Below are 144,179 nucleotides of genomic sequence, written 5' to 3' on the forward strand. Positions count from 1 at the left end.
CGTCCCTGTCTTTCTCTTTTTTCCTTTTTGCTGTTTAGAGGTTGTTTGTCAATCTGTTCATTTGTCCACCTGATATTAGGTATTTCTATAGTGTTTGAGAGGGTGTAGGATTTATATAGAATTATCACTGTAACCAGCAGAAGAACTGATTAGATTTTGAAACTGATCTTAACAGAGTCCGGGTCACAGCAAAGTCAAATTTCTGATTTTTTTTTTCTTCCACCAGCTTCCTTCCTGTTTGAAGGAAATATTCAAGTATATTTAAGGTTATTGGAGGCATACAAATAAAAAATAAAAAGAAGGGCCAGATTTGTTGGTGGCAAAGACATCCCCCTATGCCATTGGAGTTCAGTTCTACTTTATTTTCTGTCTTTTAATTTCTGTTTTTGGCACTATCTTACTATAATATTCACTCTCTTTTCCTATCTTACTTCTCTTTTTCTTCTCTAACTTTCATTCACCTTTTCTCAGTTTCTTTATGTAATTTCTTTTTCCTTCCTTCTTTCTTTCCTTCCTTCCTTCTTTCCATCCATCTATCCATCATTCATCCATCTATCACAGCTCACTGCAAGAATTGTGCATTATATTCAGGAACTGTACATCTAGATTTAAAATGAATTTCACATACTCAGTTTGATCGAATTTTATATTCATTTATATACACAAGTGAATAGTATAAAAGTGCTGTTGACTGACCTCAAGAGCTACACTACACAAGAAAATAAATACAATAAGAACAATACACTTTGTTCAGAGATTATTTACAGATATATAATGTGCATTTTTGCTGGTAGCATGCTTATATATATATATATATATATATATATATATATATATATATATATATATATATATATATATATATATATATATATATATAATATTCAGAGTTGTATTCAGAGTTCATTTAGTCAGCTAGAAGTGCAGAGGTGAGTTTTTTTTATTATTTGGGTCAACTTAAATTTCATTACACAGAGCTTCATCTCTCACTGTCAGCTTACTTTAAAAGACAGAGCACATACATAGATTGCCACAAACCATACAGAGGGGTATACAATAATTCATAATTCACATATTCTATTTTATTGTGCAATTAATTTGCTATTTGAGTTGCCAAATTAATATGATAATGTCAATGTTTTAATTAATTTTATGTTAATTTGATACAGGTTGGTAAGCATTGCTGATGTATCAGTCTTGATGGCCTGATGATAGCCCATTCTTAAGTATGATGATGCATGCCTGAATTCTTTGGAAGCATTTCCCAGATGGCAGAAGGTCAAAAAGCTCAAAAAGGGTCAAACATCCTTGATAGCTGGTTGGGCATACATGTTGATGAACTTAGCTGTTTTTGGTCTGTATACTCTCCACTGTGAATCTGTAGAAGATGATGAGAAGTCTAGGGAACAGGTTTACTTTGTTTAGCTTTCTTTGGAAGTGGCAGTGCTAAGCCTTTTTCAGAAGGTGGCATGTGTTCATTGTCTGTGTAAGATCTTAATTGATGTGAACTCCCAGAAGTGTGAACAGCACTATTTCAACAGTAGTCTCCCTTGTACTCAGAGGTGTTCCTACTTTGTTATTTAAAAGAAAAAAAAAGAGCGCAGCTTTCACTGACGGCTTGATATGAATTTCGATCTCAGTGGCAGCCTCGAGGTGTCAGTACAAAACCATTTATGATTCCTGACGTCAAGCGTACACCCCACCCCTTCATTTCTCCTGTACGTTCAGGCAACTGCTTAAACGCTAAGCTTTCGACACATCGTTTCTTTGTTATAGTTTAATTGACCATTCTATTATCAACAGTGTTGTATAAGCAAACCTAATATCCATGGATTAGCCTTAATGCTTTGTAGATCGCTGTTGTGATAGCTGCAAAATGGAACAACTGGGACGTGCGATATGGCGGAAATCACACACGAGATTCTTCTTTGTGACAATTTTGCTGTTGTTTGAGAGAACGATTTGGGCGCAGATACAGTGGTCAATTTATGAAGAACAGAATGAAGGTACCCTGGTTGGGAATATCGCCAAGGATTTAGGTATCGACTACAGAATCCTAAAGGAGCGAGGATTACGCATGGTATCAGCCTCGGCAGAGTCGAGGTTCAGGGTAAATCAGGACGACGGAGGACTGTATGTGAACGGAAAAATAGACAGAGAAGAGGTCTGCGCGGGAGGCAGCTCTTGTTTGGAAAATTTAAAAATTGTTCTTGAAAATCCACTGGAGATTCATTATATATCAGTACATATTTTGGACATAAACGACAATGCTCCGAATTTCATTCAGAAAACAAAACATTTGGATATTGGAGAATCAGCCTTACCGGGGACACGATTTCAGCTGCAAGCCGCTCACGACCCTGATAGTGGAAGCCATTCTATTCAGAATTATAAATTGAGTCACAACGATCATTTTCGATTAGAAGTAAAAGATCGTGATGAAGACGGTAAAATTCCTATTCTGATATTGCAAAAGCAGTTAGACAGAGAAGCGGCGCAGAATATAAAATTGTTATTAACCGCTGTAGATGGTGGAAAACCACCAAGGTCTGGAACAACAGAAGTAATCATAAATGTGCTGGATATAAATGATAACGCACCGGTTTTTACTGAAGATGCCTATACTGTAATGCTACACGAAAACGTACCTATTGGCACAACAGTAATACAGCTGAACGCCACAGATTTGGATGACGGCTCAAATGGTGAGGTTGTTTATTCGATAAGTAATAATATAAACAAAAAATTACGCGAACTTTTTGAAATATCTCCGATGACTGGCGAAATCATTGTGATGGGAGTTTTAGATTTTGAAGTTAAAGACAAATATGAGATTGATATTCAAGCATCCGACAAAGGCTCTGTACCAATGACATCAGACAAGACAGTAACTATAAAGATTGTAGATGTAAATGACAACGCACCAGAGATAGAGGTAACATCATTTTCAAGTGCCATTCCAGAGGATTCCAGATCAGGGACTACAGTTGCTTTGATAAGTGTATCTGATTTAGACTCTGGGGTCAACGGAAAAGTTTCTTGTTCAGTACCTGAGGACATGCCTTTCAGGCTTTTTTCATCCTCACATGATAATGTTTACTCGTTAGTTACATCGTCAGCACTTGATAGGGAAATGGCATCTCAATATGATATTACATTATCTGCAACAGATGCAGGGAACCCACCATTGTCATCTATGAAGACTATAACTGTACAAGTATCAGATGTAAATGATAATAATCCAGTGTTTATTAGCTCCCCATACTCGTTTTATGTAATGGAAAACAATGCTCCAGGAACATCTTTATTTTCTGTATTTGCTTTTGATCAAGACTCAGATGAAAACGCAGTAATAAACTATCAGATATGGAGAGATAATCTTAAAGAGAACAAGTACACATCTTTTATCAATGTAAATTCTGAAAATGGCATCTTATACGCGCTCAAAAGTTTTGACTTTGAGACAGTAAAGACGTTCCAGTTCCACGTGCTCGCTACAGATTCTGGATCTCCGCCATTAAGCAGCAACGTCACAGTGAATGTGTTCATTCTGGATCAGAACGACAACGCTCCAGTGATCTTATATCCAGTCAGTGCTAACGGTTCTGCTGAAGGTGTGGAGGAAATTCCCCGCAATGTCAACGCAGGACATTTAGTGACTAAAGTGAGAGCCTATGACGCAGATATAGGATACAACGGCTGGTTATTATTTTCACTGCAGGAAGTGAGTGACCACAGTCTCTTTGGTTTGGACCGCTATACGGGACAAATAAGAACCCTTCGCTCATTCACAGAAACAGATGAGGCTGAACATAAACTAGTCATACTGGTCAAAGACAATGGAAACGTTTCACTTTCAGCAACAGCGACACTGATTATAAAAGTTGTGGAGCCGAAAGAGGCTTTTGCAACTTCTGACGTTAAAAACACAGTAAAAGAAGAGGAAGAAACTAATGTTACATTTTATTTGATCATTACATTGGGCTCGGTTTCGTTTCTTTTTATCATCAGTATCACCGTGTTGATTATAATGCAGTGCTCCAAATCTACAGACTATTCCTCCAAGTATTTGCAAGACACAAATTATGACGGGACACTGTGTCACAGCATCCAGTACAGATCCGGAGATAAACGCTACATGTTAGTAGGACCCAGAACTAGTATCGGTTCTACTCTAGTTCCAGGCAGTAATAGAAATACCCTTGTGATACCAGATCGCAGGAGGAGAACATCTGTTGAGGTAAGAAGACTTACTTACAAAGGCAATTCTTTGGTTTCTAGGGTGTGCCTTAGAAAAATACGCCACCTCTCCCTTTATAAGGAAATAGGCGATGTTAACTGACAGGCTACATGGGTAAAAAATTAATAGATTTTAATTGATTAGCATTATTTAAGCAGTCCCTGCTCCCAAAAACAAAGACACAATGGTAGTGTTTCTTAAACAGAAAAACAACAGTGTCTATAAAAAATACGAGTAGGCAGGGGTCAAAGCACTTAGCCGTGATTGTAAATTTTAAGCTTTGTCGGAATCACTCCTACAAAGAAATGAGCTTGGGCATTTTCTTGCAAATTGTTTGGCTGATGCAGAATCACTAAGGAAAAATGCAGGTGGAAGGCACGTGATAAATAAACGTACTTAAATGCAGCCTACCTTTTTTTTGTTCATATATTTTTGTGCAACAGAGAATTATTTGTGCCCCTCAATTTATTTAGTTATGAATGTCGTTTAATTTTCATTTTATTATTTATTGAATCGTTTAATATTTATTTTGTGGTTTCGTTTTTGTTTTGAGGAACTCGTGTTATTTAACATTTTTCTAAAATATGCAACACAACGTCCCCAATAGTGGGCGTGTGAAAAGACTTTTAATACACCATAACCAAAGCTATGTAAACGTCATAGAACCGTCCATCAGTGAGTAGAAAGATCGGCGAGCAGATTTTGCCCGCTGAGCATACATTCTCTAAAAACTTGCGCTAGACTTTTTGGTTCTTAGCAAAGCAATCGAAACATTCAGGGAAAAGGTCTGGGGGAAGTTTGTGAATTGTTTAACATCGCTTTTTATCAGCTTTCACACCTAGATAGTACAAAATATGAATGCAGTTAATTTAGAGAAATATTCACATAAGATTTGCGGGGTTAAAATGAATAAGCTCCGATTGAATAACTCGGTCAAAATCGCTGACAGAAAAGTACTAAGGGCTGCTAGTCGCTGCCCAGGGTACTAGCAATGATCACGTTATGACTTTGAACTGAGCGTGACACTGTGTTATTTACTGTCTCAAATATTTATAGTTAGTTCGTTAATAGTTAGGTATTTAGTTAGTTATTTTAAGGCATGTTCTATACAATCCTGTCCAGTTGCAAACGACAAAGGCTACACCATTAAAATGTTTGCCATCAATTTCTTCCTTCTAAAAATTCTCAATGAAAAATTCTCAAAAATTATCATTATACTTTTAATTCGCGAGGTGTCAGCAGACAACTAGAAGAAGGTTGGTGACGTAAATATAACACGGTTGTTGTGCCCGCCCATTCAGTGGCCTCGTATATTTGCTAAATATGAGACGGAATAAAGAGAGACTGTGATTTAGTCTTACAGTACTTCACAGTCTGGTATAGAGGATATTATGGACAAATCTTCATTAAGACGGATTCATTTGTGGTGATTTTCATGTGGACTTGTTGTAAACGTTCAAAATGGAACAAAGGAAAGGCGCTTCATGGCGAAGGATACATGTAAGACTTGCCTTCATGGTTGTATCGTTGCTGTTTGGAAGAGCGGTATGGGCACAGATACGGTATTCTGTCTCTGAAGAGCAGAAGGATGGCACCGTGATTGGAAATATTGCAAAGGATTTAGGAATTGATGCAAGAAGCTTAAGAGAGAGAGGATTCCGCATCGTGTCATCCTCAGGGGAGTCACTGTTTAAGGTAAATCAGAATGACGGAGCGTTGTATGTTAGTGGAAACTTAGACAGAGAGACGGTGTGTGAGAAAAGCACATCGTGCACGATCATTCTCAAAATCGCCATGGAAAATCCACTGGAGATCCATTATGTGACTGTAGAGATTATAGACGTGAATGATCATGCTCCTGTTTTTACTGAAAAAGAAACGCTCTTAGAGATATGGGAGTCGGCGTTGCCCGGAACCCGTTTTCAGCTTCAGCCAGCACGCGACTCTGACAGCGGATCAAACTCTATTCAAACGTATAAACTCAGCCAGAACGATCATTTCCGACTCGAAGTCAAAGATCGTGATGAAGACGGCAAAATTCCGATTCTGATATTACAGAAGCAGTTAGACAGAGAAGCTGCGCAGAATATCAAATTGTTATTAACCGCTGTAGATGGTGGAAAACCACCAAGATCTGGAACAACGGAAGTAATCATAAATGTGCTGGATATAAATGATAACGCACCTGTTTTCAGTGAAGATGCCTATTCTGTGATGCTGCACGAAAACGCGCCTATAGGCACAACAGTAATACAGCTGAATGCCACAGATTTGGACGACGGCTCAAATGGCGAGATTGTTTATTCCATTGGCAATAATGTAAATAATAAATTACGCGAACTTTTTGAAATATCTCCGATCACTGGTGAAATCATTGTGAAGGGAGTTTTAGATTTTGAAGTTAAAGACAAATATGAGATTGATATTCAAGCATCCGACAAAGGGCTTGCACCAATGATATCAGACAAGACAGTAACTATAAAGATTGTAGATGTAAATGACAATGCGCCAGAGATAGAGGTAACATCATTTTCAAGTGCCATTCCAGAAGATTCCAGATCAGGGACTACAGTTGCTTTGATAAGTGTATCTGATTTAGACTCTGGAGTAAATGGAAAAGTTTCTTGTTCAGTACCTGAGGACATGCCTTTCAGCCTATTTTCATCCTCACATGATAATGTTTACTCATTAGTTACATCGTCAGCACTTGATAGGGAAATGGCATCTCAATATGACATTACATTATCTGCAACAGATGCAGGGAACCCACCATTGTCATCTATGAAGACTATAACTGTACAAGTATCAGATGTAAATGATAATAATCCAGTGTTTATTAGTTCCCCATATACGTTTTATGTAATGGAAAACAATACTCCAGGAACATCTTTATTTTCTGTATTTGCTTTTGATCGAGACTCAGATGAAAACGCAGTAATCAGCTATCAGATATGGAGAGATAATCTTAAAGAGAACAAGTACACTTCTTTTATCAATGTAAATTCTGAAAATGGTGCCATTTATGGATTAAAAAGTTTTGACTTTGAGACAGTAAAGATGATCCAGTTCCACGTGCTCGCTACAGATTCTGGATCTCCGCCACTAAGCAGCAACGTCACAGTGAACGTGTTCATTCTGGATCAGAACGACAATGTTCCAGTGATCTTATATCCAGTCAGTGCTAACGGTTCTGCTGAAGGTGTGGAGGAGATTCCCCGCAATGCCAACGCAGGACATTTAGTGACTAAAGTGAGAGCCTATGACGCGGATGTAGGATACAATGGCTGGTTATTATTTTCACTGCAGGAAGTGAGTGACCACAGTCTCTTTGGTTTGGACCGCTATACAGGACAGATAAGGACCCTTCGCTCATTCACAGAAACAGATGAGGCTGAACATAAACTAGTCATACTGGTCAAAGACAATGGAAATGTTTCCCTTTCAGCAACAGCGACACTGATTATAAAAGTTGTGGAGCCGAAAGAGGCGTTTGCAACTTCTGACGTTAAAAACTCAGTAAAAGAAGAGGAAGAAACTAACGTTACATTTTATTTGATCATTACATTGGGATCGGTTTCGTTTCTTTTTATCATCAGTATCACCGTGCTAATTGTAATGCAGTGCTCCAAATCTACAGACTATTCCTCCAAGTATTTGCAAGATACACATTATGATGGGACACTGTGTCACAGCATCCAGTACAGATCCGGAGATAAACGCTACATGTTAGTAGGACCCAGATCAAGTATCGGTTCTACTCTAGTTCCAGGCAGTAATAGAAATACCCTTGTGATACCAGATCGGAGGCGGAGAACTTCTGGTGAGGTAAGAAGGACTTATTTAAAAGGGCAATTCCAGACTTTACCCATTACATTAAGTTAAATCCAAACGATGTGCAAACAATGGGAAATTAATCTGCTTCTGCAGCTGAACGCAAAAGGGTACGGTCACTTCTGTGTGCCCCTGTAAATTCGTTATATTTTACTCACAACCATTGTGCGTGGTTATACCATCAGTATATAGTGTTTGCAATTTAAAAATCAGCCATCCTATTCAAACCAGCAGAAAGTGCCCCAAACGCCAAGAAGAGATGAAAACTCTCACTCTAACCATTTAAAAGTAGCATAATGATACAGCAGTGCTTATATATCCTGTAGTTATTGCTTTAGTCCATTTGCCATGATTGGCCAAATGGATGTGATTGGGTGTTATTGAAAGTTTGAAATTTTGTATTGTTTGTATGTATGCATGTATGTAGGTATGTATGTATGCGTGTGTGTATGTTATAGCTGTTTTTTATGTAAATTCCATCCCATTCATTTTAACGTATCAGATTAATCTCATGAATGACCTGGTCAACATCTGTTGAGGCAGGATCAGGTCTGTAAGGGCATGAAAACATGCAGCCACTGAGGCTGCTGACAGAATAGTGCCACGGGGCATTCGTCGCTGTCCAAGGTACTAGTTCTCGGCGTGACATTTTTGTTACTATTCGTTACTCTCTTACAGATTTTTTAAAAAATAATTTATCTGTTTGCTTGGTGTTAGGTAATTTATTTAGGTGGTAAGTAATTGAGTTTGGTATTTTGTTGTGGATTCTACCAAGTCCTGTCCGATTCAAATAAAAAAACGGCTAAACGGCTGAAAAACTTAATTGCTATGCCTACATTGTCTTGCATGTAAACACTGTAATTGCAATAAACATTTAATTCGCAAGGTGTCAGTATAGAACTGGAAGACGGTTCATGACGTAAAAATAAAATGCTTGTTGTGCCCGCCCTTTCAGTGACCACGGATATTTGCTAAATATCACGTAGAATGAAGTGAGAACATGCGTTAGTTTTAGGGCACTTTGTAGCCTAGTATAGAGGATATTGTGGTCGTACGCAGGATCAATTAACATTCGTTTGTCGTGATTTTTATGTGGACGTGTTGTAACCGCTCGAAATGGAACAAAGGAGAGGCGCTTCATGGCGAAGGATACATGTAAGACTTACATTCATGGTTGTATCGTTGCTGTTTGGAAGAGCGGTATGGGCACAGATACGGTATTCTGTCTCTGAAGAGCAGAAGGATGGCACCGTGGTTGGAAATATTGCAAAGGATCTAGGAATTGATGCAAGAAGCTTAAGAGACAGAGGATTCCGCATCGTGTCATCCTCAGGGGAGTCACTGTTTAAGGTAAATCAGGATGACGGAGCGTTGTATGTTAGTGGAAACTTAGACAGAGAGACGGTGTGCGAGAAAAGCACATCGTGCACGATCATTCTCAAAATCGCCATGGAAAATCCACTGGAGATCCATTATGTGACTGTAGAGATTATAGACGTGAATGATCATGCTCCTGTTTTTACTGAAAAAGAAACGCTCTTAGAGATATGGGAGTCGGCGCTACCCGGAACGCGTTTTCAGCTTCAACAAGCCCACGACTCTGACAGCGGATCAAATTCTATTCAAACGTATAAACTCAGCCAGAACGATCATTTCCGACTCGAAGTCAAAGATCGTGGAGAAGGTGGTAAAATTCCCGTTCTGGTCTTACAGAAGCCTATAGACAGAGAGGTAATGCAAAGCATGAACATGTTACTAACTGCTGTCGACGGTGGAAGACCCTCCAAATCTGGAACAATGGACGTAACTGTTCGTGTGTTGGATGTAAATGATAACATGCCAGTTTTTACCAAGGACATTTATTCTGCTCAGCTAAATGAAAACACACCTATAGGTACCACTGTCATACGAGTGAATGCCACAGATTTAGATGATGGCTCAAATGGAGATGTTGTTTATGCGTTTTCTAATAGTGTTCACAGTAACTTGCGAAAAATGTTTAATATAGATTCAATCACCGGAGAAATTGTTGTGAAAGGGCACATTGATTTTGAAGCAACGAGTGCTTATGAAATTGATATAACAGCATCAGACAAAGGTACTGTACCACTGACAACAGATAAAAGTGTGATTATAAAAATAGTCGATGTCAATGACAATGCGCCGGAAATAGAGTTGACATCACTTTCAAGCTCTGTTTCAGAAGATTCCAGACCAGGCACTACAGTTGCTTTGATAAGCGTGACTGATTTAGACTCTGGAATTAACGGAAAAGTTTTCTGTTCGGTTCCTGAAGATATACCATTTAAATTAATGCCGTCTTCACAGGACAATATTTATTCATTAGTTACTACATCATCCGTTGACAGAGAGAAGCAGTACGTGTATGACATTACATTAGTTGCAAAAGATGCAGGAGAACCGTGTTTATCATCGGTGAAAACTTTAACAATCTTGGTATCAGATGTAAACGATAATAATCCAGAGTTTTCTCTCTCCCCTTACACATTTTACGTTATGGAAAATAATATTCCAGGCATGTCGACATTCTGTATTTCGGCTTCTGACAGAGACACAAATGAAAACGCAGTAGTCACATATGAAATACTGAGAGAAAATGGCGATGATAATAAACAAATGTTTATGAATATAAATGCGGAAAATGGGTGTATTTACGCGTTAAAAACATTCGACTTTGAAAGTGTAAAAACGTTCCAGTTCCACGTGCTCGCTACAGATTCTGGAACTCCGTCACTAAGCAGCAACGTCACAGTGAATGTGTTCATTCTGGATCAGAACGACAACGCTCCAGTGATCTTATATCCAGTCAGTGCTAACGGTTCTGCTGAAGGTGTGGAGGAGATTCCCCGCAATGTCAACGCAGGACATTTGGTGACTAAAGTGAGAGCCTATGACGCGGATATAGGATACAACGGATGGTTATTATTTTCACTGCAGGAAGTGAGTGACCACAGTCTCTTTGCTTTGGACCGCTATACAGGACAGATAAGGACCCTTCGCTCATTCACAGAAACAGATGAGGCTGAACATAAACTGGTCATATTGGTCAAAGACAATGGAAACGTTTCACTTTCAGCAACAGCGACTGTGATCATTAAACTTGTTGAACCCAAAGAGACTTTTGCTGCGGCCGATGTTAAAAACGTAGTAAAAGAAGAGAAAGGAAACGACGTGACATTTTATTTGATCATTACCTTGGGATCGGTTTCATTTCTTTTCATCATAAGTATCATTGTGCTGATTGTAATGCAGTGCTCCAAATCTACAGACTATTCCTCCAAATATTTACAAGATACAAATTACGACGGGACACTGTGTCACAGTATCCAGTACAGATCCGGAGATAAACGCTACATGTTAGTAGGACCCAGAACTAGTATCGGTTCTACTCTAGTTCCAGGCAGTAATGCGAATACTCTAGTGATACAAGATCGCAGGAGAAGAACTTCTGGTGAGGTAAGCTGTAGCCTCATAAATTACAACTGTAAGTTCATTTTAAACAGTTAAAATGCTTGCATTACTATGGTGACTGTGGGAATACTTTCTAACACTACTTTTTCATTCGTTTTAATACGTTAAATGTGCGTAATGATATTGCACAACATTATTTTTGACCTAGTTTTTAATTGTCGTCCTCTTTTGAGTTTTGTTAGAAACTTTATTAAATGCATTGTGGGAAAACGCGCACCGAATAACGCTGCTCACAAAATTTCTGCTGAAACTTTACTTAAAAAGTTCCAAACAGCAGTTTTTTCGGGAATTGTTTCTCAGCTGTATTAACCAACGAACACCGTTTACGGTGATCATTGAATTGGCTCCATCGTTTTCTTGCAGTGAGGTATGAAATCGCACGGTGTCAGTGTAATCTAAACGAAAGCACTTCATGGGCTTGGCCTCTTAGTTGGTTATTTGGACCGCCTCATCCGTTGGTAATATTTTTTTCTAGTATCCTGCACCTCGCGGTCCATGAGGATTACTTTCACACATTCCATATCTGATCACTGCGTTGGTTCAGCCAGATTTACTTAAGAACAGCATTATGGGTACACACTCTGTGGATTGTGTCAGTTAACGTGGTCGGAAAGTGCACTAATTTTCTTTCAAAATGGAACAAAAGGGATCCGCATCATGGCGACTGAACCTGGTACTTTTTGCACTGTCGCTGCTATTTTGGAGAGTATCACTGGCGCAGATAAGATATTCCGTATTAGAAGAGCAGAAAAACGGCGTTCTGGTTGGAAATATTGCGAAGGATTTGGGTCTTGATCCCAGAAGTTTAAAGGAGCGAAGATTTCGTGTCGTATCTACTACAGGAGAGTCTCTATTCAATCTAAACCAGGATGATGGCGTCTTGTATACTACAGGAAAACTAGACAGGGAGGAGGTATGCGAGAGAAGCAGCTCATGCTTGATTAATCTAAAAATCGCGCTTGAAAATCCTATTGAAATTCATTACGTAGAGGTTGAGGTTGTGGACATAAACGATCATGCTCCGATTTTTCCTGAAATAGAAAAACGTTTGGAGATCTCCGAAAACGCAGTGTCTGGTTCACGCTTTCAGATACAAGCAGCACGCGACCCAGACAGCGGGACGAATTCTGTGCAAATGTATAAAATCAGTCATAACGAACATTTTCGAATCGAGGTTAAAGACAGAGGATCGGATCGAAAGATGCCCTTTCTAATTTTACAAAAATCGTTAGACAGGGAAACTAGTCCTATTCATAAGCTCCTCCTCACAGCGCTGGACGGCGGAAAATCGCCCAAATCGGGGACTATGGAGATAATAATCGATGTCCTAGATGTAAATGACAACATCCCGGTTTTTACAAAAGACTCGTATTCTGTGAAACTTAGCGAAAACGTGCCCATAGGCACAACGATAGCGCAGGTCAATGCAAGTGATCTAGATGATGGTGTAAATGGTGAAGTGTTTTTCATTTTTGGCCACGATGTAGACAGTGATTTGCGCAAACTTTTTGATCTGGATCCAGTCACAGGCGAAATAGTTGTAAAAGGTCAAATCGATTTTGAGCAAAAAGACCACTATGAAATCGATATTCAAGCGTCGGACAAAGCACTTGCACCACTGACAGCCGATAAAAGCATTTTAATAGAAATTGTTGACGTAAATGATAATGCGCCGGAAATTGAAGTGACGTCATTTTCGAGCACAGTACCAGAGGATTCTAAGTTGGGGACCACAGTAGCATTAATCAGTGTCAGTGATTTAGATTCTGGTTTAAATGGAAAAGTGTCCTGTTCTGTACTTGAAGAAATACCTTTCAGGTTAATGCAGACGTCACAGCATAATATTTATTCATTGACTACTGCGTCATTACTTGACAGAGAGAAAATATCACAGTATGACATTACATTAGTAGCCCAAGATGCAGGTCCACCAGTATTATCATCGTTTAAATCTATCACTGTCCAATTATCTGATGTAAATGATAATAGCCCAGAGTTTCCCCTCAACCCACACATGTTCTATGTGACTGAAAATAATGTCCCTGGCATGTCCATGTTCTCTGTATCAGCTAGTGACCGTGATTTAGATGAAAATGCCATGATTACCTTCCAGATTTGGAGAGATACTACTGAGCAAAACAAGTATACATCCTTCCTAAACATAAACCCTGAAAATGGAGAGATATACGCACTGAAAAGCTTTGATTTTGAAACAGTTAAAACATTCCACTTCCATGTTGTTGCTACAGATTCTGGAAATCCATCATTGAGCAGTAATGTTACAGTGAACGTGTTCATTCTGGATCAGAACGACAACGTTCCAGTGATCTTATATCCAGTCAGTGCTAACGGTTCTGCTGAAGGTGTGGAGGAGATTCCCCGCAATGTCAACGCAGGACATTTGGTGACTAAAGTGAGAGCCTATGATGCGGATATAGGATACAACGGCTGGTTATTATTTTCACTGCAGGAAGTGAGTGACCACAGTCTCTTTGCCTTGGACCGCTATACAGGACAGATAAGGACCCTTCGCTCATTCACAGAAACAGATGAGGCTGAACATAAACTAGTCATATTGGTCAAAGACAATGGAAACGTTTCACTTTCAGCAACAGTGACTGTGATTATCAAACTTGTGGAGCCAAAAGAGCCTTTTGCTGTGTCCGATGTCAAAAATGCAGTAAAAGATGAGGGGGATAATAATATTACATTTTATTTGATTATCACTCTAGGTTCAGTTTCAGTACTTTTCATCATCAGTATCATTGTGTTAATAGCAATGCAGTGTTCCAAATCTGCAGAGTATTCCTCCAAGTATTTACAAGATACAGCTTATGATGGGACACTGTGTCACAGCATCCAATACAGATCCGGTGATAAACGGTACACGTTAGTTGGTTCCAGAATGAGTATCGGTTCTACTATAGTTCCAGGCAGCAATGGGAATACTCTTGTGGTACAAGATCGCAGGAGGAGAACTTCTAGAGAGGTAAAGTATTGCTCATTCTAGGCCTGATGTGGATTTTTTGTATTTAGCATAAAATATACAATATAGATTCTAGTTATGAACTCATTAAATCATTTAAGCCTTATTTTAAGTAATGATCATGACACTGGATTTAATAAGAAGGAAATAAAATGCTTTAAGCTGTAATCCTAACTTTCAGCATTTCTAACTTACGATAGTTGTATGAACTCTCATTTATTTGCAGATGTGAAATATTGATTGGTGCTTGGTAGAATTTTCTATCAGTTTGTTGTGGTCAGTACGTAGTACAGTAGTTCTTTATTAGGGAGTTTTAATCACACTCAGTTAAATGCATTGAAGCACTCACTTTCCCTTGCTCTTTCTTTATTACTCTTTCTATTTAGCCAGTAGGAAAACGGAATGGCTATTAGATTACAGTATTTGAAATATTTCAGGCAAGGACTAATGTCATCTTTTGTTATATTTGTGAACTCATTCTCTTTGCTTTATTGTAATTTATTTATCTTATTCCGTGTGTCCCATCTATTAAGCTGTTTTTTTTATTCTTGCTTGCTCAGCTCTTTGCTGCCTGAAAGACAGACACTTAGACACATACACAGCCCAGTAAATTAACAGTGTAGTATTAGGAAGGCATATGATTTCATAAATAATTGTAAGAATTATGCCTTTGCATCTAGGCCCTACCGTTCTTGCCAGCTTACAAGCTATTCTGCTAATTGGTCTTTTTGGTAATTGTTCTGTTTCAAAAAAGAGTTATAATTTAGTTGTAATTTACTGCTTCTTTCTTTAAAATAGTAGGTTACATTGCACTTTTCAATGATTGCAGACCGACAAAGAAATCGTGGGGGGAAACAGGGTAAGATTTTTAAAGAAACTACATTCAAGTTCTAACTTATTTTTAAAATAAGTGACTGTATTTTCAGGAAAGAATGACCATTTTATTTCATATGTGAATAACAACGAACACATAGGCAATGTTTTATGTGCCATTTTAAACATTTATTTAATAGTTATTTGAATGTAATGAAAAAGCAACAAAATATTTTAATAATTTTTTAAAGTAGACTTTAAGCTTAATATATAGTTAATGCTACAAAGGGTTTATTTATTTTTATAATACATAAATTAATAATAATGTTTTGTAAAAAGATATGATGTGCGTTGCTGATCTGTGCATACAGAAAATTTTTGTTCAATCGGGCTTATTTAATACTATTCAGTTACTCAGTTAGCATCATCTGACTCAACTGGTTCAAATCATTGCCTTTACTTTCTGTCTTTAGAAAAAGTTTATTTATTATTTGTTATTATTACTTAGAGCTTATGTACTGTCTGTGCAAAGTTTCACCTGTTCTCCCAGTGTTTGGCTGGGTTTCCTCTGGATTGTCTGGTTTCCTGTCATTATCAAAAACATGCAGATAGGTGGGCTGATTATGCTAAACTGCTAAATTGAATGAGTGTGTGAGTGAGTGTGTGCTTGGTGCCCTGTGATGGGCAGGTATCTCATCCAAGTCACTTCTCAATCTTTGCACCTAATGTTACCAGGATTGGCTCAGAATACACCCAACCCTGACTGGTTACTGAAGGTGAATGAATGAATGAATATTTAAAGTAAAAATCTCAGAACAGTTTAAGGTATAAATTGGTATTGATGCTGTATAAGAAATATTGCCATAAAACATTCATAGATTCTGATAAAAAAAAAAAAAAAGATGTTAGAGATATTTATGTCTGGAATAGCAGTGCTCAATCTGTCTTTTAACTGTGTATAAGAGGTATACATACCTCTCTCTCTCTCTCTCTCTCTCTCTCTCTCTCTCTCTCTCTCTCTCTCACACACACACACACACACACACACACACACACACACACCTCTTTTTCTCTCCCGTTGACTCACTCCCTGCTCAGCCTCACATCTCCATTGTTCTCTTTCCTCCCTGTTTGCAGTTCTCCCTCCTTTGGTGTTTTTTTTTACAAGCCTTTAATTAAGTGAAAGTATTAATAAAAGGGATCTGTTTGAAAGTAGAATGTTATGCTGACTGCAGTCAAGCTGTGCTGAGAGCTTTATCCAGTGTGTGGCTCAGCACTATTTGTATTCCTGCTACTGCATTGTCCATGGTCAGGAAACTCCATTGCTGCTGCAGTATCAGAATTCTCACCTCTTTAAGGTTACGGTCTGCTGCGTTGAATTGGTTGCTCTGGTAACCAAACCTCATAGCCTGTATGCTTTTATATAAACTGAAGAGAGACAAAACATGAAACCACTCTGGGCTGGATTTACAAAGGAATTTTGTTCTGTTTTATGGAGTATTAAACTCTACTCTGTTTGAATGATATTGTACAGTCGATAACATGCAGATTATACTGTATTTTGTGTACATAACGACACACAAACTGTGCTTCTTTTCAACATATACATGCATTTAAGGATCGTGCAAAGAATGAGATCTCTGCACTGGAAATGAGGCTGATTATATATTTTCCTTTCATGGTTGTTTTTTCTGCTACTGCAGAATTTGCTAATATTATTGCTCTGTATTTGTATGATTAACAAAGAGTTTGCTGATAACCGTATTCTATAACAATTAGTGTGTCTGAAATGTAGCAAAAACTGTCTTCTTGGGCAGTATTCATGAGCAGTAAGTCATTCGGTCATGATTGTTTATAGCACTGTCTACCGAGATAGTTGTGTTCTGGCATGGGCACAAAATGTGTCACTATTTAAACAAATTAAACACAAGCAGGCAGTGGATACAAATGCACGAAGGATTTATTAACTCAAAGAAGCATGAGTAAACACACTATGGAAAACAAACATAATGTATTGGTATGCAAGGCAAATAAGCAATTATACTAAACACGATATTAAAACAACTGAACCAATGAAGATGAAACAGAAAGAAAGAAACACATTGAATCTGAAGCAGAGAAGTTACAAAATGTGCTCAGGTCATTGGTTGGAAAACACAAGTGTAATAAGTATAGGTCATGGTTGACGTGTAAAACAGTGTGTAGGAATGGGCTGAAAGTGAGCAGCTGGTCAGTGTCCGTGGTGCTGAACTGATGAAAGCATGGATGACCACATTGACATATGTGAGTGGGCTCGGTGATGTACTTGATAAGGCCTTACATCATAATGAGCGTTAAGTAACATAATATTAAAATTTAGAACAGATGTCAAGACAAAAGAAAAGATTTATTTTCTGTATTATGATTTAATACTATATATGTGCTGTGGGCAACATAGTGCTGCATCTGGTAGTGTTACTGTTTCACTGGTCTAGGTTGAATTTGGTCTCTGGCTGAGCTTAGGTTTATGTCTGTGTGGTGTTCCTGTGCATACTGTCCTGTGCCCATGTCGGTGTCTTCCTGGTTGTCTTGTTTCCTTGCATGCAAAAAGGATTCCAATAAGTGTACTGGCTGTGCTAAATTACTCCTAGGTGTGAATGTGTGTGTGTGATTGTGTGTGCATGGTTCCTTGGTTCCTAGGTGAGACTGGTGTCTCATTTAGTGTCTATCACTGCCTTGTGCCAAGTGTTCCCGAGATAAGCTCCAGATCCACAGTGACCCAAATAAGGATAAAGTGGTTACTAAGGATTGATTGACTTAATTACTACATGTTATGAAAGGAAATGTTCCCTACATTCAGGCCCACTATGATATCAATATTTTAGCACTTTGATTTTGAAAATGTGAAGTAAATTCTTATGTTTGTTAAGTTGCTTCAGCATCTATTATAATACAATCATTAATGCTTTTGTTCCAATAATAGTTTAAATAGTCAATTAGAGTCAATTAGGTCCATTCCATTAGGCCCATCATTGAATCAGGTCTGTGACCTTGATATACTGTAAGCAATTTCATTATTTAAAATGGGACTTGTGGTTTAAGATTCACAAGTGTGGCATGGAATTAGTTTTAAGCTTTGATGAGTATCTGACCTGCTGTAGGTCAGGTCAGTGCTCTGGTGACTCAAGTCTGTAGTGGGTAATGTCAGTTCTGTTTTTGTCCCAGTACTTCTTTTATCTGCAACTAACGTCAAGGGTATCCCTGTTTCTTACATGATTCATGAACCCAGACACCCCCCCTCCCCAACCACTCCAGAGGCTTCCTTCTGGGAGGACAGCCATGAAGACCAATTTGATGCAGTGTGCAGCGTATGGTCTGAGCACTGACATGCTGACCCCCCCCACCCCTTCAACCTCTGCAGCAATGCTGGCAGCACTTATATGTCTATTTCCAAAAGACAGCCTCTTGATAAGACGCTGAGCACATGCACTCAACTTCTTTGGTCAACCATGGCGAGCCCTGTTCTGAGTGGAACCTGTCCTGTTAAACTGCTGTATGGTCTTGGCCACCATGCTGCAGCTCAGTATCAGGGTCTTGGCCATCTTTTATAGCCTAGGCCATCTTTATGTAGAGCAACAATTCTTTTTTTCAGATCCTCAGAGGTTCTTTGCCATGAGGTGCATTGTTGAACTTCCAGTGACCAGTATGAGGGAGTGTGAGAGCGATGACACCAAATTTAACACACCTGCTCCCCATTCACACCTGAGACCTTGTAACACTAACAAGTCACATGACACCGGGGAGGGAAAAGGGCTAATTGGTCCCAATTTGCACATTTTCACTTATGGGTGTACTCACTTTTGTTGCCAGCGGTTTAGACATTAATGGCTGTGTGTTGAGTTATTTTGAGGGGACAGCAAATTTACACTGTTACACAAGCTGTACACTCACTACTTTACATTGTAGCAAAGTGTCATTTCTTCAGTGTTGTCACATGAAAAGATATCATCAAATATTTACAAAAATGTGAGGGGTGTACTCACTTTTGTGAGATACTGTATATCAAAGTAAACATTCCTGAGATGTAATTATGTGATTCAAGGCGTCTGTTGAAAATCTTACACCCACCCAGAATTTTGTACACACAAAGACTGACATATTGTATTTACATTTTAAGATACACTTTTTTGCATTATCATCTCAATAATGCTAAATCAAATTGAATCATATTTTGTTTTTGCAACTCTTCAATAAAAGAAAGAACTAGGTTTAAACTAAGCATAAATCCCACCATTTCAAATCAGAGTAGCCTCACTGACATAGCAAAAAGCAATAAATAAATAGATAACAGCATATTTTAGAATTTAATAACATGAGACTATGGTAGTAATAGAGAAACTAAAATGGAGAATATCAATATGACTTTCAGGACAGCAGACAAGATTAGATGAAGTTATGGAAGTGTGAATATGGTGTGGGATGTAGCATGCAGAGAGAGAGAGAGATAGGCAGGAAGTTAGTATGTAGACACAGATTGGGTTGGCGGGAAAGGCTGTGACTCATCTGTGCGTAATCATTTGAATTTGTGTGTGTAGGTGTGTGTGCGTGTGTGTGTGTGTGTGTGTGTGTGTGTGTGTGTGTGTTTGAGAAGGAGGCTATTGGAATAGTCTGCAAACCAACAGGAGGTAGAAGCTATTTTAAACAAAATTTCAAAACCATACCCAAGAGCAGACTCTTGCCAATATCTTTCTCCATCTCTCTCTCTCTCTCTCGCTCTCTCTCTCTCTCTCTCTCTCTCTCTCTCTCTCTCTCTCTGTGTGTGTGTGTGTGTGTGTGTGTGTGTGTTTGAGAAGCAGGCTATGTAACTGGAACAGCCTGCAAGCCAGCTGGAGGTAGAAGCTATTTTAAACAAAATTTCAAAACCAAACAGCAGTATTACTCTGACTCTTGCCAACATCTCTGTCTCTCTCTCTCTCTCTCTCTCTGTGCATGCGCAGTGGAGGAGTGAATGTGGTGTGTGTAGCGCGTGAGAGCAGTTTGGCGTCTCGCCAAAAGTTTTCTGCAAGTTTTTTTTTTTTTGCTTTTGCTTTTCTTTCATTTAATTATTGAATGTTTAAGTTATGTGAGTATCAGTGACCAGTAAATGTTGAGAGAGGGTGAGCGTGAGCAAGACGCCATGGCTTCTAAGGCCGGAGGGGAGACGCTGTCTCTCCGCCATGGCGTCAGGTGTGTGCCGGAGTATGGAGAACAGGTGGAGGAGGTTCTGCTAGCGGTGGGAGAGCAGGTCGGTGCGAGAACATCTACTCTGCCTCCCGAATGAACAAAGCTGTGGTAGTTTTCCTGAAAAAAGAAAGATTCGCCAATACGCTAATCGAAAAAGGAATATGGCTGAAAGGTGTTATGCTATATGTTACCCCTCTATCTGCCCCTGCAACACGGGTCACTATTTCTAATGTGCCCCCCACAATAAAAATGAGCTGATAATGAAGGAGCTGGCCCGCTTCGGAAAGTTCGCCAGCCCCATGAAGGATGTTCTGCTCGGCTGCAAAAACTCTTCGGTGAAATACGTCCTGTTTTTCTGCAGACATGTTTACATGTTTATAAACAACCAAGACCAAACACTGGACATAAATTTCAAGTGCAAAGATGGCGACAGCAGCTACACCGTCGTTGCCACCACCAAAACCCTGAGGTGTTTTGTGTGTGGGGAAATCAGGCATAAACGGCTGAGCTGCCCACACAGAGCTGTGCAGCCGGGGAGCTCTGGGGGTGACACGGCCGGGGTACAGCAGCAGCAGCATGGAGACAGCCAGCGGGGGAACATCGGAGAACCGGAGCCTGGAGCATATGGGGCAATGACACACCAAGGTTACAACTGGAAGAGGTCAGTGAGGAACATAACACCACCACCACTGAAACAAACGCAGCACCCAGTAATAGCACTGACACCGTGCCGATACTAGCACTAAAACTAACACCGCAGACAAGATTAATAGAGAACCCTATACTGCTATCGGCATCAGAGCCAGTGACTCCGCACAACAACAGCAAACAACAAAGGTGAGCTGAAAACAACAGGAGAGAAGATGGACAAGGTGAAGGAATCGTCCAAACAGCCACAGTACAGTGTTGTGATTCAGGAGGATTAGGCCCAGAGTGCAGCGCAGGAGCTAGAAGAGAAGAACCAAACACAGATGACGAGGAGGAGGAAGAGTTCACCCTAGATCAGCTAACTACTTTTAATTTTTCCAAACAGCCACAACACAGTGTTGTGATGCAGGAGAACCAGGGCCCAGAGTGCAGCGCAGGAGCCACAGGAGGAGAACCGATCACAGACATGGAGGAGGAAGAACTCAGATCAGCCATATACTTTTGATATTTCAGGACAGCCGGGGCAGCTTTATACCGCAGAACAGCTTAGCTGGTTCTTAGAACTTACCAAAGGACAATGTAACATCTCACTAACAAAGTACTTCCCGGACAAAAAAAAAATCATAATATCTGCTCAACTTGCAACAAAAAGAGGAAATCTGAACATACTTTCACCACGGAGACATTTCAGACTGAGAAAATGGACATCAGTTGCAAGAAAATCTCTAGTATAAACAGCACTGTACAATTTCACACATATACGGATAATGGACTTATAGTAAGACTGAAGGGATTTGGGGATCCTGGGTGGAGGGTGTGGGTGGGGGGTCTGATGGGATTCTTTTTAAAAATGTAAAAATGTAAATATAATATGCCAAACTGATGCATTAAAAGCGTCTTAAAAAAGTAAAAAATAATAATAATAATAAAAAAAAGTCTCTCTCTCTCTCTACCTCTCTCTCTCTCTCTGTGAATGACTGTGTGTGTGTGTGTGTGTGTGTGTGTGTGTGTGTGTGGTGATGTGAAATGCTGGAATAGAAATCTATCTGTTATGAGGGAAATGTGTAAACAAGTGCGAGAGGAGATGGAGGATTATTAGGCATGTGGATGGTTCTTTCTCTCTGCAGGGATTTAGTTTTTTGTTTTTTCATGCTGGGGTTCTGCCAGTTCTACCAGTGAATCATAAGTGATGTGTATCATAAGTGTATAAGTAATTCCCATTCACTTATGTTTCTTTTTTTTTCATTGTTTGTTAGTACAGTCTATTTCAAATTAAATCAAATCTGTACATTTCATGTAGTTTGAAAATAAAAGCACAAACACCAAAATAGTAAGTATTAAGAAATGTGAATGTTTTTATTGTTTTTCTTTTCAAAAACAAAACTTTGGTCTTTGTAGAATTTTAATTGTGTGTTTTTCACTTTCCTGACCGATAGCCAACGATTTCTTACAAAAAATTCATACATATAAGACTAATAGACCACCCAGCATATTCGTAACACTTGTACAAATTCTACATTTGATTCATAGTTACTTCTCTAGAATATTTATCAATTTTGTGGGTCAACTGGTTGAGCTTGTTTCCATATGACAAGTTCTATAGTGTAATATCACAGCAAACCAGTGACTACATTTCCCATCCATGGACTGCAATTCCCAGAACACTCACATTCACTCTAATCACTCACTGCTTCATCCAATTTATAGGCTAAGTATTCTGTCATGTAAAGTAGGCACAGAACAGAAGCAAGTGCAGGTAAGGCAGTTAATCAACAAAGTCCAAAGCATCAGACAGAAAACAAAATCCTTGTGTAGAACCAGATTGGTTCTACATTGAATTGGATGCAGCAATGCAGTGATTAGAGTGAATGTGAGTGTCCTGGGAATTGCAGTCCATGGCGGCCATGTTTGTAGGCCGCCGTGCAGGATGGGAAATGTAGTCTCTGGTTTGCTGTGATATTACACTATAGAACTTGCCCTACTCAGCTCCTCTAAAAAAATATGAATGGTTAAGTGTTAATGGTTAATGGTTTTAGGGTGAGTTGTAGCATAAAAAAGTTATCTTGATTTTTAGAATCATGTAAAAAGAAATAGATTATTAGTATTAACTCATAATATTAAACTGCTATTAGTGCATGGGCAACAGTTTTGTTCTTTTGTGGTATTGTGTACAATTTTGCAATAAGTGACATTCTGTGAAGAAGTTATTATTGAAGAGTCATTTTTGCTAATACAGTATGTGTATGTATCAAAGCCTGTATAGATGGGAAATTTTCTGCTGTATGTATTCCTGGTACTGGAAGTGCATAGTGAGTTATTAAACATATTGAAGCTCATGATTTGCATTGAGAAGTAATACAGTAATGATGAGTGATACAGTAACATGAGTAATACCATATAATGACAAGTTATGATTCGCATGAACTAAATAAGACAGTGTAATACAGGGTATTACACCAAAAAACAAAAAACACATAATTATTCATTTAAAAAAATAATAATAATTTGATATTTAGTAAATTGAACATTATTAATGTTGCTTGTCTATTCTATTTAAATATGTTTTTGGTGTAAGTAAATAATAATAAGCAATTTAAATACTTTAAAAATGTGTATTTCTAGTCAATGATACATAATTAAGTCTGCATCACTAAGGTCTCCTCTGTGCATGTGCATACCCAGTGTTGTTCCTTTTTGCCCTGTATTAGAGTGTCCATTTTCTTCACCTCAGCATTTTGCCTTAACTACTGGGGAAGGTTCATTTATTCTGATTTGAAGCAAACATTTACTCTGGAAGTAAATCTTATGGGGATCTGTGAATTGGTGGGCAGTGGGAGAGTGTTAATGAAGGCCCAGTACTATTTTAATAGCATTTAAATATAGCATTAATGAGTTGAAGTAACATTTTTGGTGTGTCAAATCCAAGAGGATTTGCTGTCAGCTGTAAGTTTTTATTTGAACAAAAGAACTGATGAGGAATATGCTGATTAATAACTTGTTTGCCAGCTCTTGTGGCAGCTCTTGCTGTTGTGAAATAAGTGCATTATTCCATTCGTGGAATGTCATTTCACCTACACTTAGCCACAGGTTTCCAACCCTGGTCCTCAACTATGTCCTGTACATTTTAGTGATTTCCTTGCTCCCAGTGCACCTGATTCAACTATTAAGATAATTAACGACCCTTCCTGAGTTAAAGTGTGTGCGATAGAGGAAGGTAAACACTAAGATGTACAAGATTGGGGGGGGGGGGGGGGTTTAACTGTATCCAAACATTATGGAAACAGTGTTTTCAACATGCCTTGTTTTGTGCTGGCTAGTTCACCCTCTTTGTGATTGTTGGTCATTTATATGGTTTCTTTGTGCATGTAAGTTGGTAAAGTATTTATGTTGGGTCCTACTAGTTCAGTCTTTATAAAGACTGACGTAAGTGCATGCTCTCATTGGAGATCTAATTCTGGTTTGAGCAGCTAAAGAATATTCACCCTTTAGCAGTAATAACGATCAATGATATGCAAAATCAGACTTTTCCAAATGGAAAAAAGATGACATTTAGATAATGTGTACTTTTTACTGTGTTTAGATTTGTGTAATTTATTTAAGCTTTCTTACATGAAATCAATAAGTAAAAATTAGGCTACTTAAAAGAATCAAATAAAAATTCTTGGCAAAAATCTTTAAGAAATTTGAATAATTTTGTTTTAGTGTAATGCATCTAGATTAAGTTAACTTTACACATGAAAGTTTATTTCTGACATCTACATAATTTTTTTAAGTAGATGGAACATAATTAGAAATAGTTGGAATTACTCACTTGAATATGTGGCAATAAACTTGGACCTAGAGTTGAATTCTTAATTTATGAGAGATTAGTGAACTAAGATGCATTTTTTAGTTTGTTTAGAAAAGCAGTATAAGGAAATTAAACAAAAACTTGCTTCATAGAGATCAGTACAGAATATGAAGGAGTAGGATGATAAATTTACTCTGATTTGTAAATCTAAAGAATGTGATAATGCTGAAATTGGGAGAACTCAAGAGCTAACAACCCATGACTCTTTTGTGCCAGAATGCAATTTTTTACCCTTCTTTGATCACCAAATTAAATTCGAAACAGACAGTGCAAGAGCCATGTTAGTAGTCACAGTATGTCAAGATGCTATTTGACTACATCTCAAACTTCAGGCTTAGGTCTGACAAAGGCAAAAGGGCCAGGGAACCTCAGAGGTATCTTACTGACCTTCTCTCTGAGTTGGAGGAAGTTTAGGCGATGTACAGCATTGACATGAATATGAGGTATATGCGGACCTCAGGTAAGATAATACAGCAGTGATGGCAAGGACTTCTTAGAAATCAGAGCGTAATATGAGCAGGGTATCAGGAGTTATCAGTGCTAAAAATGGCCAGTGTTTTGCACTGACAGGTAATACAGGGTGAAACAGCAAAAAATAAATACAGAACTTTTTTTAGACCTATTGGTGAAAGTTATTTCATTCTGTTTTAAACCAGTGACTGTTGACATTGTGTTGTAATTTTGATGTTTTTGTCCTTTTGCATTGCTCAGATTGGGACCAGGTTATTGGGAAAACACATTTAAAATATTGTTTGCATTTTTTTTTCTTTGGTCAGAAGAACAAGAAGAAATTAGGAATTTGCATATTTTAAGTTTGATCAGTGTCAGGGATTTTGCAGAGGTATTAAGTTGATGATGAGAACTGAATACTTGGGAGTGTCTGTGGCAGTGGCAGTGACTGTATACTGCAAGTTGCACATTTGATCTGGTGGCTTTCATAGAGCGTTTTAAAGTACAGGGAGGTAATGTGGGTCTTGTTTTTTTTTCAAATAAGTGAGTGTATTTATAAAAGGTGTTTTAAAAATTCAGAATTCCTCCTTCCATCCCTATTTGACTCTTTATACTCACACTCAGTTGTTCACTTACATGCATGTTTGTCCAGGCACTGTCTTTGAAATGTAGGGCACTTTAAAATTCAGTTAATAATTTAGTTTGCCTACAGATTTCTTTCTATCATTCCACTGAAATATGGCTGAATTTACTCCCTCTCTTTCCTGTGTCTCTCTTTCATTCTGCATTTCCTTTCTTGTTAAGCTCACAATTACAGAATCAATATTTTTTGTGGAGGGATCAGTGAATATATAATGTATTTGCTGGCTGGTTTTATACTACTCATAATGTTTTCTGCTACTGTCATCAATAATTTGTATTCTTAGGTTTAAAATGATTTCTGTATTTTAGTTTGTTGGAGGATTATTGGTAATATTTTGTAAACATTTGTATATTACAATGTAGAAACACTACAAACTATCTATAGACTGTCATGAACCAACATACTGTATCAACTGTAAAATTGTGATGGATACAGGGACGAGTTGACAGCATGTTGCTGGCCCTCACAAAGAAAAATATTTCCTTTTGGCTACTGAGATTATGGTTAGTGTTAAAATTTGGATTTAGATTTAGGTGTAGCACAGAATTAATTATCTGCATAAAGAATTATGTAACAAGGATGGTAAGACAAAGTGTGTGTGTGTGTGTGTGTGTGTGTGTGTGTGTGTGTGTGTGTGTGTGTGTGTGTGTGACAAAAGTAGTTATGAAGTTATGGAAGTGTGAATATAGTGCGGGATGTCTAGCATGCAGAGAGAGATAAGCAGGAAGTCAGTATGTAGACATAGATTGGGTTGGCGGGAAAAGTTGTGACTCATCTGTGTGTAAGCATTTGAATTTGTGTGTGTGTGTGGGAGTGTGTGTGTTTGTGTGCGTGTGCGTCTGTGTGTGGATCTATGTGTGTGGTTTTTAAAAAAAAAAAAGCAAACAACAAAAGCAACAAAAAAAGCAACAAAAAAAACAGCAACATGGAGCGTGTGTGTGTGTGTGTGTGTGTGTGTGTGTATGTGTGTGTGTGCCTATGTGTGCCTGTGCATGTGTGCATAGATTTGTTTTTAAATATATATATATATATATATATATATATATATATATATATATATATATATATATATATATATATAACAACAACAACAACATGTAGCAAAGAGGAGCAAAAAGATAAATCATGGGAGTGATGAATGAATATTGTGACTAGAAGACAGGCAGAGCATATAGAAATAATAATATTAAGGTCATTCAGAGACAGGAATATCCACCACCTGTTCTATATTCTATTCTGTGATTAATCTTTCTGTATGACCTTAAAATTAAATGCTTTACTGTGGTGGATAAACGTTGGACCAGAAATGTGACAAAATGATGCTTTAATATAATGCAATGCTTTAAAAGTACCATATTATCCATAAAATGTGGAATTAATTCATTAATTATTAATGAATGAAAGAATTAGCTATTAAAGATCACTAACATGTAAATGTAGTATTGCGGCTTGTTTGGATTGGATGAGGATGCATTTTCATACTTTCATACTTCCATTTCAGCCAGTGATTCACTTAGAATTAAACTGCTATAAAAGAATGGCTAAAACTCATAAATTGAAATGATTATCTACATTACTGAAAAGTAATGGTTTTGTTGGTTAATACGACAGGCATGAAATCTGTTGACCTTTTTCTGGAATAATTTAAGTGTATCAGTGACATTTTGACATTCAATTTGATTTGGTGAACTTTGTTGTCTGCCTCAGGTGTTTTGCTGTTAATCTCATTGTGAATGTGTTCCAGTTATCCCAGAGGTGCTGTTGTGTGCAGAATGCTTGGATTAGGCACATCATCATACTGTAGGGGACACTAATCCCCTTTTAGAGTTTTCTAATGGGATTAGAGTCTAGAATCATAATTTTTTTTAGCAGTGAGGAAAGAAGGGATAGATTATCGATGTTTAGGCACAGGGATACACAGATATATACCCACAGTGTATCACATAAGGAGATAAAGATAAGGAGTTCCTCTTTTTATAGATCACTGATTACTAATCTGTCTTTTGTGTATTGTTCTCAAATTAAAAAAAATATTTTTACTTTTATTCTCCGTATGATAATGTTTCTCAGATCTTTCACCTAATCATGTTCAAATTCAGACTGGCATGCTTTGTGCTGCACTTTTCCTCATCCTTTTACTTTTTGATCCACCTTCCACTAAGGATTTACTTTGCATTTCCTCCGTCTGTTAATCTGGGTCATATTCTCCCACTTTTTTGTCTGGCTAAGGGATAAAAACTGTTATTTTTCAGATTAGTCCACATTTTTTAAGGACAGCTCCTAGTTGAAGGGAATTGTTTGATGTAACTAGTTTTTTCTACACTCTACATTTTTATATGTTTTCTAATACACAGATCATGCCATCAGTTATTCATCAGGTATTGTTACTGAGCCGAGCCAACTGTTCACAAAGAAGTACAAGTGTATAAATGCAGTGGATAAATGCAATGCTGCGAAAAAGTATTTGCTGATTTCTTCTGTTTTTATGTGTATCTCATACTAAGTTGTTTCAGACGTTAAAACAAAATCTAAGACAAAACAAAGGCAACCTGATTAAACACAAATGATAATGTTGTTTATCAAATATCAATAGGACCTTTGTGAAAATGTATTTGCCCCCATAGTTACTAATCCCCCAAATCTATGAAACTCCATTCATAATGGGGTTCAGCTGGACTAGATCCAACCAGGCCTGATTACTGCAAACCCTGTTCAATCACATCAACACTTAAATAGAACTTTTTCAAGAGCGTGAAGTTGGTTCAAAGGTCTTACCCAGTAACACACTATGCCAAAACTGAAAGAAATTGCAGAAATGATGAGGAAGAAGGTGATTGAAATAGATCAGTCTGGGAAGGGTTACAAAGCTATTTCAAAGGCTCTGGGACTCCAAAGAACCACAGTGAGAGCCGTTATCTCCAAACGGAAAAAAAACTAGGCATAGTAGTGAATTTTCCCAGAAGTGGCTGACTTTCCAAAACTCCTCCAAGAGCACAGAAACTACTCATCCATGAAGTCACAAAAGAGCCAAGGACAACATCAAAGAACCTACAGGTCTCTCTTGCATCAATAAAGGTCACTGTTCATGATTCCACTATCAGAAAGACACTGAGCAAAAATGACATCCATGGAAGAGTGGTGAGGTGAAAACCACTGCTAACCCAGAAGAACATTAAAGCTCATCTGAATTTTGCTAAACCATGATGATCCTCAAACCTTTGGGGAGAATGTTCTGTGGGTTGATGAGACGAAAGTGGAACTATTTGGAAGACAGGGGTCCCGTTACATCTGGCGTAAACCAAACAGAGAATTACACAAAAAGAACATCATACCTATGGTCAAGTATGGTGAAGGAAGTGTGATGGTGTGAGGATGCTTTGCTGCTTTAGGACCTGGGCAACTTAGAATAATTGAGTGAAACATGAATTCTGCTCTCTACCAGAAAATCCATAAGGAGAATGTCTGGTCTTCAGTCCGTAAATTGAAACTGAAGCGTAACTGGATTATGCAGCAAGACAATGATCCAAAGCATAGGAGCAAGTCCTAGTCCTATGAGTAAGTGAAAGACTGATCTCCAGTTATCTGAAGCGTTTGGTTGCAGTTATTGCTGCTAAAGGTGGGACAAAAAGATTTTAAGTGTAAGGGGGCAATTAGTTTTTCACATGGGGGATAGGTGCTGGATAACCTTCTTTTTGCTTCAATAAAAAAAAAAACCTGTATTGTGTGTTTAGTCAGGTTGCCTTTGTTTTATGCTGTCTTTTGTTTGAAGATCTAATACTGTTTGGTATGAGCATAGGTGGGTAGTAACGCGTTACATTTACTTGAGTAACTTTTTGAAAAAAAAGTGCTTTTAAGAGTAGGTTTAACTGGCCATACTTGTACTCAAGTTAATTTTTAATCACAGAACTGTATTTTTACTTCGCTACATTCGGTGGCATTCCTCCGTTACTGTTAAATGTTAATATATATATATATATATATATATATATATATATATATATATATATATATATATATATACACACACACGCATGCATACACGCACACACACACACACACACACACATAAACAAACATACTAACACACAAGTTCACTCACTCACTCTCTACACACACTTTCTCTTCTGTTCTGTTCCATAGTCTGTTCATTTGTTCTCTATTGTCTTGTTTAAATGTAGAAGCTGACAAGTTTGTGTTGTTAACATGTTATGACAGTCAACATGTTGGGAAAATGTTTGGTTTTTGGGGTGCGTGTGAGATTTTGCGTTGAAAATGACAGGTTCAGTGTTATTGTACCCATCACCGGACTGGGATATGCTGCTTCATCTTGAACCCAGGTTTTATAGCATATAAACAGAACACACCCACTTTCAAGTAGAGGTGTGACTTACAGTTCTCCATGTAGTCTAAAGATTCAGGATTTTCCCTTCATTTTAATCTTATCTAAAGTACCTAGTAACATGCTACTTGAGTTGTTGTCTCACTGAATATTTTATTACTCTTACTCAAGTAATTATCAACATTATTACTTTTACTGTTACTTGAGTAATTAATTTTTATAAGTAGTTTTACTTGTACTTAAGTAATTTTTTTTGGCTACGCTACCCACCTCTGAGTGTGAGATATACACAAAATTAGTAGAAATTAGGGTGGGGGCAAATAATTTTTCACAGCACTGTATATTCAAACCAAATGGACACACATTTACAAATGTATATAACAGCTCTGCATGTGATTTCAAGTTTCAGCTACTTTACTGGGCATAAGTGAGTTTACTCTAGTAATTTGGTTCCAATTTATTTACTGTTAAATATAAAAATGGTAGTTATTCTAATAAACAAGTATGCTTTCATAGGAATTTATACAAATTAAGTTGTTATACATAAGAGTTAGGATTGCTTATGCCATTCCTCATCTCTCCCTGTATATATAATATGTTAAAGTGTATAGAGTGTTAACAATGACTTTTTCCTTTTTTTTCCCTTTTTTCCCTCTATGTATGCACAGAGCACTCTGCAGGTAAGAACATTTCACATTTATAAGTGGTGTTTTCTTTTTGTGTTCCTGTCCAGGTCCTTTTATTAGCATTTCCTTTGCAGTACAGTAGACATGCCTTCATCTCTGAAATGTTAAGCTCCAGAGCTTTTTTAATTTCACACATAGATCTAATTCACAAATGGTTTATTGGGCCATGTTTATATGTTTACATGTTTATATGTAATACTTACCAAAAATATTGATTTTATTCATTCCTAAACTTCCTTCTTTGTACTAACATTTTTATTTAACATGTACATTTCTAAAATGCCATGTACTGTAAGTGTTCATGCATTATGTGAAGCACAAGTGCTTAGAGGAGCATGATTAAGCTTTGATGTTAAAAGTGCAAAGTTGTGTTTTCTGAGAGAGAGAGAGAGAGAGAGAGAGAGAGCAAGAGGAGAGAGAGAGAGAGAGCGAGAGGAGAGAGAGAATTAAAGCTTCATGGATCCTTTGTTTCAGTGCCCACTCATGTGGATACTGGCTTTATGTGATTGATGTGATTTTGTTTTGTGATTTTGTTTTCCTGCATTTATCATACTATTTTAATGTGTATTCATTGGGGTTAGTAAGTGTTTTCATATTTGCCAATGTAACTACAGTATGTGTGTATGTAGGTGTGTATGTAATGGAGCTTTAATTTCTTCATCTTCAGGGTTTTGTGGTACACTCTATACTTACTCCAGATTTATCCACATATCGCTCAACAAAATAAGGCAGCAAAATAAATTACTCAAGTCTTGCAGTCTTTATAGTGCCTTCATCTAAGATTTCCCTTATTGGAATGAGATAAATTTATTGCATTATCAAACTATCCCTCTCTCTCTCCCTCTCTCTGTGTGAATAAGCTCACCAGTCAAACAGCCAACAGTAGAGCCCTCAGCGGCACTTGGCAACACATTAGCCAATCATAGCCTGGAGTATATGACAGATTTTAACCAATTAGGTTTCTACTGGTGGCTGCAGTGTTTGTGAGTAGCGAATCAGATTGCTTGGTTAGTTCAGCCATTGCCCTCTCTGCAGATTCAGGGGCTGCTTTATTCTTATTACTTAGAAAGCCTTTTATGAGATTAAATAGAGAAAGATTTATTATTAATCCAATCTCATTATATTCTACCACGAGGACACTCACATGCCTTTTCCTCTCCTGATTTTCTCTCGATCCAACACTCTAACACAACTCCAACTCTAAATCTAAACCTCTAACACACAGACACACACAAACACAAACACACAAACACACACACACACACACACACACACACACACACACACACACACACACACACACACACACACACACACACATCTTTATATGTAACATGGCCATTTCTGTGTACACAATGAATTCTATGCCACAGGATGCTTTAATTTCTAGACAAGAAGGATTAAAACTAAAAACTCATATTTCTGTCAAGCACACAGCTATCATTCCTCCTCAAAATCTTTGCTTTACAGATAACATCTTTTAATAAAATGGTAAGTTACATCTCAGGCTTTGATAAGTAATTTATTTTGCTCTAACTAGTTTTCTTTTTCTTTTATTGTGTATCAATGCACATTAGATTTGAGAGAGAATGAGCTTTAATGTGTTTACTTTGTGGCTGGCATAGGACTCTTCACCATGAAGGAGTGTCTCCATCACTTGTGGTCTCCAGAACAGATTTTCAAATGAATGTTTAAATGTTTGTGGATTCCAGTTCTCTTTTGAAGTGTGTTCCTCAATATACACTGCTTTTGCTTATTATGTGCATGTGTTGGTCCTGTTGTCTTCTGTTCTTATTTAAGTACTGCCATATGGCATCATTAGGCTTCTTGCAGTTAAAACACATTAAAGCAATAGGAAAGATATTACAGTCCACCACCCTTCCCCCCCTCACTTACAGCAGACCTCAATGGTCAGTGCAGTTTCATCCTTTCTTACTTGTTAATATTAAAGGCACAAAGCAAACAAATATATCAGTAAATTATTCAGTAATGTTTTTAAAATATTTCACTTTGAGAAGAGTGTTTATAATATTGGGAAAATGTGTTATGACATTTTGACACTGTTTCCTAAAAAGCTTTGCATGTTCAAGTGCTTTTAGTGTGGGAAAGATTTGGGATAAATAAAATAGTGAAATTAGCAACTGATGCAATGTTTTACTGCTACAACCTATCTGCAATAGTGATAAATCTAGGATGAGTAAAGAAGTAGACTGTCACGTCAGGGATTTGAGGTGGATGCAAATGCAGACCATAAGTGAAACATTTAATAAAGTATCAAACAAAGCACAACACAAGATTTGCATGGAACAAGACGAGCATACCATGATACATGGAGACAGCCCAAGCTATGCAAGACAACTGTGCACTGCTGAATGTGACAATATATACACACCAGTGCTAATGAGCTAAAAGTGAAACAGTTGAATTGAGAAGTGTGAAAAGTTGTAGTGGCTGATGGGAAATGTAGTTCCTAATCCTTCTCGATATTGCATGACACAGACAGCTTAGATGTGTTACTCAAATTGTCCTCAAATTAGTTTGGCCTTCTATTATTATATTATTATATATCATTATTAAAGCAGCATGCTCAGATAAAGCCAATAGGTCCAATGTTGTTATAATGGTGGGTTTCTATAGAATATGCATACCATAGTATATAGGTCATTATGGATTATAGTCTCTAGAATGTTACTAATAAACACAGTTATCCACAGTGACAGGCCACATGCAAAATGCTTAGCCTGGAAGTGGAAAAAAAATAGAAAAACAATTGTGCCACCTTACGCACATAAATTATAGTAAGCAACATTGCAGTGTTTCATGTTTAAATGTTTCTCTTTTTGCTTTTTAATTATTTCAGTGCACTTTGCACACTGAAAAAATATTGGAGTACAATTGGAAATTTACTCAAGAAAAGGGTGGTAACAATTTCCACACACACAAAAAAATCTTGGTACATTTTAAATAAGCATATTTTAAGTAATGTTTGCATAGCACAGACTACTGTTATAAAAGATTTAGGTTAATTAACTAGTAGTTAAATTAAGAGACTGAAGAGGTATGACCCAACATGAATATGTAACTAACTTCTGTGCACGTGCATACACATCATGCACCTCACTGAGAAACACAAACTGGATGAACCAGGAAAACTTTACCGAAACTTGACCTTACAAAATATTTCGTAATACAATAACCTTGGGCTTTAAAAACAGCATAAAACAAGAAATATTGAAAACAACGATCAACAATGCTCAAAAATAAATCAGTTTAAAGCTCTGTGCATGCATATGCAAATTAAGTTCACAAACCCTGGCACCAATTTAGTATGCAGTCAGTTCAAGTGAACATTACTTCTTCTTCTTTTTTTTTTTCTAGTATTGTGAGAACTTCCAAAATAATATTAAATGTAAACCAGAAAAACAAATAACGTTTCACTGTGGTCACATGAATTAATTTAGTACAAAATTTTAGCAATTAAGTAATAATAATAATTTGCTTTTTTGTGTAAAAAAATCACAGATTTGTTTTTGTTATATTTACTGAACCACTGACTCTTTTTTCCCAGTACAGTTACATACACCTATCTATTCTTTTTTTATTAGTCTTTATTATTCACTGTCATAATCGTCTCATTTGTAACTTGACTGCTACTACTGTTTGAAGCACTCCTGTGTTCTAGTATCTAATCAAGCTATTATATTTAGTTTTTCACTTATTTACACTTCATTCTGGATAGTTGGTATAAACTTGGCTCAGAAGCTCTTGAATAAATAATAAATGCACAAAACGTTTACAGTTGCAGAATTCACTCATTAACTAAAATGAGGCTAAAGATAAATTGTTTAGTTGTTTGGCCACAAATCTGAGCATAAATATTTCATATCAGATAACAGTAGGACAATATGGAGAGAGAGTTGCTACTTTTGTCAAATTTGTTATTTCTTATATAGCAGGGTGATTTTTAATACTTGTTATCCTATAGGTCTAGGGAAAAAAATATTTTAGGGAAAGAACATGATTAATTTAAGATGTTTATGTTATTGTTTGTGTCGATGGCAAAATAAATTAGACATGATTCAAACAGAATGGTTAAAACAGATTCATAGATATTAAAAAGCTATATTTTGTATACATTTTTGTTAATGTACAAGGTGATTTTGTGCCCAAGAATTAAGGTTTGATTGCTGGATGTCTAGGAAAGCCAGGGGGCATTTGAATGAGCTGTAGCCCAGATGGGACACATGATGGTTGGATGACTGAGCTAAAAGGACAGGCTCTTAGTGGGGGATGTGATGCAGGTCATAATGACTCTGTCACTTCCTTTATGCTGTTCTATGAGCTTACTCTCTGGCATATGTGTGTGTCTGCATTTAAGCATTTTTCCCCCTAAAAACTGTAGATGGATGGTGCTCCTTTTCCTTTCCCTTCTATCTGTTATTACAGATCTTTATTTAGGGGCAGAGATTAAAGTATTACAGGTCTCGATTTCATCTAAGACTTAGATCAATTGTGTAGTGAGCATTCAGAGCCTTACACATTCATATCTGTCTCATTCTGGGAGAATAAACATGGTCTCCACCACCCCCTCCAACTGCTACCAGTAAGTATCCATGGCAACAGGAAGGCTCTTCCAGGGAGGAGAGAGGGATTCTGATGCCTGCTATTAGTCCCCTTCCCCCCTTACACACACATGTGCCCCTATTTATCTTAAATGACATCATGCTTTATGTTTTAGCCCACATGCTTTATACACTTCTCAAATATTATACTATAATATTTACTCAGACATACTCATTTTGTGCATATAAGCTAATGCAAAATCAAATTAATGATACTCACACATTCAGGCAGTATCAATACTCATGCACATAAAGCACCATATGATTTCTGTTGTAATATTTTTTTGCAATCACCCTGCTCTAAATACATAATCACTATGTATTTTAGTTTACTTTTTGTAAAAACACATTCTTGTCATTTCTTTTTAATGTCTCAGCTTGCAGATGATAGGGCTTGGGCATGCGCACAAAAACACACTTGGGCATGCGCACAAACACACACACACACACACACACACACACACACACACACACACACACACACACACACACACACACACATATCCCAACAACCCATCCCATGGACACACCCTTGGTAAAGACATGGAATCAAGCACACCACATACACATGCTATACAAGTACCCCCTCTGGTGTCTGCAGACTTCATACACACTTAAGTGTAAATCATAGATATATATGAAAAAAAAAAAAGAAAAGAAAAGAAGACATTTTCACATAGATTTAAGAAACACAAAGACCTAAATCTATTCTATACCTTTTTCATAGTAAATTAATATTATGTTTTCAGAGAGTTGTCACACATTATCTTACATTTCTTGGGATTTATTTATTAACAGTGCTGGATTTATAATAAGCCCTCTGGACTTACAACCTACTTTAAAAAAAAAACTGTATGTATGTTTGCAAATCACTAAAACTCTGTTTTAGCAGTTTAAAGATTATTACTGTTGGATGGGTGGGAAGTTGTCTGCATGCCTGTGTGTGCATGCCAAATTTCCACGTCCTGCAGTGCCTCGCCCACAGCTAGCAGTAAAAAGATCAATGCTATTTCTGTCCTCCAGGGTCTGCTGAGCTTCTCCAGAAATGTATATATATATATATATATATATATATATATATATATATATATATATATATATATATATATATATATATATATATATAAGTTTTATGAGTCATCTCATATTTCCCCTGAATGTGACATGGAGGAAGAGACAGATTAATAGAACATAGCTCATGAATGAGCAGTGTGTATTAGATGTGAGCTAGTGTAAAGGACCATGCTGTGTGTGTATGTGTGTATGTGTAAGATTTGTGATTCTGAAACACAAGAAAGTCCCACATACATGGTGTCATATTACACGTACAGAGTGTTTACAGATCAATAGCTGCTCTCAGTTAAGTGGTACAGTCTATTCTTTCTGCAGTGCGGAAGTGGGGCGTTCCCATCAGCAAATCTATATTGACTGAGGTGAGAAACCCATACCTCAGTGGGTTTTTTTGTGGCTTTTTTGCATTTTTTCCTGCTTTCAAAGAATCATCCTGCTGAGAAAGAGAGAGATAGAGATAGAGTTGTGTAGTGCTGTGTCCTTTGCCTACATCAGAACAGGGCTCTAAGATTAGACATATACTACATTTCTAGAGGCTGTCTGTTGTTCTGAGTGATAAATTAGTCATTTCATGTTGGGCATATGCTACCATTTTGCTTACGTGAAAGTAAAGGCTCCTGTATAATGCATGGTCTAGCAAATAATTCAGTTTATTACATTAGATAAATTAATGATGTGTTGTACTATTTCTGTCCTTAGCAGAAGGACCACCTTTAATCATCAGATAGACTACATATATATAGCAAATAAATTGAAACTACCGTGAAATAGTCACTGTAGTAGTTATAATGCAATAAGGCATAATGTTAGCATGTTCAGTTCAGCATGTCCACAGAGTTCTCTTTGATATTACAACCTGCACTGTGGACTGTCGCTATCCACTAATGTAGAACAAAAGTGAACCCACCACACTCTAGAGCCACTGGAGTTTCTATGTACATTAGTTGTTATAAATGTGATAATCTTTGTGTGTATCTTGTATTTTTTTCTTCTTTTGTGATCATATTTTGTATGTGTGGATAAAATAAGAGTAATTATTAGTTACTTGAGTGGGAGATTCACATTCATATCTTAGGCCATGTACACTTACCATGTCTACGCTATACACCCACTTGTCTGTATAGCATTTGCAAAGGATTTACTGTGATTTTTAAAATATTTTTTTAGACTTTTTTTTTTCTAAAATAGATATGGACCAGTATGTTACACCCCTCCCCCCCCCCCCCCCCCCCCCATCACTCATACACTCTCTCACTCTCACTCTCACACACACACACACACACACACACACACACACACACACACACACACACACACACACACACACACTCAGTGCAATAGTAGTGTTGATGTTTTGTCTCAGCAGTGTAATTACGGCCTGGTCTGTTAACCATATGATTGTCTATGACTATCAAGGTATTAATCTTATTATGATTATTGTTAAGGTTTCCATTTTTTCTTTGTTTTAAATCTTTTAATACATAGTTATGAATTTCTAAGGCAATGTTTCATTCTTTATTTTATGGCATCAAACTGTCAAAGTGTCGAGTGTGAAAGGGAGTAAATAGTAGACACATTTGTCATAAGGCTTTAGAGACAGTGTGTGTCGCTCTTTTTCCACAAGCTCTTACTTTGCCCCTCCTATTTGAAGTCCCAACCCCTTAGTTTTCTCTTGCCGTTGCCCTCTTGTTCAACCATCTCTCCGTATGTAACGGCTCGGCAGAGCTACAGTACGATGGATTTACTTTATTTTTTCTCTATTGGGGATGTTTCTTCTGAGCATAATATCTCAGATGATTTTGTTGCCTTAAGAACCTAGATGGATTACTTTGGATGGTGTAAATGTATGGATATTAAGCCTTGGCAGTTACAAAGAAGACAAGCTGCGCTGTTTTCTTTTGTCTCTGGACATTGCTCAAAACCTGTTTGCTGCTCACGTGGAAATCGTCTGACCCTAATGCATTTGGATGCCGATTTTCCAGGATTCTTCCTTATAATAGACCAGCATATACAGCAACAATGACAGCGAAGAGGATTATAGTAGTGGTACTTTTCTCCGTTTTTGCGAGCTATGTCTTGGATACGGTATCGGGGCAGATCGCGTATAGTGTATTGGAGGAGGTGAAAGTGGGCACTACAGTGGGAAATATAACCAAAGATATTAACCTCTCATTAAAGGAGCTGAGTTCTCGTGGATTCCGCCTCGTTTCCGGTTCTAAAAAGCAATACATCCGAGTGGATGCAGAAACGGGCGTGCTGCAGGTAAACGAGCGGATTGACAGAGAGGAGCTTTGTGAATCCGCCGTCTCTTGCTCAATTAATTTAGAAGCCTTGGCCAACAGTCCCCTACAGCTTTACAGGGTAAGAATAAATATTGTCGATGTTAACGATAATTCTCCGGTGTTTCCTGTTAGTTCAACCTATCTAAATATCACTGAAATCACTGGGACTGGTGCGCGCTTCCCTGTGCAGAGCGCGCATGACGCAGACATCGGTGTCAACTCTGTGAAAACATATAAGCTCGATTCAAACGAATATTTTACATTAGATTTGCAGACACAGAGCGACAAAACTGTCTCCGCTGAACTGGTGCTTATAAAAGCACTGGACAGAGAAAAAAATCCTAATCTTGACCTTTTAATTACTGCCGTTGACGGCGGATCGCCTGCTCTGAAGGGAACTTTAAATATTAAAGTGAATGTGCTGGATGCTAATGACAACGCACCTGTATTTACTAAATCTTTATACAAAGTCTCTGTATCCGAAGATACTCCTGTTGGGACCACAATTATCAGGGTGCAGGCCAAAGATTCGGATGAAGGTTTAAATGGCGAAATAATGTATTCCTTCATGAGTCACACACCTCAAAATATTCTAAATAGGTTTGAAATAGACAGTGAAACCGGAGACTTAAAACTAAAAGGGGATATAGATTATGAAGAGAATAATGCATTCGAGATTCGTGTTCAAGCCACAGATAAAGGTTATGTAGCTATGTCAGGACACACCAAGGTGTTAGTAGAGGTCTTAGATATAAATGATAATCCACCGAGCGTGACTGTGACGTCACTTCTCAACCCAATCGAGGAGAACGCGGCAAAGGGCACAGTTGTTGCTTTAATTACGATATCAGATACGGACTCCGGTAAAAACGGCGCAGTCAAATGTCGACTTGAAGGTACCAGTCCGTTTAAATTGCATTCAACTTTCCAGAACTACTACTCATTGATCTTGGAGGACGGACTTGATCGGGAAAAGAATGCAGAGTATAAAATCACAGTTATAGCAGTAGATGAAGGATCTCCACCTCTTTATAGTACAAAAGTAATAAATGTCAGAGTAGCAGATGTTAATGACAACGCGCCACGATTTTCAGATAAGACAGTATATGCTTACTTGAATGAAAACAGTAAAATTGGTTCAGTTATATGCGTACTGACAGCGATAGATCGAGATATCAATGACAATGCATTAATAACGTATTCGCTATTGCAAACCACAATCAACGGTACACCAGTCTCCTCACTGTTTGCTATTAATAGCTTAACAGGTGAGATACAAAACATAAAATATTTTGACTACGAGGAAACTAAAACGTTTCAGTTTAAAGTTCAGGCTACAGACTCTGGTGTTCCTCCACTGAGCAGTAACGTGACTGTGAATGTTTTTATCCTGGATGAGAATGACAACAGTCCCGCGATTCTCGCTCCGTATTCTGATCATGGATCTGTTCACTCTGAGAACATTCCCTATTCTGCTGAAGCGGGCTACTTTGTGACCAAGATCAGAGCTGTAGACTCAGATTCTGGATATAATGCACTGCTTTCTTATCACATCTCTGAACCTAAAGGAAACAACCTCTTCCGGATCGGAACCAGCAGTGGAGAGATCAGGACTAAGAGGAGAATGAGTGACAATGACCTGAAAACTCACCCTATGGTTATTTTGGTTTCTGATAACGGAGAACCCTCACTGTCAGCCACTGTGTCTATAGATGTTGTGGTTGCTGAGAGCGCAGGTGACATTAAGACTCAGTTCAAACATACACCGACAAAGGAGGACAGTTTCTCGGATATAAACATGTATTTGCTGATCGCCATTGTGTCAGTTTCAGTGATATTTTTACTGAGTCTGATCAGTTTAATAGCTGTAAAATGCTGCAGGACAGACAGCAGTTTCAGCAGATACAGCGCCCCAGTGATCACCACACATCCAGATGGGAGCTGGTCTTACTCCAAATCTACTCAGCAGTATGATATATGTTTTAACTCGGACACACTGAAGAGTGACGTAGTGGTTTTTCCTGCACCATTTCCGTCTGTAGAAGCTGAATTAATCAGTGTAAATGGGGAAGACAGTTTTAATGGAAATCAAACTCTCCTTAATACGGTGAAGGTAAGAAATGTGCTTTATATTGTTGGAGTGGTTGAAACGTTTGGTGTTTTTCACTTTATTGTAGTTGATTATGGATTTTTGGTTTTTCAGTTCATTATTTACTTTTATAAATTGGTATTTACCTGTAATCGCTGTCTCCTGTCTGAATTTTGACTTAGCTTTGTTTTAGCGGTAGTAAATCCTAAGGGATATTTTGGTAGAGTACTAACCGGGATCTGGCCGTGGTGCTGAAACGCCAACCCAGATTTAACTCCAACCCAGACTTAGAAAGAAAGAAAAGTTCACATACAGTCTTAGGTGCTGCAAATAAGTTAATTATATGAGGTGTATGTGTACCTTTTTTTTCTACGATACTTGGTTTTTAACTAGGTTGGAACTCTGAGTAAGCCTAGCAAATCATAGACAAAGTAGGGTACTAGTAGCAAATATTACATTTAAGTGCCATCTATGTTTAGGTGTGCCTTAAAAAAATAAAACAAAAAAAGTTTTTTAAAATGTTAATTTGATTATTATTAGATATATACACTGTGCTTTAATATTATTATTCATGTTGAATGTATTGACCGTTCTATTTTGATTATTTATTATTTGCAGCTCTCGGTTCGTATGAACCATAAATTATTCGCTGTGTTAATTCGTACTGAAGGAAGCTGGACATAACTTTTCTAACGATTACGTGCACTTGATGTCGCTGTTGACCAGTGAATCAAGATATTTATTTTATTTCTGCCCCTCCCAACTAAAATGGGGAGTGGTTTTCTCTGGGCTTTGTTTAGAAGAAAGGCTATACGAATGTAAAGGAATATCCCGACTTGTGTTGTATTGAGAAGGAATGTCGACCGGCACTGTAATATCTAAGTTAAAACCGCTTGGATTATTTTATTTTGTGGTTACATGCATTGCGGTTAGAGAGAACAATGTATTTATTTAGACGTGGATCTATTGCGGCGTATGTTGTGCTTGTCCTGTTGGACTGCTGCTGGGAAGCGGTTACAGGGCAGCAGCTCTCCTACTCCGTGTCAGAAGAGACGAAACCCGGGACATCAGTCGCAAATATCGCAAAGGATTTAAATCTGAATGCTCAGGAACTTGAGTCACGAATGTTTCAGATTCTCGCCGGATCAGAGAAAAAATATTTCGAGGTAAATTTAAAGACTGGATTTATTTACGTAAATGAGAAAATTGACAGAGAAGCGCTTTGTGTTAAAACGATTAAATGTACAGTCAGTGTAGAGGCTGTTATTAACAACCCTTTAAAACTTTACAGAATTGAAATTAATATTTTGGACATTAATGATAATGCGCCTACTTTTAGTGAAAAATCGCTCACGCTCGACATCGCAGAGAGCTCACTTCCTGGTGTCAGGATGCCTCTGCCTCAAGCCACCGACATAGATGTTGGTAAAAATACTGTAAGTACGTATAAACTAAGTTCAAATGAATATTTTACCCTAGTGATATCCAAAGGAGGAGAGCAGAGCGTATTTGAAGAGTTAGTACTGCAGAAAGCTTTAGACCGAGAGAAACAGCCTTTAATCCACCTCACACTAACCGCTGTTGATGGAGGTAGCCCCCCAAAATCCGGAACATCTCAAATCATAGTGAATATTTTAGATGTAAATGATAATGCTCCAGTATTTAGTAAGCCACTTTACAAAACAACTATTTCTGAAAATGTCCCCCTTGGCACAACGGTTGTCATATTAAATGCGACAGACATTGATGAAGGAATGAATAGTGAGATTATCTATTCTATAAATAAAAGAGACCAGGACAAATTTTTTGAGATTTTTGACATTGATCCACAATCTGGAGCCATAACAGTGAAGGGCACAGTAGACTTTGAAAAAAACAATGCTTTTGAAATCCGTGCTCAAGCCAGTGACAGAGGACAGCCTCCACTGACCTCACATTGTAAGGTTCTAATCGAGGTGTTGGATCAAAACGACAACGCACCTGAAATAAGAGTAACGCCGCTGCTGCAGACTGTGAAGGAAGACGCTGAAATCGGTACTGCCATTGCACTTATATCAGTAACTGACAAAGACAGTAGTAAAAATGGTTTAGTAACTTGTATTATGTCTAATAAAACGCCATTTAAACTCGAGACTAACTACAAAAATTATTATTCTCTATCAGTAAACAGTCCTCTAGACAGAGAAAGTCGGTCGCAGTATAACATAACTCTTACAGCTAGTGATGAAGGGACTCCGTCTCTCTCCAGCACGACAATAATAACTGTACACGTTTCTGATGTGAATGATAATGCACCGCTCTTTCTAGAGGACACCATTAATATTTATGTGAAAGAGAACAGTCATGTCGGAGCTGTTATTAAAACACTGTCTGCATTTGATGCTGACGTTTATGAAAATTCACAGATTACGTATTCTCTCGTAGAAAACAGTAGTTACCGAATACCTTTATCAACGATGGTGAATATAAATTCAGTTACAGGAGATATCAACACTTTAAAATCTTTTAACTATGAGGAAATTAAGACATTTCAGTTTAAAGTTCAGGCCACAGACTCTGGTGTTCCTCCACTGAACAGTAATGTGACTGTGAATGTTTTTATCCTGGATGAGAATGACAACAGTCCCATGATTCTCGCTCCGTATTCTGATCATGGATCTGTTCACTCTGAGAACATTCCCTATTCTGCTGAAGCGGGCTACTTTGTGGCCAAGATCAGAGCTGTAGACTCCGATTCTGGATATAATGCACTGCTTTCTTATCACATCTCTGAACCTAAAGGAAACAACCTCTTCCGGATTGGAACCAGCAGTGGAGAGATCAGGACTAAGAGGAGAATGAGTGACAATGACCTGAAAACTCACCCTCTGGTCATTTTGGTTTCTGATAACGGAGAGCCCTCGCTATCAGCCACTGTGTCTATAGATGTTGTGGTTGTTGAGAGCACAGGTGACATTAAGACTCAGTTTAAACATACACCGATAAAGGAGGACAGTTTCTCGGATTTAAACATGTATTTGCTGATCGCCATTGTGTCAGTTTCACTGATATTTTTACTGAGTCTGATCAGTTTAATAGCTGTAAAATGCTGCAGGACAGACGGATATAGCGCCCCAGTGATCACCACACATCCTGATGGGAGCTGGTCTTACTCCAAATCTACTCAGCAGTATGACGTATGTTTTAGCTCGGACACACTGAAGAGTGACGTAGTGGTTTTCCCTGCCCCATTTCCGCCTGCAGACGCTGAATTGATCAGTATAAATGGAGGAGACACGTTTAACGGAACGCAAACATTTCCTAATAAAGAGAAGGTAGGAAATATGCTTTATAGTTTTCCAATGTCCATATATCAGACCCAGTCTCACAGAAAAAAATATTCGGAAGCAACTTATTTGCTGCACTTTCAATATGTTGAATATCATCGTTCTAGCACAAGCATAATTTGTAAAGTAATGTATACAATTTTCACTTGAATACTTTGTATGGCATGTCTTTAAAACGCGGAATTCTCAACTCTGTTTTCTCAGTAGCCTGAAGAATTTGTACGTGTATTGTACTTGTAATTTGTACGTGTATTGAAGACATGCCATAGACCATTGATTGAAAGTTTTGATTCGTTACTATGCAACGTCTGCTTGTGCCAGAACGTTAATATTCAATATAAAAGAAAGTGCTGAAGATAAGTTGCAAAAAAACGTTTTTTTTCCCCCTTGAGACTCATTTATATATCTCATAATTTCAAGGTGTACGAGTGTTCTCTTCGTAGTGCCACTGAAATAGTAAAAAATTCTGTCACTGAAATAACAATATTCATCATAGTGATTTATTCTCCCACATTGCATAAAAATGACTTCTTCTCCTTGTTGTTGTTGTTCTTCTTCTTATTATTGTTATTATTATTATTATTATTATTATTATTATTATTATTATTATTATTATTATTATTATTAAAATGTAATATATTGTAGGTCGTAATTGCGCAAACATCTGCTACAAAACTTGCAACAAAACGAGTTAATTGGTTGTCTAATTATTATTATTATTATTATTATTATTATTATTATTATTATTATTATTTGTTGTAGTAGTAGTAGTAGTAGTAGTAGTAGTAGTAGTAGCAGTAGTAGTAGTAGTAGTTGCAGGTGGTGGTGCAGTAAATAATCGATAAGAGGCACAACTCTTAGACAATTCAGGAACGGTTGTATTTTTGTTTTTAATCTGAGTGTAAGAGTATATTATGATCGACTGTAATATATTCATACATTTTAGTCACTGCATTATACTGTACATTGCAAATTACGTAAGATATTAAAATCGAGATTCAGACGTTAGTCTTGTCAAGTCGAACGGGTCATATCGACCTGGTAATAGGTCGGAACAGGACCTTTGCTTACGTCAGACACGTGGAGTCGCTGTAGACCGTACAAAAAATAAACTGCGTTCGTTTTCCCAAGCTCCTCCTATAATGGGACTAACAGAGAACAACTGGACACCGTGCTTTGTTCGATGGAGAACAAAATGGTGGAGATGCATTGAGGTTTTTTCTCGCGTAAAGTAACGTTGTAAAAATTATTGTGGAAAATATTGATACCGGATGTTTGGAGAATGTTTGGATGTTTTTCCTGAATCTGCCTACACTGCAATGGGCCGTCCTATGCAAAAAGCGATTGTGTGTATTCGGGTTATTGCGCTTTTGTGTTCACTGGCAGTGTGCGCAGCGCAGATATCTTACTCCGTATCGGAGGAAGTCGATAAAGGAACGTTTGTAGGAAATATCGCAAAGGATTTAAATATAAATGGACAAGAACTTGAGCGGAGAGGACTGCGGGTTGTATCTGGACATAATAAGAGGTATTTTGATGTAAATTTGAAGACGGGAGTGTTATTTGTGAATGAAAGGCTAGACAGGGAGGAGCTTTGTGGCGATTCAGATAAGTGTGTGATTAATATAGAAGCCATGATGAATAATCCTGTGCATCTTAATAGAATAGAAATAAATATTTTAGATGCGAATGACAATGCACCATTCTTTCTTGAAGAGTCATACTTTGTCAATACCTCTGAATTAGCAGTCATTGGAGAAAAATTTCCGTTACCAGTAGCCAACGATGCAGATTCACGCAGTAATTCTGTTAAAAACTATAAACTGAGCCCGAATGAACACTTCTCTCTTGAAGTACAGAGCGGAGGAGAGCACAGTGTGTCTGCTGAGTTAGTGCTACAGAAAGCATTAGACCGAGAGAAACAGCCTGTAATATTGCTCAGCCTGACGGCAATAGATGGAGGAAAACCAGCGAAATCTGGTGCATTACGTATAATAGTGAATATTGAGGATGCGAATGATAACATTCCGGCTTTCAGTAAACCACTTTATAAGGTTCGTGTTGCTGAAAACACTCCAGTTGGAACTACTATAATTAAACTGGTAGCTACAGATTTAGACGAGGGCGTTAACGGAGAGCTTGTGTATTCTTTATCAGCGGGAGGAAGTTCAAAGATCTTTGATAAATTTGCTATAAATTCCATAACTGGTGAAATTACTACTAAAGAAAAACTCGACCGTGAGGAAAATTCAGCACACGAAATTCGTGCGCAGGCTCGGGACAGAGGTTCTCCCTCCCGTGGCACACACTGTAAAGTGCTTGTTGAAGTTTTGGACATTAATGACAATGCACCGGAGATCTCGGTGTCTTCTATGATGAATTCTGTAAAAGAAGACTCAGCGTTAGGAACAGTGATAGCATCCGTTACAGTCACTGACAAAGACAGTGAACAAAATGGAGATATTAAAGTGCACGTTATAGGTCATTTGCCATTTAATCTCAAACAATCCTACAAAAATTACTATTCCTTAATTCTCGATAGTTCGTTAGACAGAGAGAGTGTGTCAGAATATGACGTCACTATCAAAGCTACTGATGAAGGGACTCCACCTCTCTCCAGCATCACTGTCATTACTGTACACGTCTCTGATGTGAATGACAACGCGCCGCGTTTTCCAGAATCCGTCATTAATGTGTATGTAAAAGAGAACAGTCAGGTTGGATCTGTTATTTACATAGCGTCTGCTTTTGATCCCGATGTTGGTGATAATGGGAGGATTTCTTATTCTTTACTGGAAAGCTCAAAAAGTATTCTTGCATCATCAATGATCAACATAAATTCTGACAGTGGAGATATTCACAGTTTGCAGTCATTTAACCATGAGGAAATGAAAACATTTCAATTTAAAGTTCAGGCCACAGACTCTGGTGTTCCTCCACTGAGCAGTAACGTGACTGTGAATGTTTTTATCCTGGATGAGAATGACAACAATCCCGGGATTCTCGCTCCTTATTCTGATCATGGATCTGTTCACTCTGAGAACATTCCCTATTCTGTTGAAGCGGGCTACTTTGTGACCAAGATCAGAGCTGTAGACTCAGATTCTGGATATAACGCACTGCTTTCTTATCACATCTCTGAACCTAAAGGAAACAACCTCTTCCGGATCGGAACCAGCAGTGGAGAGATCAGGACTAAGAGGAGAATGAGTGACAATGACCTGAAAACTCACCCGCTGGTCATTTTGGTTTCTGATAATGGAGAGCCCTCGCTGTCAGCTACTGTGTCTATTGATGTTGTGGTTGTGGAGAGCACAGGTGACATTAAGTCTCAATTTAAACATGCACCGATAAAGGAGGACAGTTTCTCGGATTTAAACATGTATTTGCTGATCGCCATTGTGTCAGTTTCAGTGATATTTTTACTGAGTCTGATCAGTTTAATAGCTGTAAAATGCTGCAGGACAGACAGCAGTTTCAGCAGATACAGCGCCCCAGTGATCACCACACATCCTGATGGAAGCTGGTCTTACTCCAAATCTACTCAGCAGTATGACGTATGTTTTAGCTCAGACACATTGAAGAGTGACGTGGTTGTTTTCCCTGCCCCATTTCCACCTGCAGATGCTGATCTTATTAGTATAAACGAAGGAGAAACTTTTAACCGAACACAGACACTTCCTAATAAAGAAAAGGTAGGATTAATTTATTTTACTTATTGTTAAAATGTCTTTTTTTTTTCGTTTTGCGCTGTCCCTGGTGCTGAAAGAATACTGTGTCCGGAAAACACCATAATGCCTACACCATCAACATATATTTTTTAAAACAATGTTGAGCATACTGACTACGTTTTTGTGGTCTTAATTACTTTTACAACCTTTTTTTATTTTAGTTTAAATCACTTTGTTATTTGTTTTATTTTAACTTTAGCATGTTGGCACCACAATTTCTCAAATACGTAATTTTGAGTAATCAACATTAGGTCAGAATGAAAATAAGAAGAAAAAGAAGAAATATTTTCTTTTTTTAAAAAAACGATATGAATAAGTGTGATTGCGTGCTCTACTACAGTGGGTATACTGGATTTTTTTTTTTTTTAAGCGCCTCTGTAATTGTTTTATATGATTAACAGTCTCTTAATAATACACCATAATTTGTTAACACCTTAAAGTGTTGTTATTGGTTTGCTGCTTCAGCGATAACAGTATCACTTTAATATTAATAAATCAACATTAAAACCATAGACAGATAGAGAGAGAGAGAGAGAGAGAGAGAGAGAGAGAGAGAGAGAGAGAGAGAGAGAAATCACAGCGGTAAGGGTATTTGCAATAACATGCAATGTTCATCTCATGTTCGTTTAAGTTTATAAGTATATAAAATAACCCTTCATTATAGACCAACACAACCCACATACTGATAAAATCGCGGAACAATTTTTTTCGCATCCAAAAATAGTTCATGGTGTAATAGTAAACAAAATTAATAATACCTATTAAAACCATTACTTCACACTGGTTATTTAATTGTGAATGTAATAAAACGGGCTCTTGGCGTCGCTATAGACCGTGCAAATATCAACCCGCCTCACTATATGGCTCCTCCTATTGAATGGTTAACCGAGAAGCATAAAGGAACAGCGTGCTTTGTTCCTGGAAGCACGAAATGGTGGCCTTGCAATGCCTGGCTGGCTCCATACGAGACTCTTAGTACATGGAATATTGTTCTAGAAATTCTACGAGATTGTTTGGATGCCTTACTTTCTGGGACTGTCTTCGCTGTAATGGGCTTCCCTGTTCAAAAAGAGAAGGCGTGGATTTGGTTCATCGTGTTATCGTGTTTATCGGACTTCTGCGCGGCGCAGATATCTTACTCCGTGTCAGAGGAGGTCGAAAAAGGAACATTTGTTGGAAATATCGCGAAGGATTTAAACATAAATGTGCTTGAATTGGAGTCGCGGGGACTGCGGATTGTATCGGCACACAATAAGAGGTATTTTGATGTAAATCTGAAGACGGGAGTGCTATTCGTCAGTGAGAGAATAGATAGAGAGGAGCTCTGCAGTAATGTACCGAAGTGTTTAGTAAATATAGAAGCCATCTTAAATAATCCTCTTCAACTCCACAGAATAGAGGTGATCATTTTAGATATAAATGACAATGCACCGTTTTTCCATAAAATGTCATTCGATATTAATATCACGGAGTCAGCATATACTGGTGAAAAATTCCCATTACCAGTACCCAAAGATGCAGATATAGGGACCAACTCGGTGAAAAGTTACAAACTGAGCCAGAATGAACATTTCTCACTGGATGTACAGAGCGGAGAGCAGACTGTGTCTGCTGAGTTAGTGCTACAGAAAGCTTTAGACAGAGAGAAACAGCCTGTGATCCGGTTAACTCTAACGGCTATAGATGGAGGAAAACCTCCCCGATCTGGAACGGCGATCATTGTCATCAATGTCGTGGATGTGAATGATAACACCCCTACATTTAGCAAACAACTGTATAAGGTTCGTGTTTCAGAAAATACTCCAACTGGGACGACACTGATAAAACTCGCGGCTACAGATTTAGATGAGGGTGTAAACGGTGAAATTGTGTATTCTCTGATAGAGCGAGATAGTTCAACATCATCTCGTTTATTCACAATAGACAAAGACAGTGGTGAAATTACAGTTCAGGGCAATTTAGATTATGAAGAAAATCCTGCGTTTGAAATCCGGGCGCAAGCCAGTGATCGCGGCCATTCCCCACGTAGCACGCACTGTAAAGTTCTAGTGGAAGTCATTGACGTTAATGATAATACACCAGTAATTTCACTAACATCTCTTATGAATACAGTAAGAGAGGATTCTGCTTCAGGATCAGTAATTGCTTTGGTGACTGTTATAGATCTAGACAACGGGAAAAACGGTGCTGCTAAAGTATATATATCGGATTCTGAACATTTTAAGCTGAAATCTTCATATAAAAATTATTATTCTTTAGTTGTCGATGGTTCGTTAGACAGGGAAAGTGTGTCACAGTATAATATCACTATAACAGCTATCGATGAAGGGACTCCACCTCTCTCCAGCACCACTGTCATTACTGTACTCGTCTCTGATGTGAATGACAATGCGCCACATTTTCCAGACTCCGTCATTAATGTGTATGTAAAAGAGAACAGTCAGGTTGGATCTGTTATTTTTGCAGTATCCGCTTTTGATCCCGATGTTGGTGATAATGGGAGGATTTCTTATTCTTTACTGGAAAGCTCAAAAAGTATTCTTGCATCATCAATGATCAACATAAATTCTGACAGTGGAGATATTCACAGTTTGCAGTCATTTAACCATGAGGAAATGAAAACATTTCAATTTAAAGTTCAGGCCACAGACTCTGGTGTTCCTCCACTGAGCAGTAACGTGACTGTGAATGTTTTTATCCTGGATGAGAATGACAACAATCCCGGGATTCTCGCTCCTTATTCTGATCATGGATCTGTTCACTCTGAGAACATTCCCTATTCTGTTGAAGCGGGCTACTTTGTGGCCAAGATCAGAGCTGTAGACTCAGATTCTGGATATAATGCACTGCTTTCTTATCACATCTCTGAACCTAAAGGAAACAACCTCTTCCGGATCGGAACCAGCAGTGGAGAGATCAGGACTAAGAGGAGAATGAGTGACAATGACCTGAAAACTCACCCTCTGGTCATTTTGGTTTCTGATAACGGAGAGCCCTCGCTGTCAGCTACTGTGTCTATTGATGTTGTGGTTGTTGAGAGCACAGGTGACATTAAGACTCAATTTAAACATGCACCGATAAAGGAGGACAGTTTCTCGGATTTAAACATGTATTTGCTGATCGCCATTGTGTCAGTTTCAGTGATATTTTTACTGAGTCTGATCAGTTTAATAGCTGTAAAATGCTGCAGGACAGACAGCAGTTTCAGCAGATACAGCGCCCCAGTGATCACCACACATCCTGATGGAAGCTGGTCTTACTCCAAATCTACTCAACAGTATGACGTATGTTTTAGCTCAGACACATTGAAGAGTGACGTGGTTGTTTTCCCTGCACCATTTCCGCCTGCAGATGCTGATCTTATTAGTATAAACGAAGGAGAAACATTTAACCGAACACAGACACTTCCTAATAAAGAAAAGGTAGGATTAATTTATTTTACTTATTGTTAAAATGTCTTTTTTTTTCGTTTTGCGCTGTCCCTGGTGCTGAAAGAATACTGTGTCCGGAAAACACCATAATGCCTACACCATGAACATATATTGTTTAAAACAATGTTGAGCATACTGACTACGTTTTTGTGGTCTTAATTACTTTTACAACCTTTTTTTTATTTTAGTTTAAATCACTTTGTTATTTGTTTTATTTTAACTTTAGCATGTTGGCACCACAATTTCTCAAATACATAATTTTGAGTAATCAACATTAGGTCAGAATGAGAATAAGAAGAAAAAGAAGAAATATTTTCTTTTTTTTTAAAAACGACATGAATAAGTGTGATTGCGTGCTCTACTACAGTGGGTATACTGGATTTTTTTTTTTTTTTTTAAGCGCCTCTGTAATTGTTTTATATGATTAACAGTCTCTTAATAATACACCATAATTTGTTAACACCTTAAAGTGTTGTTATTGGTTTGCTGCTTCAGCGATAACAGTATCACTTTAATATTAATAAATCAACATTAAAACCATAGACAGATAGAGAGAGAGAGAGAGAGAGAGAGAGAGAGAGAGAGAGAGAGAGAGAGAGAGAGAGAGAGAGAAATCACAGCGGTAAGGGTATTTGCAATAACATGCAATGTTCATCTCATGTTCGTTTAAGTTTATAAGTATATAAAATAACCCTTCATTATAGACCAACACAACCCACATACTGATAAAATCGCGGAACAATTTTTTTCGCATCCAAAAATAGTTCATGGTGTAATAGTAAACAAAATTAATAATACCTATTTAAACCATTACTTCACACTGGTTATTTAATTGTGAATGTAATAAAACGGGCTCTTGGCGTCGCTATAGACCGTGCAAATATCAACCCGCCTCACTATATGGCTCCTCCTATTGAATGGTTAACCGAGAAGCATAAAGGAACAGCGTGCTTTGTTCCTGGAAGCACGAAATGGTGGCCTTGCAATGCCTGGCTGGCTCCATACGAGACTCTTAGTACATGGAATATTGTTCTAGAAATTCTACGAGATTGTTTGGATGCCTTACTTTCTGGGACTGTCTTCGCTGTAATGGGCTTCCCTGTTCAAAAAGAGAAGGCGTGGATTTGGTTCATCGTGTTATCGTGTTTATCGGACTTCTGCGCGGCGCAGATATCTTACTCCGTGTCAGAGGAGGTCGAAAAAGGAACATTTGTTGGAAATATCGCGAAGGATTTAAACATAAATGTGCTTGAATTGGAGTCGCGGGGACTGCGGATTGTATCGGCACACAATAAGAGGTATTTTGATGTAAATCTGAAGACGGGAGTGCTATTCGTCAGTGAGAGAATAGATAGAGAGGAGCTCTGCAGTAATGTACCGAAGTGTTTAGTAAATATAGAAGCCATCTTAAATAATCCTCTTCAACTCCACAGAATAGAGGTGATCATTTTAGATATAAATGACAATGCACCGTTTTTCCATAAAATGTCATTCGATATTAATATCACGGAGTTAGCATATACTGGTGAAAAATTCCCATTACCAGTACCCAAAGATGCAGATATAGGGACCAACTCGGTGAAAAGTTACAAACTGAGCCAGAATGAACATTTCTCACTGGATGTACAGAGCGGAGAGCAGACTGTGTCTGCTGAGTTAGTGCTACAGAAAGCTTTAGACAGAGAGAAACAGCCTGTGATCCGGTTAACTCTAACGGCTATAGATGGAGGAAAACCTCCCCGATCTGGAACGGCGATCATTGTCATCAATGTCGTGGATGTGAATGATAACACCCCTACATTTAGCAAACAACTGTATAAGGTTCGTGTTTCAGAAAATACTCCAACTGGGACGACACTGATAAAACTCGCGGCTACAGATTTAGATGAGGGTGTAAACGGTGAAATTGTGTATTCTCTGATAGAGCGAGATAGTTCAACATCATCTCGTTTATTCACAATAGACAAAGACAGTGGTGAAATTACAGTTCAGGGCAATTTAGATTATGAAGAAAATCCTGCGTTTGAAATCCGGGCGCAAGCCAGTGATCGCGGCCATTCCCCACGTAGCACGCACTGTAAAGTTCTAGTGGAAGTCATTGACGTTAATGATAATACACCAGTAATTTCACTAACATCTCTTATGAATACAGTAAGAGAGGATTCTGCTTCAGGATCAGTAATTGCTTTGGTGACTGTTATAGATCTAGACAACGGGAAAAACGGTGCTGCTAAAGTATATATATCGGATTCTGAACATTTTAAGCTGAAATCTTCATATAAAAATTATTATTCTTTAGTTGTCGATGGTTCGTTAGACAGGGAAAGTGTGTCACAGTATAATATCACTATAACAGCTATCGATGAAGGGACTCCACCTCTCTCCAGTACCACTGTCATTACTGTACTCGTCTCTGATGTGAATGACAATGCGCCACATTTTCCAGACTCCGTCATTAATGTGTATGTAAAAGAGAACAGTCAGGTTGGATCTGTTATTTTTACAGTATCCGCTTTTGATCCCGATGTTGGTGATAATGCCAGGATTTCTTATTCATTACTGGAAAGCGCAAAAAGTATTTTTGTATCATCCATGATCAACATAAACTCTAACAGTGGAGATATTCACAGTTTGCAGTCATTTAACTATGAGGAAACGAAAACATTTCAGTTTAAAGTTCAGGCCACAGACTCTGGTGTTCCTCCACTGAGCAGTAACGTGACTGTGAATGTTTTTATCCTGGATGAGAATGACAACAGTCCCATGATTCTCGCTCCGTATTCTGATCATGGATCTGTTCATACTGAGAACATTCCCTATTCTGCTGAAGCGGGCTACTTTGTGGCCAAGATCAGAGCTGTAGACTCAGATTCTGGATATAATGCACTGCTTTCTTATCACATATCTGAACCCAAAGGAAACAACCTCTTCCGGATCGGAACCAGCAGTGGAGAGATCAGGACTAAGAGGAGAATGAGTGACAATGACCTGAAAACTCACCCTCTGGTCATTTTGGTTTCTGATAACGGAGAGCCGTCACTGTCAGCCACTGTGTCTATTGATGTTGTGGTTTTTGAGAGCACAGGGGACATAAAGACTCAATTTAAACATGCACCTATAACGGAGGATAGTTTCTCGGATTTAAACATGTATTTGCTGATCGCCATTGTGTCAGTTTCAGTGATATTTTTACTGAGTCTGATCAGTTTAATAGCTGTAAAATGCTGCAGGACAGACAGCAGTTTCAGCAGATACAGTGCCCCAGTGATCACCACACATCCTGATGGAAGCTGGTCTTACTCCAAATCTACTCAACAGTATGATGTTTGTTTTAGTTCTGATACACTAAAGAGTGACGTAGTGGTTTTCCCTGCACCATTTCCGGCTGCAGATACGGATCTGATAAGTATAAATGAAGGTGACATCTTAAACAGAACGCAGACACTTCCTAATAAAGATAAGGTAAGGCTAATATTTTACTTAATCGCGGTCAATAACTTTTGGTCTATGTGTTGCTTAATTATGATTCAATATTTGCGCTTAGTTACATACCTTTGTTTTATACGTTTCACAAATACACCTTTATAATTCATGTTTTGTAATAGTCTAATCAGCTTTAATTTGATTGCTGTCTTCTTCTAAATGAGGATAAATTCATAATTATCTTACTTTTTGGGTTTTTTCTATAATAATGTTATCAATTAAGAATATATAATAAATTAAATTAAATGCATACTCTTTATAATCAATAATCAATAAAAGGCATATTTCCATATACCTTCGATTTTAGTTTCTTGACAGGAATTTGTAAACTTAGCATTTAAAAAAAAAACACATAAAAGATAGAGCTTTTTCGTCGGGTGAAAAAAAGCAGTGTTAATTCGACACTGGCAAAGTGTGGTACGCCTGAACTCAGAATGTACAGTTCTCTATAGTTCTCCTCTAAAACGGGGGAAGGGGTGATGTAGTGTTTTCAGAATGTAGCTTACATTTAACAAAAGTGGTTTTTACTGGCTTTTTTGAGTGGTCGAATAATAATTGCACCCAGTAGCTTCATGCAGTTTCCACTATTGGCTGATTGCAGACGCGTTTCTCTGTCCTGTATTTCCTTGTTTCATTTTATTATGTGTTAATATTTGTTGTCGGTATTGTTGGATTTTGTAAATATTACTCATGCCTGTTTCTTACGTGTTCCGTGATGTCCACGTGGTGTCACTCTCAGCCTGTCCTTAGCTTCTTTTTCTCTCTTTGACGAGTCTCCTCTTCGTCGGGAGGAAGGGCGTACCGGCTCGCGTTCGGCTATTGTTTGCGAGACATAATAACAGCCTGTTTTTTTCGGCTGTTGGACGTTGGATTAGATCACACAGCCATACACTCGGATTTTAATGTTGTCCGGTAAAGGTACTGATAGTAGGACATGGCTGAAATTGTCGAGCACGGATATTTATTGTGGATAATTATCTCTTGGCTTTGTTTCAACATTGCGAATGGGCAGATTACATATTCCGTGATGGAGGAAAGTAGTCCGGGGACTACAGTTGGGAATATAGCAAAAGACTTGAATCTCAATGGGCAAGACTTGGAGCACCGTGGGTTTCAGATTATTTCCGGACCGAATGCAAGGTATTTTGATTTAAATGTGAAGACTGGAGTCCTCCATGTTAAAGAAAGAATAGACCGCGAGGAGCTCTGCGGACGCAGTCCAAAATGCATGTTGGAATTGGAGGCTATCGTTTATTCTCCATTAAATATGTACAGGTTTGAGGTCAATATATTAGACGCAAATGATCACGCACCTACATTTCGCTCTGTGAAAAGTAAAATGAACATTTCCGAGTCAGCATTCCCTGGTGATAGGTTTGCTTTACCAAGTGCTTTTGATTCAGATGTGGGCAGTAACTCGATAAAAAGCTACAGGCTTAGCCAGAACGAACATTTCTCTATTGATGTACACAGCGGGGAGAAAAGTGTATCTGCTGAATTAGTGCTACAGAAAGCTTTAGATAGAGAGAAGCAGCCTGTGATCCAGCTTATACTGACTGCTGTAGACGGAGGAAAACCTCCCAGATCCGGTACATTAAGTTTAAACGTAAATGTAATTGATGTGAATGATAACAACCCTATTTGTGGAAAAACATTATATAAAGCCCAAATACCGGAAGATTCACCATTCGGTACATCTGTTCTTACAGTTTTTGCAAAGGATGCAGATGACGGGCTGAATGGAGAAATCGTGTATTCATTTGTAAATCAAGACAATGAAAGAATTATTGATTCATTCGCCATCAATTCTGATAGCGGTGAAATAACAGTGAAGGGACAGCTGGATCACGAGCAAAATAGTGCAGTTGAGATTCGAGTCCAGGCAACAGACAAAGGAACAAATCCGAGGTCAGCGTTTTGTAAAATACTAGTTGAAATACTCGATGTCAATGACAATGCTCCGGAAATATCTGTAACGTCACTAGTTAATGTTCTTAAAGAAGATTCGCCAGATGGGACAATGGTCGGTTTAATAGCGGTAAAAGATAAGGATTCCGGTAAAAACGGTGCCACGTCTTTAAATTTACAAGGCTTTCTACCGTTTGCTCTGCAGAACACATATAAAAATAGATATTCATTAACCGTGAAAGGACATTTAGACAGAGAGAGTGTTTCAGAATATAACATAACTCTCACAGCTATTGATGAAGGGACTCCACCTCTCTCCAGCATCACTGTCATTACTGTACACATTTCTGATGTGAATGATAATGCACCACGTTTTTCAGACGCAGTCATTAATGTGTATGTAAAAGAGAACAATCAAATTGGATCTGTTATTTATACAGTGTCTGCTTTTGATCCTGATGTTGGTGATAATGCTAGAATATCATATTCATTACAAGAAAACTCTAAAAACGGTTATGTGTCATCCATGGTAAACATAAACACTGACAGTGGAGATATTCACAGTTTGCAGTCATTTAATTATGAAGAATTAAAAACATTTCAGTTTAAAGTTCAGGCCACAGACTCTGGTGTTCCTCCACTGAGCAGTAATGTGACTGTGAATGTTTTTATCCTGGATGAGAATGACAACAGTCCAGGGATTCTCGCTCCTTATTCTGATCATGGATCTGTTCACTCTGAGAACATTCCCTATTCTGCTGAAGCAGGCTACTTTGTGGCCAAGATCAGAGCTGTAGACTCAGATTCTGGATATAACGCACTGCTTTCTTATCACATCTCTGAACCTAAAGGAAACAACCTCTTCCGGATTGGAACCAGCAGTGGAGAGATCAGGACTAAGAGGAGAATGAGTGACAATGACCTGAAAACTCACCCTCTGGTCATTTTGGTTTCTGATAACGGAGAACCCTCACTGTCAGCTACTGTGTCTATTGATGTTGTGGTTGTTGAGAGCACAGGTGACATTAAGACTCAATTTAAACATGCACCGATAAAGGAGGACAGTTTCTCGGATTTAAACATGTATTTGCTGATCGCCATTGTGTCAGTTTCAGTGATATTTTTACTGAGTCTGATCAGTTTAATAGCTGTAAAATGCTGTAGGACAGACGGGAGTTTCAGCAGATACAGCGCCCCAGTGATCACCACACATCCTGATGGAAGCTGGTCTTACTCCAAATCTACACAGCAGTATGACGTATGTTTTAGCTCGGATACACTGAAGAGTGACGTAGTCGTTTTTCCTGCACCATTTCCTCCTGCAGATGCTGAATTGATTAGTATAAATGAAGGAGACTCTTTAAACAAAACGCAAACACTCCCCAATAAAGAGAAGGTAAGATCTGTAACGATAAATCGGTTGTTGTACATTTTTCTTATTGTATTTATGACTAAACATTACATACCAATTCCCCTTCAGTTCTCTTAAAAAAATCATTTTCTTGGACTAATGCTGTCTGTCTTGCTGTCCATGGTTCTGAAAAGCATGATTTCAAGTTCTACAAACTTGTTCTGAAACTTTTCTTATCTTGCTTAGTTGGTACGACCTATACAATCTTAAAGTGTTATAATTTTAAGAAATATTATTTTATGTAGTTTACAAAAAGAATAGATATTATTTATTTCGTATCATTTCTAAACTTACCTTTGCTATTTGGCTGCAAATATGGTGGGCGATATACAGACAGTTTGTCTAAAGATGTCAATAAAAACATTGCTAGCTAAATATGCAATGAACTTTACGCTTTGATCAAGTTGTGTATGCCTAATCAATTCCGTTTGCTCCACAATGCACCTAATAATCCACAATGCAATTAATAATGCTGATAGTTAAAGTGAGATCTATTAAATTTCTTACAGATAATATAGAGAGGACAACAGAGTTACCAAGGACTCTTAAAATACATAATTACATAAATATACCGATTTTAATCTATACAAGTTTGCCTTTGTTATACTGTATAAAAATAAGGGATATAATTATTCAACAAAAAATGACTATGGCTTTTATAGGACTGAATAGCCTGAATACCCCTTTTCCCCTCTTGTGGTGACATGTGGCTGCCAGAACTATTTATATTAGAAATTTGAAAATTTCGCCATGTGAAGGTTTTATTTTTATTTCTTTGTTTTTTGCAATATAGTCGTTTGATTTTTTTTTTCTCGTTGGTGTATTATGTATTATGACAATTGCACCAGTTCTCCACGTGGTGTCTCTAGCCACCTGCAGTTGGACGGTTATAATATTTTGTTTCGGTTGCTCCTCCCTTCAGGCTAGAACACGCCTCCACACAGAGGGCTTTGTTCCGGAGATGCGACGAACCTGAGATTATAGTTTCACCCTTAGTAATTCATATTTCGTCGCGTTGCAGACCGTTGTCGCTTATGTTTTCCAAAGATATCTGTGACACTTCGGATTATGGCCTCATTGAGGGGGAGTTGTGTCATTCTGTGGATGTTTGGCGTTTCATTGTGTTGGAGGTGGAATATAGTGGACGGGCAGATTGCTTACGTTGTTTTGGAGGAGGCGAGCCCAGAAACAGAAATCGGAAATCTAGCAAAGGATTTAAATCTAAATGTGCAAGACCTTGGGCATCGAGGATTTGAAATCGTTCCGGGACCAAATAAGAGGTATTTTGGTGTTAACTTAAAAACGGGGATTTTACACGTTAAAGAAAGAATAGACCGCGAGGAGCTCTGCAATCGAGATGCAAAATGTTCACTGGAATTAGAAGCGATTGTTAACTCGCCATTAAATATGTATCGCTTTGAAGTGAACGTCCTAGATATTAACGATAACACGCCAACGTTTCCGATGTCTAAAACAGGACTGAATATTTCAGAATCAGCATTTCCTGGGGATACGTTTCTATTACCAAGTGCGTTTGATGCAGACGTGGGCAGTCACGCAGTAAAGAGTTACAAGCTAAACCAGAATGAACACTTTTCTCTAGATGTCCAGAGCAATGGAGAGCAAAGTGTGTCTGCTGAATTAGTTCTACAGAAAGCTTTAGACCGAGAGAAACAGCCTGTGATTCATCTCATACTGACTGCTGTAGATGGAGGAAAGCCTCCCAGATCCGGCACTTTGCAGATAGTCATATGTGTTGAGGATGTAAATGATAATGCTCCAGTCTTTAGTAAGGCTTTATACAAAGCCCGAGTCACTGAAAACTCTCCACGTGGTACATCCGTAATTTCGGTTCATGCTACAGATATTGATGAGGGCAAAAACGGCGAGGTCGTTTATTCTTTTGCCAGTCAAAATAACGATAAGCATGTTCAAGCATATTTGATTGACGCAGAAACTGGGTTGATCACAGTACAGGGTGTTGTCGATTTTGAGACACAAAATGCAGTTGAAATTCGTGTTCAGGCTAAAGATAAAGGACATAAACCACGAGCAGCATTATGTAAAGTGTTAGTGGAAATCGTTGACATTAACGATAATGTTCCAGAGATCTCCGTTAATTCTTTAGTTAACATGATTAAAGAGGATGCTATCGCTGGTACAATGGTTGGCCTCATAACATTAAAAGATAGCGATGGTGGTAAAAATGGTGCTGTAAATCTAAAAATTCCCAATTCTGTACCGTTTAAAATACAGCACACGTACAAAAATAAATATTCTATCTTAGTCGATGGCCCACTTGATAGGGAGAGCGAGTCTCAATATAACATAACTCTCACAGTTACTGATGAAGGAACTCCACCTCTCTCCAGCACCACTGTCATTACTGTACATATTTCTGATGTAAATGACAACGCGCCACGTTTTCAAGACACCGGAATTAATGTGTACTTGAGAGAGAACAGTCAGGTTGGGGCTGTTATTTATACAGTATCTGCTTTTGATCCTGATGTTGGTGATAATGCCAGAATATCATATACATTACTAGAAAACTCTCAAATCGGTTATGTTACAGCCATGGTAAACATAAACTCTGACAGTGGAGATATTCACAGTTTGCAGTCATTTAATTATGAAGAATTAAAAACGTTTCAGTTTTCAGTTCAGGCCACAGACTCTGGTGTTCCTCCACTGAGCAGTAATGTGACTGTGAATGTTTTTATTCTGGATGAGAATGACAACAGTCCTGGGATTCTTGCTCCGTATTCTGATCATGGATCTGTTCATACTGAGAACATTCCCTATTCCGCTGAAGCGGGCTACTTTGTGGCCAAGATCAGAGCTGTAGACTCAGATTCTGGATATAATGCACTGCTTTCTTATCACATCTCTGAACCCAAAGGAAACAACCTCTTCCGGATCGGAACCAGCAGTGGAGAGATCAGGACTAAGAGGAGAATGAGTGACAATGACCTGAAAACTCACCCGCTGGTCATTCTGGTTTCTGATAATGGAGAACCCTCGCTGTCAGCCACTGTGTCTATTGATGTTGTGGTTGTTGAGAGCACAGGTGACATAAAGACTCAATTTAAACATGCACCTATAACGGAGGACAGTTTCTCGCATTTAAACATGTATTTGCTGATCGCCATTGTGTCAGTTTCAGTGATATTTTTACTGAGTCTGATCAGTTTAATAGCTGTAAAATGCTGCAGGACAGACGGGAGTTTCAGCAGATACAGCGCCCCAGTGATCACCACACATCCTGATGGAAGCTGGTCTTACTCCAAATCTACTCAACAGTATGATGTTTGTTTTAGTTCTGATACACTAAAGAGTGACTTAATGGTTTTCCCTGCACCATTTCCGGCTGCAGATACGGATCTTATAAGTATAAATGAAGGTGACATCTTAAACAGAACGCAGACACTTCCTAATAAAGATAAGGTAAGGCTAATATTTTACTTAATTGCGGTCAATACATTTTGGTCTATGTGTTGCTTAATTATGATGCAATATTTGCAATTAGTTATACACCTTTGTTTTGTATGCTTCCACAAAAACACCTTTGTCTTTCCTGTTTTGTAATAGCCTAGTTAATGAGCTTTAATTTTTTCTTGTCTGCTTATAGATGAGGAAAATTTAGTAATTGTTTTATTTTATTTTTGGGGTTTTTTCTATATGCCTAAGAATTTTATCAATTAAGAATATATAATACATTAAATAAAATGCATACCCTACTCCTCATAATTAATCATCAATGAAAGGCATATTCCCATATACCTTCGATTTTAGTTTCTTGACAGGACTTTGTAAACTTAACATTTAGAAAAACATAAAAGATAAAGGCTTTTCATGGGGTAAAAAAATAGCAGAGTGTTAATTCGACACTGGCAAAGTGTGGTACTCGTGAACTCAAAATGTACAGTACTCTATAGTTCTCCAACAGAGGAAGGGGTGATGTAGTGTTTTCAGAGTGTAGCCTACATATAACACAAGTGGTTTTTACTGGCTTTTTTGAGTGGTCGACTAATAATTGCACCCAGTAGCTTCATGCAGTTTCCACTGTTGGCTGATTGCAGACGCGTTTCTCTGTCCTGTATTTCCTTGTTTCATTTTATTATGTGTTAATATTTGTTGTCAGTATTGTTGGATTTTGTAAATATTACTCATGCCTGTTTCTTACGTGTTCCGTGATGTCCACGTGGTGTCACTCTCAGCCTGTCCTTAGCTTCTTTTTCTCTGTTTGACGAGTCTCCTCTTCGTCGGGAGGAAGGGCGTACCGGCTCGCGTTCGGCTATTGTTTGCGAGACATAATAACAGCTTGTTTTTTCGGCTGTTGGACGTTGGATTAGATCACACAGCCATACACTCGGATTTTAATGTTGTCCGGTAAAGGTACTGATAGTAGGACATGGCTGAAATTGTCGAGCACGGATATTTATTGTGGATAATTTTCTCTTGGCTTTGTTTCAACATTGCGAATGGGCAGATTACATATTCCGTGATGGAGGAAAGTAGTCCGGGGACTACAGTTGGGAATATAGCAAAAGACTTGAATCTCAATGGGCAAGACTTGGAGCACCGTGGGTTTCAGATTATTTCCGGACCGAATGCAAGGTATTTTGATTTAAATGTGAAGACTGGAGTCCTCCATGTTAAAGAAAGGATAGACCGCGAGGAGCTCTGCGGACGCAGTACGAAATGCACTTTTGAACTGGAGGCTGTCATTAATTCACCTTTAAACATGTATCGCTTTGAGGTTAATGTATTAGACGCAAACGATCACGCACCTACATTTCGCTCATCAAAAACAGAACTTAATATTTCTGAATCGGCTTCGCTTGGTGACAGGTTTACTTTACAGCGTGCATTTGATGCAGATGTGGGCAGTAACTCGATAAAAAACTACAAGCTTAGCCAGAATGAGCACTTTGCTATTGATGTACACAGCGGGGAGCAAAGTGTTTCTTCTGAATTAGTACTTCAAAAAGCTTTAGATAGAGAAAAACAGCCTGTGATCCAGCTTATACTGACTGCTGTAGACGGAGGAAAACCTCCCAGATTTGGTACATTAAATCTAAAAGTAAATGTCCTTGATGTGAATGATAACACTCCCGTTTGTGGAAAATCGCTTTACAAAGCTCAAATACCGGAAGATTCACCATTCGGTACATCTGTTATTACAGTCAGCGCAAATGATGCAGATGACGGGCTGAATGGAGAAATCGTGTATTCATTCGTAAATCATGACAGTGACAGAATTATTGATTCATTCGCCATCAATTCTGATAGCGGTGAAATAACAGTGAAGGGACAGCTGGATCACGAGCAAAATAGTGCAGTTGAGATTCGAGTCCAGGCAAGAGACAAAGGAACAAATCCGAGGTCAGCGTTTTGTAAAATACTAGTTGAAATACTCGATGTCAATGACAATGCTCCGGAAATATCTGTAACGTCACTAGTTAATGTTCTTAAAGAAGATTCGCCAGATGGGACAATGGTCGGTTTAATAGCGGTAAAAGATAAGGATTCCGGTAAAAACGGTGCGACGTCTTTAAATTTACAAGGCTTTCTACCGTTTGCTCTGCAGAACACATATAAAAATAGATATTCATTAACCGTGAAAGGACATTTAGACAGAGAGAGTGTTTCAGAATATAACATAACTCTCACAGCTATTGATGAAGGGACTCCACCTCTCTCCAGCATCACTGTCATTACTGTACACATTTCTGATGTGAATGATAATGCACCACGTTTTTCAGACGCAGTCATTAATGTGTATGTAAAAGAGAACAATCAAATTGGATCTGTTATTTATACAGTATCTGCTTTTGATCCTGATGTTGGTGATAATGCTAGAATATCATATTCATTACAAGAAAACTCTAAAATCAGTTATGCTACATCCATGGTAAACATAAACTCTGACAGTGGAGATATTCACAGTTTGCAGTCATTTAATTATGAAGAATTTAAAACATTTCAGTTTAAAGTTCAGGCCACAGACTCTGGTGTTCCTCCACTGAGCAATAATGTGACTGTGAATGTTTTTATCCTGGATGAGAATGACAACAATCCCATGATTCTCGCTCCTTATTCTGATCATGGATCTGTTCACTCTGAGAACATTCCCTATTCTGCTGAAGCGGGCTACTTTGTGGCCAAGATCAGAGCTGTAGACTCAGATTCTGGATATAATGCACTGCTTTCTTATCACATCTCTGAACCCAGAGGAAACAACCTCTTCCGGATTGGAACCAGCAGTGGAGAGATCAGGACTAAGAGGAGAATGAGTGACAATGACCTGAAAACTCACCCTCTGGTTATTTTGGTTTCTGATAATGGAGAGCCCTCACTGTCAGCCACTGTGTCTATTGACGTTGTGGTTGTTGAGAACACAGGTGACTTAAAGATTCAGTTTAAACATGCACCGGTAAAGGAGGACAGTTTCTCGGATTTAAACATGTATTTGCTGATCGCCATTGTGTCAGTTTCAGTGATATTTTTACTGAGTCTGATCAGTTTAATAGCTGTAAAATGCTGCAGGACAGATGGTAGTTTCAGCAGATACAGTGCCCCAGTGATCACCACACATCCTGATGGAAGCTGGTCTTACTCCAAATCTACACAGCAGTATGACGTTTGTTTTAGCTCGGATACACTGAAGAGTGACGTAGTGGTTTTTCCTGCACCATTTCCTCCTGCAGATGCTGAATTGATCAGTATAAATGAAGGAGACACTTTAAACAAAACACAAACACTCCCCAATAAAGAGAAGGTAAGATCTGTAACAATAAATCGGTTGTTGTGTATTTTTCTTATTGTATTAATGGCTAAAACATTACATAATAATTCCCCTTCACTTCTCTTAAATTCAGTTTGCAGGACTAATGCTGTCTGTCTTGCTGTCCATGGTTCTGAAAAGCATGATCTCAAGTTCTGTATACTTGTTCTGAAACTTTTCTTGTCTTCTTTAGTTGGTATGACCTATACAATCTTAAAGTGTTATACTTTAAGAAATATTATTTTATGTCGGTTACAAAAAGTATGGATATTATTAATTGAGGATCATTTCTAAACTTACCATAGTTATTTGACTGCAAAGATTATGGGTAAGGAGGCAGTGTAATGAACACAGCGATATACAGACAGTTTGTCTAAAGAAAACATTGCTAGCTAAATATGCAATGAACGTTACGCGTTGATCAAGTTGTGCATGCCTAATCAATTCCGTTTGTATACACAATGCACCTAATAATTCACAATGCAAATAATAATACTGATAATTAAAGTGAGATCTATTAAATTCTTTACAGATAATATATAGAGGACAACAGAGTTACCAAGGACTCGTGAAATACATAATTACATAAATATAACGATTTTAATGTATAAAAGATTGACTTTTAATTCTGTATAAAAAAATAAGGGATACAATTATTCAACAAAGAATGACTATGGCTTTTGTGGGACTAAATAGCCCGAATACCCCTTTTCCCCTCTTGTGGTGACATGTGGCTGCCAGAACTCTTTATATTAGAAATTTGAAAATTTTGCCATGTGAAGGTTTTATTATTATTTCTCTTTTTTTGGTTTGTTTTTTGGGGTTTTTTAGTTGTTTTTTTTTTTGTTTTTTTTTTTTTGCAATATAATCGTTTGATTATTTTCTCATTACTATTTTATGTGTTGATGAAAATGGCACCAGTTCTCCACGTGGTGTCTCTAGCCACCTGCAGTTGGACGGTTATAATATTTTTTTTCGGTTGCTCCTCCCTTCAGGCTAGGCCACGCCTCCACTCAGAGGGCTTTGTTCCGGAGATGCGACGAACCTGAGATTATAGTTTCACCCTTAGTAATTCATATTTCGTCGCGTTGCAGACCGTTGTCGCTTATGTTTTCCAAAGATATCTGTGACACTTCGGATTATGGCCTCATTGAAGGGGAGTTGTGTCATTCTGTGGATGTTTGGCGTTTCATTGTGTTGGAGGTGGAATATAGTGGACGGGCAGATTGCTTACGTTGTTTTGGAGGAGGCGAGCCCAGAAACAGAAATCGGAAATCTAGCAAAGGATTTAAATCTAAATGTGCAAGACCTTGGGCATCGAGGATTTGAAATCGTTCCGGGACCAAATAAGAGGTATTTTGGTGTTAACTTAAAAACTGGGATTTTACACGTTAAAGAAAGAATAGACCGCGAGGAGCTCTGCAATCGAGATGCAAAATGTTCACTGGAATTAGAAGCGATTGTTAACTCTCCATTAAATATGTATCGCTTTGAAGTGAACGTCCTAGATATTAACGATAACACGCCAACGTTTCCGATGTCTAAAACAGGACTGAATATTTCAGAATTATCATTACCAGGGGAGAGGTTTCTATTACCAAGTGCGTTTGATGCAGACGTGGGCAGTCACGCAGTAAAGACTTACAAGCTAAACCAGAATGAACACTTTTCTCTAGATGTCCAGAGCAATGGAGAGCAAAGTGTGTCTGCTGAATTAGTTCTACAGAAAGCTTTAGACCGAGAGAAACAGCCTGTGATTCATCTCATACTGACTGCTGTAGATGGTGGAAAGCCTCCCAGATCCGGCACTTTGCAGATAGTCATATGTGTTGAGGATGTAAATGATAATGTTCCAGTCTTTAGTAAGGCTTTATACAAAGCCCGAGTCACTGAAAACTCTCCACGTGGTACATCCGTAATTTCGGTTCATGCTACAGATATAGATGAGGGCAAAAACGGCGAGGTCGTTTATTCTTTTGCCAGTCAAAATAACGATAAGCATGTTCAAGCATATTTGATTGACGCAGAAACTGGGTTGATCACAGTACAGGGTGTTGTCGATTTTGAGACACAAAATGCAGTTGAAATTCGTGTTCAGGCTAAAGATAAAGGACATAAACCACGAGCAGCATTATGTAAAGTGTTAGTGGAAATCGTTGACATTAACGATAATGTTCCAGAGATCTCCATTAATTCTTTAGTTAACATGATTAAAGAGGATGCTATCGCTGGTACAATGGTTGGCCTTATAACATTAAAAGATAGCGATGCTGGTAAAAATGGTGCTGTAAATCTAAAAATTCCCAATTCTGTACCATTTAAAATACAGCACACTTACAAAAATAAATATTCTATTGTAGTCGATGGCCCACTTGATAGGGAGACCGAGTCTCAATATAACATAACTCTCACAGCTACTGATGAAGGAACTCCACCTCTCTCCAGCACCACTGTCATTACTGTACATATTTCTGATGTAAATGACAACGCGCCACGTTTTCAAGACACCGTAATTAATGTGTACTTGAGAGAGAACAGTCAGGTTGGGGCTGTTATTTATACAGTATCTGCTTTTGATCCTGATGTTGGTGATAATGCCAGAATATCATATACATTACTAGAAAATTCTAAAATCGGTTATGTTACAGCCATGGTAAACATAAACTCAGATAGTGGAGATATTCACAGTTTGAAGTCATTTAATTATGAAGAATTAAAAACGTTTCAGTTTAAAGTTCAGGCTACAGACTCTGGTGTTCCTCCACTGAGCAGTAATGTGACTGTGAATGTTTTTATCCTGGATGAGAATGACAACAGTCCCGGGATTCTCGCTCCGTATTCTGATCATGGATCTGTTCACTCTGAGAACATTCCCTATTCCGCTGAAGCGGGCTACTTTGTGGCCAAGATCAGAGCTGTAGACTCAGATTCTGGATATAATGCACTGCTTTCTTATCACATCTCTGAACCTAAAGGAAACAACCTCTTCCGGATCGGAACCAGCAGTGGAGAGATCAGGACTAAGAGGAGAATGAGTGACAATGACCTGAAAACTCACCCTCTGGTCATTTTGGTTTCTGATAACGGAGAGCCCTCGCTGTCAGCCACTGTGTCTATAGATGTTGTGGTTGTTGAGAGCACAGGTGACATAAAAACTCAGTTTAAACATACACCGACAAAGGAGGACAGTTTCTCGGATATAAACATATATTTGCTGATCGCCATTGTGTCAGTTTCAGTGATATTTTTACTGAGTCTGATCAGTTTAATAGCTGTAAAATGCTGCAGGACAGACAGCAGTTTCAGCAGATACAGCGCCCCAGTGATCACCACACATCCTGATGGAAGTTGGTCTTACTCCAAATCTACACAGCAGTATGATGTGTGTTTTAGTTCTGATACACTGAAAAGTGATGTAGTGGTTTTCCCTGCATCATTTCCACCTGCAGATGCAGAGCTGATCAGTATAAATGAAGGAGACACTTTTAGCAGAACAAAGAGTCTTCCTAGCAAAGAAAAGGTAAGAATTATAAGAACATTACTGTTAGCACAGTAAACTCATTATTACTGTTGATGCTTAGTTTGCATGGAAATAGCTTGTTTCTTTTGTGGAGTTTACAATCAGATTATATTAATGCATGGTTTCTTTCTGGTAAGTAATTTATTTACATTTATTACATTTGTTAAATACATTGACCAAACACAGATAGGCAGAAGTTTATCGTAGCCTATTTCATTTTTAATTTCTTGCATCAGCCTGTGTTCAGTGTTTGCCTCTCCACAAAATATAACGAATCTGTTTAACTAAATCATCTCGTCAGTGGTTCATTGGACATATATTAACTTTCTTCAGTATTATAAACCCTACAGATTGCTTGCTTGTAATTTATTAATATGTATTTGTTGAGAGTACGTTAGTGGTGCTGCGTATTTTAAACGCTTTCAAATAATTTGTGTTATTGACTGTCTCTGTCCATGGTGCTGAAGGTTCACACTTTTTAAAATTATTTATTTATTTATTTATTTATTTATTTATTTATTATCAGCATATATAATGCTAGAATTTGCCGGCGTTTTCTTCTTTTTCTTCTTCTTCTTCTTCTTCTTCTTCTTTTTTTTTTTTTGCCTTTTCTTCCAGTGTTAGTTCTAAAAGCTATTCTGGACCACTTACTGCTTGTGATGTAGACGCAGTTCAACAAGTGCAGGCATACGTCTTTGTTATAGATTACAAATTCTTTCTTCTTTCTTTCTTTCTTTCTTTCTTGCTTGCTTGCTTATGCTATGTAGGCACTAACTTACCGATTCAGTCCATTTTATTACGGTTTATAATTGTATGGTTTGTACTTCTCCACGCGATGTCGCTATCTTTCCAATAACCTTCTTCGTGGCCTTCCGAAGTGCCTCCTTTTTACGTAAATAGGGATGTGTTCTATCTAGCAGAGCGCTTTGTTCTGGATACGGCATTGTGCACAGATGCAGTTTAAGGATCGTTCAGTTGGATGCTTGCTTTCAGCTATATGGATTTATTTTGGTCAGTCCTCGGTGTTGATATAAAATGGCCTCAACTGTGGCAGACAGATCTTTGACATGGTTGTGGTTTTCACTGCTTCTCTACTGTTGGAGCGTCGCGGAGGGGCAAATCGTGTATTCCCTGTCAGAGGAGGCGAAGGCTGGTACTGTAATCGGAAATGTATCAAAGGATTTAAATATTAATATACAGGACTTTGAACTACGTGGAATACAGCTCGTTTCGGCAAACAATAAAAGGTATTTCGATTTGAATATGAAGACGGGTGTTCTTCAAGTTAAGGATAGAATAGACAGAGAAGCTCTATGTGAACAGAGAACGAAATGTTCTTTAGACTTGGAAATTATCGTGCATTCGCCGTTGAACATTTACCGATTTGAATTGAACGTATTAGATATTAACGACAATCTGCCAACATTTCGATCGCCAGTGATGGAGTTAAATATTGCTGAGTCAGCGTTTCCAGGAGAGAGATTCCCCTTACCAAATGCGTTTGACGCAGACATAGGCAGTAACTCTGTAAAAAGCTACAAGCTAAATCAAAATGACCACTTCTCCCTGGATGTGCAGAGCAGCGGAGAACAGAGTGTGTCTGCTGAATTAGTGCTACAAAAGTCATTAGACCGAGAAAAACAGTCCGTAATCCAGCTAACTTTAACTGCTATAGATGGAGGAAAACCTCCTCGATCCGGGTCGTTAAACATTATTGTGAATGTTGAAGATACTAATGATAACATTCCGGTTTTTAGTAAGTCTCTGTATAAAGCTCGCGTACATGAGAATGCACCTGCGGGTTCAGTCGTAGTTACAGTACACGCAAGTGACTTGGATGAGGGTCTTAATGGCGAGATCGTTTATGAGTTTTATAAACAGGACAACGACCAAGATATCAATGCATTTTCTATAAATCCAGAAACGGGAGAAATCATAATAAAAGGTGAGCTTGACTATGAAAGAAAAAGCGCTGTTGAAATCCGGGTCCAGGCTAAAGACAAAGGACAGAAACCAAGAGCTGCACACTGCAAAGTATTAGTCGAAGTTGTTGATGTTAATGACAATATACCGGAAATATCTGTTACGTCTTTAGTAAGCACGGTAAAAGAGGATGCTCAGCTTGATACAACTGTCGGCATGATAACGGTGATAGATAATGATAGTGGCAAAAACGGTCAAGTAAACTTGAAAATCACAACATCTGTTCCATTTAGGGTACAGAATTCGTATAAGAATTATTACATATTAGTTGTAGATGGTCCTTTAGACAGAGAGACCACATCCCAGTATAATATCACTATCACAGCTACTGATGAAGGGACTCCACCTCTCTCCAGCACCACTGTCATTACTGTACAAGTCTCTGATGTGAATGACAACGCACCACGTTTTCCAGAGCCCTTAATCAATGTATATTTGAAAGAGAACAGTCAGGTTGGAGCTGTTATTTATATCATATCTGCTTTTGACAGTGATGTTGGTGATAATGCCAGAATATCATACTCATTACTAGAAAGCTCAAAAAGCATTCCTTGGTCATCCATGGTAAACATAAACTCTGACAGTGGAGATATTTACAGTTTGCAGTCATTTAATTATGAAGAAATGAAAACATTTCAGTTCAAAGTTCAGGCCACAGACTCTGGTGTTCCTCCACTGAGCAGTAACGTGACTGTGAATGTTTTTATCCTGGATGAGAATGACAACAGTCCCATGATTCTCGCTCCGTATTCTGATCATGGATCTGTTCATACTGAGAACATTCCCTATTCTGCTGAAGCGGGCTACTTTGTGACCAAGATCAGAGCTGTAGACTCAGATTCTGGATATAATGCACTGCTTTCTTATCACATCTCTGAACCCAAAGGAAACAACCTCTTCCGGATCGGAACCAGCAGTGGAGAGATCAGGACTAAGAGGAGAATGAGTGACAATGACCTGAAAACTCACCCTATGGTCATTTTGGTTTCTGATAACGGAGAGCCCTCGCTGTCAGCCACTGTGTCTATTGATGTTGTGGTTGTTGAGAGCACAGGTGACATAAAGACTCAATTTAAACATGCACCTATAAAGGAGGACAGTTTCTCGGATTTAAACATGTATTTGCTGATCGCCATTGTGTCAGTTTCAGTGATATTTTTACTGAGTCTGATCAGTTTAATAGCTGTAAAATGCTGCAGGACAGACAGCAGTTTCAGCAGATACAGTGCCCCAGTGATCACCACACATCCTGATGGAAGCTGGTCGTACTCCAAATCTACACAGCAGTATGATGTATGTTTTAGCTCGGACACGCTGAAAAGTGATGTAGTGGTTTTTCCTGCGCAATTTCCACCTGCAGATGCAGAGCTGATTAGCATAAATGATGGGGATACTTTTAACCGAACACAGACTCTCCCTACTAATGGAAAGGTAAGAATGAATTAGAGTGGAATTGTTTAGCACCAATATGCTCCGCATATACTTAATGCAAATGTATTTACACTGTCAGACTTTGCTGTCATTTTTCAGTTACTTCCTGCAAAAAAGCCCATTATAATACCATATACATTATTTACAGTTAACTACTGTAATATGCACTGCTTTATGGCAATTTTTTATGAATTTTACAGTAACATACTTTATATGAGAATTTGCAGTACTTTTCTGTTTACGTAAAGGCAGTAGTTGCTACTGTAAATGAAGAAGACAGATTTCTTAAGTGTGTATATGCTGCTGCAGACTGCATCTCTGCAGTCAGAATATGGGTATCTATGTCAAGCACTATGCATACAATTATCTTTGCCTTATAATTCACTGGATGGATGCACTTCTGTACATTGTGTACACAAGTTGCATTGCTCATAGGGATATTAAGTGAAAATAATAGCAACTTTTTTGGGGGAAGGATGTCTTTAATTAGCTGTGCAAGCAATGTCCTTTGAGGCTGTAGGAGGTGAATCCAGTTAATTAGTTTCAAATGAATGTAAAATGTAAAAATGCATTAGTGTAAAATGAATGATGATGTAATGATTGGTCTCAAAACATGATATTCATTTAATTAGTTTTCAAAGTCAAAAATGTGGAGGAGTATTTTTCCTCACTTAATTGCTCCTATATAAACAACTAGCAATCCAAAATGAGGTGTCATTAATGTTATGCCCACTGCTGTTGAAGTGTCTTGCCACTGGAAAGGAGAAATCTTTATAAAAATGCAAAGGTGCTCGACAATTTAGGCAGCTGGTCTTCTCTTGGTTTCCCCAATATACATCAGATCGTATCTCTTGCAGGAAAGACAATAAACTTCTGCAGTGATAGATGAGGACTGGTCAGTGATAAGAACTGATCCTTTAAGGCCTTTGATTTGGCTTTAGAATTGTAGAACATCTAGAACATGTGGAATTGTTTCATGCAGAAGTATATTTATAATTAGACTGAGAATTTATTTCTCTCCTCCACTTCTCTTTTCTGTAGGAGTACAGGAAAGGAGAAGCAGTCTCAGGATCTTGCTGTAGTACAATGTTTAGTATAATTTGAGCCACTGTTATATTAGTGGGATTAAAAGCGAGCAACCGTTTAACATTTATAGGCCTATAAACTTGTTCTCTCAATAGTACTATCACAGACCACGTCATCTGTGACTTTCTTAGTAAATCCACTGTTATAAAAAAATTTAAAAAAAACATTCATTTGCACTGCAGCTCTAAGTCTCAGTAGCTGGAGGAAGGAATGAGGGTCCGTAGGTTTTATGGATGGTAGTTTTTAAGACAAATTGTTTGACATCACTGACATGTCCAAAAAGTTTATGCTTGAGGCAGGGTGTCAAATACTCCATATACACTCCAGGGTTGGGTAAAATGTGAAGCAGGGCCGGACTGGGACAAATTTTCAGGCCGTCTCACACTCATCCAGGCTACACCATAAACCCACAACAAATTTTGAAATCACTGACAACCCCCCCCCCCCCCCCCCCCCCAAATTAAGTTCACACACTGTGTGGCCATTCCATAAAAACATAAACAAACAACACTGTTAGACATTTCCAATGGGTTTTACAGTAACTTACTGCCAACACTTTTGCCAGAAAGTTACTGTAATTGAGATTTACAATATCATAACCGTATTTCAGTTTTACAGTAACTAAATGCTACTGTAATTATGTAATACAGTGCCCTTACTGTAAAAAAAAACAAAACCCTGGGTTAACAGTACACTACTGTAATCGTATTTATTAATTTAATTATTCATTCATTTGTACTAAATTTAAATTCGGTTTTATATTTTTTATAAATTACACTAGCTTGTTTTTATAACTACATGAGTACTATTGACATTCAATCCAAACAGACACAATTTTTACAAAATATCACAATCTTTATTTAAAACATTGCAAATGTGTGGAAACTTTCCATTTAAAACAGTCCTTATCTTCACAGCCAGGGAATGAGCAAAGACAGAATCAGAAGCAGGCTAGTGTCAAAACCAGGATTGCAGTCCAACATAGACAGTGGTGTAACCGAATGGAAAAATTAAATTAACAGCAACTGGAGCAAACTGGAGTAAATAGAAAACAAAACTAATAAGTTTCTATGACTTTTTCCATGGGCACAACAGGTTTGAAAATTGGTAGTAAAGTGTCTACAAACCGTACAGCTGTACATATTGCTAGCAGTCTCTTCACCAGAAATACTGATAAAAAAAAAAAAAAAAGATAATATAAACTGAATTTAGATCATAATGGATCTGTTTCTGTCTGCTTATGAAAGACACCCTCGTAACACTATAAGATTTGAGCAAGTTCTCCACCTTTCTCTCTTGCTTATACTGCTTTTACTCTCTTTGCCATTTATTAAAAATATTACTTTAAAAATATAACTTTTAATTCGGTTAAACCGTTTGTTAAATACAACGTTAGCGAAGTTCAAGCTAAGATTATTTTTTACCGCTAATGTTTGCATGCACAAATCTTACAACTGCGGGAACTGTCAGTACACACGATTTTTGCTTATTCTCTTGCTTATTGCTTATTCTCTCAGGTATATATAAAAAAAATCTTCGCACAAAGCACTTTCATCGGTGTATGACACAGGTGTTCTCCAGAACTGTACCGCTGAGCTCCCTCTCCAGCACAACCTGCGTCGCTGCTGTAGCTCCTAATCTAATTATTTACCTTAAGCAAAGCCTGTCAAAAATTAGTAAAAACAAACGGTGCATTGGCGCTAAAATCCGTTACAGTAAATACAGTAAATACAGTACATCGCTGTATATTGTGTTTGACGTCATAGAAAATCCCCATGATGCAACTAGGAATTACTATTATTTATTGTAAAGAGAATTTGCAGTATTACAATGGGTGATATATGGTAACTGTAAGAATTACAGAAATGTCTAACAGTGAACCTAGAGGTAGTGAAGCAGTACTAATTTATATAATTTTAGGTGGGTATGCCAAGCATTTAACAAACACCAGAAGTGCAAAGCTGCCAGTAACGCTTTACTTTTCACTCACAAAAGTACATTAAATGCAGAAGACAGGTAAACAAAAGACACTCTTTTTTTTGCCATTTTTCATGTACCTGTCACTTCTTTACCAGGTCTACTGCTATGAACAAAACTGTTTCCACATTGTTGGGAAACGACAACTTTTTAAGTTCACTGTAATATTGTGAGCACAGAATCTAAATGTATTTTCATTAAAATTAAAGCATCACATTAGGGCAATGGTTTTTTGTTTGTTTGTTTGTTTTGTTTTGTTTTGTTTTGTTTTTTTTACTTAAATACTCATAGATGTAACCATACTATATTTCATACAAATATGTTAAAGCATATTTATAATGTATTTTAATTTACCTCTACCTGTCATCTCAAGTTGATCCTGAAATGTGACCAATGTCACAGTATTTGTAATTTCAACATTTAAAATAACAACATGGAAGGCTCCCTAAATGTAGTGTACGTTGGATATTTGTGTGGTAAATTACTTAGTATTATAGCTATACAGTAAATAATGCTGTCCTTTAGCATATTTTAAGTGACGATAGTAATAGTGATAATGTTTGCTGGTAGTGAAACTGTGGTTAATGCTTGTTTAGCTAAGTTATAGAACACAAAGCTACAGTATTTACAGATGAAACTGAGCTGCAGCTGAAGCCCTGAACTGGTCGGTAATTTTGCTACATTTCGTGCTTCTTTTTAGACGGTTTTCCTCTTGCGTGCCCTTTCCCTTTCTGCGCCACCTGGCCGCTTCCTCTCCATCCTCTCTGCTTCCTCTCCATCCTCTCTGCTTCCTCTCCATCTTCTCTGCGTCCTCTCAATCCTCTCTGCTTCCTCTCAATCCTCTCTGTGTCCTCTCCATCCTCTCTGCTTCCTCTCCATCCTCTCTGCTTCCTCTCCATCCTCTCTGCTTCCTCTCAATCCTCTCTGCTTCCTCTCCATCCTCTCTGCTTCCTCTCCATCCTCTCTGCTTCCTCTCCATCCTCTCGGCTTCCTCTCTATCCTCGCTCTGTGCAGTGATGACTCTGTCTGAAATTGTTCAGTGGAGCTGAGGAGAATGCTAGCGTTAAAAGGTTCATGGTTTATTATCGATTAATTATCGAATGTCGAATTCAGAAAGGATCAGTTGAGCACATCGGACTCGCAATAATATAAAATAATAACTATTGCATAAATCAATAAATCAATCAATAAATAAATAAATAAGTGTATTATTTTAAATTATTTTTTTAAACAGCAGGGCAGCGGGCCAAATCAGTCATCAGGCCACCGGATATTCTCCAGGTGCTCCCGATGGCCAGTCCAGGCCTGATATGGAGAAAGAAAGAAATGAACAGTTTGACCTTTTTCAGTGACGTAGTTATGCAAAAAAAATTGTATAAAATACCCAAGGAAAAGTAAGCACATGTTTTGTGAATTGTTAAAAAAAAAAATATTCTCAACAAATCCAGTGAAGATGTTTGCATGTTTAGTACCATACGGATACCTATGATGAGATAGTAATGCCTAGAACTAAAGTTAAAGGAGTTTGGTTTTACGTCGAGTTTTGTTACTGTTAAGAGAATATCAGAAGGCTGAATATGCTATTTTACAGTAGTGCATCAGGAAAATGTCTTGCAGTTCTCAATCATTATGTAGGACTCTGTAGACTTTTGATTTCTATAGAAACAAAGTAGAGGGATGTTATCCATGGACTTTTCTCTGAAGCATACAAGATTTAAGAGATACAAATTTAGCCAATGACTGAACAATGGGTTGGAAAGTTTGGAATCTCTCATTTGGAAACTGCAGTCCTAATTTATTTTCCATTCATCCAGCCATCCATCCATCTTCTATACCACTTATCCTACTGGGTCGCAGGGAACCTGGAGCATATCCTGGGGAGCATGGGGCACAAGGCAGGTGTACACAGTGGACAGGGTGCCAATCCATCGCAGGGCACAATCACATACACATTTACACACCCATTCATACACTATGGACACTTTGGACATACCAATCAGCCTACCATGCATGTCTTTGGACAGGGGAGGAAACCGGAGTACCCGGAGGAAACCCCCGCAGCATGGGGAGAACATGCAAACTCCTCACACACCGGGCCGTGGCGGGAATCGAAACCCCAACCCTGGAGGTGTGAGGCGAACCATTAAGCTACCATGCGCCCTAATTTATATTTATTTGTATTTTTTAAAAATTATAAATAAAACACATGCATAATGTTAAGTGCTACAGTTGCCCACATGATGTCACTAGCCTTCCACTCTACGTTATTGCGTGCCTTTACTAGGCTCCGCCTTTCTCGAGGCAGGGCAATCTCTCTGATGGCCAGACTGCTTTGTTTAGAATACGCCATTGTGCTTAGCTGCTGTTTAAACGCGGACAACATACATTTTACAGCTACAACTACGGGAATGGATTTGTATATTTTTCTTGACATCGCTATTGTATCGCAGTAAAATGGCTGCATCGGCGGGTCAAAGATTTCAATCATGGATATGTTATTCTCTACTGCTTAATTTCTGGAGATCTGTGAATGGACAGATTGTGTATCACATATCAGAAGAAGCAACCCCAGGCACACCAGTCGGAAATTTGGCTAAGGAATTAAATCTAAACGTACAGGACCTTGAGAGCCGAGGATTCCATATTGTTACCGAAGCTTATAGCAGGTATTTTGATCTTAATCGGAAGACCGGTATTCTCAGTGTTAAAGAAATATTGAATAGAGAAGAGCTTTGTGAACACAACACGCACTGTTCTATAGCGCTTGAAGCTGTCGCTAAGTCACCTCTGAATATTTATAGGTTTGAAGTGAACGTTTTAGATATTAACGACAATTCACCAGTATTTCGACAGACAGAATGGACGTTAAATATTTCAGAGTTAGCTTCTCCAGGGGAGAGATTTGCATTACCGAGCGCGTATGATGCAGACGTGGGAAGTAATTCGGTAAAGAGCTACAAGCTGAGCCAAAATGAACACTTTTCTCTGGATGTACATAGCGGAGAGCAGAGTGTATCAGCAGAATTAGTGCTACAGAAAGCTTTAGACAGAGAGAAACAGCCGGCGATCCAACTCACACTGACCGCCGTGGATGGAGGAAAACCTCCCAGATCTGGATCTATTCCTGTTATTATAAATGTGGTGGATGTTAATGATAATGTTCCGGTTTTCAGTAAATCACTGTATAAAGCTCGAGTTAACGAGAATGCCTCACCGGGTACCTCCGTAATTACTGTGCATGCCAGTGATCTGGATGAAGGCGTTAACGGAGAAATAACTTATACGTTTGTAAACCACGACAGCGATCAAAATCTTAATGCATTCTCAATAAATCCGGAAACAGGCGAAATTGTAGTGACGGGTGATGTAGATTATGAAAAGAAAAATGCGCTTGAACTTCGGGTACAGGCAAAGGACAAAGGTAATAATCCAAGAGCGGCAATGTGCAAGATTTTAGTAGAAATCGTTGATATTAACGATAACGTTCCGGAGATATCTGTGACCTCTTTAGTTGACATTGTTAAGGAGGATACACCGGTTGACACAATGGTGGGAATGATAACTGTTATCGATAACGATGCTGGTAAAAACGGTCAGGTAACACTGAAAATTCTTGGATCTGTCCCATTTAAGATTCAAAAGTCATATAAAAATTATTATACATTAGTTGTAAATGGACCTCTCGACAGAGAAAGTTCGTCTAAGTATAACATCACTATTACAGCTACTGATGAAGGGACTCCACCGCTCTCCAGTACCGATGTCATTACTGTACACGTCTCTGATGTGAATGATAATGCGCCCCGCTTTACTGAGCCCACTATTAATGTGTATGTAAAAGAGAACAGTCAGGTTGGATCTGTTATTTATACAGTATCTGCTTTTGACAATGATGTTGCAGACAATGCTAGAATATCATATTCATTACTGGAAGGCTTTAGAAATGTTCCCGTATCATCCATGGTAAACATAAACCCTGACAGTGGAGATATTTACAGTTTGCAGTCATTTAACTATGAGGAAATGAAAACATTTCAGTTTAAAGTTCAGGCCACAGACTCTGGTGTTCCTCCACTGAGCAGTAACGTGACTGTGAATGTTTTTATCCTGGATGAGAATGACAACAGTCCCGTGATTCTCGCTCCATATTCTGATCATGGATCTGTTCACTCTGAGAACATTCCCTATTCTGCTGAAGCGGGCTACTTTGTGGCCAAGATCAGAGCTGTAGACTCAGATTCTGGATATAATGCACTGCTTTCTTATCACATATCTGAACCTAAAGGAAACAACCTCTTCCGGATCGGAACCAGCAGTGGAGAGATCAGGACTAAGAGGAGAATGAGTGACAATGACCTGAAAACTCACCCGCTGGTCATTTTGGTTTCGGATAACGGAGAGCCGTCACTGTCAGCTACTGTGTCTATTGATGTTGTGGTTGTTGAGAGCACAGGTGACATTAAGACTCAATTTAAACATGCACCGATAAAGGAGGACAGTTTCTCGGATATAAACATGTATTTGCTGATCGCCATTGTGTCAGTTTCAGTGATATTTTTACTGAGTCTGATCAGTTTAATAGCTGTAAAATGCTGCAGGACAGATGGCAGTTTCAGCAGATACAGCGCCCCAGTGATCACCACACATCCTGATGGAAGCTGGTCTTACTCCAAATCTACACAGCAGTATGATGTGTGTTTTAGTTCTGATACACTGAAAAGTGATGTAGTGGTTTTTCCTGCACCATTTCCACCTGCAGATGCTGAATTGATCAGTATAAATGAAGGAGACACCTTTAACCGAACACAGACACTTCCTAATAAAGATAAGGTAAGATCATTTTGATCTCAGCTCTCAAAATTTTTCCTAAGTTCTAGTTTACTGTGAGAGCTGAATATAGCTGAATAGAGTCTGCTGTGAGTGGTTTGTCTCATGTTTCGTGCTACATGGCTTTTTTTTTATAATTATTATTATTATTATTTTTTTTTTACCTCTGCTCATGGACTCCTTGTGCATAAGCTAAACATATTGTTTTATTTTTGTATCAATTTATCTTGTGTATATTTAATGTTGCTTAGCAAAACAACAGAAAAGACACAACAAAAATAACAACAATTATTAAACAAACAACTACAATAATCATTCAATTTGTTTGTTTGCTTGTTTTTCATGACGGTTGTGATTATAAGATTATATTTTCCTTGTTTGATTTTAAAATCTTTGTTGCTCAAGAAATACATCAAAATCTTGCAGGTTATATATTATACATAAAAACTATACATATATTATTTTATATATACATATATATAATACTATATGTATATTTTTTTATATAGGCTATCATATTTTTTTATTTTTCGTTGAGAAAAAACAAACATTATTTTTTTTTTTTATTTGATTCGAGGTTTATTTTTTTCACTGTAATAAGTCACTCGTAATATTCGTTCAGATGATTATCCTTATTTGGCAGAGTTTATTCAGTTAAACGAGGGAAAGGTGTACGAGGTTGTGATATTTTCTACGTTCTTTTATAATATAAAAATAATTGACAACAAGCACCTCTTGATGTCGCTACAGAATTGTTGCACTATCATATTTGGCACCTCCTCATCTGTGATGCACTGCTCATGCGCTTTGATCCTCATTCCTGGTGAAAATGGATCGTACGAGAAGCTCTTTCACATGGGCAATGCTAAAGGAATTTGTTTATGTAACATTTTAATCACTTTTTGGTCGCTGGATCGCACACTATTATGCACAATGGATAACCGGACGGATCTCTACTTCATTCTTATTGTTGTGATTTTAACAACAATCGCGAACCTTATTGTTGCTCAAATTGCTTATTCGGTATCAGAGGAGGTGAATACGGGAACATTTGTTGGAAATTTAGCAAAGGATCTAGGCCTAAACATTCAAGAATTGGAATCACGCATGTTTCACATCGTTTCTCCGTCTGGGAAGAAGTATTTTGATGTTAATTTGAAAACAGGGGCATTGTTCGTCAACGAGAGACTGGACAGAGAGGCGCTTTGCCCTGCCTCCCCACAGTGTTCCGTGCATTTGGAAGCTGTTGTTAATAATCCCCTGAATTTGTTTCGCATCGAAGTGAACATATTGGACGTAAATGACAATGCGCCTTTGTTTCGTGTTAAGTCAAAGCATTTTAATATATCAGAGCTTGCTCTTGTTGGGGACAGATTTCAGCTGCCGAGAGCTTCAGACCCTGATGTGGGTAGCAACTCGGTAAAGAGCTACAAGCTGAGCCAAAGTGAGCATTTTTCTCTGGATGTACAGACTAGTGGAGAGCAGAGTGTATCTGCGGAATTAGTATTACAGAAAGCTTTAGACCGAGAGAAACAGCATGTAATAAATCTCATACTGACCGCTGTCGATGGAGGAAAACCTCCGAAAACGGGTACATTGCAGATAGTAGTAAATGTGCAAGATGTTAACGACAACGCCCCGGTGTTTAACAAATCTCTTTACAAGATGCGTGTTGTGGAAAATGCTCCTATTGGAACAATTGTGATTAATCTGAACGCGACAGATACAGACGAGGGAGTAAATGGTCAAATAGTCTATTCTTTGATTAACCAGGATAGCGACGAGAAAAACAGTGGCATTTTCAGCATTGACTCCGTTTCGGGGGAGATTACTGTACAGGGCACGGTCGACTTTGAGTCACAAAATGCGTATGAAATCCACGCACAGGCTAAGGACAAGGGACTGACTCCTCGATCCGCACACTGTAAAGTATTAATTGATGTTGTTGATGTAAACGATAATGCTCCTGAAATCTCGTTGACATCGCAGATAAATGTTGTCACGGAAAATGCTAAAAAAGGTACCGCTGTTGCTTTGATAACAATATCTGATAAAGATTCCGGGAAGAATGGTAATGCGCATGGAAAATTACTCGGCGAAGTTCCGTTCAAGCTGCAATCTTCTTACAAGAGCTATTATTCTATTGTGGTGGACGGGCCTTTAGACAGAGAACGTGACGCTCAGTATAATGTTACTATTATAGCGATAGACGACGGAACCCCATCTCTTTCTAGTACTCGAGTTTTTACGATTCAGGTGTCAGATGTAAATGACAATGCGCCACACTTTTCAGATCACACAGTCAATGTGTATGTAAAAGAAAATGGCCCAAAAGGTCAGATTATTCACACTCTCTCAGCTACTGATCCAGATTTGAATGAGAATTCTAAAATAACTTATGAATTAATAGACTCCCAAAGTTTATCCAATGTGTTTTCTGCAGTCACAATAAATGCTGATAATGGAGAGATACACACATTACAGACTTTTAACTATGAGGAAACAAAAACATTTCAGTTTAAAGTTCAGGCCACAGACTCTGGTGTTCCTCCACTGAGCAGTAACGTGACTGTGAATGTTTTTATCCTGGATGAGAATGACAACAGTCCTGGGATTCTCGCTCCGTATTCTGATCATGGATCTGTTCACTCTGAGAACATTCCCTATTCTGCTGAAGCGGGCTACTTTGTGGCCAAGATCAGAGCTGTAGACTCAGATTCTGGATATAATGCACTGCTTTCTTATCACATCTCTGAACCCAGAGGAAACAATCTGTTTTGGATTGGAACCAGCAGTGGAGAGATCAGGACTAAGAGGAGAATGAGTGACAATGACCTGAAAACTCACCCTCTGGTCATTTTGGTTTCTGATAACGGAGAGCCCTCGCTATCAGCCACTGTGTCTATTGATGTTGTGGTTGTTGAGAGCACAGGTGACATTAAGACTCAGTTTAAACATGCACCTATAAAGGAGGATAGTTTCTCGGATTTAAACATGTATTTGCTGATCGCCATTGTGTCAGTTTCAGTGATATTTTTACTGAGTCTGATTAGTTTAATAGCTGTAAAATGCTGCAGGACAGATGGTAGTTTCAGCAGATACAGTGCCCCAGTGATCACCACACATCCTGATGGAAGCTGGTCTTACTCCAAATCTACACAGCAGTATGATGTGTGTTTTAGCTCAGACACACTGAAGAGTGATGTAGTGGTTTTTCCTGCACAATTTCCACCTGCAGATGCTGAACTGATCAGTATAAATGATGGGGACACATTTAACCGAACACACACACTTCCTAATAATGAAAAGGTAAGAGACTTATCCAAAAAGAGATTTTGTTGATAGTTTGGTAGCTTTCAATCAGGTGAGTTAATTAAACCCTCTCTGACAGGGAAACACTCTGAAGAACTCTTACAGGTACCAGGTAATTTTTTTTGTCTGAGTGTACTGTGTAGTGTGTTTATTTACAATCACTAAATACTTTGCATACCAATGGCCCTGGTCGCTTCTCAGTTTTAGTTTCCTTGGCTAATACTCACATTGTGTTAATGCTGGTTGGTTTTGCTGTCCATGGTTCTGAAAACTGTAGCGTCCATTGCTGTCCTGTTCTCTGCCTCCGAATGCTCTTCTAACTTGATTCAAGCAACCTGTGCTTTAAATATATTTGTTTCTACATAATGCTGTGAGATGTTTTGTAGACACATAATACACTTATATAACACAGAATCCATGCTGTCTGAATTGACATTGCTTTTTTGTTCCATTCTCTCTTTGTCTTCCCAGTGTCTTTTCCTTCCATCCTTTATCTTTGTCTCTTTAGCACTGTCTGTTTGCCCACATCCCCCCGCCCTTTCCACTTTCTCTCTTCATTAGGCATTCTCTCCCCTGATGAAACTATAATATTATTTCATACTGTAAGCATTTCAGCATATTGTTGTTTGCACTGAAAAACAGAAAAATATTTTTAAGTCAGACTTATTTTTGCTGTGGCAAGCAGTTCTCGGGAAGATTGAGGCCACACACACACACAGCTTCTTGAGGCTTTGTTAGATTACATGCATTATAATGCTTCACTATAACAATGAACAGAGTAATAGAGAAAACTTGAAATCAGTGGATATACAGCATTTTGTCATTGCAGAGTATGCCTTGATGTTTTTTTTTTTATGTAACTGATTTAGTTAAAGTGAAATATTAAAGTAAATATATTTATATTTTGTAAACATTTAGACTGTGAACATGACATTCTTAGTCTATTATCATCTGTCCAGGGTTTATTCATATAGCTAATATCACAGTTGCACAGCTTAAATCACACATATGTTTTCAAAAGGTCACAGTGTGTTTCAGTAAATTCTTTGTGAAAGGCACAGTTGGAGAGATTTAGATATCCACAAAGCTGATGGAATTTGTGGTGTAGCAGCAAAACAAGTTATTGAGTGTTTAATTGTATACACTCACTATATATACAGCTCCTTGTAGTGCAATGGCCAGTTAATTTTTTTTATTGCTGATTATTGTTATAGTGTCATTTAACACATGGCTTTATTTGTGGGGGAAGGGAAAAGGATAGTAGATAGAAGAGAGATAAATCAAGAATGTTGAAAGAGGCAGAACAGAGAGAGACACGCAGAAATAAGAGAATGAGATGGGGTGAGAGATGAAGTAAGGTAGATAGAGAGAGGGAGAAAGAGAGGTTGGGGGAAGGGCCAGTAATTTTCCTTACTGCTCTGCAACAGCAGGGGTTCTCGGCAAGCAAGCTGAGCTCACAGCTCTGACATCATCATTTTCAACCACACCTAAACACTGCCTTCTATTCCATACCGTTAGAGGGCACATATAATATATTTAATTATTATTATTAATATTATAATTCATGTATTGTTTACCTCTTTTATTATACCACTACATACAATTAAATAGACACAAAGTTGCACATTGTTGTGTAGAACTGTACATGTTAGCTGTCTGTGTTTGTTCAAGTCTCCTTCCAGTTTCTTCCCAGCTTGTCTGTGCTGCATTGGGAGTGTTAAATTATTGATTTCAGAAACACATTATGCAGAGTAAGTAAGAGTGCCTAAGGTAACCTCAGGATTCATATAACCTGCAGTGGAATGGCCTGATCCATAGACAAACACACACAAAAAAAATAGTAACAAGAAAAACATACTAGTGACCAAATAATTGATTGGAATAGAAACTAGTGCATTCTCATCCTCCACACAGCATATACAAGGAGAATAACATTATATAAAAATGTTAAAATGTTTAAGTTGACCTCCTGAATTTCCTCAGGACTCTCAGAAACAGTGTCATTATACAATATATCACTTCCCATTCTGTCACCTTGAGGTTGTCATGGCAACTTGGCTCTGTTTCTTTCCAGCAAGATTGTGCCGCATTTTGCCCACACCCATAGAGAGAGAGAGAGTGAGAGAGAGAGTGAGAGAGAGAGAGAGAGTGAGAGAGAGAGAGAGGGGGAGAATGAGAAAGAGAGATGGTGAGAAAGAGAGAGAGGGGGGAATAAGAGAGAGGGGGAATAAGAGAGAGAGAGGGAGGGAAGGAGAATGAGAGAGAGGGGGAGGGTGAAAGAAGGGGGGCAAGAGGTTTGGGCAAGGATACAGAATAATGAAAATGAAATATAGACCCTAAGTTGTGAGGAAAATAAGATAATACAAGATCAAACAGAAGATATTCAGGGAATATTATATCAGAGAACAGGGAGAAGGAAAATTATTAAATAAAACATTATATTCTTACTGGGTAAATTAGAACAGGAGGGAGATTAAAAAAGAGAGAGAGAGTAACAAGAGGGGCTGGCTGCTGCTAGAAGCTACTGCTTTTCATCTTTTTTTTGTGGCTTTCACAAAGAAATACAGGCATTTACAGAGGAGGAGTCTTGCATTGCATGTGTAACAGGGGTGTAACAGGGGTGAAAGATCTTCCTGATAATGTGTATGTCCCTAGACAACTCATTTAGAGTCCAGCATTTAAAGGTCAGTCCATGCTGATTCAGTCCTGTTTTCTTTTTTCAACACCTTTTTGTGCTTCACAGACCTATTCTGCTTTCCTTACCGTGTTTATTCTTGTGCAATGTCACTGTACTGACTTTTACTATCACCAGACATGCATTTAACCATTAAACTGTTGTTTTATTATTTCATCATTAATCTTAAATCATATTATTTAGACACTGGCACCCTGTCCATTTGTACCCCGTTTTGTGCCCGATGCTCCCTGGGATAGGCTCCATGTTCCCCGTGACCCTAAAAAGGATAAAGCGGTATAGAAGATGGATGGATGGATGGATGGATATTATTCAGAAACAAATATTTATTTACTCCACATTTATATTTATATACTCCTCATTTTATTATCTTGCAACATTTCAATTAATGTGTTCCTAGAAATTCCTAGGAATTTAATAAGCGTAGGCTTTCACTGCAAAACTTAAAAATCCAGAATATGTCCAATAGCAACTAATACTTTTTCTTTATTACATTGCTTCTAAATAAACTAAACATTAATTAAAATAAGATTAAGCCTAATTGTACAGGGTGTTTGAAAAGTTAGAAACCAGTTGGAATATGTTGAGCAAATATGTTGATCTGAATATGTTGAGCAAAATCCACAAAAACATGATACAACGGCTGAGAAAATGTGTAGAGCGTAAGCGCAAACATTTAGATTATATGTAAATATATATTTAAATAATACATGCAAAACTAAGTACAGTGTATGATTTACTCTAATTGGTTTCTGACTTTTTGAACACCATGTAGATATGTTTATTAATTTCAAGTCTTATTCTATTGGCAGATGATCAACTAAGAGCCCTGTAAGCTTGAAATGAGTAAATATGTTTAAAATATATATTTATTGATCTTCTATATTTATATAATAATCTCATGATGAGATATATATGATGACTTTTCCTTTATTCAGCATACAGTATGTTCACTTATGAGTCACATGATTTTTTTTATTTTTTTTTTGCTGGGTTGGAATGTTTCTGTTAGAAAAGGTTGGCATCAAAGTTAGAAACAAATCTTAATGTATAATGTTTGGACTTGAACTCTTGTCACTGTGGTACAGAGGTAGTGTTGTTGTCTCACAGCTCTTGAGCTCCTGTTACTGGCCAGTGTGGATTTTTGCATGTTCTTTCCATGTATCTGTGGGTTTTCTCCAGGTACTCATATTTCTGTTTACCTTCCAAAAACATGCCACTAAGTAGCTTGTCCACTTGAAATTGCCTCTAGGTGTGTGTGGGTGTGTGTTCTTGTGTGGAGCCCTGCAGTGGACCATTCAGGGTGTGTTCCTGCTTTGTTCCCCATTTTTCAGGAATAGGCTCCGGATCCACCTTGACCCCAAACAGAATAAAGCAGTTCCTGAAGTTGTATGAATGGATAGATTTTTTTCTAATGTGAATAAAGGTTTTTATTTCAGCCAAATAGAAACCCCACCTATTGATCAACTGATCTATCAGGTGAAATAAGGTGTCCTCCTGCTTGCTTGAAATGAAATCCACTGTCACAGCAGCCCTTTCTTATTCAGATTATGACAGAGACACAACAGGTAGTGCTGGTGCCTTTTAGCTCGTGGGTCCAGAGTTTGATCCTGAGCTGCAGATACTGTCTCTGAGGAGTTTTGCATGACCTCTCTGTGTCCATGTAGGTTTGCTCTTACCCATGGTGATACTGAATCCCAGAGACAGACATGGTCTTGCTTTTTACTTAAATTATGGCCTTGGTGAGACTGAGAAATGTATAGATTAAGCTATTTGTTCAGAGGTCCATTCTATTGTCTTTACTCTGTTTATTTTTATGCAGCATAATTAAACTTAAGCATCTTGTAAAGGCTTCGGAGTGTCTTTTCATCTTAAAAACAACCTGTCTTTATTTAAGTCTCTGAGTTTATACCAAACATTAGGATAGCATGAGAAACAAATGATTATCAAAGTTTAAAAAGGATTTAATGGTAACGGTATAAAAATCTTAAATATATTGTATCTGATTAATTTGGTTTTTCTAGGCTGGTAAATATGAAAATAATTCACCTTTTTCACTAACTATATAGACAGGGTGAAAATCTGAAATGATCATATAACTGGAGAGTAGTGGCTGGTGTAGCATGTACACTGAGTGTTTCCTCCACCTGGACTCTTCTGTCTGCTGTACAGTCAGGCTGTAATGTGCTTCCTGTCATGTGCATTCTCTTGTGCTTTACTTTTTGCTGTAGTACCATGCTGTACCCACAGAGGGCTGACTATAACCATCTTGCTATCAGTCTTTCATCAGCTGTGAATAGTGCTGCTGAGGTTGCAGGAGGTGAAACCAGTCAACTAGTATGTCTCCTGTGTCCATATGGCTTACAGTAATCTCTGTAATTGATCTGAACTGGATTCACTGAACTAGATTCACCACCTACAATCTCAGACACACTTCACTTGCACAGCTAATGAGGGACTTTTTTCCAAAATGCTAAATATCTTGTTTCTGTGAAAAGTCTGTGTTAAAAAGGCCCTGTTTCTTTCCAAGTGGACTCTTCCAAACACCCCTCTCTCTAGTAGAGTTTGAACCACACACACCTACACCTATACCTCTTTGCACAATACAGAACCGTAAGTGGAACTATCTGAGTGTGACATCATTGTTCTGACTGGACAAGACAGTAGCCTTTCAAAAAATCCTATACATATATCCGATACAGCAGTATATTTGAGACAAGTTTTCCCATGGTCCTTTACACTACACTTTTGACCCCCCAACACACACACACACACACACACACACACACACACACACACACACACACACACACACACACACACACACACACACACACACACTGAACTGCAACGTTGGTTTTCTGATAGCAAGACATTTATACTCAGCCCTCTGTGGGTACTGTTTGGCACTACAGGAGAAAGGATTGAGCAAGAGAGTGCACAACGGGGAGTACATTAAATCCTAACAAAGAGAGAGGGATAGAGGATGGTAGTAAGGGTCCACCTGACATTTAACTGATTACTGGAGATGAAGGAATGAATGTATAAATGAATAAACACAGGAATATTATAATAGTATAAATTAATGAATGAATTTATGAATGAATACAAGTATACAGTTCAGCTTTCTGTCTTTGTTTGGCTTCATTTAACACTCCTTACACTGGTTTTTGTAATAGATTTGAGGTGATGTCATCGCCCTCAGTCTCTGGATGTGAATGGTGAATGTGATGAGGTCACCTCTCATAGCCAGCAGTAATATGATAACGGGAAATACAGTTCAGTCAGTTACAGTGTAGTGGACAGACACCAAAATGACTCACATAGACATAATGTCGGCTAACTTTCAGACCTTCATGCTTATGAATGACTTTTTAAAGAGAACCGATTAAGGCACAGTAATGAGGTCTGTTAATATTTCAAAGGTATGTAATATAAATGATGAGAGTCAGTTATTCATACCAAGTTGCTGTACTTAAATCATGACACTGAACTCTATCTATGTATCTATCTATCCATACTTCCATGCAGCCAACCAGACATCCATCTATCACCTAGCACATGTTTTCACCCTTTCCTGCATAAGGATAGTGCTTGATGTGAGAAAGGTTGGTAGCCATTACAAGGCATTTCATGCTGTTATGATCCAGGACTTCTTACAAGTGCATGGAATTGAGGTCAAGCAAGGTGACAGGCCAATTCTGCATCTTCTCATTAGCATTCCTCAGGGTGTTTTTGATAATATTAAGCCTTTGGCCTCACATTGTACAGCTATAAGGTCAGATAATTTTGCCACAGATAGAGAATGATGATTTGCTGCACAGTCACATCTCTAATCACTCCCCATTTAGCTTGCCTTCAGTGCAGAGGAGCTGTCCTGAGTATATGGTGTGTGCCAGCCCACATCATTAAATCTATTACATTTTAGGCATCCATTTGCTGGAAGTATCAGTATTCTCATTTCCTCCACACTCTGGGATTTTCTTCTTCATGGAATAATGGGAAACATGACTCCCTGAATCCTGTGGATCACCAAAGAAAACCTGATGCCACTTCTTACTGGTGCACATTGCATCTTTTGTAATTGAACTTGAATCTTACCTGAAGAGACAAATACAGGATTTCAGATTATAGTTTGTAATTACATGTGCATATCATAAAACTTGTATAGTATAGCCTGTCAGTAAATCATTAGTCTCATATCTAATCTATCTGCAAAAAAATACAAACAAATAAACAAACAAAGTGTTTTCAAAGAATGACGTGAACATATTTCATTGTATATTTCTAAGACAGAAAGAATTACTTAGGCATGCACACTGCCACAGCAGCATGAGAATACCATATGTCCACATTGCTGGCAGGCATCTTTCTAAATGGAGACTAACTGACATAAATTAATTTGAAAATTCATGAGTAAAAACAACTAGCTGTGAAAAAAGGTGAGACTGATTCTAGGGGAATAGAAAAAAAGATATCCTCATTTTCAATAGAACATCTTCAATACCACAATACACTGTGTGTGTGTGTGTGTGTGTGTGTGTGTGTGTGTGTGTGTGTGTGTGTGTGTGTGTGTGTGTGTGTCTGTGTGTGTATGTGTGTGTGTGTGTGTCTGTGTGTGCATGTGTGTGTATTCATGTGGCAATAGATACAGAAACACTAAAAAGCTAGGTGCTCCAAATATACTGTGATGAATGTAATTGATGAGATTACAGGTGTCTTTTTCATTTTCCATCTCAAATTGTGTAAATAAACACCACGACCGGCTGGGAGAATCTGCTATGAAATGCAGTGTGGTCTTGAATGGATGTTCGTTCTTCTTTTGCTTTGCCATCTTGGTTTTCTAAAAATACAAATTTTTAGAATTTCAGTCGAAATAGTAGGCATATAATTATTATTTTCTTCCTAATAGATATAACATCTGATATACTTATAATCCTACACTGTTTTGACCATGCCATTATGCTTCATGTTAGTCTGTACTGACTAACTTAACAGCCCACTCCTCACCTGTGCTATAGCACTGAAGTGCAGCTCCAAGGTGAACTTTTGTTCTCGCTTCCACCCCCTTACTGTGCATGATAGGTAAATAATATGATTTTCTGTCTGAATCACTGCAGCTACAGAGTTTGGCATTGAAGTGGCCTAATTTTGGTCTTCATACCTGAGCACAAACCAACCAACTGGAAGATAGATAAATAGATAGATAGATAGATAGATAGATAGATAGATAGATAGATGCAGAATCACACTTTCACTTATAATGACAGTTTAAGATATTTTCATGGGTGCATTAATAGCCAATGTACATATTTTACTGCCTGGTCCTACGACATTCCAAGGCACTGTGCCAAGATCAAATGTAGTATAATTGGCTGCTTGGATGTTCAGATAGATGTACAATTGTAGCATATAAGGTACAAATCTTTAACTGTACTTTATAGTCTTCAACAACTTAAAGACAATATCTCTAACATAATGGAATAAACTGTGTTTGCATTTTATATTTGGTAATAGTGCTTACTGTTACTTCATTACTTCATAGGCTGCCACAACCTTTTTTTCTGAAGGCCTTATAGAACTCTTTAGATCTTGGTATGATGACCCCACACACCTCAATAACAAAGGGAACACAAGACACTAGATGTGAGAGGTTTGATTAAGACAGTTTCCACCTGCGGTCCTTAAGCAGGTTCTAATCACCCAATCTTGAACTCCTGATTCTAATTTTATGGATTTGAAACTGTGATAAATGTAGGGGTGTACTTAATTTTTCCATGTGACTGATTTGTTGTTGTTGTTGTTGTTTTTGTTCATTTAAATTGTGAAAATTACTACAAAATATCAATTTAATGTCATATGTATCGCCTTTATTAATAGTCACTGTTTCAAAGAGGATCAAATGTTTACTTGTTTAAATACACGTTAAGAAAAAAAAATAAAAAATCCATGGTGTGTACTTACAGTGCACCCGGAAAGTATTCACAGTGCTTCACTTTTTCCACATTTTGTTATGTTACAGCCTTATTCCAAAATGGATTAAATTAATTATTTTCCTCAAAATTCTACAAACAATACCCCATAATTACAACGTGAAAGAATTTTGTTTGAAATCTTTGCAAATTTATTAAAAATAAAAAACAAAAAAGCACATGTACATAAGTATTCACAGCCTTTGCCATGACACTCAAAATTGAGCTCAGGTGCATCCTGTACCCACTGATCATCCTTGAGATGTTTCTACAACTTGATTGGAGTCCACCTGTGGTAAATTCAGTTGATTGGACATGATTTGGAAAGGCCTGCACCTGTCTATATATGGTCCCACAGTTAACAAAGCATGCCAAGCCATGAAGTCCAAGGAATTGTCTGTAGACCTCCGAGACAGGATTGTATCAAGGCATAGATCTGGGGAAGGGTACAGAAATATTTCTGCCACATCGGAAGTCCCAATGAGCACAGTGGCCTCCATCATCTGTAAATGGAAGAAGTTCGGAACCACCAGGACTCCTCCTAGAGCTGGCCGCCCGGCCAAAATGAGCGACTGGGGAGAAGGGCCTTAGTCAGGGAGGTGACCAAAAACCTGATGGTCACTCTGACAGAGCTCCAGCATGTCTCTGTGGAGAGAGGAGAACCTTCCAGAAGAACAACCATCTCTGCAGCACTCCACCAGTCAGGCCTGTATGGTAGAGTGGCCATATGGAAGCCACAACCCTCCTGGAGTTTTCCAAAAGGCACTGGAAGGACTCTCAGACCATGAGAAACAAAATTCTCTGGTCTGATGAAACAAAGATTGAACTCTTTGGCCTAAATGGCAAGCGTCATGTCTGGAGGAAACCAGGCACCACTCATCACCTGGCCAGTACCATCCCTACATTGAAGCATGATGGTGGCAGGATCATGCTGTGGGGATGTTTTTCAGTGGCAGGAACTGGGAGACTAGTCAGGATCGAAGAAAAGATGAATGCAGCAATGTACAGAGACATCCTTGATGAAAACCTGCTCCAGAGTGCTCTGGACCTCAGACTGGGACGAAGGTTCATCTTCCAACAGCACAATGACCTTAAGCACACAGCCATGATAACAAAGGAGTGGCTACAGGACAACTCTGTGAAGGTCCTTGAGTGGCCCAGCCAGAGCCCAGACTTGAACCCGATTGAACATCTCTGGAGAGATCTGAAAATGGCTGTGCACCCACGCTCCCCACCCAACCTGATGGAGCTTGAGAGGTCCTGCAAAGAAGAATGGGATAAACTGCCCAAAAATAGGTGTGCCAAGCTTGTAGCACCATACTCAAAAAGACTTGAGGCTGTAATTGGTGCCAAATGTGCTTCAACAAAGTATTGAGCAAAGGCTGTGGATACTTATGTACGTGCTTTTTTTTTTCTTTTTTCTTTCTTTTTTAAAAAAAATAAATTTTCAAAGATTTTTAACAAACTTCTTTCACATTGTCATTATGGGGTATTGTTTGTAGAATTTTGAGGGAAATAATGAATTTAATCCATTTTGAATTAAGGCTGTAACATAACAAAATGTGGAAAAAGTGAAGTTCTGTGAATACTTTCCGGATGCACTGTATTTCTTTTTTTATATGATTGTATATGCCCTGCCAAGATACCCCACCAAATTATTTGAGCAGTTGCAGGATGGCTGGGTGACTCTTAGTGGTCTGTTTTGACAGTCGTGGCAAGGAAGGCAAATGGCATCTTGCTGGTGACCTGGTTTGCAGCAGAATGTGCACAGTTAGGCAGTGCTGCACATAAGCCGGTGAATGAGGACACAACCCCTGTTTCCTGCTGGTATAACGGAGGAGAGGGAATGGGATAGAGCATGCTTTTAGAGATCCTGTGATCATAATGTTTGGTTATTTGAGCTGTCAGTCTGTGAGCCAGGGACAATAGTGAAACAGCAATCAGAGATTTTGTGCTGGTGTTTGTCTCATAAAAGGGGGCACAGAAAACATGGCAAAATGTGTATTATTGTTAAATAATAATAATAATAATAAAAAAAAAAAGGATATTACTATTGTGGCAATATTTCTAATTGTTAACAATTTGCATTATTCTTTTGCATATTCTATCAGAAATATTGTGTTAAGGAGACTGTTTTATTAGGAAATAAAAATAAAAGCAGTGTAGGCGAGATAGAGCCAAGTGTCTCAGCTACATGCACAGAGGACACACAATGGAAAAAGGGCGGCGGCACTCTCCGTGTGATTGAATTCATCGATGTTTGCGATAGGTATTTATGACGGCAATGTGAAATGCAAACATTTTAGCAGACGTCGATACAATTAGATTATTTTCTTCTTTATTTTGCCAATAGAAATATGTAGGGCGCATTTTGTCTTTAAGCGATTTGTCGCTGTTTTTTTTTTTTTTTTTTTGGTGTGTGTGTGTGTGTTTGATGGAGAGGGTGCAGCTCCCCCTCCCCCGCCTGTAGAGTGCAGCGAGCGCAAAGGAGGAGAGAGAAAGAAAGACAGGGGAGAGGCTGCGGCCAACTGAGGAGAAACAATAACCAGCCTCGCTGAATATTGGGGAAAAATATAGGGTGAACACAAAGAAGGGGCCATGGACAGAGCAGGAAAATGTCCGTTTAACGTGGAAGCGGAGAGGAGATTCTGGTCGTCCTGCACATAGTCGAGGTAGAACCGATGGCTCTCCCTGATTTTTGATGCCGTGGCAGAAGCAAGCACACGCCAAGCTCGAAAGGCGGAAAACAGTTTTTAATCCGTCTGCAGATGCTGTGCCAGCTTGAGATGGCTGTTGCGGGGCGATGCAGAAGCATAAATGATAGTGTACTTCTTTGTTTTTATTTCGTCGTCGTTTTTGTATTGAGTGGCCTTACAAATGCACAAATTCGCTATAGCATTCCCGAGGAGTTGGAATCCGGCGCAGTCGTCGGAGATCTCGTTCGTGATATGGGATTGGATCTTGTAACGCTCTCGGCTCGCCGGATCAGGATAAACTCGGACAACGCGCGGCGATACTTCAGCATTAACCACAAAACCGGTAAGCTTTCCGTCAGTGATCGGATCGACCGCGAGACTCTGTGTGAGTTCAGCGGCAGCTGCCTTCTTAGCCTCGAAGTGGTCTTAGAAAACCCATCCGAGACGCACAACGTGGAGGTCGAAATTTTGGATGCAAACGACAATGCGCCGCTTTTCCCCAGAGACGAGTATCAGTTGGAGATCTCGGAGGCAGCTCAGCCTGGCGCAAAGTTTCCTATCGAAGGCGCCCAGGACGCTGACGACGCCTCAAATTCCATTCGCCATTATCGCCTCTCGCCAAACGAGCATCTTGCGCTGGAATCAAACAAACCACCTGCCAGTGGAAAGCACATAGAGCTCATTCTGAAAAAACCGTTTGACAGGGAGATGGTTCCATCTCATCAGCTACTTCTCACTGCTACTGACGGAGGCTCTCCCCCACGCTCTGGCACGGCGAAAATCAACGTACGCGTTTTGGACACCAATGACAACGTTCCAAAGTTCGACAGCTCCGTGTACAAAGTAAAATTGCGGGAGAATTCGCCCCTTGGTGCTCTGGTGATTAAACTGAATGCAACAGACCGGGATGAAGGCACAAATGGAGAAGTTTTTTATTCTTTTAGTTCATACACACCTGAAAGGGTTCGGCAGATGTTCAGCATGGATTCAGACACTGGAGAGATTCGTGTCAGGAGTAACGTGGACTATGAGGAGACCAACAGTTATGAAATGTACATTCAGGCTATGGACAGGGGGCATGGGGCAGTAGCAGTGCACTGCAAAGTAGTTGTGGAGGTGCTGGATGTAAATGATAACCCACCTGAGATTGTACTCTCTACTCTATCCAGTCCAGTGCGGGAGGATGCTCGAGCAGACACTGGCGTGGCCTTGATTAGTGTTAATGACCGTGACTCTGGACAAAACAAACATGTCACCCTAGACATTATTCCTCCTGACCTCCCATTTAAAATAAAGTCGTTTCGGAACCACTACACTATAGTCACAGCTGCCTTCCTGGATAGAGAGACAATATCATCATACAATGTCACAATAACAGCAGTTGATGGTGGAACCCCACCTCTCTCCTCTTCAATGACTGTTCGTGTAGATGTGGCAGATGTTAATGACAACCCACCTCGTTTTGAGCAGACATCATACACTGTGTATGTCACTGAGAACAATGCTCCAAGTGCTCCTTTGTGTGTTGTAAAGGCCACAGATCCTGATGCAAATGAGAATGCACGCATCACATACACCGTCCTCAATGACAACAACCACGGGATCTCTGTGGGGTCATACGTGTCCGTGAAACCGGCCACAGGTGAGGTCTATGCCCTGCGCTCTTTTGACTTTGAGAAGCTGCGGGAGTTTCATTTCCAGGTCAAAGCTCAGGACAATGGTGTACCACCTCTGAGCCGAGTAGCAACAGTTTATGTTTATGTCATGGACTCCAATGACCACACACCATGGTTTGTCCACCCAGCAGCAAATGTTTCTCACATGGCTGAAACTATCCTTCGTAATGCAGAGGCAGGTATGCTAGTGACTCGAGTGTTGGCATGGGATGGCGATGCAGGGCAGAATGCTTGGCTACTCTACACACTCGAACACCCCTCTGAACTAGACCTTTTCAAGGTGCATGAGCACACAGGTGAGATCCGAACAACACGTCGTGTTGTTGAGGACAACTCCACAGTCTTCAGCCTCACAGTGCATGTGAAAGATCATGGAGAGCCACCACGCTCTGCCTCTGCAACCATTAATGTGGCTATCATGGAGCTCCCTCCAAAAGTGGCATCTGACCCTAAGCGCATCATTAGACCCCATGGAACTCTAATTTTCTCCAGTGTTACACTATACCTCATTGTTGCCCTCACTGCCACCACCTTTGTCTTTTTGGTTACCGTTTTTGTCCTCGCCATTGTGCGTTGCCATGCCTACTGCAGCCAGCCTGATGCATGCTCCTGCTCGCCCTGCTGTGGTGGATCCAAGAAGAAGGCACCCAAAGAGGGTGGAGGAAATGGTGGAGGGAGTGGTGGTGGAAGTGGTGGTGGCAGTGGTGGAGCATCAGGTGGAGGTGGTGGAGGTGGAGGTGGAGGAGGAAACCAGCAGCAACAAGCTGTGGCTCTACGAAGGGACCTTAAAGTAGAACCGCACTATATTGAAGTTCGTGGAAATGGATCTATGACCAAAACCTACTGCTACAAGACCTGCCTAACAGCCACTTCAGGAAGTGACACATTCATGTTCTATAACATGGGACGACCTGTGAGTGGAACCTGGGGCTCAGGGGCTGAACGATTCTTCACCAGTCAGAGCGGGCAGTTTGTGCGCAGGCTTAGTATGCCAGATGCCACCGCCATACAGGTGTGTGCCACACCCACATTTGTCTGAGAGCTATTGTTTTCCCTGGTCTGTGTGGTATTTGCTTGATGATGTTGTCATTGCCCCTCATACCATGTGGATTGTAATTACAGCTAACTTAATTTAAGTATTCAATTTTCTAATAAAATGAGACAAAGGTTACATATAATGTACATGGATGTGTGAGTGCTTTCACTGTTGTTGAACATTCTGCAACTATTTGTGCCATTGTCTTATTGAGACAGCATGTTTGAGTATTCTTTAAAGGTTTTCAGCATCCATGAAATATCATTTGTACTCTGTATTCAAGAAAAAGCACTCTCAACCTTCTCATGCTTGTGCTGCTTTCCTCCCTCCCTTAATTGCTCTCGTTCTCCCTTGCTCTCTCTTTTTGCACTGCAGTGCAGTCTTCAGTAGCAGTACAGCTGGGTGTGTTATATTTAGAGGTGAGAAATGCAAGCAACACCGCAGATTCTCTGTTCTCACTCTTAACACTTCAAGTAGCACTGTTCTGGACTAGTCCATCTTCATCAAGAGAATGTGTGATTGGATTATGATTAGTCCTTTAACATGGGCTGTAATCTTATGATCTGATTACAAATGGGTTGATTGATTGTTGATGATTAACATAAGCTAGTATTTTATTCTGCAATCCTCGGTAGTATCAATAATTGTCAACACAATGCTGCATCAAAGTTCATGGTTACTGTACTACCGAGCAAGATGTTGTGGTATAAAGGTAGCATTTCAATTCACAGTAGCAGTAACTCAAAAGGTGCATATAATTGTAACTGTCCTGTTGCATCTGTTATTTATTTATTTTTATTTTTATTTGGCATCTGCATGTAAAGAAAGCCATAACATGAAAGTGGTAGATGGTAGGAATAAGTAATTGTTGGTTAATGCCTGCCTCACTCATTAAATGCCAGTCATGTTTGTTCTTTCTTGTAATTTAGTGTTGATGATGTGTAGCTCCATGTTGCCACCAGCTGATTGGGCCTTTTGCTTTGGAAAAAGCAGGGAGAAGTGATGTGATTGGTTGTTGCAGGGTTATGAGCACTGTATCTAGGCGAGGTGTGTCCACTTGGCAGAGAGAGAGAGCATTAGCATGGGAGAGAAAGAACAAGGGAGTGAGGGCAAGAAAGACCAGACTGAACCTGAGAGCTTATTTTTTTCCCTCTCTCCTCACACCCATCATTCTAAGATATGAGATACATATTTATTTTTCCCTACTTGGGTAAAAATTGTCAGTATGCAATGAGATAGAATAGAGAGATGATACATATTGATATAATTGTATAATTTGTACCCTCTGGACATGTGCACATGTGAAAAGCTGATTCAAAATCTAAAAGTTGAAACAACTTCATAATAGCAAATTTCCTAATAAGGGATATAAAGGCAGCACTTCTTTTGGGAGACAGTGTGTACACTGTGAATGGGTGTTATATCACCATCCATTTGCTAAGCGTGCACATTAGACAGACTTACATGAACGCATTATACTGCTGCTTCTGGCAGTGTTTTGCAGTGTGTTGGTTTTGTGTTTGGTTTAATAATGACTGCTACAAAACTTGTTTGATTCATGAAACACAACAACACAGAAACCAACATCACACATACAAGGAATGTGAGCTGTGTTTATGTGACAAGCTCATAAATGCAACGAGTTCAGTCCACACATTGTTATGATAGATTTGTAAATAATGTTGAAGAGAATAAATAATGTTGAAGAGGATACCTCTTACAACATGGTTTGGATTTCTCTGTTTATGTGTGTTAGAGACAGAAAGTCTGGACTACTATGGAAGTACAGATTCAATTCTCATTTCCAGATTCTTACAGTCTCTAGCTGCTCTTTTCACGATAATCAACATTTTGTTATCTATCTCTTCATGTATTTGTATTTTTTTGCAAAGAAATCCTTAATGCTGATATGACCGATGTTTTTCAGTTGTTTCAAAATATAACACATGCTAGGTTTTATTGTTGTGTTTTTCTTTCAGTGCAAACTCAGACTTTATGAAATGGATTGGCTGTTACTATATTTTTTTCTTTCAAGAGTCTATGATCTTGACATGACTTTGTGCATGTGTGTGTTTGTATGTGGGTGTTTACGCACTAACCCTGTCCTCTGCAGGAAAAGAATGAAGAATGAAGATATCACTGTAAATATAATTTATAACCTCTGTTGTTTTATTTTGTCTTTGTAGATAACCATTCTTCTTCTATTTTTCTCCTTCTTCTTCTTCTTCTTCATCTTCTATCTGGATTTTCTCTGTTCTCCTTTACTTTCCCTATATATTTGCTGCAGCCCAAGGCTCCCAATGCAGACTGGAGATATTCAGCTTCTCTCAGAGCAGGAATGCAAAGGTATGACTATTAAAACATTCTTTATTTTGCACACAGCATGTTAACAAACCTTTAGACACCGTTGGATCTCGGTAGCACTAGCCATATCCCTTTTCCCCAACACCCCACCTTTCCATATGTTCCTATATTTAAAAAATGCCCTTGTCTATCACAAAACAGTTAACAAAAATTTAATAATGTGGAGATCAATAATTTTTAGAACAGACCTTGACAGTCCCATCTATGATCAGTAAATCTGATAGTAAATGTCACATGCAAAGTGGCTTGACAATGTTTTAATCCGTTGCACCTTAGGCAAACCCACCTATATAATCTTCACTCGACTGAATAAAGATAAAAAAGAGGATAAATAAATAATGAAAAGCAGTTCAACACAAAATAGTCCAGTCTAGTGTACCAACGAAAAAGCAGTCTATCAGATTCCCCACAAGCCACTCTGCAGTGCGGTAATGTGGATCACTCAAGCTGAAGGTCACTGTAATAAGCGTAGGGTTGTTATAATAAGCTGCATTTATTTTAACGAGCAGAAAGTGTGCTGGGATTGCATGTTCACTCAGAAGTGAACAGTACTATGATGAGCAAAGTCCAGCTAGAAAACCTGGTCTATAATGCACGTCTGTTTCTTTTTCTTTATCAGAAAAAAATGATCAGGGGCACTGATAGAAGCCAGCAGTACTGTCGCCATTGCTGTGACAATAAAGGGCACTGGGGACGAAAGAATGGATAGAACTCACACAGCTGCTAGCACTATGTACAAACAGGGGCTATTGTGTGGTCAAGTGTATAAGATCATACATGTCTCTTGGTGTTTTATACGATGATATGGATACCTTTGTGACTGGGATGCATTTTGTGTGAATATACACATGTATGTTACATTTTCAAGTCTGGTCTAGTATCTGGCATTAGTTTATGAAGAACCCTGACTCCAACTTAATTAAATCAGGGTTAATTGGAGGATAAGGTACAGAAGTAAATCAATCAGAAGTGTAATCAATCAGATCAGCTTGATTATTACTGTTCATGTGTCACAGACAGGAACACAACCTTTAATATATCATCCTTATTTCTACACTCAACTCTGGGTTACTTATATATTTTCCATATTAATCCTGTAGCTCACTGATATGGGAGGATTTGTTCTGTTAGCATTTGATCATTGTGAGAGGATTTGCCTGTGTCCTTATGAAATTAAAATAGAAAGATATTTTATACAAAGATTAAATTTGGGAAAACCTAAAGGTATCATTCAAAGAAATGACAGAAAAATAGAGTGTAAAAAGGAGAGGGAGATGAGACAAATAAAATAAGGATGAGTGGAAAGCATTAAGAATTAGACAAGGATCATGTTTTTAATCAGTTCCTCCTCATTAATAATGGATACGTCCTTCTCAGTGACTCATGTTTTAGAAATCTTAAAATGGCCTCCACTAAGGCAATTTAAATAACAGTAGATTTTAATAATAAATCATACACTTTGCATGCACAAGCATATAGTAAAATACATATATTTATTTAAATCTGTGTTGATTATGAGAAAGACATTTGAAAGAGAGATAGGGAGAAACTGTGAGATGTGGGGGTGTTATGTAGCAACCATAATGGCATAACATATCAAACAAATCAGAAATTGAGAAAGAGAGAAAGCACAACTAAAATGGAGGCCATCTAGTATCCTCCCCTCTCTTTGCAGCCAGTCACCCATACCTCACTTACACCTATGACGTTTTTGTTTCTTAGTTTATATTTCATATAGTTGAACCAACATGCTCCCACAATTGAAAATTCATAAGAATGTACACAAGCTCCAAATTGGTAGCATTAAAGCAAGGAGCAGGGTTAGCAGATATACATTTTCTTAGAATTCCATTCTTATCCAGTGAAATACCTCCTGCTTGTTTGAATTTGACTGGAATATCAGCGCAGTCCATGTGATTTATGGGTATGTCTATTTTTATATTCTCACATTTTTAAAGTGCAACCTGATTTCCCCCTGTGCTACGCTACAGCCCTTGGCTTTAGGAAAACAAATCTCAACTGAGATAACCTCACTTGTTTGACAGACTTATCATACCTCAGTGTTTTTTCCTGAAATGTAGCTTGGCAGAGGAAGACAGGTTTGCAATATTACAATGGACAAACAGGCATTTTAAACTAATGTTTCAAGAAATATTAGAATACCCTAGCATTGACCATCTGGGTTACCATCATTCATTTTTCTGACTGAAATGAGGCTCTGTATGGCTCTATTCCATCACTGTGAATGCAAACTCACAGAGATAATCCGTCTTTAGCACACTTCTGTCCTCTCACAGAGACATGCCATATTACTTCTCTCTAGATTACACAGTCATGAAAATGAAAGCATTTTATTTCCTCCTGAAAAATTGGTTTATTGGTTAAAACAGTTTATTGGTTAAACAGAGACTAAGGTTTGTTAGTCACTGTTAATGAACTGTGTATTCTTAAACCTTTTACTAATTATGGATTATGTAGTTGTGTGTGTATATGTGTATATATATATATATATATATATATATATATATATATATATATATATATATATATAGAGAGAGAGAGAGAGAGAGAGAGAGAGAGAGAGAGAGAGAGCAAGAGTGAGAGAGAGATCCTTGCTTTAATTTCATTAATGGTCTCTGCACCCAGACTGCATGCAGTGAACAAAGACTAAGCAGGCATAAGGTGCAATTTGGCTTCTATAAACAACCCTTACCAAATCTAGCCTTGAGGCATCATCACACATTAGCACTAGGCAAAGGTTTTTTTTCTGGATAAGTTTAAAGGAAATGTTTTAGTACTGTAATAATGTGTATAAATAAATCATTTTAAGATTATGTTTTCCAAGGGTTTTTACTTTACTACAACTGTAACTACAAATGTACTTTATTAATTGTCTCATTAACGTGAATAACACTATTCTAATCTAATTATGCTGGTTAATTATTTTTGATGCAGCGTTTCACATCACATTTTCTCCTGTGTGTGTGTGCGTGTGTGTGTGTGTGTGTGTGTGTCTTGACATTTACAGCTCAGTCCATATGGAGGAGTCATCTGTGATGCAGGGGGCTCAGGGCGTTCTGGTCCAGAATTGGCCTACTGTCTCCAATGCTCCAGGTAAGACACCACCCTGTCTAAATCCTGCTTTACACCCGTTCACCAGAAGGTGAACTTAGTGTGCATTAAGTCATACCAAATTTATATTTAATGAGAATCTTATCTGGTAACTGCAAGTACAGTGAATGTAAGAAAACCTTAATTGTTTGCCCTGTTATGCTAGTAGTTCTTAGTGTTATCCTCAGAATGATTACTTTCTGTGTATATCTGTTATCGTCTATCCTGCACTGACCTTTAGTGCTCCCACATATCTTCCCTTCCCTTAAAATACCCAAAATGGCTTTCTCACATATTTCCCTGCAGTTGTTTCTGAATTAATGAAATGGCTCTAAATTGCAGCTGAAAATCACTCTAAGGCCAGGAGCTACAATGATGATGCATCCTAAATGACAGTTGTTTAGAAAACTGAAATGAATACCCTAAAGTATAATGCAACTGTACTTGCATTATAAAGAATACAGAACTGATTTAGTAAAATAATGACAGAAATAGGATTGTTATCGTGTTTTTATTATATCACATTAGAATCTGAAGCAGTTAATGGCATCACAATGCAAAAATGTTTATGAAACACCTTACAAAAGCCACTAAATACATTTATTTCACCATAGTTGCACCCCAGTTCTGCAATATTGTTAGACTACTCCTTAGTTACAATACAATAAAGCAAATGCATTCATTTATGACTTTTATGACACAATGAAGGCATTGTACTTTTCTTCTTTATCCTCCCCCTTCTTCAGAGGTAGAGAACGGTTGGTTAGCCAAATACCTTATTTAGTTAAAAGTATGGTTAATGACGTCTCAGAGATGTGAGGATTTGTTTAGTGGGTAGCTAAATAAACGAAATAAAACAGGAAGTGACGAAAAGCAGCATTCATGGATTTTCTCCCCAATTTGTTCAATTTTGCCAATTCATAGCCAATACCTAACTCACCCCCTACCACACAACAGCTACCAAAAGGGGAGATTGAAGGTTAACATGTACTTCCTCTTAAACACATAAAACCAGCCACCAGATCTTTTGTTTTAAACTGTTGCTCACGCACACACTCAGAGGAAAGCACTATATGCCTTCTTCCACATACATCATCTCACAGATGCCTGTGATTGGTTAGATACAGAGAAGAGAGTAATGCTATCTTTCTGAACCAATATTGCTCTCTTGGGCTTCTGGCCACAGATAGCTGTGGCATCGCAAGCATTTAAACTTGAAATCTCCAGTAGGGCAAACACCACTTGGGAGCTCATGGATTTTTATTAAAGAGAGAGACATGCAACTGGGAAAAAAAACATATCTGATTTTAATAACATAAAAGTACATTTTACCTTTTCAAGTTTCAAGAGTGAAATGTACCCTCCATCAAAACTACTCTTAAAATACAATTTAGTTAATAAGTTGCTATAAATAATAATAGAAGCCTAACATACAGTATTACTACCCTCTGGTGATGTATAGCAAATGTATAAAAAAAATATCACTGATTACTCCAGTTCTGAACAAATAAAACAGAATGCCTGCTTATCACCTAAGACAAGTTATGACATGACCTGATGAAGGTGGTGATGGTTATCTCTGCAAAAGGAAAACAAAGCAGAGATTACCATAATTTCCGGACTATAAGCCGCTACTTTTTTCACACGCTTTGTACACTGTGGCTTAAACAATGATGCGGCTAATTTATGGATTTTTCACGGGCTAACGAGCTTCATACCGCCAAAACATTTAGCCTCTTCACATCGGACCAATGAAATTACCGAACAGGTCACAGTGGACCAATGAAACTGTTCGAATTAAATCAAACGCACTCACACTAAATTCTTCAGATCAGTCATTTTGCGCTTCATGCATAAACCCTCATCATGGAAAACACACGAAGAAATGCATATGATGCAGCTTTCAAGTTAAAGGCGATCGATCTGGCTGTCGAAGAAGGAAATAGCATGCGAAGAGCAACTTTTGCTCAAGTCTGCCAGTGGATCCTAACAGTGTGGAGCAGTGTCAAAAAATCTACTATCACCAACGGGTTTCGAAAGGCTGGACTGCTGCGTGATGAAGAGGACAGTACAAGCTCAAGGGCAAATTTGCCTCGAGATGTAAGTGACATCAAGAGCGACAACGAAAGAGAGACTGAGGAAGTGTGTGACTAAGTACCGGTAATTCTGAGGCTGTTCAATTCTGAAGAAGATGACTTTAGTGGTTTTAGTGTGCAGGAGGAAGATGAAGATAGCAATCAATGACTTTTCCTGGTAGGCAACTGTATTTTTTTTTTTTTTTTAACCAGCCATGTTACAGGCACTGTTCGGGGCAAAAAAAGCATTTACGGTACGTATTTAATTAAAAGTTTAAAAAATCTTTCTGTGTAACATCTTTCTGTGTAAATATCTCATGTTACAACGTGGACACCTGCGGCGTATAGACAAGTGCGGCCTATATACGTACAATTTTTTTTTCTTTTTAAATTTAGTGGGTGCAGTTTATATTCAGGTGCGCTCAATAGTCCGAAAATTACGGTAAACAAGACAAAAGCTGACAAGGGCTTACAGTGGAGAGGTTATTAAGATAGACATGTTTACAGTCACAAAGAGATTGCTAACAATAAATTAAACAAAACATCAGCACCTATCATGAGAGAACAGAATCTGTAAGATATGTAAGAATGTAAATGTTACCATTCTGTGCACAACAGGAACTCTCTCCCTCTCACACAATCAGACATCTTCTCTCCTTCATAATCATCTTCTCTCATTTTTGAGAACACTGTAGGTTACAATTGTCATAGGGTCAGTTTGGAGTATGTCTGCATAATTAATGTATATTTAATTACACAATTAGCAGAACAAGAAAGCTATTAATGTACTGTCATGCTCATTCTGCAGTATGAAGTGATGCGATTTAGAGAAGTGGAAATCAGATAACATAGACAGAGAACAGGAGAGAGAAAGACAAAAAGCAAAATTACACCACTGGATCAGTAGGAAGACTCTATTTAAATTCATCAGATAAATAAAATATAATGGAGTTATATAAATCTTGAAAGAGGACAGGATGGAGAGGGAGGAGAAAATGTGATGGGGTATAACAGACAGGCAAACCAAGTGGGAAAGGGAGGGGAGGACAGTGCAATTACTTGGGTTATGAAAGATCAATTTGTACTAATTAAGTCTGTGCTGATGACTGAGAGAGCAAAGAGTGTTTTTAGCTGTAAGTAGCTGTGAGCTCTCTCTCTCTCGCTATCTCTCTCTCTCTCTCTCTCTCTCTCTCTCTCTCTATCTCTCTCTCTCTCTCTATCTCGTTCTCTTTTCTCTTTGGCATGGTCATTGATTACCTGTTGAGTCTGATAAGTTACAGCAGTTCTGATACGAAAGAAATTGTGAAATGGAATTAGGTACTGTAGAGTGAGCGATGTGTCAGACAGTGCCAGCTGATTTATTTACCACAGAGAATAAGTGAGTCCGCATGTTTGACCATATATCTGTGCACAGTCTTGGTTTACAAATAGTGACCGATGATAACTTAATGTGTCTTTTGAGATAATGATCAAAACCAGTAGTGCTACCCCTGCCTGTCACATATGTGTGTCTGTGTTTCCTGTTTAAACAAATGGAGAGAGCAGCCTACACCCAGATTAAGAGAATTACATTCAGAGAAACACACTGTTTTTCTCCAAGGACTTTCCTCTGTTGTGTATAGCATGTTTTTGAGCAGCTATGTACCCAATTTAGATAGAAAGAAAAAAAGTGAGTTTAATCCAGAGAATATAGAGGTGGCACGTTGAGAGAGTGAGAGAGTTCACAAGAAGGGGTCTGCAATGGCTGCTGTTACTAGGGGAAGAGAGAGAGAGTCGGAGCAGTAAGATATATCAAGGGCTTAAAGCATTATTATCCATCAGTGTCTTTGCCTTAGCCACTGGAAGAGGCAGTTTCCACAGCAACCATTCCAGAGCAGACAGAGAGAGAGAGAGAGAGAGAGAGAGAGAGAGAGGTGATGGAGGGAGAGGTGTGATGCTGTGGTACTGAATCACCTAAACAAAGGGCAGGCAGGTGGAATGTGAAAGACAAGACAGAAGAATATGTTAAAGTAGACCTGACAAATGAGCAGCCTTTGATCAAAATTATTTAAATTATATTGTGGTAAAGGAAAGGACGACAAGCAGTATACACTCACCATCCACTTTATTAGGAACACCTGTACACCTGCACATTCATGCACATTCATGTCCATATCAAACATCAAAATGGGGGAAAGTGTGATCTCTGTGAATTTGATTGTGGCATCATTGTTGGTACCAGATGGGCAGGTTTGGATATTTTATAAATGCTGATCTCCTGGGAGTTTCACAAACAACAGTCTCTAGTGTTTATACAGAATGGTGTGAAAAACAAAAACAGTGAGTGAGCAACAGTTGCGTGGATGGAAACTCCTTGTTGATAATAGAGGTCAGAGGAAAAAGGCCAGACTGGTTCGAGCTGCCAGGAAAGATATAGTAACTCAAATAATCACTCTTTACAACCATTACATTACAAAACAAAACAAACCTTGAGATGGATAGGCTACAACAGCAGAAGACCACATCAGATTCCACTCTTGTCAGCCAAGAACAAGAATCTGAGGCTATCATGGGCACACACCCAAACTGGATAGTTGAAGATTAAGAAAAAAAATCAACTGGTCTTTTTCCAGTCTTCAACTATCAACAGCTTCGATGAGTTTGTGCCCGTGATAGCCTTAGATTCTTGTTCTTGGCTGACAGAGGTGAAACATGATGTGGTCTTCTGCTGTTGTGGCCAACCATCTCAAGGTTTGATGTGTAGTGCATTCTTAGATGCATTTCTGTTCACCATGTTTAGAAAGAGTGCTTATTTGAGCTACTTTATACTTCCTGTCAGCTCAAGACAGTCTGGTCATTCTCCTCTGATCTCTCTCATCAATAAGGCATTTCAGCCTGCAGAGCCTCTGCACACAAGATGTTTTTTTCTCACCATTCTGTGTAAACTCTATATACTGCTTTGGGTGAAAAACCCAGGAGATTAGCAGTTTCTGAAATACTCAAACCAGGCCATCTGGCACCAACAACCATGCCATGGTTAAACTCACTGAGATCACATTTTCCCCCATTCTGATGTTTGATGTGAACATTAACTGAAGCTTTTCCCTGTATCTGCATGATTTTATGCATCGTCCTGCTGCCACATGATTGGCTGATTAGATAACTGCATAAATGAGCAGGTGTTCCTAATCAAGTGCATATGTACACTATATAGGCAAAAGTAAGGACATCTAACCAATCACACCCACATGTGCATTCATATGTCCCCCTTTGCTGTTATAACAGCCTCCACTCTTCAGAAAAGGCTTTCCACTAGATTTTGGAGCGTGGCTTTCGGGATTTTCCATTTAGCCACAAGAGCATTAGTGAGGTCAGGCACTGATGTTGGGCATGGAGGCTTGGCACACTGTCACCATTACAATTCCTCCCAAAGATGTTCAGTGGGATTGAGGTCAGGGCACTGTACAGGCCACTTGAGTTTTTCCACTCCAACCTTGGCAAACTATGTCTTTATGCAGTTCTTGCTTTCTTCACAGGGACACTGTCATACTGGAACAGGTTTGGGCTAGCCCCCTTACTTCCAATAAAGGGAAATGTTAAATCTGCAGCATACAAAGACATACCAACAGTATGAGGAAGGTCCTCATGTAACTGCAGTAGTCAGTTGTCCAAAGTTTTTTTTTTTTTTTTGCTATACAGTGTATTTTAAAAGAGTGACGAATAGAATGATTAGAAGAAAGTAAGATTGGAAAAAACAGTATAAAGAAATTAATGATTTCTTCATCAGTTAACAAGATACCTGCAAAAACAGGAAAGGAGAGATGCTGAGGGGAGCTAGGAAGGCAGAGAGAGAGAGGGGTGAGGTGGAAGAAAGGTGGATGGCCATGACCTTTTCCATTCTGGCAATTTAAAGTTCTGTAGGTGTGCCAACCTGTGCTGCCCTATGACTCAGATCATGATGCCATATGCCCACATATGGGCAAACAGACACAGTAATTCTCTTGTGCTTCAGAACCCTAGTGCAAGAGCCTGCTCTGAAATCCACCAGAATTATATTAACATCAGTTTATGAACACTATGCAAAGCATATTGTTTTTTTTTTTAAAGTGCAAAGATTCAGAACACAAAGGTATTTATACATATTATCGAGTTGTTTTTTACAACCGTCAACTAGAAATTTTAAATATTTTGTGTTCTAAACATCTATTTGAAATACATCTTTTGAAATCTCTTTCAAATACATCAAATTGAAATTTTAAATATTTTGTGTCTTAAGCATCTATTTCAAATACATTTATCAGAAACACACACACACACACACACACACACACACACACACACACGCACACAAATGGGTTTCTAGGCTGCATGTACACAAAGCCTGTCTGTGCCATCTGCTGTGTTTTATCAGGATTGCTAAAGCCAGACAGACCTAGGTGTGGCACATCCTCTCATATAGACATTCATACACAATGTATTGACTACATATTAGCCCCAATTAATAGTACATTATACATAACATGCTTGTCTTTAAACATATTTTATTTAAATGGATAAAATCTTAATGTGCATGTATTGTGCACTTTTTCAAATAAAGCTACACGCAATGCAAAAGGCATTAAACTAATAGCTTTCATGTTAAATCCTGTATCATAGGATTTATTATTAAATACTCCACAAAAAGCACACAAAAATGTCAAGATGTAGCATTTGGGTTTTTTTTTTTTTTCCTTATGGGTGTGGCCTAAAATCTTGTGGCCAGCTTTGGCAAAATTGCACACCTTCAGGAATGTAGAGTGAACATAGAAGGAGGATTACATTTCATTAGCTCTTCTACTAGACGATTGAGCCGCTCACAGTAATAATTTTTCATAGCAGTTATATTGCTTATTAAACCTATGTCAGTAATCTCAGGACATAGTGTCTCCTTGTGCTACATTAAACACAGGGCCAATTAAAGGGGGCTTTAGGGAGAATTTTTTGATTTCTTCTTTCCATATCCAAGCAGTGATATGGTTGTTATTCTAGCAGTGGCAAATGTGTCCCTTTTTTCTAACCTAACAGCAAATAAAGGGGAGAGATAATCACAAAAATACTAAATGAAATGGAAACAAAAAATGTGGACAAATGAGGTGTCTAAAGCACAGTCAGAGAGAAAAGGGGAGGGAAATTGGGTGCTTTTGTGCATAATTGCTGGTTAAGGGAATCAAGCAGCATCCTCAAGACCCATAATACCCCTCTTTCTCGCTTTTTTCTTTCTCTCTCTCTCTCTCTCTCTCTCTCTTTCAGACACACACACACAAGTACATGAATATAAATGGCAGACCTCAAACTATCGTGTTTCTCTTTGGATTTGAATATTATTAATTTTAAAAATGAGATAATATGCATCCTCTTTTTCTGTGTATTCATGTGGGATTTAGGAAAATAAAAGGCTAATGCACACTCCTGGACAGATGTTATTATTTTCACCATTGACAGCAGGTATTCAGTCAAGTTTTGCTTCTTGGTTTGGATAAAACCCTGGACACATATTCTTCTTGCCAATTTACTGAAATAACAGTGTGTTATTTTAATAACAGTGTGTTATTTTAATTAATTGTAGCACCGTTATACTGTATGTACAAAACCATATTTAAAAAATACTGATGTATAATATCAGTATATAGTTTGAAATATTGTGTATATATATTAACAGTATTTATGCAGACAGTAGATCTTTAATTTAATACAAAATTGCCAGAGCAAGTTGAATGTTTTTTTTTTCTTCAATGCGGAAGAAGAGTGTTTTATTTCTGCAGTGGAACATGAGAGGTGTTCTCCATCACTGTTGTACATTCTGCTGTAGTAAGCACATTCTGAAGAGCGAGACGCTAATAGGAGACATTTGAAAAAGAACAGCTCCTGCTTGCAGACACGGTCATTCACACACCACTGCACATATTCTCTCAAACACCACTGGTAGTACATGATAATCTTAAAACAGAAATAGAGTTAGGAAGAGAGAGAGCTCCTTTGGCTGTGTCAAAAAAGAAGTTTACAAAGTAGGTCACAGTTGTGTTGACTAATCTTGACTGGTATTTGTCGCTAGTGATAGGGTAGTGCATAAGTATATGAGTGAATCTGAAGGACAACAAAATCACTTATATATTAAAATGAAATCAGGTTCAAACAATAGAGATACAATGGTGTGTCAAGTCATTTTGGCACTCTACCCTAAGAATATTATGAATATAGCCTACTATGATATAATATCTGACAGCAGTCATGTCTAGCTACAGTCTTACCGACCCATGGCATTGCAGAGACCACATGATAGTCATATGTCAGTGTTTTTGAAAAGCTGTTTTCTCTTATCCATGCTACAACATGAAAATTGCATTTTCAGATTTAACCACTTTGTAGAGCAGAGGTGAAAAAAAGCACAGTTTTAGTGTGGGTGGAAATGTAAAAAAAAAAAAAAAAAAAAAAAAAAAAACACCTAAAAGCATTTAGAACAAAATTAATGTGTTAGTGTGGACAAGGTAGCTAAAGAGGGATTTTTCAGCTTGCATTTAATTAAAAAAAAATAAAAATAAACATTATACAATATAGCCTAAAGAAAGCAGAGATTATTTTCAGTAACCAGCATTTAGCCTAATGTTAATGTTGGCTACATCACCAACACTTGTTCATACTAGCTAAATTATCAAATGTTAGATAAGTACACTAAAATAAACCAACAGGTAATTTGGTTATTATTAGCTATAGCTAGCTACTTGTATTTTGTTTACTAACTGTACATAATTTAAATAATATAATTTATAACAGTTGTTTTATGATATAGAGTGATTTCCTTCCCTTCTTCTGACTTCAGACTTCAACAGTAATTTATAGCATGTGCACGCACACACACACACACACACACACACACACACACAGGGCAGCCCAGCATGGTGACTCATGTCAACCCACAGACAGCCTGTGCAGGATTAGAATTAACTAACCCAAATCGGGTGGCGCGCATACAGTACGCACGTACTCTTGCTGATGATGAAATTTTGCGCCATGCGAATTGTACGCTTTTCGTATTTTATGTCTAAAAAGTGAATCATACTTTCTGCTTCACCACAGGTACTTTGTGCATGCAGGTCGCACATGTGCATTTAATTCTTTTGCAGTATTTAGTTGCTCCACAAGGTAGTAACAGTGACCCAGGGCCGCTGATTCTCAAGGTAGTCGAAGAAAAATTAAATCAATGGAAGAGAAAGAATGTGTGCAGTTTAGAAAGTACCTGCATTTGTATAATTCTTGCCTTAAAGAATATAAGGATTTGTATATGGGCGCTAATCACGGCGAGAGATTGCCCAAGCATACGTGTTGTTGTGATTCTTCTTCGTTGTCGTCCTTCACACCAGAAGACCTGCTTTACTGCTCTTTAGCCTCCTTCACACTTGCCTGTGCACACATAACTACACAGTGACACTTACACACACATCCGTTCCTTCTCAAGAATTCTAAAGCCACATTTTATCTTAAAAAGAGGTTAAACTCAGTTGTGTCTGAAGATGTGTGTGTGTGCGTTACTCTTTGCCTTCCTGTCAGTGTGTGTTTACTTCTGTTAAAATGTCAGCCTTTCTTCTATAACCTTTCTGTCTTCCTGCTCTAATGGGTTGGACCTGATATGTAATCCTGTGCTGTTGGATCCTGGTACATTCTTCCTTGGCTGTCTAATACTGCATGTTTATCGGTGATTGTTGTAATACAAGACATTCTTTGAAATGTGTACAGAATGCCATGATACAAAATGCTGTATTCATGACATGACAGTAAATGTTTGTTTTATGTTTATTGATAGCCATGTAGGTTGGCTGAAGTGAATTGAAGTGTCTATAACATTAATAATATTTTTTCTGTCTCTCTGTTTGTGGTAGATAATGAGGGTGGCGAGGTGTCTCCTCCTGTAGGCGCTGGTGTGGACAGTAACAGTTGGCATTTTCGGTATGGTCCAGGCCCTGGCATGCCCCCTCAGCATTTGAAGCCAGGCGAGGTCCCACCTGAAGCCTTCATCATCCCTGGCTCTCCTGCCATCATTTCTATCAGACAGGGGCAGGATGGTGATGATAAGAGCGACTTCATCACTTTTGGCAAGAAAGAGGAGGCCAAGAAGAAGAAAAAGAAGAAGAAGGAAAAGGAAAAGAAAGACAAGAAGGAGAAAGGGAAAGATGATGATGACTAGAAATAAAACTCCTAAGTTTATATATAAGACAGAGATCTCAACGGGGGTCATGATAGAACTGATTAATAAGGTTATGGGTGAGGAATATTAGATCTTTTTTTGTGTGTACTTTCCTCGTTTTGAACTAAAACAAATATTTTATGTTGAGTCATGATGTCTGACTTAACATGAAGTCTTTAATTAAGATCTCCGATATTTCCATGTCTCGCGCTATCAAAATTGGCCTTACATAACTCAATTCACTTTGATATTATTGATTCGTTTTCCTCCATGCTCACAGTGCCTGACCACCCAATTTTCTCAAATGACAACAGTGAGAGAGAGAGACTGCTGTTGACACCTCTGTCTTATTTATCATTTGAGTTCAGTTTTTTGATCTCAGAAAGGAAGACAAAATCAGATTTAAGAAGGTTAAGAGCAGTACACCACGTCTGATTACCAAGAGACTTGTCAAAAAATAAAATTAAAAAAATAAAGAAGGCAAAAAGATGAACAAGTTTTGAGGAGAAAAGGATAAGCTTTGAGAGTGGTGATGAGGTGTGTGCTGGTGTGAGTATGGTGCCAACAGAGAGGTTGTGTGCCATGTTTAAAGTAAAACTGGTTTCCTATAAAGAGACAATGTTAAACTAATGCTTCTGCTTGCTCTGCTCTATGTCTGTGTCTACACTATGGAGACGTATCTCAAATCTATAACGAACATGTGGACACACTCACCTGACACCCAGCAGCAAAATAAAAAAGAAAGATAAAACAGTGGTGAATGGTAAGAAGCAAGCACATTATGTTTACCAGCACTCTCTCCCAGTCATTATAAGCGCATTATCTGAAAATCTAAAATTTAACACTCACGCACATGCTTGTACAGGGTCAAAGTTTAACACTCCACTAATGATAGCTCCCCTTTCATTGTGCCTGTTTTTGTTTTCAAAGATGCAGCTTTGCCACAAAAAGTCAAGTATGTGATTAAACACAGGGCAAAAATGGAGGAACTAAAGTCTGGCAAAAGCTGAAAACTGCAAAGCAACAGAGGCTGGGTGCATGTAGTGGTGACTGACCTACAGAAACAGTAAAGAATGATTACTGAATAAAGGAAAACTATGGGTAGTGTTGCTTAGATGGGTAGCTGATATAGTTGTACAATACATGTAAAAAGAAAAAAAAACAGTGTTAGTGCTAATGTACAAAACATACAACCATCTCCTGAAAACTTCAGTGATCTCAAGCGTATGCTTTGAATGTTTGGTATCGCTACCCTTGAGCTTGTTTTCTATTAAACCTTAAACTCTGACCTTTAACCCTATTTTTGTGCCTGCTTTCTCATCTAATATGAGGATGTGGTGTATGGATTTTGTCCTGTACAAAATACCCTTGCCTTTCTGCTTGGAAGGCAAAGACATGTTCAGCTAACTTAGATAACAAATTAGGCTGATTCTTGAGTGTTGTTTTAGCAAAAAAAAAAAAAAAAAATTTTTTAAGATCTGTTTTTATAAGCTTTAATTGATCTATATTGCATTTGTACAGTACATCTTTTGCTCTGTCTATGATTCTTTCTACCCTGGCTTCATGCTCTGTTTTGTTTTGAATGTTGAATAGGTCAGCTCTAGTCATTGTACTGCACCCAGTACACAGAACATCACTCCTCTCTGTGTGTCAGTGTGTGTCACCAGTGAACAGTAAAATGGCTGCTGGTCCTTGTATTTCACTGCTTGTATTTGTCAAGGGTAGAATGAAGAAAACAGAAAGGAGAGTCAAGGCACGGTCAGGGGGTGGGGTTTAACCAGAGCATGACATGATGTGAATTGTCCAAAGTACTGAATTGCCAGTTTTACCTATTTGAAATTCAGTTTTCCCTGTTGCTTTTGCATTGGAAATTGGACTGAGAAGGTTACTGAATAATTGCAGTACAATGTCTAGGAATAGACAGACTCCATCCCAGACTCCAGTCTTTGCACTGAAAGCTTCATGCTTCTGCTCCGTTGGATCCCACTCCCTGTTTGTTTACACTGTACAACCTCATGATTTATACTAATGTCGCAATGGCTCAGCTGTGACTGCTGCATGACCTAACCAGAAGGAAACTCTTACTATATAGATATATATGAATATAGATATAGATTGCTATAATTTTGTTATTTTTGTTTATGATTTGTACCCATTACATGCACAAGAGATTTGCGTATGTATTGTCTCTGCCAAGCCTTTGCATAATGATATTTTCCCATCCACTCAGAGTGTACATCTACCATGTTACTAAGCCTTCTACTTATTTGTAACTGCTTTACAGTGTGATGCCCTAAAGCTCCTGCTCAATCCTTACTGTTCTTATGGTTTTATTTTTGAGAAACTAAAGTGAAGAAAAAAAAACACATTTGTGTATGGCTTTGACATACTGATCTAACACTTTATTATTGTAACTAAATGACTATGTATGACAATATCTCTTTTCCTTCACGTTTCTCTTTGAAGGATAAAAAGCTTAATGAAAATGTCAAAAAAAAAAAAACTGATGTAAAATACAGTATATGTAGTGTATGCTTGTACCTAGTGAGCGTTCATACCATCATTATTTTTCAGTGTCTGGTAGTGGTCAGTAGGTGGTAAAGCACTGTCCAAATGGGCAAGGCTCATCTGTTGTATCTTTTGTACACCTGCTCATCAAACTGTGACAGTGAAGTAGTAAAATCCATTTCTCTCTTTCTCTTTTTTTTTTATTTCATTTTGATGAACAAGGTGGTACTGTGTTTTGTTTAATAAATCACCAAAAAATGAATAAACTTTTCTTTCCTAATAATGTGACAAATGTTCAACACCTCATTTCTTTCTGCGAAAAGACATATTTTAAAGATTCTTTCAGATCATCATGCAAAATATTGACCACAAACTGTACAGAAACCAGAGACACAAAAACAAAACCTTGACGAGATTTAATATACCTTCAGCTATTAACTAATCCTGTAACAGCTTACAATAAACCATGAACTTATATTTATTCTATTCTATTCAAGCTGTAATTATCTTATACAGTAATTAATTAGTAGTGTAATTTGACTATCATTTATTCTTATATAGGGTTTTATTATTTTTATATTGCATATCCTAATTACTAAATAAACCATCATCAGTGGTCACCTTATGATCCTAAAATCAGATACCCCCAAAGGTGACATAAACGTAAAAAAATGGAAAGGCAAATTTAAATTAAAATTTTCAAAGTCCCAATTGCAATTAATCTGAAACACAGACTTTGAATTTGGTGAAAATCTTAATTCAAAAGTATGTAACAATATCGTCATCTGGCAAACATGTCAATTTTAACCTTTAATTCTTGTTACAAAACTCAAATCTGTGTCAATCATTAAAACCACATACAGCTACAAGATATCACAAGATAATAAGTTGCATTTTTTGTTATTGTTGCTGTTCTACAGACCACATACTGTATATGAATTGAGTGTAGCAAACCCTACAGCATCATTAAGGAAAGACACTATAAGTAGAAACAACTATTTTGGTCATGTTTGGTTTTTTTTTGTTTGTTTGTTTTTTTGTTTGTTTTTTTGTTTTTAGAATTTTGGATAAATTGCATCTATAACATCTAAAAATATTAAAACTGAACAGAAATATGTTCATTTCACCATTTTTTGCCTGACTCATGACCACAGCATTACCTGAACCTTAGATAAACTTAAAAGGCTTATGCTCATCCCACTTGGCATAATCATGTCATGTTTACTGTAGATGCCTGAAAAAAAAAATCTTACTTTATTTGTCAAGTAATCAAAATAACTTCTAAACGAAATATTTTTTTTCTCTTAAAGTATTTCTCTTGAGAGTATTTTCAGAGTAAAAATAAGAAATAATCAGAAATAATATTATATATATCATATAATATTATATATAATATATTATTGGGAAATTAAAGTGAAAAACAATAAGAATCAAAACTGATAAATAAAAAATGTACAATGACCTGGTTGCATAAGTGTGCACATCCCTAAACAAATACTAAAGCACCTTTAGATTTTATCACAGCATTCAATCTTTTAGGGTAAGTGTCAATCAGTCTGGCATATCTTGACTTAGTAATATTTTGCCATTCTTCCTTGCAAAAGCCTTCTAACTCTGTGAAATTCATTATTCGCTCTACCACGATTAAAGCCCCAGTTGCAGCTGAAGATAAACAGCCCCAAAGTATGATGCTGCAAGCACCATGCTTCAACGTGGGGGTGGTGTTCTTTTGGTGATGTGCTGTGTTTTTGTGCCAAACATATCTTTTAGTATTATGGCCAAAACGTTAAACTTTGGCCTCATCAGACCAAAGGGAGATAGGATGTAGTTTTTATTTATTTTTTGGTAAAAAGGGCTTTCGCCTTGCCTCCGTATGCCATTGCCCAGAATCATCAAGAATTTGGGAGATTGTTGTCACTTGTAGGGAGCAACAAGCACTTGCCAGAAATTGCTGCAATTCTTTTAATGTTGCTGTAGGCCTCTTGGCAGCCTCCCTGACCAGTTTTCTACTAATCTGTCTTGCCATGTTTTCTCTACTTTACAGTGTTCCATGGTATACACAATGCTTTGGGAATTTTTTGTAACCCTCTCCTGATCTCCCTCCCACACTCTCACTTTCTCCCTCTCCCTCCCTCTCACAGTCTCGTGGTCTCCCTCTCCCGCTCTCTCACACTCTCCCTCAATCTCACACTCACGCGGTCTCCTTCTCCCGCTCTCTCACTCTCTCCCGCCCTCTCACTCTCTCAATCTGCCCCTCCCGCCCTCTCACACTCTCAATCTGCCCCTCCCGCCCTCTCACACTCTCAATCTGCCCCTCCCGCCCTCTCACACTCTCAATCTGCCCCTCCCGCCCTCTCACACTCTCAATCTGCCCCTCCCGCCCGCTCACACTCACGCGGTCTCCTTCTCCCGCTCTCTCACTCTCTCCCGCCCTCTCACACTCTCAATCTCCCCCTCCCGCCCTCTCACACTCTCAGTCTCCCCCTCCCGCCCTCTCACACTCTCAATCTCCCTCTCCCGCCCTCTCGCACTCTCCAGCTCCCGCCCTCTCACACTCTTGCAGTCTCCCTCTCCCGCCCTCTCGCACTCTCCCACTCCTGCCCTCTCGCACTCTCCCTCTCTCGCCCTCTCCCTCTCTCGCCATCTCCCTCTCCCGCACTCTCGCTCTCTCCTGCCCTCGCGGTCTCTCCCTCTCCCGCCCTCTCGCAATCTACCTCTCCCGCTCTCTCACAGTCTCATGGTCTCCTTCTCCCTCTCCCACCCTCTCAGTCACTCCCTCTCTCCTGCCCTCTGACACTCTCGCGGTCTCCGTGTCCTGCCCTCTCATGCGATTACATTTTTTATCAATGAGGTCCCATACCTGTTTTGTAAGCTCTTTGAGGCCCATTGCTTTTCCAGTTAGATGTTACCAAGAAGATGTCAGGAAAATCCCATAGGAACGACTTTATTTTGGGTTAATTAGTCACTTTAATTGATGGCAGGTGTATACTAATTAGTATTTAACATGAGTTTGAATGTGATAGGTTGATTCTGAACACTGCCACATTATAAAAGGGTGTGCATACTTATACAAGCTGGGTATTCAATGGGTATGGAAGTCAGCCCCCCCCCCCCCCCCCCCCCCCCCAACAAAAAACATTTCTGGGTGTTTCTCACTTGATCTTTATAAGTTGCAATTTCACAATAAAGGTGAAAAAGGTTCTGTGATGATTTAACTTAGTTTCATTTTTTTAATAGTGGTATGTAGACTTTTTATATCCACTGTAGCTTGCTTGAAATAGTTAATTAATTAGTCGTTAATTCAATAATTAATAAATTATACATAGCAATAACCATTAGGTCACAAAACAGAAGTTTACTGTATAAAACATCTGTGTAGGTTTTGGCAGCTTCTCTAGTTTCCTCCCACCACCCAAAAATATGCCAAAAGGTGGATTGGATAAGAGAAATTGTCCCTATGTTTGTATGAATGTGTGTGCATGGTGCCCTGTGATGGATTGGCATCCCATCCAAAGTGTATTTCTGTTCTAACACCCAGTGTTGCTTGGATAAGCTCAGGAGCCACCATGATCCTGACAATGATAAAGCAATTACTGACAAGTGCTTCAGGGAGAGAGAAATATAATATAATTTTATATTTGTATTACCATAATATGAATTAGCCATAATGGAACAAACATTACATTTTTGTATGATGTCACTGTGTTTTAGTGGCAATTATAGAAAAGGTATAAATGTGTTAAATAAGGGAATATCATAAATTCTGTAGTACCGTGGCCCTCAAAGACTGGAATGTCTGACACACTTGGTTTAATACATAAATATTCTCTTCAATATATTAACCATCATTCAGCAAAACATTTTGCATTTGCTACTTTGCTCTTGCACAAACACAGAAGCTGAAACTCAGTGCCAAACTGACAGACCACTCCCTTGTGCCTTTTATGCTTGAACATGACATGATTTCCCCAGCTGGTATGGCCAACTTAATGCATCTGCAAGCTATTTTTCCAGACACAGAGATTTCATTAATGGTAAATTTGTTTTAGCTTGCTTTCTATCTCTTTAATTACTGATCTCGTAATAGATTATCCTTATCTATCAAACCTTAGATCAGTTCTGGCATGCAGTCAGAGCAGCTCATTGCAGCAGCATGACGGGTATCTCTGAGACAGCTCCCACCCTTTCTGTCCTAATAAAGAGATCTGTGCTACTGTGTCCTTGTATAACTGTCTGGTCTCTTGTATCCAACATCCATGGGTTTATAAGCATGTGTAAGAGAGAGAAAGAGGTTCAAGCACTCATATGCTAAATCTGGATGTAAAAAAAAAAAAATCTAACATCCTAACACTTTGTTGTGTGTCTGAGAGAGATCCAAGAGATCCAGTTTCTATGGTTACTACAGGGATAGAGCAGATCTCTATAGCAACAATCTCCTTAAGCTGTTCAATAGGAGTGGAAGTGAAAGTGGGAGGAATGGGAGGGAAGCTGTCCTATAATATTTGACAAATACATAGAGCTTACTGAAGTTCTCTCTTTCTTTTTCTCTCTCTCTTTATCACACTGACTGACTGACTGACTGACTGACTGACTCTCTCTCTCTCTCTCTCTCTCTCTCTCTCTCTCTCTCTCTCTATCTGTATCTTTCTCTCTCTCTTACACACACACACACACACACACACACACACACACACACACACACACACACACACACACAGGCACACACACACACACATTATCATAATAAAATGATGCAAAATTAACCTCAGTAACCAAAGGGAAATTATGGACATTTGGTCCACATTAAAAGATAAACATATACACACATGCTTCCTTAGCTTGCAGCTAATTTTTGTTATTAGTTTCTCATCAAGTATAATAAATAAATGATTGTGAATCTTGGATCCACATCTCTGTGCTCTTTACAAGCACCATAAAATATCCATATTCATCTAATAGCCTGTCCACTTAAATTGGAAACATGTTGCACATTTGTATTCATTTAAGGTTTATGTTAAACTCTTTATTATGAAAATAAACTAAGCTTTGAAGTTACATAATTCAGTATTTTAAAAGCTGTAGAAATTTGTAGTGCAATGTGCTTGTTGTCACAAAACTTTTATAAACATACAGCATGCATCACAATACTGACCTGATTCTTTATTCTGGAATAAATTGCTATGTTAGCTTACCCTATAATAAACTGAACTGGATATATAATGAATGGATCTTATTCCACATTTCTAAGCATAAAAAAAAACATTAGGTAAAGGTTTCATTAAAGAGCTAAAAAAGAACAGACCTTCATGACTTAATGCTGGAATTAAAACCAGCACAAACACATTTACTGCAGTAATACTGTCTAAAATCTTCCATACATAGTACATACCTAGTTTTACTATATTATTATTTTTTTTAATCTAATGTTGGTTGTTTATGGAACAAAAGTCTTGCAATTCCTCAAGGTCTTGAATTCAGATCAGGACATGACATTTGGAGCCTTGCTTAGATGAAAGAGTCTGGATGAGTGCAGCTATCCTGCATTTCCGCTCGAGTGATTCAGCACATGCTTCCTACTGAGACAGCAGAGACACAGTGACGGCAAAATTAATGGCTGCCATAAATCAGGATCGATGTGGCCATATCACAATTTACCAGGTGCTGCAACTAGAGTATGAAACCCCAGATTAGAGATTTCATGCAGTCACACTTCAATCAGCATGGAGGACAATAAAACACTGGAATGTGTGGTTCTATTTGACTCCTCCTAACCACCAGGGTTGGTGAAAATTACCTGTCCATCCTCTTGTGTATGTGCATATGTATGCAGATATGACCTTCCAATAAATTCACTAAGTGAATAAATTCACTTATGACCTTCCAATAAATTCACTAAGTGACTATATGACATAACATTTGCAGTAAATACCACAGTCATACTGACATATTTCACTTTTCTCATCCCAATTTGTAAACATGTTGGACCACATGTATATCATATGGAGCTTAACAGCTTGTGACTAAGGTTGGAGCTAGAGGTACCTGTCTTCCAAAGCTGGCAATGTCCTATCATCTTTTCAGCTGTTGTGAGAAGATTTTATTTCTTACAGTCGAACACCCTTTTCTGAAGCATGGAATAGATCGCTATGTCCCTCACTAGTACTGAACAGGTTTCACTCATTAGCAGTGATATATTTGTTAACTTCACTCACGCCACTCTTAGCGAGTTATATCTTTTGGTTGCTCCGTAGTGGCAGTCAGCTCTCATTCTTCCACTGGGGCTGGTTCTCTCTTGGTATCATCTATCTCCAAGAATTCACATTTCCAGCTATCTAGCCAACCAACAGGCCTGTGCATATGTGCTGCTAGTGTGGTTGAGAGGGACTGCCAGGGAGGGACTGACTGTGAGCATCCCTGAGCTTATTATGTTAACTGGACTCCACTAACAAGAATACTGCAGCTAGATTTGGGTTTCCTCTATTCTCCCCTCATCACTACACTGGGTCAGGTACTCTGTTGGCAAGCCTTACTGCAAGACACCTGTGCAGCGAGTGTCTGAAAGCTCTTATCTCCATGCTAATCTTCTATTAAATTGCAATGAATTTTGCATGCCTCTAAATGTCATCAGATTTTTTATTGTCAATATATACATGTTGGTGGACAAAAATAACATTAACCCCAAGGCATAAACTGCATACAGCTTAGCTCAGAATTACATAATTACCTCTGCACATTCAGGTTACAAAATGGGGGAAACATGGATGCCTCCATCAAAGCTGGTCCTTTGTTTGCTTTGCCCAAGCACCAAAACTCATAAACTAGCAAACAGCTACCTAATGTTATTGATGTGAGTAATTTACATTCGCAAAACAACAAACTGTATGGTTAATGTAATAAATTTAACCAGCTTCACACACACACACACACACACACACACACACACACACACACACACACACACACACACACACACACACACACAAATGCTCACTCTCTCTCTACAAACACTTTCCCTTCTGTTCTGTTCCATAGTCTGTTCATTTGTTCTCTGTTGTCTTGTTTAAATGCAGAAGCTGACATGTTTGTATAGTTAACATATTGTGAAAATAAAGACAGTCATCTGTTGGGAAAATGGTTGTTTTTTGGGGTGTGTGTGAGATTTTGTGTTGAAAATGACAGGTTCTGTGTCCCATCACCGGACTGGGATATGCTACTTCATCTTGAACACAGGTTTTATATCATATAAACAGAACAGACCGACTTTCAAGGAGAGGTGTGACTTGCAGTTCTCCATGTATTCTGAGATTCAGGATTTTCCCTTTATTTTAATCCGATCCGAAGTAACTATTAACATGCTACTTGAGTTGGTGCCTCACTGGATACGTTATTAGTCTTACTCAAGTAATTATTAACATTATTTACTTTTACTGTTACTTGAGTAATTTTCTTTTATAAATAGTTGTACTTGTACCTGAGTAAAGGTTTTGGCTACTCTACCCACCTCTGGTGATAGCTAGCATAGCCAGCTAGTTTAGTTAAAAAATGTTAGAATTTGGGATTGGCAACCATAAATATACTGTACACTAATCAAGGCAGCACAGTGGTGCAACAGGTAGAGCTACCACCTCACTCCTCCAGGGTACTGAGTTTGGTCCCCCTTCCTGTATTTGAATGTTTCTGTTTTTTGCATGTGTTTTCTGATTCTTGCATACAATATAAAGAAAGAAAGAAAAAGTTAAATTAATGAATTAATATTTTTGTGCATATATTCATAAGTGCAGATAAATTTAGGTTCATTCCATCTCAAGTGGTCCAATAATTGCAAAGTTGGTTGTTCGATCATTTTAAATTATTTATTTATTTATTTATTCATTTTTACTTGGTTTAAGATCAGTTTTTGTTCAAAGGAGCTAAGCCCATCCTGAGCCCAGATATTGAGATTTCTGTAAACTGCTATATAACTAAAATGTGTGGTATGCCATGAGACAAAGAAAGCTGTTGCAGGTAAACAAAGTAAAAAATTTTTTTTTTTTTTTTTTTTAATTATTTAGACAATTAAAAATAGTCAAGCAACCTGCATTGGACCACTTGAGATGGAATGACCCTTTGAAAGAAATGAAAAAAAAAAGTTAATCATCAGGAAAAATATTTATAATATGATGACCAGAGATGCAGATATTTCCCAAATGCACATAGACTGGCTAATAACCACAAACACTTCACATTCTATAGGTTATGTGCTGTTTTTAATATATTTAATAAAGGAGTGTTTATTATTACTGACTCCTAATATTTCAATGTCTTCACAGTTTAGTTCATTTTATCTGGATAAACACGACCAGAGATATGATTATGATTACATGAAAAGAGACTGTAGGCTACTGTAAGGAAGTATACAGAAGGGGACAAGAAACGACATGTAGGGATTTTTTAAAATTTTGCTAGACATGCGCTTTAACCCTTAATATATGCTTACAGATAGTTAGTATACAGATCTAGATCTTTCTGAAATGCTAAAAAAAAAAAAAAAAATAATAATAATAATAATAATAATAATAATAATAATAATAATAATAATAAAGGTTAGGTTCTTGTTTGTTTGCTTGTTTTAGTGAATGTGGGAAAACTGCTAAAAATCACCATATTATTCACCACAACGGGGTGTCTTAGAATAAAAAAGAAATAACATGAATGCTGGCGGAGCGCCCAACCAATCAGGAGTAAGCTCTGTCGTCATCAAGTTGACTCTCGTGCAATTGTCAGTGCAGCTTCAGCCCCTTTCACCGGAAATTACCATGGCCTACGTCATCAACGTGTGCAGGTTGCGAAAACTCGTCGGACAAAATAAAAAAAAAAATTAATTCGTTTATTGAGGTAAGCCAGGTGGCGATTGGACTGCATATGCTTGTGTAAAGTTGAACAAAGCTTACTTCTAAGAGACTTTCCTGTGTGTGTTTGTAATTGTATTTTGTACACTATACAACGACAGCACAGAGGCAGTGATCAAAAACACGTTTCAATTCCAAATCGGTTGCTGGTGTTTGTGAAGATGAGGAGAGGAGCGGTCCGGTCAGAAAGTTGCCCAGCATGTTTAAGTTGACTAAATAAGGCTAGGGAATGATAGGCCTACGTTTATCGTTAATTTGTCTCTCTAAAAAATCTACTTAAAGGGAAAAGTGGCTTGCAAGCGATGACTAGCTACTGTAATTATACCTGGTGTGATGTTTCTGTGATACTATAGTCAGTGGCTGCGGACGCTAAAAAAAACTCGGAGAGGTCGCAAACAAACTGAAAATCACACCGTTAGTAATGCAGGACTGAATGTACTTGTTAAATAGCCATATATAACAGGTGATATAACAATGTATCACCACTGCTCAGCTAAAAATGGAAAATTCAACTGTTAAAGCATGTAATAAGGTACCACGAATCAGTGAATTTTAGTTTAATGTGGGTTTATTACTGTAACAGTAATCAAGGTATCACTAAAAAAATGCTGTAATGTTGCCTAAACATTGGCCAGTAGCACTACTTGAAAATAAACGTTGCCCTTGCTTTCTAATGTAGCCTTCATCTGGCTGTTCCGCAGTGCTAACTTCCCAAAAAGCTGTAGCTCATAGCATTGTCAAGATGGCTGCGGCTACTTTCATGCCATTTACATTTTCCAGAAAGATGTTTTAAGTCTCTACACCTGTCGTTGTACACAATGTTTCGGTGCCAGGAAAGAGCAAACAAGGAAAACAATAAAATCCAGCTAGCCAACTCCGTTTTCCATAACAAGTGCTGGAGAAACCCAGGGTGTAAACTAACACTAATACTAACATGACTAAAATACAAATAGCATGACTAAATAATTTTATTTCAAAATTATTTTACTTGTGTTTAACATGTTAAAGTAGCCTCCTTCTCTGGATAACTTGAGGGGGGCGGTGCCCCAGTGCCCCCTATTGACCCACCGCCACTAATAGCCTACCTGTCCTGTAGGCCTACAATTTAGTGTTTCAATGCTCTTTCTCTAACACACATGATTAACTAATCAGATAATCACCAGTCCTTCCTGATTGTTAGAGCAGGGGGAAACATTGTGCAGCAAGGTTTACTACAAGACCAGGGTTTGGAAACTGTGCTATAGTTAACAAGCATGTGCTTCGTTCATATTGTTTCACCAAACACATTGGTGATTTATTCTGAATTTTTGTTCGCAATGATGTTCATAGTTTTCTGAAATGGGAGCACCAGTACTGTGCATTTTCAACTAAATTATTGACATATAGGGGGCACGGTGGCTTAGTGGTTAACATGTTTACCTCAGTTCGAATTCTGCCTCTGCCCTGTGTCTGCGGAGTTTGCATGTTCTCCTTGTGCTTTGGGGGTTTCCTCTGGGTACTCCAGTTGTCTCCCTGAGTCCAAAGACTAGCATTGTAGGATGATTGGCATTTCTAAATTGTCTGTAGTGTGTGTATGTGTGAGATTGTGCCCTGCCATGGGTTGGCACCCTATCCATGGTGTGCCCCACCTTATGCCCAAAGTTCCCTGGGACAGGTTCCCCTGTGACACTGTGCAGGATAAGTGGTAAAGAAAATGGATGGATGGATGGATATTGACATACAAAATGAACTGAGTAATCTGTTTGACCTTTAGCGTGTTGTTTATTTGATTGCTGTTGCGGTGAGTCTTAAATCAGCCAAAGGGAGAAAGCTGGGAAAAAATTGTGTAGTAGTGCTGGCCTATGGCATAATAGTAGTTGATGCATTTTGATTTGTTATTTTGGGCAAATATAGGGATCTATTTGAACACAATTTCTTGGACTAGTTTTTGTTCAGTCTTTCCCACAACCTTTTAAATACTAGCAAAATAATGGCAAAATTGTAAATAAATAATGTACTATTAATAATTTATACTCAAAGCATAATACTTTCTTTTACAGAACATATCTGTATACATTTACATTTATTCATTTAGCAGACACTTTATCCAAAGCGACTTACAAATGAGGAAATAAAAGCAAAGCGATATAACAAGCGGAGAACAATACAAGTAGTGCTACCATGCAAGATTTATAATTGAGTTCTAGAAAAGCAAAGTATGCAGAGTAGAGGTGTAAGAGCCAGAGTAATTTCTTTTTTTATTATTATTAAATAATGTGGGGTTTGCATATAAGGGGTTAGTTACGTGCTCACAGAAAAGGTAGGTCTTTAGCTGTTTTTTGAAGATAGTGACAGATTCTGCTGTCTGGATTGAGGATGGAAGTTCCACTTCCACTGAGGGACAGTTAGTGTGAAGGTTCTGGAAAGGGATCTTGAGCCATGCTGAGTAGGCACTGCTAAGCGTCGGTCGTTAAGCAATCGCAGATCGCGTGAGGGAATGTATGCCTTAAGGAGAGTGTTGAGGTAGGGGGGTGCTGGTCTTGTACGTGAGCATCAAGGCCTTAAATTTGATATGGGCGTCTACAGAAGCCAGTGGAGGGAGAAGAGGCGTGTGATGTGGGTTCTTTTGGGCTGGTTGAAGACGAGGCGTGCCGCTGCATTCAGAATCATTTGGAGGGGTTTGATGGAGCTGGCTTGGAGGCCCGAGAGTAGTGCGTTGCAGTAGCTATGTAGCCTGTTTGGAGAGATAGGATCTGATTTTCTTGATGTATAACAAGATGTAGATAACAATGTATATATTCTGTATACCAGTTGAACCTGATTTCCAGCTACCTCTTAGCCTTCATACCATTATTGGAAATATTATAATTGCAGCTATGAAATTGAGCAATGAAAAGCCAGCCTCCAAAAAATTACTATTGTGGATTATTATAGACTTAATATAGATTATCGGCATAGCTATATGGTTAAAATACCTTATGAAATTTAAAGTCTTTCTGAGCAGTATACCAGTTTAACACCACTATAAGAAACTGAACAAACATGTTCGATTATAACTTTGTGATGTTTTGTTTATTAGTGTGAATTTGTGTCAAAATATTTACAGTGGATTTAAAAAGTCTACACATCCCTGTTAAAATTACAGATTTTTGCAGTGTAAAAAAAGTAAACCAAGATAAATCATGACAGATCTAGCAACCAACCAAATTTAAGTGAGCAACAAAAATAAATGTTTTAGTGGAAAAATGATAACAACCTGGTTGCACAAGTGTGCACACCCTTTAATAATGAAGCATGTGCCTGTTCTCAGAATGATAAACGAATCACATTCAAACTCATGTTCAAAAGTATTCATCATACATCTGTCATCAATAAAGTGATTCTGATTAACCCCAAATAAAGAGCTGAAGTTTATATATGGATTTGACATCTTGGTTTCTTGTGAAAAAGAAAAAATCCAACAAATTTCACCCTCCAGCATGATAACAACCCAAAACACAAATCCAAGTTAACAACGGAATGGCTTCAGAAGAAAGAAGCTGAAATTGCCAAATCAATGTGCTAAGAGTACAGTGTTACCAGCAAAATGTGCCATTCTATTTGTTTTTTACTTGAATTCTTTGCTTTATCACATTGTAGTTGGAAAAGGTGTGAAATGATTTATTCACAAAATCATCACAAAACCCTTCAATTTAAACAATTTGAATGGGATTTTGGTTAAAAGCCTGAAATAAGGTCTGTGGTGAACACAAGTTCAGAATATTTTCACGTTTTAGTCTACGATATAAAATACGCCAGTAAAACCCCACTCATGATTTTTTATTTTTTTTTTAAAAGCTTTTACCTGTATTGAAAAAGGCGGTTGCTAACTGTCACGTAATGAGGGTTTAGGACGGATGCATGTGCAGATAAGAGCTTTATTGAAGAGAGGCAGACAAATCCAAAACCTGAGACAATAGTGTGGTCAAAAACAAGCAAAAGGTCAGGCGAGAATCAAACAACGAGGTTGAGAACAGGATCCAAACTATGAGATGTGAAACTATGAGCAAATGCTTGGTACACGGAAAACTCGCGCAATACTCGTGTCGAACAAAGAGAAAGGAAGGGTTTAAATGACAAACATAATTAAGGGTGAACACAAAACAGCTGAGACTAATGATGACACATAAGGGAACAACCAGTGACAATACAGGGGCAGAGACAGGACAGAAATCATAACAAATGCACATGTAGAAAGTAAATGCGCTGTAAGCATTGTGTGAGGGGAAAATCATTACACTAACATATTGCTAAATGGGACTACAGATGTTGTCGGGGACATTAAACGTCATCATGTCGAACAGGAAAAAAAAAACTTTGCAGACAGATTGGTCAGCTATGCTGTGCACAATTCTCCCCCAAATAACGTGGATGATCCGCAGAGAAAATCCATATTATGGAAAATGTTTTTAAATCAAGTTTGTAAAAGTTGTCGGAAGTTGAAGTTAAGCAACCGTGGTGTAGTTCGTTTATAGCATACGGTTAGCTTTTTATTTCTGGCGATTGTATTTTGGCTTCAAACTTCATAAAAGTTGTTTATTTGTGAAAATTATCTTGAAGGACAAAACATGTTAGTATTGTAAACATTTGTTGATCACAGAGGTTATTTTTTTTGCAATAATCCAACAGCCTATGGGGAAATCCTATTGGGTTCTTTTCAAGGGAACCAGTGTGATGCTAACTTCCGGGTTCCGGTACAAAATGACGTCACCCCTGCGCCACTCTATTGGGTGATTTGGGTGCGTCTCTCCTCCTGTGAACACTGTTATTTTCTGCATGCGCCTGAATTGTTTTCATTTGGTTGCATATTGTTATATTTGATTAATATTTTCATTTGGTTGATGGCATTTTTATTTTTACTTATCCTATATTTTGGGTTCAATTTTATTGATATTTTGCTTCTATGAGATGATGCACTTTAAGGAGCAGTCTAATTTCATGCAAAGATTTGTACATTAGCAGGAATGTAGCACAACATGGAGGCAAAAGCAGCGGTCCGTTTATTTAAATGTGAAAGTGCAATAAAAATATGTTGTCCCTAAAATCAATGAATAATAGTGATAAATAATCGTGATCTCAATATTGATCAGAGTAATCATAATGATCATTTTAGCCATAATCGTGCAGCCCTATATGGTTGTAATATATTGTTTGCTGAAAGGGTTTGGTAGGATTTTACATCGGCACAATTACATTACATACTTACAGTTGCGGTCGGAAATTTACATACACTCATCATGATCGTCTGCTCGAGGTGAAACTTGCTAAGGGACATTCAACTATATATTCGGTGTGCTGTATGGATATTTTGACCCTGTATGTAAACCAAATTCTTGTTTTTTTAAAGATGTATGTTGTGCAATCATTCTGCCCCGGAAAAATAAAAGTTCAAAGAAATTATTAAAAGCCCAATATTGCCATGACATTCATGTCCATGATAAGTGTATGTAAACTTCCGACTGCAACATAATACATATCAGCATCTCAGCATCAGCATCTCAATATTTGTGGAATTAGTATTACAAATTTAACTGTAATATATTTGTTGTTAATTTACTTGCTGATCTGTTTTTGATGTGTTTTGTTCTGATTGTTCCTTTTAGAATCACCCTTTTCAAGCTATATTTTATACAATTTTTTTTTTCACCTGTTTGCACAAATATTGAAATGCTGGCAATCTTCTGCCACTCATTGGTTCCTATTCTTTTTATTCACATTACAGGGTTTCATCTCAAGTTCACAACCATTACAACACTGCCACTTTAAATTTTTATTTCATGTTGCAGCTATGGGCCTTGTTAGTGTTTATGGTAATGTCAGTGTCTTTATGGTAAATGTTAAATGTTTTGTGATTTGGGAGTATTTATGCCCTTGCTACCCCTGTGGTTTCTTATTTCCACTTACTTGCATGTTTGTTTGTTTGTTTGTTTGTTTGTTTTTTATTGCACTTTGTCCTGTCAGCATTGAGTACATTTATGCATGCATGTTGCACCATGGGTCCAGGAGAATTGCTATTTCATCTCACTTTGTATGGTGCATTTGATGTGGTTTACATGGGAATAAAGATCTACTTAAAATGACTTGGCTTGCTGTAAATATTAATCACAGTGTAACTCCTGAACAACCTACAATTCTAAACTCTGTGCTTCTTTATTTTATATATATATATATATATATATATATATATATATATATATATATATATATATATATATATATATATAATCTCCATGAACTAATTGTGTTTATTCTGCTCATTGAAAAGTTTACAAAGTAACATAATCAACTATTCAGTTGAATAGTTCAGTTAGCCATTACTAATTTACAAAATTAGGACAAAATTTATTCATACTTTTAAACCATACTTTTAAATGCCTAAGTACTATACTAACAGGTTATCACTACATTAAAGTGAGGGATGTACTGGTTTACAGAAGCACTTGAGCTCTGACTTGATTGTATAGTTACTCCCTCTTGTGGTGATTTTAGGTGCGTGTGTATGTTCTGTAGTCTCTCCTTGCGCTGCAGCAATATGCTTTAATGTCTGTGGTTCTTAGTCCAGCTTCTGTTAAGGTAAGCTACAGAAATCCCCCCCCCACACACACACACACACACACACACACTGAATAATTCTTACTCCCTGCACTGCATAGCCTATGTGTCTAATATTTAGTATGAATAAATATGCACTACACATAACTTGGTTGCTCCTGCTAAAGGGTTTTTATAGTATTTGCAAAGATATTCCTGACTGAAACAGTGCATTCAATAAGTGGGGTCTGCACTAAAAACTCATTTGAAACAAGCCATTTACTTTATAGAGCAACAGAGTCAAATGGCACTTACTCGCCATTTTCTTGCAACATAAAGCAGTTAAAATTCACTTTTAAAGCCGCATTATAAAAACTCCAGCCTATATCACATTTTAGTTTTGTATGTTGTCTCTGTTAGATAAGGTATCTCTCAGATGGCACAGTTATAAAGACTATGATGGTCATAATCAGCATCCTTTCAATGCACTTAGTACTTTCTGACATTATAGTATACAATTGTGGGGAAAAGTAATGATTTATAATCCCCCTAACCGGTAACACACAGAAGAGGACAGGTTCCTTTTTGAGTCTGGTTCATTTCAAAGGGAGTTTTTCCCTTGCCATTGTAGCCTCTGGATTGCTCATTGGAGATCTAAATATGCATCTACATCTTGATTAATGAATCACCTCCTAAGAAAAATAACGAACATTAAGGGGGTTTGTGGTTGTACCGTTTCTACATTTGTATAAAATCGTACAAATATGCTATCACTCACTACAATTTCTACTAATTTTATGTGATGTGTGTCTAGTTTCCACGCAGCTTGGGTGTAGTGCACCACATGAGCTTTGAGTGGTGCTAGTGTATGCAGAGAGTCTTTCCTAGGATTCAGGGCTGGACATACAGTCTCATCCAGGCCACCCCATACGCCAACAACAAATTTTTAAACCACTGACAACCTATATTTTCTTTCCTAAATTCAATTTATTGCACACAATATGGGCATCCCATAAAAACATAGACATGAAACCTAGAGGTACTGAAGCAGTACTAATTTATATCAGTTTACATGGGTATGCCAAGCATTTAATAAACACTGTCAGTGCAAAGCTGGCAGTAAATCTCTACTTTTCACTCACAAAAGTAGGCCTATGTTAAATGCAGAACAGAGTTAAACAACTGACACTTTTTTGCCATTTTTCATGTGTGCTATCAACCAAACTGTCTCCACATTGTTGGAAAATGAAAACTGTTAAACATCACTATAATTTGTGAGCACATAATCTAAATTTCTTTTAGTTAAAACTGCTTTTTTTGCTGAGGTTTAACCATACTATATTTCATACAAATATATTAAAGCATATTTAATTTATCTTAATTTACCTCTACCTGTCATCTCAGGTTGACCCTGAAATGTGACTGATGAAGATACATAAACATATAGTTAAACTTGGGATCCCATTTATTTTTGAGGGAAATGTTAATTTTGAGTGAATAGGATCTTGTGTTGTTTTGATGTAAGATTTTTTTCAAAACAAACTCATGACCAATATGTTGACTTTCAAAGGTTACACTGTATATTCGCTGAACATCCTAAAGACTGACTTTAATGCTGATGCCTTCCTACAATTCCAAATTATAATTCAAAATTAGGACCTCACCTGAAACCCTGAAGACGCAGCTGTTTCATCCTGCTCTACTTCAGCCTGCTGCTGCGTTTCCTGCATACAAACTAATTCATTAAATGATGACATTTTCATGAGATTTCTAGACTAAAATTCAACTCAACATAATTTCGTATATGCATCTATTTTAGCCTGCAGATGAGAGAAGCCAGGGTTAGCTTGCTAGTTAACGCTAGCTAACATGGTTAACTGACATCAGTTGACATTACTTTCCGCAGTGCAAGGCTGGTGGCGTTTGGTCGCTAAAAGGTTTTCATTTTAAATCAATGTGCCTATTGGACAGTTAGTTTACTACCTATTACTTACGCTTTGGGTGGGGAAAAAGCTCCTGATGTCTCGTCGGTTTTTTTTGGTGGCATGATATCTACAAAGTACAAACCGTGTTGGCAGAAAAGACTAAATTCCGTGTCTGTACTGTACACTGGCAGTTCGATATTTGCACGTAAGGTGAGCCTTCAGATAGCCCCTCCCTTTCAGCCAATCAAATGCTAGCATGCCTAAATCCTGGCGCTTCTGGGAGAGAATGCTATGGAATTTACATGACTTCACTCCAAAGGTAATGCGAACGAGTTCGCGCAAATATTGGTAGGGACAATTCTGCCCTCCCAAAATATTGGTAGGGACATGTCCCTACCGTCCATATGCAAACCTACTTTCCTGCGATAATCACCCTGTCATTACCATGACATCCTTCTCGGGTAAAATCCATGAAGATTCTCCTCAAGGCAAAGGTGTGGCCTTGATCAGTGTAACCTACAGGATTTAGACTCTGGTAAAAACGGGAAGGTTCATTCGACTGTTAACCAAACTGTACCATTTATAATAAAACCATCACTGCGGAAATATTATACTTTGGTTACCGATGGAGCTTCAGATAGAGAAAAAATATATATTTTATTTTCAATTTGATGTTAACTGCCACTGACGAGGGCACTCCGCCTTTGTCTAACAAGGAAACTGTTATACTTGAAATCACAGATATAACCGATAATGCATCGTCTTTTAGCAAAAATGAATATAGAGCACAAAATGTAGAAAATAACTCTCCGGGCGTATCAGTCATCAATGTCCAAGCATACGATGCTGATAAAGGACAAAACGCACGCATCGCTTGTCTCGTAGATAGTGAAATATGCGTCTCGTCTGTGTCGACATATTTCTCTATTAATGCAGACAAACGGGACACTTTACGCCGTCCGTTCGTTTGACTAGAGCAGATTAAATCTTCAATACAACAAATGAAACATAGACTGCTTACTGTGTCTATTCCTGTCAGTGTGGCGAATATATTTATACTATGCAATTATGCACACCTCACGTTTCCCGAAAGCATTGTTAAGAAAACAAGTTAAAAACACTTCAGCTGGTAGACGCAGCGTCCAGTGTGAAATTCGCTGTACCATTTAACTAACCTGACGCTGCTGCTTTTGCGAAGGTCATATGTGTGTGATACAGATTATGCTTTATTATTCTGGACGTGTTTGAACCTATCTTTGTTTTTCTGAACATTTTGATTGTTAGTTACTTATTTATACTCCGAGTGCCGCTGTTGCCCTGGGAATGTGCATTACTATAAATACTGCCCCTCATTACGTCACTACTCTTTCCTTGGGCCGGGTATAGTGAGCAGCCTAATACAGAAGAAAGCAATAATAGTGGTCAGACAATCAACTCAACTCTTATGAATTTGTTTTTCAATAATTACGCAAACTGCAATTTTCACACGTCAGTATTTGTCACTTATACTTACAAACGGAGTTGATTGATGGACATTATTACTATGTTTTGGAGAATACAACCGGCGCTTCAAAGGCTGCTCATTCTGCTTTTGTGTGTTGGTTTTCAGCCTATAATTGATGCTCAAGTTCGATATTCGATACCGGAGGAAATGCAGCCTGGATCTCTCATTGGTGATTTATCAAAAGATCTCGGATTAAGTATTGGAAGAATAAAGTCTGGTCGAACACGTATTGTGACCGAGGAAATCAACGACTTGGTGCATTTCCAGCCAGACAAAGGCATTCTCTCGGTGAAAAAACGCATAGATCGGGAGGAGCTCTGTGGACAAACGTCTCCGTGTAGCTTCAGTTTCGAGGTGGTTTTGGAAAACCCAATGGAATTATTTAGTGTTACGGTAGAAATACTAGATATTAATGATAATTCCCCTGCGTTCTCGACGAAAGAAATTATCTTAGATATAAGTGAATCTTCTGCAGTAGGAGCGCAGTTTATTTTAGGCGGTGCGATTGATCCTGATGTAGGTATAAATACACTTCAACGCTACAGTCTAAAGCCTACTTCGCATTTTAGCTTGAAGGAACAAACACATTCTGACGGCAGTAAGTACGCAGAGATGGTGCTGAATAGACCACTGGATAGAGAACAGCAGGCGGAGGTGAAACTCACTCTGACCGCGGCTGATGGTGGCAGCCCTCCGCGTACCGGCACAGTGAGTATACGCGTCATTGTGCAAGATGCAAATGATAATGCGCCCATCTTCACACAAGCCGTTTATAAAGCTTCTGTGGTGGAAAACTCAGCGAGAGGCACTCTTGTTGCTATTGTCCTTGCCACTGATGAAGACGAAGGAATGTTTGGCCATGTAACGTATTACCTCGATCAGATATCACACGCTGGCCAAGTGTTTTCACTGAATCCTAATAACGGAGAGATTCGAATTGAAGGCGAGGTTGATTTTGAAAAGATTAAGCAATATCAGTTGAATGTAATCGCCAAAGACACGGGTTCCCTGTCTAATTCCTGTAAAGTCATTATTGAAGTAATTGATAAAAACGATAATATACCAGTTATAGCCTTGACCTCTTTTTCAAACAGTATTCCTGAGGACTCTCCACCAGAAACCACTGTAGCCATCATAAATGTAAAAGACGCAGATTCGGGGAAGAATGGGCTCATAAACTGCACCATTAGTAGATCCGTACCGTTCAAAATTAAGTCATCTTTAGTAAACTATTACACTCTGATTACAGATGGTATTTTAGACCGGGAAGCTATTTCTGAGTATAATGTAACCATAACAGCAGCTGATCAGGGCACTCCATCTTTATACAGTAATAAAATATTACTAGTTCGAGTCACTGACGTCAATGATAACAAACCTGTTTTTGATCAAAATGTTTATTCTGCATTTATCCCCGAAAACAATTCACCTGGCTTTTCTATTATTTCGATTCATGCAAGTGATGCAGATTCTAATCAAAATGCTAGAATATCCTACTACCTCGAAGACATGCAGCTAAACGGCGAACCATTATCTTCTATTTTGTCTATTAATGCTGAGACAGGCGTTGTATACACGTTGCGCTCATTTGACTACGAAAAAATCAAAATGTTGCAGTTTTACGTGAATGCCCAGGACGGAGGCACGCCAGCTCTGAGTAGCAGCGCACAAATCAAAGTTCAAATTCAGGACCAGAATGACAACGCACCTCAGATTCTGTATCCAGTACAAACTGGTGGCTCTGTGGTGGCTGAAATGGTGCCTCGTTCAGCAGATGTGGGCTATCTTGTCACTAAAGTGGTGGCTGTGGATGTGGACTCTGGACAGAATGCCTGGCTCTCATATAAACTACAGAAAGCGACAGACAGGGCGCTGTTTGAAGTGGGCTTACAGAATGGAGAAATAAGAACTGTGCGTCAAGTCACTGATAAAGATGCTGTGAAACAGAAGCTCACTGTTGTAGTGGAGGACAACGGACAGCCCTCTCGTTCAGCTACAGTCAATGTTAACGTGGCGGTGGCGGACACTTTCCCTGAAGTGCTCTCAGAGTTCACTGACTTTACACACGACAAGGAATACAACGAAAACCTGACATTTTATCTAGTCCTGGCCTTGGCTGCAGTCTCAATTCTATTCATAACATGTTTAGTAGTCATTATATCAGTGAAAATCTACCGATGGCGACAATCTCGCATGTATTTACAGTCCCATCTTCCAGTGATTCCGTATTATCCACCGCGTTATGCTGACTCCGTAGGCACTGGAACTCATCAGCATTTGTATAATTATGAAATCTACAGAACCACTGATTCCAGGAAAGACAACGCTACATTTTCCGAACCAAACAGTCAGAGTCTAATGAGCGTTTACTCTGCTGGAGCAGATACTCTCCCAAAGGACAGACTCGACAGTGACGACTCTGAAGTAAGCAACACCTTGGTGAGTTAAAATTCCAGTGTATTTAAAGTATGTCCATTTTAATATTTATCTGTTTGCGCAGTGCTCATTAGTTTCTCAGCGTGCACTTTCTTAACGGGTCGGTTGGTTTTCCGGAGCTCTCCATGGTGCTAATACGGTGGTATTTATTTTGGTCACACCAAAGGAAGTTAATCTCAGTCGTAATCAGGTTTGGGGAGTAGGAATACATGTAACGGCGTTACGTACTCAGTATACAAAAAATGGTAACTGTAATCCGTTACAGTTACGTCAAAAAACAAAATAATCAGATTAAAAGTACATTTTGTAAAAATAAATAAATAAATAAATAAATAAATAATAAAGGGAATACTTTCAGGATTACGTTTTTTTTTTCATTTAAAACCAAATAAATATTTTGGCGTAACACTATATAGACAGCTGCTTGATTATAGTTCTAGTTCTCTCTTGCCAGTCGTGGCTCACATGAGCAATCTCCTGGTGCATGCGCAGATATTTTGCGCAAAGTTAATTTGGTAGGAGTTAACACAAATTGTTCTCTGAAATGCTTTTGTTAGGGTGACCATACGTCGTCTTTTTCCCGGACACCCGGCCGGGATTTCTAAATTTGAGAAAATGCCCGGGATTCGGCTTTAGTTTCATTATGACATGCTTATGGTCTAATACTGCATCATGTTTGCGCATGTTTGCAATCCTTTAACCCCTCTCTGTAATTCCCGCCTTCTCGCACACCAATTGGTCGATTGTAAAAGGCTTGCAGAAACTATTGGCCAAGTTCCTGCCTCTCAACCATTAGCCTACTCTCAGCAAACGCGCGAAGGTGAAGTGTTGTTGTAAACGGCGTCAAACAGGTGCTTGACAATAGCCGCAAATGACAGCTGACCTTAGTCGAAACAATGCCCATGGCCAAATAAGGTCATTTTTAATTTCATGTTATCCCATTCCTTAGTATTACATGGTCATTCAAATGTGTAAATTATGGCAGAAGGTACACTCATGGCATCTGATATTTTATTTTATTCCACGGATATTCAAAAGAATGTAGGATTTGATATATATTTCTGTGATGTGGGAAGTGGTAGCTCAGTGGTTAGGACATAGGACTTCTGATCGGAAGGGCATGAGTTCAAATCCTAGTACCGCCAAACTGCCACTGCTAGGCCCTTGAGCAAGGCCCTTAACCCTCAACTGCTCAGTTGCATATAAAAATGATATAATTGTAAGTCGCTCTGGATAAGGGCGTCTGCCAAATGCCATAAAATGTAAAAGGAAATGATGCTAATAGTGTGTCTTCTACAGTGTATTAAATCTGCATTCATAGTAACACTGTTTTGAACGCTATTAGGACACGAAACAAGGTGTCATCTTTTTGGAAATCCAGAATATGGTCACTCTAACTTTTGTGCCTGGGACAGTGATATTTTATTTATTAATTTACTTACTTACTTACTTACTTACTTACTTACTTACTAACTTAAAATTAAACAGGTTTTAAGCTCTAAAAAAGCTGTACATAAAAATATTTTAGATCATATTGTTTTTCTCGACTTTATTTACATATGTGACCTTGAAGTAATCCTAAAGTAATCAGATTACATTACTTTCATATTGTGATACTTGGATTACATTACTGGTTAAATTTTTGATGAAGTAATTTGTAACTAACGGAACACATCCCCTTGGCTAGCGACACAAACCTAGCTGTAATGTTTTAGCTAGACAGATTACTTTCCCTAGATGTTGTTCTGCTGTCTGAGTTTTTATGACTGCATACTGAGATTTTATGACCGCAGACTATACTACATAATGAGTGGTATATTATTAAAATTGGTGTGTGAGAGAGCGAGAGGTTGATATTGAGATTGAGGTCTAGTTACAACATTTATTTATTTATTTATTTATTTATTTATTATCAGACAACGTATTACGGATATATTATGGCTGGTTTATATATATATATATATATATATATATATATATATATATATATATATATATATATATATATTAATATAATATAATATAATATAATGTAATGTAATGTAATGTAATGTAATGTAATGTAATATAATAGATAGATAGATATTTTTAGAGAGGATTATTCAATGCTTGTTTGTTTGGTTGTTTTTTGTTGCCATGGATTCCATCTATGTTCCAGCTTTGCTTTCCTAAGTACCTAGTTTTACAGTAAAGTAATGATAATCTGTTTCACTTTGCAATTTTAATATAGTATTTTCTTGTAGCAATTACAGAAATTCGTTACAGTGCAGTATATTTCGGTTTATAACTGTTGCTAGTGTTGATTTGAAATTACTTGTTATATATGACACTGAGGAAATAACTTCCTGTTATTTGTACAGTCATTTAGCAGCACTGCCAGTACAAGCAATCCTTCACTTGTATTGGCAGTGCTGATGATTTAGTAAGTTGATATGTATCTGTGAAAACATGGAAAGGTTTAGAATTTTTTATATAGTATTACACATTTCTGAGAAGGTTCACTTAGTTTCTTTGTGGCCATATATATTCTGCATTTGGACTCCGAGTGCCGCTGTTGATCTAGCTTAATTTTATCGTGATGTCAGTCTGTACGCCACACCTACGACTCTGTGTATCTCAGACTTCTTTTTTTTTTGTAGAGCAGATGGAGACAGTCATAAGTCAAAATCTAAAACGACATATCTAGGCATATCCACAAGAAGATACTTTGTTTTTTTTATATTGATTAACATCTTCCCTTTTTCTGGATTTGCATCATGGATTCGGGGATATTTTTCATGCCATCTAGATATTATGGCTCAGGGATGAGCTCGTTTTTGTTCGTCATTTTGTCCTGCTCTTTTGTTACTGGACAAATTCGTTACTCTATTCCAGAGGAGACGAAGAAAGGCTCACTGATTGGTAATGTAGCACAAGATCTGGGACTGGATTTAAAAAGGCTCCAAACGGGTCGAGCCCGCATCGTGACCGGAGAAAGCATGCAGTATGCAGAGCTAAAACCAGACAAAGGAACTCTAGTCGTGAAGGAGAGAATAGATAGAGAAGAGCTTTGTGGCGACATCACACCCTGTAGCTTCAGTTTCGAGATAATTCTAGACAATCCGATTGAATTGCATCGTGTCATTGTAGAGGTAATTGATGTCAATGACCACTCGCCGACATTTCAGAAGGACCATTTAAAGTTTGAAATCAGTGAATCTGCACTTATAGGATCTCGCTTTGTTCTGGAGAGTGCAGATGATCCGGATGCAGAACAGAATACTCTACAGAGTTATTTTCTGACCCCAAACGATTATTTTGTTTTAAAGGAACATACGAATCCGGATGGCAGTAAATACGCAGAAATGGTAATGCAGAAAGCTCTGGACCGAGAGGAGCAGCCTAAACTCTCTTTAAAGCTGGTTGCTGTTGATGGTGGAAACCCACAGAGGTCTGGCACTGTTAATATAGATATTACTGTGTTAGATGCAAATGATAACGCCCCCATTTTTAATCAGACGGTGTACAGGGCTTCGGTGGTCGAGAATACATCAAAGGGGACCTACATAACAACAGTTAATGCAACCGACGCTGACAGCGGGTCAAATGGCGAGATTATGTTTTACTTTTCTAAACGTAAAGGAAATGTTGCAGACATTTTCAATATTGACGAAAATTCAGGAATGGTTTCCGTTATAGGCCAGGTGGACTATGAAAAAGACAAAAAATATGAAATTAGAGTGGAGGCCAAAGATCGGGGAGGGTTAACTGACTCCTGTAAGATAATAATCGAGGTAGTAGATGTCAATGATAACGCACCAGTAATTACCATCATGTCATTCAGCAGTTTTGTGTCAGAGGATGCTGCTCCCGGAACAACGGTAGCAGTTATCAAAATTAAAGACTACGATTCAGACGTTAATGGACTAGTGACGTGTATAGTAAATAAAGGGATGCCCTTTGAAATACGTTCCTCAATAACAGACTATTACAATTTAATCAGTGATGCCAATTTTGATCGTGAAACTGTCCCAGAATATAACATTACCTTAACAGCCACCGATTCTGGCTCGCCTCCTCTCTCAAACTCTGCCACTTTACGTCTCACCATATCTGATGTCAATGATAATGCACCGTTGTTTGAAATGGAAACATACTCTGTTTACGTTCCTGAGAATAACTTTCCCGGGTTGTCTCTTTTTAGTGTAAGTGCCAGAGACTCGGATTGGCATCAGAATGCTAGAGTTTCCTATTTTCTAGTAGAGCAACAAATAGGTGGAACACCAGTATCCTCTTTAATATCCATTAACGCGGAAACCGGGGTGTTACACGCAATGCAAGCTTTCGATTATGAACAAGTTAAACGCCTCACGTTCTACATTACAGCTCAAGACGGAGGTTCCCCTCCTTTGGCTAGCAATGCTACAATTCATATTTTAATCCAAGACCAGAATGACAACGCACCTCAGATTCTGTATCCAGTACAAACTGGTGGCTCTGTGGTGGCTGAAATGGTGCCTCGTTCAGCAGATGTGGGCTATCTTGTCACTAAAGTGGTGGCTGTGGATGTGGACTCTGGACAGAATGCCTGGCTCTCATATAAACTACAGAAAGCGACAGACAGGGCGCTGTTTGAAGTGGGCTTACAGAATGGAGAAATAAGAACTGTGCGTCAAGTCACTGATAAAGATGCTGTGAAACAGAAGCTCACTGTTGTAGTGGAGGACAACGGACAGCCCTCTCGTTCAGCTACAGTCAATGTTAACGTGGCGGTGGCGGACACTTTCCCTGAAGTGCTCTCAGAGTTCACTGACTTTACGCACGACAAGGAATACAACGACAACATGACATTTTATCTAGTCCTGGCATTGGCTGTAGTTTCATTTCTCTTTATTACGTGTTTGGCTGTTATAATTTCGGTTAAAATTTATCGATGGAGGCAATCACGCATATACTATCAATCCCAACTCCCCTTCATTCCGTATTATCCGCCACGTTACCCAGGAACCGGGGATACAGGGACGATGCATCACTTAAATAATTGTGAGGTATACAAAACTACTGACTCCAGACGAAGCGATTGTAAATTCGTCAGGCCCTGCAGTCAGAGCGTATTGGTTGTGGATTCTAGCTCTACGGGAACGATCAGTAAGAGAACCATCCTGGACGTATCAGACTCCAATGCAGAAGTAAGTACACAGTAATTTAAATATTCGATATTAACTATGTATTACCTTATCAGTCTATTTAATTTATTTCTTTATTTTTTACATTATGTTAGCGTTTTGGGCTTTTCAGTACCACCATAGTGGACAGCGACATTATTGAATTTAGTTTTTTGTCTCGAACTATAATGTTTATTCACAGAATCTTTGTATAATAAAATATGTTGCTCGTCCATGTTTTGGACTCTGTGTGCCGCTGTTGGTCAAGGAAATTATTTTTGAATATTGTTACCTCTGGGAATGGCGGCTCCTCTTTGTTAGTGTGCACTTCAAGTCGAGAAAAGACGGTCATTGCTCATATCAGTTTCCTGTTTTTTATTTTATTTAATTTCTTTATTTTTGTCTCGTGCTGATACAAAGTCGAGAAAATCGGGTGATGTGATATATTTGATATTGGTTCTTCAACCTACGTTACTTTGCAATATTGGATTATCATCAAGGATATCTGTTTGGACGACGCTACATTAGGCTACGCAATGGGGTGGCAAGTAATCGTATTTCTTTTGGCTTTTACCTGTAGCACGATTCATTGTCAAATTCGTTACTCTATTCCGGAAGAGATGAAGAAAGGTTCACTTATTGGCAACATAGCGCAAGATCTGGGACTGGATTTAAAAAGGCTACAAACGGGTCGAGCCCATATCGTGACTGGAGAAAGCATGCAGTATGCAGAGCTAAAACCAGACAAAGGAACTCTAGTCGTGAAGGAGAGAATAGACAGAGAAGAGCTTTGTGGTGACATCACACCCTGCAGCTTCAGTTTTGAGATAATTCTAGAGAATCCGATGGAATTACATCAGGTTACGATTGAAATTACTGATATAAATGACAATTCTCCTGTATTTCGAAAAAGCCAAATGAGCTTCGAAATAAGCGAGACGGCCACACTTGGGTCACGATTTGTTTTAGCAACTGCGGAAGATCTCGATGTTGGCATTAATACTCTGCAAAATTATGTATTGAGTAAAAATGACAATTTTGTTGTAAAGCAACATTCTAATCCCGATGGCAGTAAATATGCTGAAATGGTGCTGCAGAAAGCGTTAGACCGAGAGGACCAGCCTAAACTCTCTCTGAAGCTGATTGCCGTCGATGGTGGAAATCCACAGAGGTCTGGCACTGTTAACATAGATGTTACAGTATTAGATGCTAATGATAACGCGCCAATATTTAATCAAACAGTATATACAGCCACTGTAACAGAAAACGCAGCAGTTGGCACTTATATAACAACACTAAACGCAACCGACGCAGATAGCGGTTTTAATGGTGAACTATCTTACGCATTTTCCAATCTTAAAGAACATTTAACAGAAATATTTCATATTGATCGATACTCTGGCGTCATATCTGTGGCAGGAAATATTGATTTTGAAAAAGATAAGCGCTACGAAATCAGAGTCGAGGTTAAAGATCACGGTGGCCTAACAGATACCAGTAAGGTTATTATTGAAGTTTCTGACGTCAATGATAACATACCCGTCATAAGTATAATGTCATTTTTGAATCCTGTGTCGGAGGATTCGCCTCCAGGCACAACCATAGCCATAATCAATGTTAAAGACGCTGATTCGGGAGGAAATGGACAGATTACTTGTACCGTACACAAAAGTCTTCCTTTCAGGATTAAGTCTACTCTGGCAAATTATTATACATTAGTGACGGATGCATTACTGGACCGCGAAAAACTGGAAGAATATAATATTTCTGTATCTGCGACAGATGGAGGCTCGCCACCGCTTTCAACCTCAAAAACGTTGCATCTTAGAGTTTCTGACATTAATGATAACCCTCCAGAATTTGGTCAAACTGCGTATTATGCCACAGTACCGGAAAATACGTCTCCAGGTACATCTATAGTTACTGTTACCGCACGCGATCCG

General features: G+C 38.3%; 8 protein-coding genes across 20 annotated transcripts in view; all 8 read left to right on the forward strand.

Annotated features, from left to right (window-relative positions):
- Window positions 1-1,761: 1,761 nt before the first annotated feature.
- On the forward strand, window positions 1,762-4,342 carry LOC128634952 (protocadherin gamma-A11-like). The gene has a single exon (XM_053685925.1). It carries the CDS (start codon window positions 1,877-1,879, stop codon window positions 4,340-4,342), a length of 2,466 nt encoding a protein of 821 aa, XP_053541900.1. The 5' UTR covers window positions 1,762-1,876.
- A 1,359-nt stretch (window positions 4,343-5,701) lies between these two features.
- Window positions 5,702-8,122, forward strand: LOC128634953 (protocadherin gamma-A11-like). The gene has a single exon (XM_053685926.1). The coding sequence runs from the start codon at window positions 5,702-5,704 to the stop codon at window positions 8,120-8,122; it is 2,421 nt and encodes an 806-aa protein (XP_053541901.1).
- Window positions 8,123-9,021: 899 nt separating this feature from the next.
- Window positions 9,022-13,896, forward strand: LOC128628646 (protocadherin alpha-8-like). The gene is made up of 2 exons (XM_017485718.3): window positions 9,022-11,548; window positions 13,813-13,896. The coding sequence occupies exons 1-2, from the start codon at window positions 9,188-9,190 to the stop codon at window positions 13,831-13,833; spliced, it is 2,382 nt and encodes a 793-aa protein (XP_017341207.1). The 5' UTR covers window positions 9,022-9,187; the 3' UTR covers window positions 13,834-13,896.
- On the forward strand, window positions 12,054-14,889 carry LOC128634889 (protocadherin alpha-3-like). The gene has a single exon (XM_053685496.1). It carries the CDS (start codon window positions 12,198-12,200, stop codon window positions 14,571-14,573), a length of 2,376 nt encoding a protein of 791 aa, XP_053541471.1. The 5' UTR covers window positions 12,054-12,197; the 3' UTR covers window positions 14,574-14,889.
- A 23,686-nt stretch (window positions 14,890-38,575) lies between these two features.
- LOC108275110 (protocadherin alpha-C2) lies at window positions 38,576-116,082 on the forward strand. Of its 11 annotated transcripts, none has more exons than XM_017485708.3 (4): window positions 38,576-41,268; window positions 99,823-99,881; window positions 102,928-103,013; window positions 112,978-116,082. In XM_017485708.3, the coding sequence occupies exons 1-4, from the start codon at window positions 38,893-38,895 to the stop codon at window positions 113,280-113,282; spliced, it is 2,826 nt and encodes a 941-aa protein (XP_017341197.2). In that variant the 5' UTR covers window positions 38,576-38,892; the 3' UTR covers window positions 113,283-116,082. The 11 variants fall into 11 exon arrangements, with proteins under 11 accessions (XP_017341197.2, XP_017341193.2, XP_053541472.1 ...); XM_017485704.3 differs by lacking the exon at window positions 38,576-41,268 and adding an exon at window positions 45,729-48,265; XM_053685497.1 differs by lacking the exon at window positions 38,576-41,268 and adding an exon at window positions 48,509-51,723.
- LOC128634890 (protocadherin alpha-3-like) lies at window positions 80,345-85,663 on the forward strand. Its single transcript, XM_053685499.1, has one exon. The coding sequence runs from the start codon at window positions 80,887-80,889 to the stop codon at window positions 83,488-83,490; it is 2,604 nt and encodes an 867-aa protein (XP_053541474.1). The 5' UTR covers window positions 80,345-80,886; the 3' UTR covers window positions 83,491-85,663.
- An 18,451-nt stretch (window positions 116,083-134,533) lies between the features above and the next one.
- On the forward strand, window positions 134,534-137,104 carry LOC128634954 (protocadherin gamma-A11-like). The gene has a single exon (XM_053685927.1). The coding sequence runs from the start codon at window positions 134,681-134,683 to the stop codon at window positions 137,102-137,104; it is 2,424 nt and encodes an 807-aa protein (XP_053541902.1). The 5' UTR covers window positions 134,534-134,680.
- A 2,650-nt stretch (window positions 137,105-139,754) lies between these two features.
- The window catches only part of LOC108274931 (protocadherin gamma-A11), a 97,679-nt gene continuing 93,254 nt past the window's right edge, over window positions 139,755-144,179 (forward strand). For 2 of the 3 annotated variants that reach the window (XM_047160105.2, XM_047160106.2), the window contains exon 1: window positions 139,755-142,260. In XM_047160105.2, the coding sequence (XP_047016061.1) occupies window positions 139,849-142,260 (2,412 nt within the window). In that variant the 5' untranslated portion in view covers window positions 139,755-139,848. Of the gene's footprint in view, window positions 142,261-142,584 lie in introns of those variants that run through there. The other variant, XM_053685610.1, reaches the window with a different exon arrangement.

This window comes from Ictalurus punctatus, chromosome 14, assembly GCF_001660625.3.
Source record: "Ictalurus punctatus breed USDA103 chromosome 14, Coco_2.0, whole genome shotgun sequence".
In the NCBI taxonomy this organism is placed as follows: Eukaryota; Metazoa; Chordata; class Actinopteri; order Siluriformes; family Ictaluridae; genus Ictalurus; species Ictalurus punctatus.

Coding starts and splice junctions, on each gene's coding strand:
- LOC128634952 (XM_053685925.1), top strand. CDS start 1,877: ATGGAACAACTGGGACGTGCGATATGGCGGAAATCACACACGAGATTC.
- LOC128634953 (XM_053685926.1), top strand. CDS start 5,702: ATGGAACAAAGGAAAGGCGCTTCATGGCGAAGGATACATGTAAGACTT.
- LOC128628646 (XM_017485718.3), top strand. CDS start 9,188: ATGGAACAAAGGAGAGGCGCTTCATGGCGAAGGATACATGTAAGACTT. Junction 11,549..13,812: donor GGAGAAGAACTTCTGGTGAG/GTAAGCTGTAGC, acceptor TTGTTGCTACAG/ATTCTGGAAATCCATCATTG.
- LOC128634889 (XM_053685496.1), top strand. CDS start 12,198: ATGGAACAAAAGGGATCCGCATCATGGCGACTGAACCTGGTACTTTTT.
- LOC128634890 (XM_053685499.1), top strand. CDS start 80,887: ATGTCGCTACAGAATTGTTGCACTATCATATTTGGCACCTCCTCATCT.
- LOC108275110 (XM_017485703.3), top strand. CDS start 94,896: ATGCTGTGCCAGCTTGAGATGGCTGTTGCGGGGCGATGCAGAAGCATA. Junction 97,512..99,822: donor CAGATGCCACCGCCATACAG/GTGTGTGCCACA, acceptor TATTTGCTGCAG/CCCAAGGCTCCCAATGCAGA. Junction 99,882..102,927: donor CTCAGAGCAGGAATGCAAAG/GTATGACTATTA, acceptor TGACATTTACAG/CTCAGTCCATATGGAGGAGT.
- LOC128634954 (XM_053685927.1), top strand. CDS start 134,681: ATGGACATTATTACTATGTTTTGGAGAATACAACCGGCGCTTCAAAGG.